This window comes from Crocodylus siamensis, chromosome 2 (genome assembly GCF_052110815.1).
Source record: "Crocodylus siamensis isolate JL-2025a chromosome 2, ASM5211081v1, whole genome shotgun sequence".
Lineage (NCBI taxonomy): Eukaryota > Metazoa > Chordata > Crocodylia > Crocodylidae > Crocodylus > Crocodylus siamensis.
Genome location: NC_143396.1, coordinates 162,706,705 through 162,838,327, shown reverse-complemented (window position 1 = coordinate 162,838,327; position 131,623 = coordinate 162,706,705). Strand labels below are relative to the sequence as shown.

The following is a 131,623-nucleotide window of genomic DNA, read 5'->3' as shown; positions in this document are numbered from 1 at the left end:
CCTCTTGCTTCTCTGCAGACATGCCACAACTGAGGAATACCATTCCCCTTCATTATGGAGGAGGTCCTCTTCATTCTCATTCCAGGGCACATCATCTCGCATCAAAGCTTCTTTCTTTTGCACAGCTGATAGCTAGTCCTAGAGCTGTTCAAGAGGCTTGTGCCAGTTACTTACAGGAACTTTCCCAGAAGAAAAGCAGCTTCTGCAAGGCCTGCTGCTGGAGCAATTCCTTGTCCTGCCAGAGAACTCCTGGAGATGGGTAGTAGCTTCCATCAACTGTTGCCTGGCATGGGATGCACCTCTGCTCCCAACAGAGCCAGAGCCCCACAAGGCAAAACTATGCTGAGGGTCATGACCCAAAAGTGGATCACAGGAATATATGAAAGGGTCATGAACAAACTTTAAAATGGATCAACAAGCTTTAAAAATGGATTATCCTTTAAAGGAGAAAAATGTGGGAAACTGTGGGTTTTGCCTTGCAGGCTGGCAGAGCTCCAGCCTGAAAGGGGCTACTTGGGGCTCCCCATGTCCCACACATAACCCCCCTGCCCCACACACTGAGGGGCAGGGGGCAGTGGGTCAGGAATGACAGGCACTGGCAGGGCAAGGGGGCTGTTTTCTGCTTAAATTATTTACTGGGTTTGGACCAACCATTGATGTTTACAAGTGAGTCCTGGTACAAAAAAATGTTGAGAACCACCACCCTAACACACACCTCCCCATATCCCTACATTCAACCCACCACTTAGCCACTTCCCACTCCCTGGGGCACCCCCCACCAATCCTTCAGGGAGCACTCCTGGGGCCCCAGCTGCACTGATTCCAAGGTCTCTGCTCTACTTGTGCCACACAGCACAGATGCAGCAGACATGACTGACCCAGTGCAAGCTGCAGAGAGCTACACAGAGCCTTAGTCTGATGGTCACTCTATGGGTGGGTTCTGGAGACAAATGGGTCATGGCATCTTTTGAGGACACATCAGGGCAGGACAGAAAAGAGCATGGAAAATTGGGCATACCCTACCAGAGAGATGCTGCTCCAGTTCAGATCTTTTCATTGGTTCAAGCCCATGCAGCCAGCATACAGGGACATAGCTCTAGGTTATGCTAAGGTAGCTAGCAAAAAGCTGCTCAACAGTCCCAGGCTATAGGTCAGCAGCCACATTGCTGCCCATGCAGCTGACTAAATTGAAGGAGAGCAAAATGGAGCTAGCTACATGCCCAGAGCCTCAGCAGATTTTTCTGTTTCTTGGATGCTCATTCTGGGAGGGGCTGAGGAAGAAAGAGAAGTTAACTACACCCATCTAGCCATATTATAGCTGCTTTCTCAGGCACAGCACACCTTTCTCTCCTCCTGGTCTCGGTGGCTCCAAGCTCCCCTGACCAGGGCTTGCATGCAGGCTGCCTACTGCAGGCAACACAGACAGCACAGCATAGCTGTGACAGAGGGGACAGTCTATGAGGAGCAGGGGGAAAGGAGGCACCATGCCACCCCAACCTCCTCCCCCTCCCCAGAAGCTGCAGGCAATTAATGATTTTCTGGCTCAACACCTGAGGAGGGTGAGTCAGACAGTGCCCATCAAACCTATGGGGAGAACAGTAGCAAGTCAATGTGATGTGGGTCAGAGACAGATCACAAAGTCCATCCAGAGGAAGTTGAAAGACCTGAAGTAGTGGGCCAAGATGCTTCCAGCCAGGTATCTAGGAGGCACCTGGGATCTTTGAGTGGCAGGATGTCCCACCTGCACCTGGCAGTTTCCATGGTTACTGTGGCAAAGGCAGTGGTGTTTCTGGGGTTGATGCTGTGCAGATGACCCTAAGGAAACAGTATATACAGTAGGGTCTTGGTAGTGGCTTCCTGTCTTGATTAATTGCATTGGCATGGAGCACAGGGCCCAGAGGATAATATGACTGGGGGAAGGTTGTGGTGTGTCACACCAGAAGACAAGGTAGTGTGACAGGATGTGCCCAAGGCAACGTTTCTCAACCCACTGCTTGTGACCCAAAAGTGGGTTGCAAGAATATTTCAGAGGATCGCAAGCACATGCCAGAAAAACATGCGAAAGCACAGGTTTCCCCTTGCAGGCAGGCAGCGTTCCACCCTGCAAGGGGCTGCTTGGGTCATGGCTCCACATAGCCAGGCAGGGTCATAGTTTCATTTTTTTGTCATGGGAGCAGCCCCAGCAGCTGGATGAAGGTAAGTGTATGGGGAGTGGCGGTTGGAGGGCCAGGGCTTTAGGATGGTCGGGGAGGGTGGGCGGTGTGTGCATGTGTGTGTGTGTGTGTGTGTGTGCGTGTGTGTGGAGGGAACTGGGAGGGGAGAGGGGAGAAGCAGGTGCCTGCCAGAACCGAGGGAAGGTGGCTGGGTGCCAAGGCTGTGGCAGGGCAGGGGGAGGCAGAGCGCTGGCAGGGCAAGGCGGGGTGTGGCTTGGGACAAGCCATCGATCTTTGCAAATGGGTCCCAGTATAAAAAAGGCTGAGAACTAGTCCCCTAGGGACGGCTGTGATACCTGCTAGTGGCTGCCTTAATCCTGCCCAGCTCACCCATTCCAACCTCTCAGGATTTCACCCTGCATCTTCAACTGCCATGCTTTAATGTTAAATGTTAATGAGGGGGACTCCCCTCAGGCTGGTGAGGACCAAGTGCTCTCTTTATACTTGGTTCTTCTCTTGGGCTCAACTTGGTGCACCCAATTTGGTGTTTGACCCCTGCCACCCACATTCTCTTGGTCTTGGGGCTTCCAAGCCCACAGGCCCCAGTAACTTTAAAGGTTAAATATGTAGCCTCTTTCCTCCCCCATAGCCACACCTATGCCTCATGAACATTATTTTTTTTACCATTCTTTGCCTCTGTAGGGGCCTCAGCCCTCTTGGTTTTAGTCCACCATTGTTCTGGTTGTAGACCTCCAGCCCTGGCCCCTTGGCCCTGTCTCAGTTTTAACTCAACCCCCTGGCCCAGGCAGGGCTTCTTTCACTTTGTGCTCATCCCTGGCCCTTTAACTGGGCTCAGCCCCCTGATTCCCTGACTCTGCAGGGCTGTTATACCCAGCCTCTAAACAGTTTGGGGTTCAGCCCCACACAGCTCACTTGGTCCTAGACCCTGGAAGGGCTCTATACCAGGTGCCTCTCAGGCACCCTATAGCCTCTTATCCACCCCTTTAGTCACATTCAGCCCTCCAGTGCTCTTCCAGCTACAAACAAACCCCTTCTGGGTCTCCCTGAGTCCCAGCCACCTCCTACCCTTTGGTTACTGGCTCTTTGGCAGCTCCTTAGGTACCTGGTTGGTTGGGTTCCCCTCTGTTATAGCTCAGCCCCATGGGAGTTCTGCTTGCAAGAGGAGCCAGGGCCAGACTAAGCCATCTGGTTCAGGAGCTAGGCTTTTAATGGGCTAGGGATCTACCCTTTCTCTGTTTACATGGCTCAGCCCTCAGCCTACTCTCAGGTGTTGCACCTTAAGTTCAGAGCCACAGCCACTGCCTTCTTCCCTGCTGCTCTTTAACTCCTAATGGGTTTCCCTGGCCACATGTTGTTCTGTAGCTGCTGTTTTCCCAGCTGACTACAGCCCTTTGGTATTGGCTTCTTACCTAGGGATTAGGGATCCCTGCTACAAATGGCCTGGGATAACATACACTCACAGGCACAGGCCTTGGCCTGACTACATGTGGGCCTGCTTGCTGCTGTTTTAACTGCCTTCATAACAGAGGCAGGTGAGGCCTCAGGAAATAATGCATCCCAGCCTACAGGGAGGACGAGCCCCTGGACCAATCACCCTGCTGCAGAATCCTGGGGCAGTTCCAGGAAGGAAGTCAGCCTGGCCACATGCTCTCAGTAGACCCCTCACCCTCTGAATGCTTCTGTCCGCAGCCAAGGCCCTCCAGACTTGGGATAGCACTTCTTTCCTTAGGATAGCTATCCCAAGCCATTTAGTTTCAGCCCTTGCCTATGTTCTCTGGAAAGCCGCCTCACTTCACAACCAAAGAGGCACATGAACAACCATGTGATCTACCACACACTTGATCATACCATGTACAATACACAAGTAACTCATGAGACTTACAAACAACTCTAGACTCACACACATCCAGACTCACAAGCCCACTCTCACACCTCTCACAGATCCAGTCTCACACCTCCCCTCAGGTGCCGGCTCTTTTTAAGTGGCCCAATCATACCACTACTGTCAATCATCTGTCCATCCAATTAGTCTTTCAGGAGAGCCATCAATCACCTATCAGTTATCAAGCACACCAAACATACTTCTTATCACCTCAGGATAGATGTGCCAATTTCTGATGGCTTCACATCAATGTTGGTGTGAATACAATTATATAATCAACAGCCAATCTGCACATGCTCGCCGTCCCAGAACTAGGTCATTACCCCACAAAGGTCTAAAAGTCATCTTTTCTGGAATCTTCTGGGTACTGGACATACTAAGCATGTGAAACCTTACTCTGTTTACTTAGCCACTTCTCTAGTTACATAAGTTATGTACTCTCACTAGGCAGGCCTAGCAATACGTCACCCAGGGACTACAGGGCAGGGAAGATAGGCTGCCCATGGCCAGCATCCAACAGCCCGCTGGCCCTTGAGGAACGAGTGGGGATGGCAGGCTTGGCCAGTCGCTACCTGGGCCCAGGCCTTCCTGGCCAAGTTACCATAGTCCCTGCATACCCAAGCACACAACTCCTGATCTGGGTGGCGCATGGGCCCCTAGTACAGGGCATCTTATCTGAGAAATGTTGCAAACTCTCACAAATAATGTATTTTTCATGTCTTTGCAGGCCCTGCAGTGTACACAGGAGAAAGGCCACAGTTGGCAGCTGGGATGCGGCAGCTCTGCAGGAAGACCCAAGACCAGAGCTGGTGATGGCTGCAGAGGACTAGCTGGCAAAGCACAGGCCTGGTGGGCAGAGGACATCATCCACCAGAACAGGTGGTGGGCAGAGGACATTGCTTGCGAGAACGCATGGCACTAGGCAGACGAGGAATTCAAGGCACATCTAGCACTGAAGCAGGAGCTTATGAAGGCCCTGCAGCAGCAGGCTGCACTTGTGGCCAGGGCAGTGGAGGCCACAAAGGAGTAATGCTGGGAGCTGGACAGTGTCCTGGCTCTGGCGGTTACCTTCATGCTACCTGCTGCCCAGCTCCTGACTATAGCCCCACCTGGCCCCAGGCAGCCACCTGCTGCCCAGCATCACACTCCCATTTGGCCCTGGTCACCAGCTGTCAGAGGGAGAGCTGCCCTTGCTGGGAGACCAGCAGCTGCATTGCCCCTGAGTAAGCCCCCCACTTCCTGGGCTCACCGTGGCATGCATACCTACTGGGGAATGGCCAGAGGCTGGGATGCTGGCCACCTGTCCCTGGGCTCTGCCCCCTAGGCAGCCCCACCCCATGGCTGCCCACCCTAGGAGGGCACACACATAAACCACATTGTAGTGTGCACAGGGAAGGGAGTGATTTATTGTTAGTGAGTGGGGTAGGTGATGGAGAGGCTCTGTTGTTGGGAAGGGAGGCAAGGGGCCTGTTTTTTATGAGGTCAATAAAGTGTTTTTCTTCTGAGAACTGTCTGCAGTGAATGTGGTGCTGGGGGTGGGCAGTGCAGTGGGGTTCCATGGGGATCTGTTCAGGCGGGCAGGAGAAGGTGGTCGGCCAGCACCTCTCACACCCAGTGCCCTGGTACCCACTAGCAGGTGTGTAGCTAGTTCACCTGGGGCCTCAACAAGGGGGCCCATTGCTGTTGCCACAGTTGGTGCTCCCACTGCCAGGTAGCCTCTGCCCACTGCACTTCCTCTGCCCAGGCCTCGCAAAACAGCACCTGCCCCCCCCCACCACCCCTGGGCCTTGCAGATGTTATGCAGCATGTAGGCTGTGACAATGACCCAGGGGATGTTGGCCTCATGAATTCAAGGCAGTGGTGAGGCTGTCCCAATGTCCCTTGATGTGGCTGGTGGTGCACTCCACCAGGGTGTGGGTCAGGCCCAGGCACTTGTTGAAGTGGGCCTGGTGGGGGTCCAGCTGGCCAGTGTAAGGCCACATGAGACAAGGGAGGAGTGGGTAATTGGGGTCCCCAATAAAGAGGGGCAGGACCACCATGGCACTCAGCTAGAGATCTGGCACCCCTGATGCCAAGTGCCCATGCTGCACCAGGGCTGGCAGGGCAGAGTTCCCGAAGACATGGGCATCATGGGCACTGCCTGTCCAGCCAGAAATCACATTGGTAAAGGTCCCATGGTGGTTGATGAGGGTCTGGAGCACAATGGAGTGAAAGGTCCTCTGGCTGTAGTAGGGGCAGTCACCGTGGGGTGGGCAGGTGATGGGGATAGGGGTCCCATCCAGGGCCCCAATGCACTGAGGAAATCACAGAGCGTGGAACACCCCCCACCACCTCCAGAGGGTTGTGCACCCAGAGCACTGTGTACAGACGTTATTTAAAGCACTATAGGTTTCATAGTTTCTAGGGTCGGAAGGGACCTGAGAAGATCATCGAGTCTGACCCCCTGCCATAGCAGGAAAGAGTACTGGGGTCAAACGACCCCAGCAAGGTGTACATCTAGCCTTCTCTTAAAGACCCCCAGGGTAGGAGCCAGCACCACTTCGCTTGGAAGTTGGTTCCAGATCCTCGCCGCCCTGACAGTGAAGTAGTGCCTCCTGATGTCTAATCTGAATTTACCCTCTGCCAGCTTGTGACTGTTATTTCTAGTTACTCCTGGTAGTGCTCAGGGGAACAGGGACTCCTCCAATGCCTGCTGGTTCCCTCTGACTAGCTTGTAACAGGCCACTATATATCCCCTCAGCCTTCTCTTCTGGAGGCTGAACAGGTTCAGGTCCCATAACCTCTCCTCATAGGGTCTGCCCTGCTGCCCCCTGATCATGCAAGTGGCCCTCCTCTGGACCCTCTCCATGTTGTCCACATCCTGCCTGAAGTGCGGCGCCCAGAACTGGATGCAGTACTCCAGCTGCGGCCTGACCAGAGCTGCATAGAGGGGGAGGATCACCTCCCTGGACCTGCTCGAGATGCATCTGTGGATGCATGACAAGGTGCGGTTGGCCTTCCTGACTGCATCCCCACACTGCTGGCCCATGTTCATCTTGGAATCAGTGATGACTCCAAGATCCTTTTCTGCCTCTGTACTGACAAGAAGGGAGTTCCCCAGCGTGTAGGTATGGTGCCCATCCACTACCACTCTCTGGGTGCGGCCCTCCAGCCAACTAGTGACCTATTTGAATGTGTAGGTGTCGATGCCACAGTCCCCCAGTTTCTTAATGAGAACAGGGTGAGAGACAGTGTCGAAGGCCTTCTGAAAATCCAGAAAGACTATATCCACTGCTATCCCTGCGTCTAAGGATTTGGTGACCTGGTCATAGAAGGCCACCAGGTTGGTCTGACAGGACCTGCCTCTAATGAACCCGTGTTGGTTGCCCCTAAGCATAATCTCCCCTGCTGGCCCCTCGTGGACATGTGCCAGAATAATTCTCTCAAAAAGCTTACCCAAGATCGAGGTAAGACTAACTGACCTATAGTTTCCTGGGTCCTCCTTCCTCCCTTTTTTGAAGATGGGAACCACGTTGACCCTCTTCCAGCCCTCTGGCACCACAGCAGAGCAACACGAGTGCTCGTACAGCCGTGCCAAGGGTCCCGCAATGACCTCAGCTAATTCCCTCAGCACTCTGGGGTGAAGATCATCCGGACCTGCTGATTTAAATACATCCAGTCCCTCCAGAAGTTCCAGATCCGTTACTAGGTGTACCAATGGCATCCTCAGAAGTCTAGTGGCACACTGAAGCACAGCCCTGAGAAGATGAACTGGCTTCTATAGCGTGTCAAATTCTCCATAACTTTGCCATACAAAGTTTAAGTCCTCTACCTGAAGGGCTGGACATAGCTGAGGGGATAGAGGATGAAGTCACTGAAGAGAAGAGGAGGGTAGTCCAGAGACTAAGCCAGATCAAGAGTTGAACCTGGAAGAGACTGAGGAGGAAAAGGATGCTGCACCACTGAGCCAACTCCACCAAGCATGGTCTAGGAGTGATAGGAGACAGCATGTGGGGGAGGAACAGGAGAGGCAAATTCACATCCAGCTGATCCCTGAAGTTTTTGGCTAGGTATGTTGTCAGCTCTGGGGCAGCCTCTGTACACAGTGGTGGCAGTGCATATGAGCTGAGCAGAGCCACAGGATGGTGCCTCTTTCTCAGCCTATATCTGTCACAGAGAGTGTAAGCAGTCATAATACTTGAACCAGTCCAAGGCTGTAACTATTTGGAAACACATTCACAACTGTCCTGGTTTAGAGGTGTCCAGCACTGTAACAAGCTCTGCCTCCAGACCCCTTCAACTCCAGTGGCCACCCAGGCTCATTTTGCACTCCAGCTGATCAGGGTACTGCCTTGCCTTTGACTGCTATGTCTTGGTGTTGATACTAGATTTGGGAGGTCTCCCTCAGATTACCTTATGTCAGGGCTGTCCAGTTGGCAGCTCCCATGGTGTTAATTAACATCCCTCGGGCTCCCACCCAGTTGCCCATCCTCCCACTGCATCAGCTTGAGCAGTAGCCAGGGATTTCAGCCTCTCCTCCCCCTGCCTTCTCCATTCTGCCCCACCCTAGGGGGCAGAGCAGTACAAGACACACAGGGAGCCGTACCAAGGGAGCCTGCAGTCCAGCAGAGGATATAAGGGTGAGTTGGGGTGCCTAGCATAGGTGGCAGAAGACCAGGGCTAACAGCTTTGCCAAGGTAGCTTGTCATATTTTATGCTTTAAAGTTGCACCTGTTTATAGAGTGGGGAATTACAGTATTGTTTAAAGTTTTCTTTTATATTTAGCCTTATTTAGTCATTGCTTAAGTTTTGTATAGCCTCATTGTTATCTGAACTTTTGTGCAATATTAGCTGGGCTTGCCTCTTGTAAGGAGTTTGCTCACATGATGTTTCTTTTCTTTTCTATCACCGTGAGAAATTTTTGTAACACAACATAGTAATAGTTTTGGTGCCAGCTCAAGTGAACTGAACTTGGCACTAACTGGTTGAATCAGAGGTATGAAATGATTGGATATGTTAATGAAAGGTGATAAGGGAGACCAATGGACAATGTCCCAAGAATACTGGAAAAAGGTCAAATTAACAGGTGTGCTCATGATGGGTCCGTTGAACAAAAGGATATGCTGACAGGATAAAATATGGACAATAGTTGACTGCAGAGAGACCAACCCAAAAGCAAGGAGTTATCAAAGGAGTGAAGTTAAAGAAAAGCATAAAAGGGGGCAGCAAGAAAATTAAGTGTGTGTCATTGTCATCATTGTCATCATAAATCCAGGCTCCAATACCTGTCTGGACCATCCCAGCCAATGATGCACCCTTTGCTTCAGGAACTGAGTAGCTGTCTTTTCTGTTGAGCAAAGGAACATCTGGGATTGCGTGACATTATTCTACTGAAGATTTTCTCTCTCTGAATATAGAAACTGCTAAGCTAGTACTTGTACTAATAAAGTTAGACTTTTACTTTAGGACTAGCCAATTGCCCATCAAGAATGACGGGGGGTGAAGGGGGCTGGGATGGAGTGCCGCCACCTAATGTCCCATGCTGCTGCTGTTCTGCCTCTTGCAGGTAGTGGGGTGGGGGAGCTGAGGCCAAAACTGCTGGCCTCGCCTCCTCCACCCTCTTTCTGGTCCTCGGCGTAGCTTTGGAATCATGGCAATGCTCCCCCACACTTGGAGCACTCTGATTGGCTGTTTCCATCAGACAGACAGACAGACTTAGACTTTTATAATATTAGAATACTGAGTTGTCTGTGTTCATATTTCATGTTTCATTTAAGGGTTAATTGTGCTTTAACAGTTCCTTAGCACTATCTGGGAGACAGTGGTGCTAATAGCTTAGTTCTCCAAACTTTTTGCAGCAACCGGCGACAGAAGCAGCACCACGGCACTGCCATCCTGCAGCGCCTAGCTCTGCTTGGCGTGCAACTGCTCCTCCACCGCCGCATACAGCACCAGCACACACCGGCCCCACAATGGCCCTGTGGGAGGGAGGGGTGGGAATCAGGCAGGGCTCAGCCCCCACAAATAATATGTTCCCCTCTGCAGCCTCTTGTAACAAGTGGGCCATCCTGGGGCTGGTCCAGACATTGGCCTGCCCTCTTTTCTAGGGAAGTCTGCCCACCTGCCTTTCCTGCCATGCCTTTGATGTAACTTAATTTGTTCATTTAAGTTTCACTGCCCATTTAATTGCCCTGATGCCAAGGGCAAATACACAGCCCAGAACCTCCTCTTACACTGTGTCCCATGCCTCACAGATAGCATCCATATCCACAACTCTCCCAGTTCCTTAGCTGGGCCACACTCAGTCTGACCTGGCCCAAACTTGGCCTCAGGCATCCTCAGAGCTATCTGGGCCCCCGTGCCCCCACACTGCAACACCCAGCTCCCTCACTGGGCCAAATGCCCCTTGGGCCTCAGGCCTCACTCAGTGGGCATGGGCCCTGTCTCAGGCCCCCCTTCTCCCAGCCTGGACCCTGCATAAGGCCCCACTCAGTAGGCCTTGGCCCTGTGCTTTTCTGTTGGGGTGTGCTCCCCTAGCCCTTCCCCTCCATGGGATCACCCACAAGACAGGGGATGAGGCTTCCTGACACCCCATCCTCACTTTTCATTGTTTAGGCACAGGTGTGGCATTTCCTGGAGACTGCCCTGCCACAAGCAGCCCCACCGCACCATCCTCCCCAGAAGGATGTAGTTTCAAATCATGACCCAGGACTATTCTACTTGGAACCCTTGGCAGTGTAAATTGTAACAGGGGCTCTTAATCTCTGTTATTTAGTGGAGAGGTGTGGCAGAGCTCAGGTTGTACCTGCCACTTTAAGGGGTCTGAGCAGGCAGGAAGCAGCCTGCAGGTGGGAGCAGGCCCAATCAGGTAGTCAAATATTAGGCTGAAGGCCACGTGATTGGTGAAGAGGCTGAGAACCTGGGCATAAGGCTAGACCCCAAGAGCAGAACTGGCAGTTGCTGCATGGGGCTAAAGACATCAGGAGGCACTACTTCACGGTCAGGGCGGCTAGGATCTGGAACCAACTTCCAAGCGAAGTGGTGCTGGCTCCTACCCTGGGGGTCTTTAAGAGGAGGCTAGATGTACACCTTGCTGGGGTCGTTTGACCCTGGTACTCATTCCTGCCATGGCAGGGGGTCGGATTTGATGATCAGCTCAGGTCCCTTCCGACCCTACAACTATGAAACTATGAAACTATGATCTGGTGTTCTTGTAAGCACAGTTATAGCATTTCTATTACAGACATGTTAAATGCTTTTTTTCTCCTCACTCATCAAAATGTTAAATCCAGAGAGGTTTTGGGTGTCTGCCAGAGGACTGAGATGTTTTTGATTTAAGTTGCACTGGTGATTTAGCCTCCAGCCCTGCTGAGGGCAGGCTCAAGGCCTACTCAGAGAGCCAGTAGCCCAAAGAGGGGCTAAGAGCAGGACCAGAGGGTCAGTAAGCCCAGTGGAGGGGCTATAGCCAGAGACTGCCAGGGCCAGGGTACCTGGAGATCCCAAATGGCCCAGAGCAAGGCCAGGGCCCAAGAGGAACCAAAGGTCCAGGAGGGAGTACTGCTGGAGACCGAGTCCAGGGGGCAACTTGGGCCAGGGAGCCAAGAGGTCTGAACTGGCCTGAAGGTGGGGCCAGGGCCCAGGAGGGGCCAAAAATCCAAGAAGGACCACAGCCAGTGACTGCCAGAGCAGGGGAGCCTGGAGATCTCAAGTGGCCCAGGCGTGGCCAGAGGTCCAAGAGGGACCACTGCTAGGGTCAGGGACCTGCAGTCAGGGATGCTGGAGCCTAGAATTCAGGTCTAATATCATGGGCTTGAGCTAAAAGGCACATTGAGAGCATAAGTGGAGGAGGCCAATAAGACCAAGAACCCCTACAAAGCAAATACCTGCAAGGGATGGGACATGGTATAGGTAAGGATGGAGCCACACAATGAGCCCTTAAGGCTACAGGTGCTGTTCAGGGGCATGGACAGGCCAAGAGGGCCTATTGAGTTTGAGTGTTGAATTGAGATTATTTGAGTCCAGGAGGGACTTGGTGGTGACTTGCACGGGCTAAGGCTTGCTCTAAAGCCCATCAGAGCCTCCCTTCCTTAATCTGCAATAAGAACAAGGCATGGCAGGAAAGCAATCAAGGGAGGGCTACCATAGAGGCTGAGCTGGGCAGGAGCCACATGGCCACAAGGAGCATCACAGCCACCCCTGGGGTCTAACCATGCTGCACTTACATGCATTAATGTAAATGTAGCCCTTTTGCCGGCCCTGTGTAGACCTTGACATAACTGACACCATTAGCCAGACAGGAGGCAAGCATGTAGCCGCTTGTGTGTGTATGTGTGTGTGTGTGTGGGGGGGTGACCTATTTAGTTGACCTACTTGGTGATAAGAATGACATAACCAGCAATAGAAAGTTGATTGTGGGTGACAAAGTAATGGGGATAGTTGCTATGCAAGGTGCTCTACCTCGTGGAAAAGAAACCTGCATCACACTTACAGGCTCAGCAACGCTATGCTTGCTAGCACCATGACCAAAAGAGACTTGAGGGTCATGATCAACCACAAGAAGAACATGAGCCACCAATGTGATACTACAGCTGGCAAAGCAAACAGAACTCTGGCTTGCATCTACCGATGCATCTCGAGCAAGACCCAGGATGTCATCCTCCCACTGTACTTGGCCTTGGTGAGGCCGCAGCTGGAGTACTGCATCCAATTCTGGGCTCCACAATTTAGGCTCCACAATTTAGGAAGGACGTGGAGAAGCTTGAGAGAGTCTAGAGGAGAGCCATGTGCATGATCAGAGGGCAAGAGAACAGGCCTTATAAAGACAGGCTGCAAGCTATGGGACTCTTCAGCCTGTAAAAGCGCGGGTTCAGGGGTGACTTGGTGGCAGCCTATAAGTACATCGGGGTGTGCATCAGGATCTGGGGGAACGCCCATTCACCAGAGCACCCCAGGGGATGACAAGGTCCAATGGTCATGAACTCCTGCAACACTGTTTTAGGCTGGACATAAGGAAAAACTTCTTAACTATCCGAGCCCCAAAGGCCTAGAACAGACTCCCTCCAGAGGTGGTGCAAGCACCTACTCTAGACACTTTCAAGAAACATTTGGACACTTATCTTGCTGGAATCCTTTGACCCCAGTTGACTTCCTGCCCCTTTGGGCGAGGGGCTGGACCCAATAATCTTATGAGGTCCCTTCCATCCCTAACGTCTATGAAATCTATTAAATCTATGCTTTGGCCTTCCTGATTTTCTCCCTGAATGCCTCTTATATTCTTCCCTGGTACTACAACCAAGTTGCCACTTCTATAAAAGTACTTTTAGCATTTCAACTCACTGAACAGTTCATTGTTTAGGCAGGCCAGTCTCTTGTTGCAGTTCTTGTTCTTTTGCTGGCTAGAGATAGCTTGCCTTTGTGCCTTACATATGGCTTCCTTAAAGTACAGCCAGCTCTCCTGGATTACTTTTCCCTTCAGACTTGCTTCTCAGGTGATTCTCCCCCCTGAGTTTATTACAGTCTGCTTTTCTGAAATCCAGTGTCTTTACCTTCCACCTTCACATTCTCAACAAATTTCTCCCAGCAAGTGAAGAACTTCCCTCCTACTTGGCTTCTCCACCACCTATGCCAAAATGTTACATGCAACTTATGTTATTTCCAAAGTGGATTCAGTATAGTAGGATAAGAAAATAAAATAGCTTATGCTAAAAAAAAGATACCAAAAATACTTTCTTTGTACATTTAGGCTTTGTACCAGAATAATAGCACTTAGAGTGAAAGATCAGTATAACACTACTGGAAAAGTTGCTAAAACTTTCCCATGTAGACCTGGCTTAGCAGAGGTAATACCTTAAATTCCTGAGATGTGGCCTGTGATTCTGTGAGTCTTCTTAGAAGTTGGATAGAGTAGCCAGAGGAAGATATTTGTAGTGCACAGGCTTTACTGGTGCTACAAAGCCCAGGAATTATGCTATATACCCTTGAGTGCCAGCTACTGGTACCTTGTGTGTTAACTAGTATTTACATATACACAAAACTGGGGCAGGCCTAGATCAACATTCCTATAATGGAAACTGTTTAATTATATAGTATTTCACATCACTATGTTAGAAATATTATTAAAAATGCATTATCAATAAGTCTTGTTAAAACAGCGCAGCTGTCAGCCCTCCCTGGTGAGAGAACTGGGAGAGCTACTGAGAGCTCTTTGTATTAAGGTATCACTCTCTCTTTGTTTTGCAAAGTTACTATCTCTTTGTTACAGTAAAGCATATACTCCTCAGCTTTTCTCATGCAGATAAGAGTAAATTGCAATTCTAGCCTTCAAGCAAGGAAAAATTCAAACTCTTGTAACCTCAAATATTCTCTACCCATGCGCAATGAATTAATACATATAAGCCTATCCGCCCCGCATACTTAAGTAGTTAATTATAATACACATGCGACGCATGATTTGACGTATTCACATACATGTTTGTATGAATCGGAAATGAGTTGTAAAAGTTCCTCCTTCTGCACACGTGGTCAGGAGAGAGGGGATAAAGCCAGCTGGGCAGTTTCCCTCGGGGGCAGCAGAGTGTTTGATCTTTTGTCTCTCTCTCTGACCCTATTTGCAAATATATACCTTTTGTGTTGCTAATAGAGTGTCTGTGGCTGAAGGTTTTTTTTCGCCTCCCGAGAAACGAACCGCGATTTTTACATCAGTAATTGGCGCCCAACGTGGGGCTTCTCGAGGACTACCCCGGAATTCAGTGACGGAGCGCCTCCGGTACCAGGGGAAGTGCGCACCGAGCCGACTTTGGACTCGCCCCTGGAATTTGAGGTTTAAGTCCGAATATCCGGGAAGTTAAAGGAAGTATCCCATGTAAATTCTGAGTTTCTGGAGAGGTAGACACACTTTGAAATTTGGATCGAGATCTCTGGGGTATCTGAGTGAGTATACGAATTCCCTTTGCCCAATCTGGTGTACGGATCTAAAACAAAGGATGTGTAAGTTTGCTGAGAAATTCTAGGCTCAGCTCTCATTGTAAATCATCTGTTGTTGAGATCTTTTTGGTATTTGGTGTGCCTTGGGCACATTTTAGTGGGCAAATGGGTACGAGTCGCTCTCGTGTAGAAAACAATATTGATACCCCTCTAAAAGTCTTATTACGTCATTTTAATAAATTTGCAAAGCCGGCCGATTATGGAATAAAAATGAAAAAAGGTGATTTAACTAAGTTTTGTCAACTTGAGTGGCCAACATTTGGGGTCCACTGGACCCCGAAAGGATCCTTTGTGCTAAAAGAAGTGATAGCTATCCATGAAATTGTTATGCAGAATGGGTACTGGAATCAGTTTCCTTATATTGATTGTTGGTTGTGGGTGGTTCAAAATCAGCCACCTTGGATTAAGAATTACTTAGTAAAGTCTCATGTGATGCTTGTTAAGAAAAAGACTCGGGGGGGGGCGCCTGTACTTCCTGAGTCTAATGAGGGGGGGGATTCTGAATTGGCTGAGTACCGGACCCGCGCTCCGGTTGCCCTGTCGGGTAGCGAAGATGAGTCAGATGCCTCCTCGGGGTCCAGTCCTTCTGCACCACCGCCCCCTCCCTTAGAGAGACCACCACCGACGTACCAATGCATACCTAATGAGTTAGAGCGTGAGCCTCAGCCAAGTGCCTCATCTGAATCAGGAAATAAGGGTTATTATTTGCGCAAGCCTGTAGGGTCACAGCCGGTGTTGAACTGTCCGATGCGAGAGGTTATTGGGGAAGGAGGCACTGCAACTTTTGTCTACACCCCATTTAGCACTTCAGATTTATTTAACTGGAAGAATCAGAGCCCGCTTTTCATGAAGACCCTGAAAAGATGAGGGACCTGTTCCGATCTATTGGGCAGACTCATCGACCCACTTGGGCTGATGTCCAGATGATGCTCCAGACCCTCCTAACCCCGGAGGAGAGGAGATTAGTGTTGGGGACAGCGGAACGTATTGCGGTGGCTAGAGTTGAGTCAGAAGGTGCTGCTAGTCGTACTCTGCGTGATACCTGCCCTGTAGAGGAGCCAAGATGGGATAATCATACTGCAGAGGGCAGAGAGCTAAGTGCACGGTATCTGGGAATTATAGTGGAAGCAATGGGAAAGGCAGTGCCTCGGGTTACCAATCTGTCTAAATTGTATGAGGTGAGACAAGGAAGAGAGGAGGATCCCTCAGCTTTCCTTGGGAGGCTGTATGAGGCGTTTCGCAGGTTTTCGGATCTGGATCCAGAAGCCCCGGATAACCAGCGCATAGTAAATCTTATGTTTATTGGTCAATCTGCTGCTGATATCCGTAAGAAGTTACAGAAAACTAAGGAAGGTGCTGGGAAACCGATCTCAGAGCTGGTGGAAATTGCATATAAGGTGTATGGGAATCGTGAGCAAGTGCAGGAGCGCAAGGAGGATAAAAAGGCTCAGCGACAGATGGCAGCACTAGCAGCTGCTATAACTGGAGGGAACCCTGGAAAGGCTGGGATACAGAAGAGGAAGGGAGAAAGAGTGCGAGCAGATGTTTGTGCTTATTGCAAGGAGAAAGGACACTGGAAGAGGGAATGCCCGAAGTTGAAGGAGAAGAGAGAGGGGGAACCGAGAGGTCACCTCATGCGGGCAGAAGACAAGGGTGAGGATTCAGAATGAAGGGGACAGGGATCTAAGACCACTACCCTTCGGGTTGGAGCCCGAGAAGATCCCATGGTAACCATTAGGGTTGGTGGCAAAAACTTTGAAGTCTTGGTGGATACTGGGGCTACATTTTCAATGATTCCAGAAAAAACCCCCTGTGCAGGAACTAGTGAACAGCATGTACTTGTAGAAGGGATTGAGGGAATGCAAACCCGACTCCCTGTTTGTAAACCACTCCTCACCAAGGTGGGGGACCATTTGCTCGAGCACTCCTTTGTGTATTCTCCAAGTTGCCCGGTTGCACTCCTTGGGCGGGACTTACTCACAAAATTGCAAGCTGAGATCTTTTTCAGAGATGATCAGATGGTGGTCCAGCTACCTGTCAAGCAAAGCTCGAACTATCAGATGGCTCTCCTGGAGGACCGATGCCCTGCAGTAAGTCCAGAAGATCACATGATTGGAGTAGACCCCTCGGTATGGGCTGATGGAACCCCTGCGCGAGCTAAGTTCGTCTCCCCGGTAAGGATTGTACTCAAGGATGGGGAGGGGCCCGTTCGGGTAAAGCAGTACCCACTCAGCCGAGCGGCCAGAGCTGGACTCAAGCCGTTAATAGAGAAATACAAGAGGTACGGATGGCTAGTGGAAGGGTCCTCACCCTATAACACCCCCATCCTTGGAGTGCCGAAGGCAGATGGGGTCTCATACAGACTGGTCCAAGACCTACGAGCTGTAAATAAGAAGGTCCTTTCAGATCATCCTGTAGTCCCGAACCCTCACACGATTTTGACACAAGCTAAGATATTTTCAGTGCTAGATTTGAAAGATGCTTTCTTCTCTATTCCCCTTCACCAAAAGAGTCAAAAATTGTTTGCTTTTGAATGGGAGGATCCAGATACTTTCCATAAAGCCCAACTCATGTGGACAGTTCTTCCACAAGGATTTATAGCAGCCCCCCATATTTTCGGACTTGCCCTTCAGAAGGAGTTGGGGGAATGGAAGGGATCACACCCTGCAGTGACTCCTCCAGTATGTGGATGACCTGCTAGTTGCAAGCCCAAACTTGCAGCTCTGCGAGGAAGCCACCAGGTCACTCCTAAACACTCTGGGGAAAAAAGGATATAAAGTCTCTAGAGAGAAAGCCCAAATATGTCAGCCTGAAGTCACATTTTTGGGATATAAGCTCTCAAAAGGAGTCAGAGCCCTGAGTGCAGATCGCATACAGGCGATTCAAGGTCTAACCCCACCTAAGTCACCCAAGGAGCTGCGGGCATTCCTAGGGCTAACTGGGTTCTGTCGACTATGAATACCAGATTACGGTGGGAAGGCTAGACCACTGTACGAATCCCTGACTAAGGAGAGTCTCACTAAATGGAAATGGAATAAAGAAATGCAGCATGCTTTTGATCTGCTGAAGGCAGCATTAACCCAGCCCCCTGCCCTGGCCATCCCAAACAGTAAAAAGCCATATCGACTGTATGTTCATGAGAATCGAGGGGTTGCATCAGGGGTGCTGACACAGCCATCGGGCCCGACCTGGAGACCCGTGGGATATTATTCAAAGGTTCTAGATCCAGTTGCACTCGGGTGGCCAGCCTGTCTTCGGGCTGTGGCAGCCACAGCAGTGGTTGTTGAAGAAGCCCAGAAGATAGTCATGGGTGCAGATATGGAAATACTCACTCCTCATGGAGTTCCCCAGATCCTAGGGACTGAGGGAGGGAAATTTCTTAACCCCTCCAGACAATCACGGTATGAAATATTTTTGCTCTCTAATCCAGGACTTACTTTCAAACATACTACAGCCTTAAACCCTGCAACCTTGCTGCCAGAGCCAGGGCAACCGACGCATGACTGCCTTGAGGTCCTGAATCAGACCACGCAGGTGCGACCTGATCTTGCTGAGGACCCAATTGAAAACCCAGATGTTAAATACTTTGTGGACGGCTCCAGCTCTGTCATTGATGGGAAAAGACGAACAGGATGTGCAGTGGTAACCTTGGATAAGGTAGTATGGAGGGAGTCATTGCCAAGCTCATGGTCGGCACAGGCCGCGGAACTCACTGCGCTCACCCGAGCATTACAGCTGGGGACAGACCAGCAGGTTAATATATACACTGACTCTCGCTATGCTTTTTCTACAGTCCATGCGCATGGACTATTGTGGAAAGAAAGGGGTTTCATTACTGCCTCTGGGAATAAGATTGCTAATGGCCCCCAGATTATCAAACTACTAGAGGCACTCCACCAGCCTAAAGAGGTAGCAGTCATTCATGTGTGGGCCCATGGGAAGGCTGCTGAGAAAAAGCATAAGCTTGGAAATGCAAAGGCTGATGCAGCAGCAAAGAAAGCTGCATTTATTGGGGGAGAAGCGGAAGAGGTATCCAAGCAGGCCATGTCCCATGCCATATGGCCATACGTTCAGGATTTAGTCCCACAGTATTCCCCTGAAAAAGATAAATTTGCACAGAAAGCTTGTGCAGAAAAGAACTCCCAGGGGTGGTGGATAGTACCAGGAGAAAAAGTCATGATACCCAGGCCATTGCTTCGGGAGGTGCTGCAACAGCTCCATGCAAGAACCCATATGGGAGGTTTGGCCATGAGTGATCTAGTGATCCGCCAAGCAGTAGCCCCAGGGCTATATGTAGAAGCTCAGCGCATTGCTACCAAGTGCATCACATGCCAGAAAGTAAACCCTCGAAGGAAACCCCCTGTGCCAATGGGAGGTAGACCCTGGGCAGCATACCCTGGACAGGCATGGCAGATTGATTTTGCCGAGCTCCCACGGTCCGGACATCACGGGTTTTTACTTGTCATGGTAGACCAGCTCTCTGGTTGGGTCGAGGCTTGGCCCACCAGGACTGCCACTGCAGCTACAGTAGTAAAGTATTTGTTACAGAAGATCATTCCCCGGTATTCCCTGCCTGAGTCCATCGAGTCGGATCAAGGACAACACTTTGTGGGAAAAGTGGTTCAAGAAGTCGCACAAGCTCTCAAGGTTACTTGGAAACTACACACACCATGGAGACCACAAAGTTCAGGACAAGTGAAACGCATGAATAGGACTTTAAAGACTTTGCTCACCAAAATCTGTATTGAAACACGCCTTAAGTGGCCTCAAGCATTGCCGCTAGCTCTTACTTGCATTCGAAACACTCCCCGACGGGGCCTCAAATTGACCCCATATGAAATTATGTTTGGCAAGCCGCCTCGAGTCTTACCTCCTAGGATGCGAGAGAATGTAACTTTTGAATTAGGTAATAGTGAGCTTCATATGTATGTTATTGCCTTGCAGTCTATCTTGTTTTCTCTTCACAGGTATGCAGCCTCCTTTCAGCGTCTGCCTTTAAATGTACCGGTACATGACTTCTCCCCGGGAGACTGGGTCTTAGTGCAGCGGTGGAAAAAGAAGCCTTTGACTGAGAGGTGGAGTGGCCCTTTCCAGGTACTTCTAACAACCCACACCGCTGTAAAGATTACTGGCCATGATCATTGGATACACCATACCCGTGTAAAGCAACATCCACGAGCATTAGAGGACATCAACTCCCGAGACGAACTCACTCCGGAAGCTGAATCGTCTTCGGAACAAGAAGCCAGCAAGTGGAGTTGTGAACCTACTAGTGATCTCCAAGTGCGCCTGAGACGGCTTAATCAAAGCTCAGAAAATTAGACAAGAAAGTAAAAGGGAAAATATGGTGGGAATCTTAATGTGCCTTGTTGTTATCTGCATAATGAAAGAAGCAGAATTGAGCAGCCTTAACCGCTGGCTCACACCCTCGCTTTCCCAAATTGCTCCCCCAGGGACAAATTTGTATGTTGATATAATGGAAAGAATTGCAGGTACTTTTAATCTTACCAACTGCTGGGCCTGTGGGGGGCTCCAAGAGGCCAGAAAACAGTGGCCTTGGAGGGCTTTTCCTTTGGCCCCAAAATGGTTGGTCAGTGACAAGGCAGATGTTAAGAGTACTGGTCAAGAATGGGATAAAAACCGCAGCTAGAATCTTTCCCAAGTGGCATTAGGAGAGTACTGTATTAGCAGTAATGGTACGGGGAGAAGTTTGGGACATAGTCAGTGTACATGGACATTGAAATGAGCCCAAATATGCACCAAGTATGCTGATCAATGGAATTCTGCTGTTAGCATCCCAATCTCCCCGCAGATGCAACAGACCAAAAAGACAAAAATAGTACCTTTCGATTCTAACCCTACCAGATGTCAGGCATATGAAAAGGCCCGAGGTGAACGATTTACCTATGTCTATAGTTAGAAATGGGTACACCCGAATGGCACGGTGGCAAAGTTTAATACATATTGGAGTGCCTTAAATGACACAAATAAAATAACCAAGTGCAAGTATAGGGATAAAGATGGCGTATGAAAATGTCAGTTTAAACGGAGTAACTATTACACTGACCCTTTAGGGCAGACGGGCAACAAATACTATCCCCTTCTTTTCCACAGCCGTGACCCCCTAGCCTTGGGAGGGGAAAACAGGGCCCTGAAAGGACATTATTGGATTTGTGGAAGGAAAGCCTATACAGTACTACCACGAGGGTGGACAGGAACCTGCTACGTTGGAGTAATTGTACCATCTTTCTTTTTGTTACCATCTAAGGTCGGAAATAAGCTAGGAGTCTCTTTGTATGATGATTGGAAAAGGGCCAAGAGAAGTATTGATGTAAGTTTGACACAAGGTGGCTCCCAAAAGTGGAAGGAGGATGAGTGGCCTCCTCAGAGGATTATTAAGTATTATGGACCAGCTACATGGGCTAATGATGGAAGTTGAGGTTACCAGACACCAATTTATATGCTAAATAGAATCATCCGGTTGCAGGCCGTCTTGAAAGTAATTACTAACCAGACTGCCACTGCTCTCGAGTTGCTGGCTCGACAAAGTTCCCAGATAAGGGAAGCCATATACCAAAATCGAATGGCTCTAGACTATTTACTCGCAGAGGATGGCGGAGTCTGTGGAAAATTCAACCTTTCTAATTGTTGCCTCCAAATAGACAACAACGGAAAAGCAGTCTTAGAGATTGCCAAAGAGATTAGGAAAATAGCCCATGTACCAATACAAACGTGGGAACCCACATGAAGTAAAGACTGGTGGTTTCAATTATTTGAAGGACCCTGGTGGAAAAAAGTAGGATTTGTGCTTTTGTGTGCTCTGACTGGTTTGATTTTTATCCCTTGCCTTATTCCTTGTCTCACTAGATTGATAACCACTACAGTAGAAGGAATGCAGGTCGCAGCAGTTCCTTTGAAAGCACAGACTGTAGCAAAAGTCATGGTCCTCAGAAAAATTCCTCGTAATTATCTTGATATGCCCAAATAAAGTAAAGATCAGAAAGCATCTTGAGGGGGGATATTGTTAGAAATATTATTAAAAATGCATTATCAATAAGTCTTGTTAAAACAGCGCAGCTGTCAGCCCTCCCTGGTGAGAGAACTGGGAGAGCTACTGAGAGCTCTTTGTATTAAGGTATCACTCTCTCTTTGTTTTGCAAAGTTACTATCTCTTTGTTACAGTAAAGCATATACTCCTCAGCTTTTCTCATGCAGATAAGAGTAAATTGCAATTCTAGCCTTCAAGCAAGGAAAAATTCAAACTCTTGTAACCTCAAATATTCTCTACCCATGCGCAATAAATTAATACATATAAGCCTATCCGCCCCGCATACTTAAGTAGTTAATTATAATACACATGCGACGCATGATTTGACGTATTCACATACATGTTTGTATGAATCGGAAATGAGTTGTAAAAGTTCCTCCTTCTGCACACGTGGTCAGGAGAGAGGGGATAAAGCCAGCTGGGCAGTTTCCCTCGGGGGCAGCGGAGTGTTTGATCTTTTGTCTCTCTCTCTGACCCTATTTGCAAATATATACCTTTTGTGTTGCTAATAGAGTGTGTCTGTGGCTGAAGGGTTTTTTTCGCCTCCCGAGAAATGAACCGCGATTTTTACATCAACTAGACACCTCAGTTTTTCTGAGTAGATTTCTGGACTTACCTTTGCTGAGTCTTTTGCTGTATTGCACATGACATGTTGTGTGGCATGGGGAACACAGTAATGTGGGAGAGACAGGGCATAGTACTGTTACATGGGGACTGACATGGTGTGTGTGCTTGTGACAGAAATAAACAGTGTTTGTTCTATGTGGCAGGGATTCTTGCCACAAACTTTTTTATTGAACAGAATAGAAAAGGAGTAAAGACAAAATTTTTCATAATTGTGCAAAGTTAGGATCAAAACAGGCCCTGCTCAGAATTATTTCACTATGAGGAAAAAGAATTTCTAGGCAGAACAGGACAATGAGCTGAGTACTTCGATGGAATATGAAGTCCTTTCTAAATTCTGAAAAAACAGAGTGAATCTTAAGGATTAACTAAACAATGAAAGCTATTCTAACAAATTTAGAAAACTTCAATGCCAAAAAGAAAATAATTAATACAAACCTCACTTTAATTGTTTCCTTTTACATCCACTTGCCACTGCAAAAGAGAAAAGCTCCTAATGCATGTGTGAGCACATTCAAACTGTAGGCAAAAATAATACATCTAGAATAAGTACTCTACATATGTATATTCTACAGCCAGAGGTTCATTAATTCTATTCCAGTTGATTTAGCCATTTCTGTAAGCCCAAGCAAAGCATTAACTTGGTTTTTACTTTTAATTAGTTTATATCCTTAAGATACCTAACTCTTTGCTGTAGCTTGTAAATCTACTTATTTAAAGCAGACTTCTAATTGTTTTAACTTACTCACTTTAGCACTTGTGTGTTTACTTTAAAACACTGTTTTTCTGCTTTTTTGGGTACTGGATTTTAATGCCTCATGAGTTACCAAAGTCTGAGTTCTTAACTCATTAATTTTCTCTGTAAGGGAGGTAGTGACTGAGATTTAATTGTTAAGTTAAATGGCATTGCCATCTGTGCATTAATTCCTACTGCTTATCTGTTGTCTTACATACCACCAAAATGTTATGCACATACTGCACTACCTTTTTTGTCTACAAAAATGTTTAATTTCCTAACATTTCCTAATTGTGGTGTGATCATGGGGGAATCACCATAACATACAGTTCGACCATATTGGGCACCTATACACGTGCAGTGAGGTGGCTCTGATGAACTGTAATTACAGCAGGTTGCAGCATACTCAATATCATGCTCCAGCATCATGTGATCAGCATCCCTGCACTGAAATTCGAGGAGCTTTAAAGCACTCCCACCACCATTTATCAGTGTGTGGACACTGATACACGTGATGCTCCAGGCACTTTATAATTAAAGTGGCTCTTGGAGCTGCTCTAATTAACCTCCCCTCTTCCCCATCACCTCCAACTCCCAGAGCATGAGTATAAATGCCCACTGAGTCCCTTGAAACACAAAAGCTGTGCATTACTGAGACTCAGAACTCAAAGTCAAATGCCAATAAACATACTGGTGTCAGAAACTGGTAAGTGTTTTATTTCAGAAGAAATGACCTCCAACAGTTCTGGATGAGCTGCTACCACAGGTGTTCCTCTCTTAGTAGTCTTATTTAACGCTGTACAGAAGGGGTCAGCAGCCTTTTGCCAGTGCAGGATAGAGTTTACTACCAGCTGTTGCTGCCCCTCCCCTGCTTCCAAGCAATGGGCTGCCAATTTCCCAGCCCCTTTTCAGCAAAGATAAGCTCAGATACTGTGGAGCAGTAGGCTCTGAAGTGGAGGCTGCATAGGGGAGAGGCAGCACAGTGTACTTAAGTGGCTAGGGGCGTAAGCTATACATAAACCAGGTTAAGTCATCAAAAACTGGTTCAAACCTGTAACAGAACAGAAGTTCAATGCACATAAACCAGTTTCAAAGTGGCTGAAACCAGTTTAAGATAAACCTGGTTGAATGTAGTATCAGACTTAACTGATTTGAGTCAAACCAGTTTATGCAGCTTCTGTCCTAGACCCCTTCCTAGTTTAAGTTAAACCAGAGTCCCCCAGCATGTTTTTCAGCCCTGGGCTGGGCTCTCTGCTCCAGCGAGCAGGGCTTACTCCACCCCTCTGCTCCCTAACTGGACCAAGGACAGGGGCATAATCAGACAGGGTCTGGCACGGCCCCCTGAGGCAAAGGGAGCAGGGAGGGGGTTTATTCTCCCCCGCCTTGCCCCAGGGGACTGCAGCCAGGGTCCAGCAGCCCCCAAAGGTCAGAGGTGCAGGTGGGCCCTGAGCCTGGCAGCCACCACTGCACCCCTTGCCTGTGCAGCACCTAGCAACTGCAGCCACATCACAAGCTGCAGGCTGGCTGGGGCCAGGGGTGCTATTCTGCCCCTTCCTCTCAAGCTACTATGGCTGCTGCTGCTGCCGCCTGTGCCCCTGCTGCACAGTGCCATGCCACTGTTCATCATGCCAAGTGGGCAGAGCAAGTAGAAGGCAACCAGAGCTCTGTGCAGTGGACTGAAGTCACGGGGGTGAAGCTCCCCTTGCCCCTAGCCAGTGAGATCAGTCCCAATGCCAGATTAGGCCTGGCTGGATTGGGTGTTTTCGCAGGCTGGATCCTGCCAGTGGGCTGTAGGTTGCCAACCCCTGTTCTACAGCCAGTTTTCGATGTTCATGTTCTATTTGGCTTTTTTCCTGGATGGGCTAGTGCTGCATTAGGTGCTGAGTACTGCCAACTCAATCGTTACATTTTTAAGTCCTCTGTAATCCATCTCAAAGATTCCTTCACCTCCTGCAGTTTTGGGTACTGCTTAATGAAACAAGGGAGTTCTCCCTGTCAACATAATGAGTGCCTGCATTTCCCAGTATCACTAGCCCAGACATTTGCTATCTCACTCTACCAAACATTCCTTCAGGTTGGGGGAGGTCATCGTTTCTGTTTAAGTTGCCTCCAAAGTCTGTTGCCAATGCCATCGGAACTACACTTATGCTCTTACTCCAGTATCCAGAAAAAATATTATGACTCTATCAATATATAGGTGTACACTTCTAGAAGCCTATCCTCAACTCAAATGCAAGCACGGGGGGAGCGGGGGAAGGTGTCCCCAAATATTTAAATTCACAGGCTGATGAAAAGTGTATTCCAAGTCTCAGGGAGGACTGGCCTTACCATGTCACCATTTCCACTGAGTTCATCAAGCTCAGAGGTACAAGGAACTTTTATGCTCACAGGCTCCTCTTCCACATTCCTAACCCCTGTGTCTCCACTTATCTGACAAGCCCTCAGCTCAAGTTGCAGTTTCTCTGTCTTCCCTAGGATTTATATTGTTACATATAAACAGTCCAGCACCTTGACTTCTACTTACTCCTTGATTTCTCCAACCATGACCTTCATCATGAGGGTCATATCTACAACCCCATACCTTGCACTGCCTGATTTTTTTTTCAGAGTTCACACACACTTTTCTATTGTGTTTTTCCACTTTGGGTAACCTGTTACATGTCTCTCTTGCCACAAGGCCCTCCTGTGGGGCTCGTAACTCCTACTGTTCCAAATTTAGTGTGAGCTTTTCTGTCTCACTCTTATTTTGTTGTTTGTTCAGCTAACTTTGCAGTTTGTTGCTGCAACCATTTCATAGCTATTTCTATAGCCTGTAAAGTTACAATTTTTACATTTATACTCTTAGTCTTTTCCCTACTGTTTTTTTTCTGAACTTCAACATATTCTACACATATTTCTTGCAAGGTACCCAGAAAACTGAGATACCCTGATCTACGGGCAGTCTGTCCAGCTCTCACCTGCCACATTTCGATGTCCAGCTCTCACCTGCCATGCCTTATAGAGAGTGCAGGAGGCTGCCCTGGTCTTATTATAATGACCACCCTGATGGTGGTCCTGACCCCCTGGGCCAATTGCAGGTGCTCTACCAATTGCTGATGCAGCCCCTTATTGGGCCATCCAATCCCTTTGCCTCTCAGCCCCACTCCCGGCCCTTAGACCTCTTGGTCTCTCCACACAGCCTCTTACTGCGCTGCCAGACCCCTCAGTCTCCTTCTTGGCCCCACTTGGGTTGCCAGACCCCTTGGTCTCTCCTCCAGCCCCTCTCTGGACCCTCAGACCCCTTGGTCTTGCAGAACCACTCCCTGGGCACCCGGGCCCCTTGGTCTCCTTCCTGGCTCCTCTCCAGGCTGCCAGATCTTTTTTGGTCCCTTGTCCTGGGCCCTTTTAATTCTCCACTTCCCTAGCTGCTCTCCAGGCCCTTGGACCTCTCTGGTCTTGCACTCTGTTCCCAGCCCATTGCTGGCTTGCTGGGCCTCACTGTAGGCCTCGGGCCCCTTAGATCCATCCAGTCCTGCACTCTACTCCCCAGCCTCTCAGTAGGCCGCTGGGCCCATGTAATCCCGGACTTCCCTGGCTCCTCTCTTGGCCTCTGGACCTACATGGTCCCGGTCTTCCCTGGCAAGTGTTTTTTTTGTCAGGGTGTGCTCCCCTGACTTTCCCCCTCCACCGGGTAACCTACAAGGCAGTGGGAGCTGAGGCTTTCTAGAACTCTATCATTGCCTTTCCCTGGAGTGGTCCATGTGTAGCATTTCATGGAGACTGCCCTGCCACAGGCAGCCCCACCATGCTAGCCAGCCCCAGTAGGGTGTAGTTTTAGATCTTACCCAGGACCAGTCTTCTGTCCTTCCTCATCTTACTTGTCCCTCTCTGGGCTCCACCTAGATGTCTATGCTCCTCCTGGGCTGCTAACCATTGGGCACCTTGGTCCTAGCTCCATCTCCCATCTGAGTCCTCCATCTCTGGCCCCCAGCTCATTCTCAGACCCCTTTCCTTGATTCTTCCTCCTCAGATGACCTAGCACCAGCCATCATCATCCCTACACACCCCTTGACCCCTTCCTCTCCGCTGTGGCCACACAAGGACCTTTGGCCTCTCTTAGATCCTGGTCCCGCCTTAGGCCAGTCGAGAACTCCAGGCCCTCCCGGCTCTGGCAGTCTTTGCCTTGGTCTGTTTCACCCTTCGGCCCCTCCTGGGCCCTGGACCTGCCCAGCCCAGTTGAGATTCCCAGGGTCAGTCCTCTGGCTGTCAGCCCTCTTGTCTCTGTGTGTCCACTCTCTCAGGCCTCTCCATAAATTGCTTCTTCTTTCTGGGCTCACCCTGAGCCCTCCATAGTTTTTCCCTAATGCAGCTCCTTCCTTCTCTGGGCTCATCCAGACCCCTCAATAGGCTCCCATGCTTTGCCCCACTCACTGTGTTCACCCAGACCCTGCACTAGGTCTCCCAAACACTCAGCCCCTCTCTCAGGGCTCACCTGGCCTCTCAATAGGCTCCTGTGTACTCAGCCCCCCTCTCTGGGTTAATCCAGCCTCTCAACAGGCCCCAGGCACTCAGCCCCCTTCTCAGGGCTCTGGACCCCATGCTGGGTCCTCAGGAACCTCCTCCATCCCTTAGATCCTACCCAAACCTCCAGATGTCATTCTCCTTGCTGTCACTCAGGAGCTGCAGCCTCCCTGCTGAGTGATAGATATTATTCCACCAGCCCCCGAGGTGTTACTGCCAGCCCTGCTGTCAGGCTCTGGGCTTGTATCTTGTCTAAACCCACCCTGCCTCCAATCAGGAGACTCCCTTGCTCAGACTTAGCCTCACCTGCCGGACCCCTCAATCAGCTGACTCCCCAGTCAGCCCTGACTCCCACCTGCAGGTGGCTCAGCTTGCTGCCTGATCTCTTAAAGTGGCAGGCACATCACACAGTATTCTACACTGTCTGTGTACATATTCTAGATTTCAGTACATTCTGGGGGGATTTGAGGGCAGGGGAAAAGGAAAACTCAGCTCTCGGTTATCTGCCGTCTGCTTAGGTTGTGATCTTCTGAGAGGGCAGTTTGCCACTTACCAGAATCAGCAGTTGGGGTCACCAGTGCAGGACTCTGGAGACTTACCAGTTTCAGTGTCATTATCTGACCCCATTCGTGCTGGTAGGTGGCTAGGCTTCAGGGGTTTGTGACAAAGGCCACATCCAGATGAGCACAGATGTTTGATTCCCCAGGGCAACTAATAGAAGCCTACCTTGTGCTACTTCTAGTTGTCCCTAGGAAATGCCTGCACCATGCTCCCTCTGGTGTGTGGCAGGTTACCCCGGGTGGAGTAGGGGAGGCTGGGACCAGCAACTGTGCTGGTCCCAGCAGCCTTACCTGAGGTCCTGGGGGCTAGGGAAGCTGCAGTCGCATTGTTTCTGAAGTTGGGAGCCTGGCTGTCAGTTGAAGCATGGCTCTGCCAGCCAGACTCTGGTTTTGGGTGCTGTGTGCTGCTTCCATGTGCACTGTCCTGCTTTTTTTTCTGGGTGGGTTTTTTGATCCTGGAATCTCCTGGGATCAAAAAACCCCCCTGCACTGTAAGGTAGCATGGGAAGCACCTGAATGTGTGGTATGTGACTTGTCTGCAGTGCCACATGCCACACAGCCACGCTCGTCTGGACACAGCCAAAGAATTCAATCGAGTTAATTGTCTACAAGCAAGCTTAAACACAAGCATCCATGTGTTTAAATGCTGAACTCTTAATTAATGCAAATGAGGGCATTACTCCTCTCAAAATTCAGCTCAGGGAAAGGATTTTTAAGGTGGTGGGCGACTCTCAGTAGGGTGTTTGCTTGAAGGCCAACACTACTCCACTGCAATAATTAATCCAAATATACAGACTCCTTAATTAACTGGAAACCACAAGACTGTATTAATATTAACACACACGCACGCACACACGCACGCACTCTCTCTGCCCCTACTTGCGTGTGCACCCCCCCCCATATCAGCAGGGCCCCATGCTCCCCGGTCTAGCCATGCAGCCAGGAGCCAGGTGGCACTGGAGTAGGGTGGGGGCAGGAAGCAGTGAAATGGCTGGGGGTGGGCAGGGCTTGGCTCCTGCCTCCTGCTGCCAGCTCCTCCTGGGTCCTACTGCCCCTGGCTTCTGTCCTCTTTGACAGGCAGCCAGCAGATAAATATTTTCTAAACTTTTTATGGGTCCTGTGGGCCTGATAGAATGGCCTGGTGGGCTGGATGCAGCCTGCAGGCCATATTTTGCCTGCTCCTGCACTATACACTCACTGAACACTCTTAATCTCACAGTCTCAAACTCACTAGACTCACACCTCAAACATAAGATCCTCTCTCTCTCTCTCTCTCTCTCACACACACACACACCTCAGAGTGGAGCTTGGGACCACATTCACACCCCATTCACAGTCCTATCGTATCTCTAGGGCACATATCACTCAACTGCTCATCCAACTGGTGCATGTCAATCAGCACATTGAAACAAACTTAACAATCTTCATACTTCAGACCAATCATTGTCCACTTTGCCTCAGAAGATAGTGGTCACCTTTCTGGCACCAAAATTCCTGTTAGCAGGTCTTCACTGCACATGCTTAATATATGCAGATAGTTCAGTACCTCCTTAGAGGTAGAAAGTTTACTGGTTCCTGAATCTTCATAACTTAGATCTACTGTGCATGCGCTGACTCAGACTTCTTAACATTACATCACTTTCAGATAGGCCAGGGAATACAGTAGCACTATGTACTCTACACTTGACCAGATGGCATGTGGTGCTAACCTGGTGATATGTAGGCATAGGACAGGAATAATATGCAATGAATGTGCTCCTAAGCTCAGTACATGGACAGACAGTTGTTCATGGGCAGCTCATGAAATCCACTCAGCTAACGATTATGAAGCATAAATATATATATAAGTGTGTGTGTGTGTGTGTCCGTCCTGCATTCATGGGGATATCAGACCCTGTTAATTGGGGGCAAGACTGGAGACTGATTGTGGCATTGGCTGTTGCCCCCAGGATTCCTTTTACCAGAGACCCCAAAGGACTGACATGGCCTCTCGTCTGATTTGGTATCAAGTGAACTTTAATAGTAATCCATAATTTTTATTACAAATTTCCTCCTCATAATACAACCTGGCAAGTAGTTCCTTTAGATGTTACAGCAGCAACTTTTCATGGTACCGGCCTCAGATCCTCTGCTGGGTGTGTGAGTTGTTAGTTTCTGGATTCTTTGTTATTCAAAACAAGAATTCCAAGATTGCTCCTGTTTCCCCAGAGTAGCAACACAAGCACACACTGTCTCTTTGTTTGTCCACTAGTTTTGTAACTTTCTCATCTCAAGCTGTCCAATCCTTAAGTTTCTCACCTCATCTTTTTAGATAAGAGACTCCAATCCTATTGTTTTTTGGTTTCCTTTCCTTTTAGGGGAACTACTGTACTTGGTTAGCCCACCATACCAATCACAGCACTCACCTTTCCCAGTGCCTTATAAGGCACTCTATACAATTTAATTGCTTAGTTCTGGGTAGGCCTAAAGTTATGCTAAGAGCCTGAGCATAACTCAGTTTGCCCGCTACAGTGGCCATCCAACTCTCCTACCCAGTAGTAGCAGTTTTATGAGCGCTCGTGGTGCTTGGGCCAGGTGCCAGATGATTGGAAGATAGCTAACGTGGTCCCCATCTTCAAAAAAGGGAAGAGAGAGGACCCAGGTAACTATAGGCCCATCAGTCTTACCTCAATCTTAGGGAAACTCTTTGAGAAGATCCTCAAGGAGCACATCTGTGATGGGCCAGCTTCAGGGAGGATGCTCAAGGGCAAACAGCACGGTTTCATTAGGGGCAGGTCATGTCAGACCAACCTGATTGCCTTTTCTGATCAGGTCACAAAAGCAATGGATGCAGGTGTCGCCATGGACGTAGTCTTTCTAGATTTCAGCAAGGCCTTTGACACCGTCTCCCATCCCATCCTCATTAAAAAACTAGGCAACTGTGGCATTGATGCCTACACAGTCAGATGGATTGCAGATTGGCTCAAGGGTTGTACTCAGAGGGTGGTGGTGGACGGGTCATATTCAACCTGGGGGGAAGTGGGCAGCAGAGTCCCCCAGGGCTCAGTCCTTGGGCGTGCGCTGTTCAATTTCTTCATCAGCGATTTGGATGACAGGGTGAAAAGCAACCTGTTTAAATTCGCTGATGATACCAAAATTTGGGGTGAGGTGAGCACGCTAGTAGGGAGGGAAAGACTGCAACAAGATCTGGATAGGAGTGGGCTGACATAAACAGGATGTGTTTCAATACTGACAAGTGCAGGGTGCTGCGCTTAGGCAGTAGAAACCAGCAGCACACTTACAGACTGGGAAACTCCCTTCTTGAGAGCACGGAGGCAGAAAGGGATGTTGGAGTCATTATTGACTCCAAGATGAACATGGGTCGACAATGCGAGGTCACGGTTGGCAGGGCTAACCGGATCTTGTCGTGCATCCACAGGTACATCTCAAGCAGAGCCAAGGGGGTGATTCTCCCCCTCTGTGCGACACTGGTCAGGCCAGAGCTGGAGTACTGTGTCCAGTTCTGTGTGCCCCACTTCAGGAGGGATGTGGACAACATTGAAAGGGTCCAGTGGAAGACCCCCCGCATGATCCGGGGACAACAGGGCAGACCCTACAATGAAAGACTGCAGGACCTAAACCTGTTCAGCCTTCACAAGAGAAGGCTGAGGGGGGACCTGGTGACTGTCTATAAACTCACTAGGGGGGACCAGATGGGTTTGTGGGAGACACTGTTTTCCCTAGCGCCCCCTGGCATGACAAGGAATAATGGACACAAATTATTGGAGAGTAGGTTTAGATTAGACATCCGCAAGAACTACTTCACAGTTAGGGCGGCTAGGAGCTGGAACCAACTTCCAAAGGAAGTGGTGCTGGCTCCTACACTGGGGGTCTTTAAGAAGAGGCTTGATGCCTACCTGGCTGGACTCATTTGAATCCATTTTTTTTTCTCCCGCCCAGGCTGGGGGTTGGACTTGAAGATCTACAAGGTCCCTTTCGATCCTACTCCTATGGTTCTATGATTCTATGATTCTATGGTGGGTCGGAACTGGGGCCTGCTAGCCAAATCATTGACCCTATGAGCAAAAATTATACAGGGTCTAGGTACCAAGGATCACCCTGAGGACTGGCTGTGGGAGATATTTTCCTTTAAGCTAGAGGTGTTTGGACCCCCAGCTACACCACGCTGTAAATGCCAAAGAGGCAGAAGGGAAGCCCTTTCAGGTGGGGGGAAGGACTGGTAAGTGGCAAGACAAAAAAGGGTATAATGTGAGCAACATAGCCCCAGAGAGGCTCCAAAGAACCAGGCCCATGAGACACTATGCCTAAGGGGAAATAGGAAGGGACCTGACTTCATATAAAGGGAGGGAGGACCTAGTCTGTGCCCTGCTCTATGACTGCTGGCCTGGGAGAATGACGCCATAATAGGGCATGATCCTAGCTGCCCAGGATCCCTGCTTTCAGCTGTAAGTCCCTGTATGTCCTGGATAGAGGGGTGTAGGTTGTAGCCATGTTGGTCTAAGGACATAGGCAGACAAGGTTCTTTGGGTGAATCTGATATCTTTTATTAGACCAACTTAAATAGTTGGCAAACAATTTTTAAGCAAGCTTTCGGGTTCAAAAACTCTTCATCAGGCTAAGGACATTTCAGCAGTTGGTGTGTGCTCTTCCTGGATGGAATGAAAGGTAAAGAAGCCAGAGGCTGGGCTGGTATGCATACAAGATAAGTAGTCAATGAAAATGTAGATTGAGGAGTCAATGGGTGAGAGACAGGCTGGGTGGCAGGGAGAGAAGGGGGGTGAATAGTGGAGAGATACCTGGGGAGTCAGATGTCAGGCAGGTTATAATGCGTCATAAATCCAATGTCTATATTTAGTCTATGATTTTTAGTCTCCAGGACGTTGATGAAGTAGAATTCATAGGCTCGTCTCTGGGAAGTGTTTTGTAAGTTTCCTTTGAGGATCAGGACTGAGAGATTGGCGAGAGGTGGTTTTTTTCTGAGAAAAGTACCCCCACAGGTAATTGGGTATTCTTGTCTTTGATAGATTTCCAGTGTGCATTCACTCTGGTGCGCAGTTGTTGTTTGGTTTCTTCTACGTATTTTCCATCAGGGCATTTGGCGCATTGGATGAGATATATTACATTTCTGGAGGTGCAGCTGTAAGATCCTGGAATGCTGATGGTTCTGTTGTGGAGTATAGTAATTGTGGGGGTGGTGGAGATTTGTTGGCAGGTTTTGCATTTCTTGTTATGGCATGGTCTGGATCCATTTGGTGTCTTCTGGGCCTGAGGAAGTTTGCTTCCAGTGATGAGGTTAGTGAGGTTTGGTGCTTGTTTGAAGGCTAGGATGGGTGGCTCTGGGACCCGGGCACTACCAGCAGTCTCACCAGGCCTTCCTGACCCTGGAAGAGTCCAGTTTTAGTGGTCATGCCCAGGACCTGGGGCCTCCTTCTTCCCCATAGCCCCAGCTTATACCTCCAAGTTTGTCCAGGCACAGGAGCTCAGCAGGGACATGTCCTTCCCTTGCTGGCTGGTGATGCAATGAGCGCCCCCTCCAGCTCTGAGAGCAAGGCAGTAACACTCAGTGGTTTAAAAACAATAAAATGGAAATTTTAGGTGCAGATGAGTGAGGAAGGCGGCACTCAGTCCATCTGCAGGTGGAGCTTTGGGAACCCCAGCAGCAGGAGGTTCACTTTGAGGAACACCAGCTGCTTCACCAAACCAGGATCTAAGCAGGTATGGTGGGGTGTCACAACATCCCCAGTAATGATGAACACACTCTCGCTCAGAACACTGGTTGGTGGGCAGGACAGGTGTTCCTGGGCAACTGTGGTCAGATCCTGCCACATCTGGCTGCGGCTTGCCCAGTAGGCTAAGGGGTCATAGTCCAGCAGCTCCACATCCTCAGCAAGATATGTAGCTACCAAAGCCTCAGCACTACCTGTCCGAGGCTAGGGTCTGGTGTGTCTGGACCCCAGCATTGAAGCCATGCCGTTGGCCCACATTGGCAGCGGCTGGCATGGAAGAGACTGGCTGGTGCTGGGAGTGCTATCACAGTGGATCCCCCTCTTCCACATCCCCTTGCCTCTGCCCTTCTGCCTCCCTGACTTTGTTGACCACCACCTGTGTCCAGTGATCAAGGGTTTTGGTGCTGCCAGTGCACATGCTCCCCTTCACCCTCGGGTCGCACATGCCTGCCAGCATGTGGACCGTACTAAACCACAAGGGATCCAGCTGTCTCCTGATGCCCTCCTACAACCACCTCACCAGTGCCTGCACTTCTGGTGACAGTGGCTTGCCCCAGCTGGGAACATAGATCCCCTGGAACTTCTCCATTTGGTTTTCAAGTTCCCTTACTATGGGGATCACCTGGTTAAGGAGGGCATTGGCAGCTCTGAGGGTCTCGGTGGCCTTGAGGAAGGGCTTGAGGGCCACCAAGATCTGAGAGATGGCATCCCACTTAGCTCTGTTAAGGGGACTGCTAATCCTGATCTCTCTGAACAAGGCCACCTCATGAATGGCCTTCTGTTTCATAGTTTCATAGTTTCTAGGGTCGGAAGGGACCTGAGTAGATCTAGTCCGACCCCCTGCCATGGCAGGAAAGAATACTGGGGTCAAATGACCCCAGCAAGGTGTACATCTAACCTCCTCTTAAAGACCCCCAGGGTAGGGGCCAGCACCACTTCTCTTGGAAGTTGGTTCCAGATCCTAGCCGCCCTGACCGTGAAGTAGCGCCTCCTGATATCTAGCCTAAATATTCCCTCTACCAGCTTGTGACCATTATTCCTGGTCACTCCTGTCACTGCTCGGGGGAACAGGGACTCCCCCAGTGCCTGCTGATCCCCTCTGACTAGTTTGTAACAGGCCACTAGATCCCCCCTCAGCCTTCTCTTCTGGAGGTTGAACAGGTTTAGGTCCTGTAGCCTCTCCTCGTAGGGCCTGCCCTGCTGCCCCTGATCATGCAAGTGGCCCTCCTCTGGACCCTCTCCATATTGTCCACATCCCTCTTGAAGTGTGGCGCCCAGAACTGGATGCAGTACTCCAGCTGCGGCCTGACCAGTGCTGCAAAGAGGTGGAGGATCACCTCCCTGGACCTGCTTGAGATGCATCTGTGGATGCATGACAAGGTACAGTTGGCCTTCTGACTGCATCCCCACACTGCCGGCCCATGTTCATCTTGGAGTCAATGATGACTCCAAGATCCTTTTCTGCCTCTGTACTGACAAGAAGGGAGTTCCCCAGCCCCCATGTAGGTATGGTGCCGGTTGTTCCTCCCTAGGTACATCACTTTGCACTTGTCGGTGTTGAATCCTATTCTCGTCCGCCCACCCTTGTAATCTGTCTAGGTCTGATTGTAGCCTATTGCTCTCTTCTAGTGTGCCCACATCCCCCCACATCTTAGTGTCATCAGCAAATTTGAACAGGGTGCTTTTTACCCCCTCGTCCAAGTCACTGATGAAGGTGTTGAACAGTGCAGGCCTGAGGACTGAGCCCTGCAGAACCCCACTGCCCACATCCCTCCAGGCAGACAATGACCCATCCACCACCACTGTCTGGGTGCGGCCCTCCAGCCAGTTGGCGACCCAATTGACTTTGTGGGTGTCAACACCACAGTCCCCCAGTTTCTTAATGAGAACGGGGTGAGAGACAGTGTCAAAGGCCTTCCAAAAGTCCAGGAAGACTATGTCCACTGCTACCCCTGCATCTAATGATTTGCTGATCTGATCATAAAAGGCCACCAGGTTGGTCTGACAGGACCTGCCACTGATGAACCCGTGTTGGTTGCCCCTAAGCATGAAATCTCCTGCTGGCCCCTTGTGGATTTGTGCCAGCATAATTTTCTCGAACAGCTTGCCTAGGATCAAAGTAAGACTAACCAGCCTATAGTTTCCCGGGTCCTCCTTCTTACCCTTTCTGAAGATGGGAACCACGGTGGCCCTCTTCCAGTCCTGTGGCACCACACCAGAGCACCACGAGTGCTTGTAAAGCCGTGCCAGGGGTCCTGCAATGACCTCAGCCAATTTCTTTAGTACACTAGGGTGGAGATCATCTGGACCGGCTGACTTGAATACATTCAGTCCCTCCAGAAGCTCCCTAACTAGTTCCTCACTAACCCTTGGCTTAGGTGTGCCTCCCCTGGGGCCTGAGGGGGGCCCAGTGGGGGTGGTGGTGGCTGTTTCAATCTCTGCTTAGGAAGATGGAGGCAAAGAAATCGTTAAATATGTTGGCTTTGTCGTCTGGTGTGATGACCAAATTGCCTAACGTGTCCTGCAGGGGCCCTGTGGCAGGCCAGCAGGGGGCGCTCCTGCGTTGAACCGCCCACCTCCCTGCGCCCGACCACCTGCCAGGCTCCGAATGCCTCCCTAGGGGCGCCTTATGCTCGGCCGACCCCTCTCCCGGAGCACACTCGCTAGTCTGGGGGTAACGTCGCCGTCACCACCGCGAGAAGTGACTGTCTCGGCCCTGTGTCCTCGGGGAAACACAGGCCTAATAGTCCGACGGGTACTCGACCCAGTACAGGCACTTGGGGCACTTCCCCAAGTCAAGGGGGCAAAAAGTAAAGTCTCCCTTAGTCCGCAGACCTAAGGGGTCTCTTAGGCATAATTTAGACCTACCCCTCAATAAGTCTCCCACACGAGTCAAAAAGGAGAACTTTATTGATTACAAGGGGTAGGGGAAACTAGGGGACAGGATTGAGCAATATCTTAGAAATCCTAAAGAGCAAACAGTGTGGCTGAGGTAGCCTTTTGATTACACATCTGTGTTACTGCCAGCTAAATATCTAATCCGATTGAGTAGCTTACTCACAAGCATCTTCCAGAGGCTGGTTGAGTTTCCCCTCTGGAGTCTTGGGGTGAGAGAGAGAGCTAGGTTCAGATGGTAAGGCTTCTCTGTCTCCCCTGCTTTGTTGCTGCTTCACCTCATGGCCGAAGAGAGAGAGCCTCCTTCCCCCCACCAAACCTATATAGCCCCTGTGACCTCATTCACCTGGTCCAGTGGAGGTCAGCCCCAGTTGGCTGTCAGCCAACCAATTTGAAATACATCACCTGTTACCGGGCAGATTCTAGCTTCCCAGGTAGATGCCCCTCACTCAGGTGGCAGATGCCAGTCACGTAGGCAGAGGGAGCAGGTTTCCCCCCCCCCAGGAATGCCGCCAGCTCAGGTTACCTAAAGAGACAGCCTGAGGTGTGAATCCTCTGTGCTGGCCCATCTAATCACATTGTCACAGGGCAGAGATTTTGGGGAGAAACCAAGGTGGCTTTTTGCCACACTTCCCCCCCCACTTTTATAGAGCTTGGATCTGTAGCTTCACAGAGGTATGGAGACAAGCGTGCTAGTTTGGAGGGGTCACTGTTACCTGTCAGCTCCATGTTCTTGGGGGAACCCTGATACAGGACACAGACTGTCTGACTCACAAAGACTTGCCCCCCGCCAACCTAAATAGAAAACCTGAAGCAGAGACTGCAGTAAATTCTGGGATCAACGAAGCAGGGGAGTACTGCATGATAAGGAAGCTAATCGACCCTTAGACCCAATTGGCAGAGATTTTGGGGAGAAACCAAGGTGGCTTTTTGCTACAGGCCCCACATTACCTGGAACCTTCTTTTTACCCCCTATGTATTTAAAGAAGATTTTCTTATTGTCCTTAATCTGGAAAGCTAGCCCCAGTTCCATCTCTGGAGGTGCTTTCTGGAGGAGACCTGGGTCTAAAGGAACTTTGAGGGGTGTGGAGCACAAACTCAGATTCCCTCTCCATCTCCCGAATTTCTTTTGCCAGGGCACTCAGGTCCCCTGGTTCCAGCTCCAGCTTCTCCTCTGGCAGTGGGAGGCTCATGCTGGGAGATAAAATTGGGGTGGAAGAGACAGTCATTCTCCTGTTGGTGCCTATTTCTGGACTTAGGTGAGCTGATGCAGGTGCAGGGACAGGTACTGGTCCCACCTCCTTGCTTCCACTGGCAGCAGAAGCCTCATGGCTGCTAGGAAGAGGATGCATCTATATTTGGGGGGAGGGGGACTTGCAACTCTAGGTATTCCCCTTCCTCCTCTAGCCCCTCTGCCTCCCCTGCCAGAAGACCTGGCACCTGCCTTTCCAGCACACTTCATATTAATCTTTCCTGTGCTGGAAAATGTGTCTGTGTCTGACTTCTTCTGTGTTGTGTTTTGTTGACTCTGTGTTGTGTGTAGTGGACTGGTATGATTATTGATTGCTAATAACTATATATATATTGGTGTCTTCTTCTGTGATGTGAATCTGAATTTGTGATTTGACTTCTTCTTCTGTGTTGTGTTTGTTTACTGTTCTGTGTTGTGCACCTAAAATAATGTATCTCCTTCTTCTTCTAGGACTCTGACTTCCGTGTTGCATGTGTTAATCTCAACCTGAATCTCTATCTGACTTCTTCTTCTGTGTTGTCTTTAGTCTGTATGTAACTAACTATAACTAATAATATTAATAACTATACATAATCTCTTGTTCTTCTATGAATGTCTGACTTCTTCTATGATGTATGTGTGGGCATGTGTGTAATGTGTACTTCCCTACACAGTGATGGATCACACTACAAGGGAAAATACTAAGCATTCTTTTTTTAAAGTTTTGGGGAAAAACAAGAACAAATATAAATTGAAAGAAATGAACTGGATAAGGACAAGTAAACTAGAGGGATTCTAGATAGTAATCTAAGCTATATCCTATCCAATCCTTTCTAAGAACAAAAAGGAGCAGGTGACTGACTAGGAAGCAAAGCCAGTCCAGTATCTTTTACATGCTGTTGCTCACTCAGGCAGAAACAGCTCACAAAAGGCACAGAAAACCTGCAGACCTGTTGTAGCATGGCACTGAGACGCCTGCTACTTATGGAGGAGTAAGGAGCCCAGCTGTGGGTTGCTAGGGCAACCACTGTGGGTCAGCTGCCAGGAAGGGGCAGGGCCTGGCTCTTAGATAATTCCCAGGCTGAGGCCAGGCAGGCAGTTCCCTGCTAGCAGCGGTAGGGGAAGGAGCTCTGCTGGACTGACCAAAGAGGAGAGGCTAGACCGCAGGTATAGCTGTGAGACTGGGGGAAGGATAGAGCACCCCTGATGTGGTGGGACTAATGTTATAAACAAGCGGCTCGAATTTATGTTGTAGCCAAGAGGCTTGAGTTCCTGTCTGCTGTTTACAACCCGTGGTTTGTGTGAGGCTATTAGGGGTTGGAGGAGGCCTCATTGGGGACCCACGGTAGCGCAGGGACCCTGGTGCCAGAGAGGGCACAGCATTTTGGGTGCACTGACCCCAGCCCCAGAGAAGAGGAGTGGAAAGTTGGAGGCCAGGAAGGGCTGAGGTTGCCTGAGCCCCGCACGGGGGTTCAAGACCCCGAGGAGGAGAGATGGGGCCAGGCACAGCTACAACCACCTGAGCCCACCTGAGAGTAAGAAGCCCCAGAGCCAAGGGGGCAGCGAGACAAGCCCCAGAGCAAGGGGGCAGCCAGACGGCGGAAAGCCAGAGCACCTGTGGGGCGCAGAGTGAGAGATATGGGGCTGCAGAGAGCCCGAGCACGAGAGGGCACCAAGAAAGACAAGGGCTGCGGCGAGCCCAAGCGCCAGAGAGGGCACAGAGAGCAAAATAAACCAAACAATGTCCAGTACATCAGTGAGGCTTGGGGCGTGGTACAGGGGTGGTTGGAGCCACACATTGTCCATAAGGCCAGGGTGCACGGAAACCCCATTGTAAAAACAAGATGAGTGCCAGCAGGAGAAAACTGTGTCCAAGAGGACGAAAGGCAGCCTCCCTTTAATATTTAAGATCAAGACGTGGCGGGCAAAATTTTGAGGGTGCTTGAAGTAAACTTGGCATGGCAGGGGGTGCTAGGGGAGATCACGGCCACTCCTAGGACCCCACTCCGTGACAGCTGTTTCTATGTCCATCCCTCAGACACTGATTGGAAGGGGACTCAGGGAGAGATCACACTCACTGGCTAGCTAGAAATGTCAGTCCTTCCCTCGCTGCTCTCCCTCCCTCTTCTCAGTTTCTGTTTCCCCTAAAAGACCACCTCCAAATCTCTGAATCTTTTTAAAATCTTTTCTAAATCTATTTGGAAGCTCCAGATTGATTCAGAAAGTTTTACACTTCTAGCGATTCAGTTTGGATTCGGAGATTTGGCCTCTGAATAGGGCCAAATCTTCTCTGAATTGAATCACAAACTGAAGCTTCACACAGCCCTAATACTTATCATATAGCAAAAAGCAATTTTGTTATCAACTTAAACGCTCAAGCAATTTATAACAGGTATACACTTAATCAGCTAGATCCCCCCATTGGAAAGCAAATTGGTTGCTAAATGGCAGGAACCCTATGAGATCAAAAAATGAGTTGGGGAAGTGGATTATGAAATGTGTTTGTTGGGGAGGTAGCATGGGTCCCAAATATATCATGTAACTCTTTTAAAACACTGGCAAGCCTGAGAAGTGCTGAATGCCTCAACCACTTTATCTATGAATATAGGAGATGTGGAAAACCCGGTCTCCAAGAAAACCCAGATGTGAAACCATCTCCAAAAGGTTACAGCAGTGCTACAGTCACTTTGGGCTGCAAGCCCAACTGCAAATCCAGCAAACTGCCAGTCTGGCTGTCAGAAAACCACCTATTTGGGGTACACACTAGGTAATGGGGGATCAGGCCTCACCAGGGACAAAGAAAAGACGTTAGTGGAGTCCCCTGTACCCAGGGGTAGATCGAAAGGTGGTGTTGAGGCATGAACAACCCTCCCTTCCATTTCTGTTCTGCTCAACAGCTGCACTTAGGCAGCCTGACAGCCCAGCACAATTGTCCAACTAGTCTGGAGACAGAGGAATAGGAGAGGAAGTGGGGAGGAGGGGTAGGTGGAGAGATTTAAATGGGTTAGAGCAGCCATTCTCAACCCTGGGGGTGGGGGGAAACTCTCCAAGTCCCCAGTCTGTACCTGAGGGAGAAAGCACAGCCTTTCTGCAGAGCCACCTGACCCTGTGTCTCTTCCCACCAGTCCCAGGAGGAAGCATGTGCAAGTGTGCGCAAGTCCCTGGAGAAGCAGCTGTGGCAGAAGAGACTGCACTGGCTCTCTCAGGTACAGACTAGGGGCTGGGATGGGGTCCCCTTTCTTCCTCACCCTCCATGAGCCTCATGTGCTTTGCTGCTCCCCACCCACCACACACCTCCCACACACTCAGCAGGCCCCACTGGTGGTCAACGTGTACAGCCTAGTATCTCATGCCTGCTGGCTGAATGTCCCTGGGCTCTGTCCACTTTGGCCCCAGGGATGGCATTCGGGGGGGAGATTGACCTAGGGGTAAATCAGGCTGGAAACTGGCTCACCGGTTCCCAGTTGTCAGCAATGACCTGGACTTTTGTCCAGGTGTTGTGCTGGTATCAAATGTGCAAGGGGTCAGGCAGAACTGTGGGGAGCAAACCGAAGGGGTGACAGTTAGTTACAGGCATACCTTGTTTTATTGCGCTTCGCTTTATTGTGCTTCACAGATATTGCATTTTTTTACAAATTGAAGGTTTGTGGCAACCCTGCCTCGAGCAAGTCTATCGATGCCATTTTTCCAACAGCATTTGCTCACTTCGCATTTTTTAGCAATAAAGTATTTTTTAATTAAGGTATGTACATTGTTTTTTTAGACATAGTGCTATTGCACACTTAATAGACTACAGTATAGTGTAAACATAACTTTTATATGCACTGGGAAACCAAAAAATTCGTGTGACTCGCTTTATTGCGATATTCGCTTTATTGCGGTGGTCTGGAACCGAACCCGCAATATCTCCGAGGTATGCCTGTATATTACATTTTATATTATATTATAGTAATAGAATTAATATCACAGTAATTAATAAGTTAATGTTTATATTATAATACTTGTGCTATATATTTTTTTAAAGAATTTTTTCATGTTCGAAGCCAAATCAACTAAATCCAGTCCAAATCCATGAGTCAGTCCAGAACCGTAAGTGGCCTGACAACCGGCAAACATCCTCCACCCTCACCAGGGGCTTCAGATATTACCAAAGTCTTTTGGCAGGCATCCTATGTGCAGGCCCAAGCCCAGAGGCTTAGGGTTTGTATGTCCCCAAGTTTCGCCTGCCCTCAGCCATATGGCTACAGAAGCAAGCTCGGGAGGAGCCTCCCATTTCCAACAAGTGGGCTTTAAGCCCCAACACCTCGGTGGGTACTAAACCACGCCAGAAGAGCAGTTATCCCCAGGAACGCTTAAGGAAAACTGCCATCATGGACCCAGATACATGGTGCCTCCCCTGCCGGTAAGTATTTGTACTATATTTACATTATGGTAGTTTTTTAAATAGGTTGCCACTAAATTCTGAAATCTTGCAAAGGGATGCCTTGAGCCTAAAAAGATTGAAAACCATTAGGATGGGGTGAGCAGTGGGGAAGCTTGTAGGGCTCCCAGGATGCATACGTGTTGCTTCTGGGAAAAAGTCCCACCCCCTCTTCTCTCCTTCCCTTCATGAGGCCAGCAAGGCTACTGCAAAGATGGAGTAAACTGCCTTCTGTGTAGCCATCTGGAAATGGGTTAAGCAGCACGGAGTGCAGAACCATGCTCTTCAGAGTGCAGCTCTGCCATGTGCATGGCCAGCCACATTGCACATCCCAGCCCCTGCAGCTGTGTGGAACAGCAGCAGTGAAAGCCCTGGCTTGCCTTTAAAGGTTGCACTTTAAGGTGTCCCAGACCACATCTCTCTCCAACCCTCATCAGTTCACTCCTACAGTACTTGCTGCAATCCTACACCTTATAAATCTTAGTCATGCTTCATATGATACATTGGACTAGTTGTATTGTTGGGAAAGATGTTGACCAGACTTTTAGGCATCAAGTGCCCCTCCTCGGGTCACCTTGTCTAACAGTTCTCCAACAGCTCTCCCAAGGCTGGTCCAATAAACAGTGTAACAAGAAATCTTTGCCAGTGACTTAAATCTTGGCTTCCTTTAACAATGGGTGCAGAGCACCTAGTGGACTGGTCTTGTTAAACACTAACAGTTATGTCCACGTTTGAGTTAGTGAAATGCTGGATGTGCTGTCAAGACACTCAAGAATGTTAGTTTTTGTTTTAGGGGTGAGGTTGTAACCGTGTTGGTCTAAAGACACAGGCAGACAAGGTTCTTTGGGCAAATATGGTATCTTTTATTACACCAACTGAAATAGTTGGAAAAAATCTTCTTAGCAAGCTTTCAGGTTTAAATAGCCTTCGTCAGGCTGAGGAATCATTTATCGTTGGTATGTGCTCTTCCCGGATTTTCCTGGTGTGTGCTCTTCATGGAAAACTGTTCCTGGAGTTTTTACTATGAACCTGAATAACAGATGTACATTTAATTATAATGACTTAAATATTATTATATACCTAGTTTATTTTGTTTTTATACTTAATATATAATATAATAAGTCAATGCACATTCCAATACAGTTGTATTTGTTTTTGCTTCAATCTTAAATTGAGTAATATTGCCCTAGGCCCCAAGCATATTAGTTAAGCTTCTAGCTCCTTTTTAATGGAGAAAAAAATGTTATGTTATTTTCAGCTATGCACCACACCATTTGCACCCCCTTTTCAAAATCCTAGATCTGCCTATGTGTGCAATCTCCCTCGGGGCTGGGGCCCTAGCCCCTCCAGCCTCAGGTCCCTTGGGCCCTGCAGGCTGCATTGCCTTGCCTCACCCCCAGGGATGGGGACAAAAAATTGGAGAAGGGAGGAGGAGCCCAGAAACCCCAGTGGTAGCAGCAGCCGAAGTGGACAGGGGGTTGTACCTGGGTAGGTGTTGGACAGCCCTGATTTAGATGAACACTTGTCTAGGATGATTTGGACAGGGGTGGTCTTAAGTAGGTGGTTTTACTGGATGACTTCCTTCCTGATGTCTCCTCCAGCCTTCCTGGTCTATAATTCTATGTGGTAAGAAACACGTTTTATATTTTCTTATATTCTTGTTGGTAATGACTTGGATTATTGCTGTTATACTAATAAAGGCCATGTAGGTTTCTATGGATTGCCTTCTAATCCTTAATAAACCACCTAATAAAGGAGGGAGTCCCCCAGGCTGTCAATTTTGTTAATCGGCCAGCAGGAAGGGGGAGGTCAACTCATTCTTATCAAACAGCACTAGCATGTAGTGTTGGGGTACAGCACATTGGTGTAGCTCTGTGCTTGACAGGGTTTCGACATCTGTGTGTAGCAGAGATATCTGACACGTAGTGTGCAGTGCCACGGTTAAACGCCATGTCTGACACAGGGCTGTTCCATGTGATGTGAGTGTGCAGCACAGAAGATGTATTGCCATGTGTCCTGTGAGGGTGTGACGGTGGCTATGGGAGGTGTGATATTGGGCCCGCATCTCTGTGGGACAGGAATGTGGTATGGGGATTTTTTGTTGCTTGTGACAGGGCACAGGCCTGTGATACAGAGATGTAATGCATATGCAGTGCTGGGGCATCACATGAAGCTCGGTGATACGTGTGACACAGGGAGAATGAAGGGGTGCAGCCCAGTGAGTGCTCTGTGGGGGTAACACCAGGGTGCCTTTGGGCCAAGACTGGATTCAGGGGGGTACAGTGTGGCACGTGCATGCCCCTTTGACTGCTGCTCCATCCAGACTTTAAAACCAGCTGCCTGAGAGGGGCAGTGGCATTTCCGTTCAGGCAGCCCTGAGTGAGTCAATTTACTTCATGGCTCATCACCATCTCCCTGATCCCTGCTAATCTCTTTCCTTTCCCCTTTGTAATGGTCTTGCTGTCCCACTGTTCAAACTATCCTTTTTTCAGCAATTTTGCTATCTCTTAGCCATTCCTGGTAAATGTCTCTTCTGTTTTTCAGAGCCCTGAAGATGAAGATTGTTTTTCTCTACCTACAAACCATGAATGCGGTGTGCCCCCGGAGGCTGGGGGGACATGGTGCCCACCCACAGGTGGCAGCAGGTGGTGAATGGGAAGCTCCTGCAGGCAGTTGCGGTGGTGTTGGTGGCAGGGGTGGTGAGCGCTGACCAGCAGTCAGCAACCACCTGCAGCATTTGTGGCAGCCAGCAGCAATTGGGGACCGCCGGCAGACGCTGCCAGCGGTGTTGGTGGCACTTTTTGCAGAGGGTCACCAGGGCCCCCTATGCGTCGCCAGTGTTGCAAACCTTAACTCAGGTGTTGAGGTGATGGACAGCGGAGCGAGCACAGGAGGCACTGTCCCAACACTTGAGGCTAGGTTTTGCTTTACGAAGCTGGATGGGACGCACATTTAACTCCTGACACCCACAGGACTCATGCCGTGACAACTCTGAGGAGTTTGTCTAGTTTTATTTCTGTTTTTTCTAATACGAATACATAGCGTGACATGTTAGGTGTGTGGCAGTGAGCACCCATCCCCATCCGCTCGGTCGTAAAGCTCCTAGTTTTTCTTTCCACTGGAGGAAAAGGTGCGTGGTGGTGCCGGCCACGACGTGCGCCCCTACCTCCACCTCTCCCCCTTTCTTAAAAGCCTGGCTGTGGCTCTGGTGAGCGCCTCAGGCGTGGGCGGTGGTTGCGCGCGGCTGCTGAGGGAGGGGCGTGGCGGGAGTGCTCTCGGGCCGCTGCCGGAGCCGCGGGGGCGGGGGCAGGCGCAGGCTCCCGGGCTGCAGGTCGGGTGGTGCTGGGGAAGAGGAGTGAGTGGGTCCCGCTGCAGCCCGTGTGGCTTCCCCGCGCCCTGGGCCGGGCTGGGCTGGGCCGAGTGTGCAAGGCGCGGCGGGAGGAAGCCGCGTGTCTGCCGGCTGCTGCCCTCGGGGCAGAAGCCCAGCATGCTGGCCGCCGGTGTGTGGCTTGTCCCGCGGTCCGCATAGCGGCCGAGCGCTTGTGGGCTCAGGACCCGAGACGAACTGGAAACCCGGTTTGAGAGGACGTGGCCCTTGGCCCAAAGGTAGGATGGGGGAATCCAAGAGAATATCAGGGTTTGGGGTTTTTTTCCCACCGCTAGAAGTTCCTTAAGTGCCTGCTCCGTTCAGGTCCCCTTTGAAGGTACAGGGAAATTCGGGCTCAGCTTGGCTCCGGTTTCAGGGAATGGCAAAGCTCCCGGCTGGATACATCCAAGCTGGATCTGGAACCAGCTTCCAAGGGAAGTGGTGCTGGTTTCTATCTTAGGGGACTTTAAAAGGAGGCTTGATAGCTACCTAGCTGGGGTCATTTGAGCTTGAACTTAGTAGGGGTCATAAGAGTCCTGTATTCATTCCTGCCCAGGGCAGGGGGTCAGACTAGATGATCTGCTCAGGTCCCCTCCGACCCTATGTCTATGAAATGTGGTTTTCTGTAGCTGAGTAGAAAACAGAAGACACGTTTGCCTCTTGGTTGTGGGGGCAAATCTTAGACTGGGTTCTGCAGTTTTTACACCAGTCTGTGTGTGCCAAACTTTAGTTCTGTTAAGGGTGTCGGCTGGTTTCCAGTCACTTATACCAGTAAGTGTCATGTCTATACCTGGCCCTGATGACTTCTGTGGGAGCAGGAGTCCACCCTGTGATTGCTCCAACATCTTGGCTCAAAACAGGAGAGGGGCTGAGTTGCTTTAAGGCTTGCTGGAGAAACTCCCTTAATGCCTTTCAGCATCTGTCCTACTGGAACAAAGGGTTTTATGTGATCTGTGGGATGTGTGGGTGGTGTCACATACTATCCTGTCCCGACTGTCTAATACTTGACAGGTATTTTCTATTTTTTCTAATAATTGCATAAGGAGCCACTCTTTACATTTGTACTGGGCATCTCACCTGAAAATAATTCAGACTTCCTTCTGTACTGCAGTTCTGGAGGTTGATACAACCAAAACATAGGGTTTGAACCGCAAGAGTTGTTTAGGCAATATCTGAAGGTTCAGCCTATTTTTTTTATTACCTGAAATGAATAGAATGGATATGGGTAGAAATTAATCAGAAAATAAGCCTACTTTTCCAAGCATCTGATCTTTCTAATATGTACCACCTAGCTATATTTTGAAGGCACTGTGATGTCTTTTCTAATGTTCCCTGCAGTACAGTAAGAATCTTATGTCTGAAACATGCAGTCAATCTAGTACACAGGCTCTCTAACTATCATACTTTAAAACTAATCCTAGGTGTTTTTTAATGACTATAGCTGAAAAAGTGAGAGAAGACAGCTATAGCTGTCAGCAGAGTAGCAGTGAACATCGTTTAGACTTGCAACATAGACTTCTGAGATTCACATTCTTAGGTTAAATGATTACCACTCAGTGTATTAACTTGAAAAGAGCAAAAGAACTTGCGTGATTTATAATGAATGCATGAGAGTATATTAAACAAACCTTTCTTAACTATAAAGAGCCTGACCCTGCAGCTCTCACTCAAGTAAATTGTACCACTAGAAAACAGTCCACTCTAGAAGATTTTTATTATAAGAAGTCTGGTTCTCATACACCTACTGTATTTAAAAGAAAGATCTATGTATGTTTAGCTATGAGTTACTTTCCAATAGGCTGCTATGAGTGGGGTTTGTTCACCTTTTGGGGGTGAGCACAGTTTTATGATTGTCTTCTCTTAAAAAAAAAGACCCCTCCCCCCCAAAAAAACAAAATCTAACAAAAAACAACCCTGTATCAAGTTACAATATAACAGTGAGGATTTGATGTTGACTACACAATTGCTGTCAGTGCAGAGAGATGCAAGTAGTGGTCAGAAGTATCAGGTATGATGTGCAATGGCCCTGGAGGCCCTTGTGGAAAGTTGGGCCCTGTTTCTAGAGCAGTCATAGAATTTGACTTACAATATTTGTGTGTGAGCCCACAGGGGCCCCCAGAGTGGTGGGGCACTTAGAGCTATGGAACATTCATTGGAAAGGGACCACATTTCTAGGATATGCATCTGAAAGAAAACATTTTGTAACAATGAGGAACATAGAGCTTTTATTTTCGTTACCTCTCTTGAAGACCAGTAGATGCAAATATTTCGGGGATTCTTGTCATGAGTGTTGACTTCCATTCCTCCTTCCTTTTTTTTTTTTTCCTTCTTACCTTGTCAGACCATTTTTATAAACCTTTTTTTCATATCATCCTCTGCCATCAGCAGAGAGAAAAACCTGCAGGGAGTAAAAAAAGCAGGTCTGCTGTTGTGCCCTTTCCTGTACTTTAAGTTATGACCATAAACTGACAAACACAAGGATTTGTCTGCGCTACAAGCTTTGCTGGCATAGCTGTGCTAGCAGAGCCCTCCTGTGGAGACGCATGGTATAGAAAGGTAGTTGGCCCTGTTAATCTGAAATCCGTCAGAAGCCAAGGTAGATGTATGCCCCTTTATGCTAGGGTCAGAAGTTACGCATAAACCACTTTAACCAGAAACCAGTTTAAACCTGTAGCAGAACAGGAGTTCAGTGCTCATAAGCTGCTTTCAAAGTGGCTGAAACCAGTTTAAGCTAAACCTGGTTGGATGTAGTATCAGACTTAACTGATTTAGGTCTAACCAGTTTACGGGACTTCGGTCCCAGATCCCCTCTCAGTTCAAAGTAACTCAGTCTCACAGCATCCCAGGATGTTTTGCAGCCTGGTGCTGTGCTGTCTGGTCCAGCAGAGCAGTGTCTGCCCTGCCTCTGCTCCCATGCTGGAGCAATATCACTGCTCCGGCTGGCAGAGGGGGGGTGGGGAGGAAAGCCCTAGCATCAGACACCATGGGGGGTCTGCCTGGCAGGGGGAAGGAGAGGAGAGAAGCCCTCGGAGGCTTTTCCCCCCCTTCTTCCTCTGCTCAAGCAGGAGAGGGGAACAGAGGCGGGGGGAACCAGGCCCTAGGGTGTCCCGGCCAGCTGAGTATGGGGGGAGGGAGGTTTAAACTCCCACCCTGGCCTGCATTGGTGGGGAGGTGGGGGGAAGCCCTCAGAGGCTCTCCCTACCTGGCTCCAGTGGGTGTTGCTAGCTTCTGATCTGGCCCAGCTCTGCTGGCTGAGTATGACAGGGGTGGTTTAAACCCCAACCCTGGCCTGTGCTGGCCTAGCCACACACCCATCTCTGCTGTAGTTAGGAAGGGAGAAAAAAGCCTCTGAGGGCTTCAGCTTCCCTCCCTTTCCTTTGACAGTGGCTAGCAAGCTGAAAGGTGTGCTCTAGTAGGCCCCCAGCTTCTGGCCTGAGCCACTGCAGACATGTGACTGCATTTCTGGAATCAAAAGTGAATGTTCACTTGTTTATTTGTTCAGTCTATGCAGTTTAGACTAACTTGCAAAGATTGAATCAATTCAGCATCTGGATTTTTGGCTAAATAAGATATAGAGAGAGTTCATAAGCTTTCATCGGCTGCTATGAAAGGATCTGCAGAAAGCAGAGTATAAGAAGGAGAGAGAAATTAAAATATAAAAGACAAGTAGGGAGAGAGAATGTGGGGGGGAGAGGGGTAGTGTTAGGAGAGAAACATTAAACCCATGGACCAAAGGGTCACAGAAGCTAATCTAGGTAATCAGATAACAGTTCATAGTCTGTGTTTAAACTCTGTTTATCACTGTCTGGTTTGTGGATGATTTCTTGTTTCACACTTTCCTGTTCAAACTTTTAAAAAAAATTCTGCCTGAGAACAGCAATCCTGAAGTCAGCAATAAAGTGTCTGGGGAGATTGAAGTGTTCTGCCACAAGCTTTTGTGTCTTTCTCCAGCTGATGTCAGATCATTGTTCATCCATTCTTATACATAGAAATCACTCTGTCCAATGTAGACAGCAGATGTGCATTGTAAGCAGGTCACGGCGTATACAACATTGGCAGAGTTGCAGGTGAATGGACCTTGTATGTTGTATTCTTTGTTATTAAATCTAGTGATTATGTGGTCTGCATTAATGTGATTTTTTTTTTTTACCTATTGATTACTCTATTTTTAAGAATGAATAAATACTGGGCAGGGAGCAGCAGCAGATAGGGGAAAAGGAATTGGACTGGCACTTAAAAGAGGGCACAGTGCTTAACTTGTACATCTGTCAAAAAGATAGGCTCTCCATTGCCACACATATAGTGTGGCTTTGAGACTCTGCCATTCCTGTCGCTCTGTGCACCTAAATTCACAAAGATTTGAGATGTTTATCATCCTGTCTGGGTGAATGTAATTAGTCTTTTCTTTCCCAGTGACTTCTTTATTATATTTCTGTGAATTGTCCACTTATAGACTTAATTTGATCATCTGCTGCAGGGGTGTCAAACTCCCTCAGCTCTGCAGGCCTGCCAAGAAGACAAGGTTGGTTTCTGGGCTGGATCGGACCCGCAGACTGGCCCCATATTCAAGAGACAGCTCACAGGGCTGGTCCAGTGCTGGCAGCTTGTGCAGTGTGTCAGCAGCAGTCCAGGGCTCAAGCACAAAGTTGACAGAAGGCACACACTGCATGAGGTACCCATGCCAGACTGGCCCTGTGTGCTGGCTCCAGAGTGTGGGGCCAGTGTATGGGCCTGATCTGGGCCAGCTCTTTGTGCCACATGGCCCTGATCTGAAGCTCATACTGCACACTGTGCAGTCTTGCATGTGGCACCTGCACTTGACTGGCCCTGTGCTCAAAGCAGAACCATCCCTAATGATATCATCCCAGCCAAGGCTTTGTCTACCTGGGTCTTAAAAACCTCTAAAAATGGAGAATCCACAAACTCTCTGGGCCCTGATTCTGATTGTGGCTTCTAGGCACTAGTGAAAGATGAATAGTGTTTTTAATTCAGACACAAAGTTTTGGTTTGGATTGTCTCTTAGCACTTTGGATGTACGATAGAAGGTACTTATAGGGATGTCTATATGTGCAATTAATTCAAAGTGATAAACTCCAGAGCATTTTGAGCCAGAGTAAACTATTCCTAGGCATAGTGTCTACATGTGCGCTCAGGACAGCAGCAATTTGAGCCGGGGTAGAGGAGTTTACACCAGGGCTGCTCCTGCCCTGCTCTGCCCTGGGCTCCAGGTGTGGGCAGTGGAGAGGCTGGCTGGGGCATGAGGCTGCTGACAGTGTGGAGCTGTGTGGTTAAGTGGCAGGTAGGAGTGTGTCTGGCTCCCTGCTGGCTGGGCTGACCAGGCACAATTTATGCCCATGGTCAGCATTTGTGCGTGCATTTAATTACAGTTAATTGCTCTGTCATAAGATAGTACTGTCCTGGAAGTACCATCTTACAGTGGTGTTAATTAGTTTATCATGGCCTAATACAGTTGCATATGTAGACAGTAATGCTTTACTCCACAGCTAATTAGTCTACTCCACAGTAAAACACAAATATAGATGTAAAGTTAGTTTCTTTACAGTGTTCAAGAAGTCAGTTGAAAAATACTCCTGCGTCCATAAGTTTACAAGTGTGCTTGCTGGACAGTGAATCTTTAAAAGGTCATTATGAAATTCCATGTTGTATCTTATTGCTAGGTGGTTTATTAGGAAAAAGATGTTGTTTCTGATGCCATCTTTTGTACCTTGTTCAGTTTCACCATGGGATTTACATATCATTCCTTGCTTTTCCTAGATAGGTATATCACCACCTCTAGAATATTCTGCATCATGTCACAGTCCAGAAGACCAGAACCAGATATTCAGGAACAAGACAATGTACGTTTTAGGCATATATGTATTGAGCAGCCTGCAGTCAGTTGCTATGGGTGGCCTTAAATTAAATAGGGGCTATGCTGCTCTTTTAAACCATTCTTCAACAGTCCCTCAATTTGAGGATGATTTTTACCACAGCTCATTGATGGATCTTGAGGTGACTTAAGAGTCTAATCCTTGAGCCACACTGTTCATCTGCAGATGTCTACTCTCCCCTGCAGAAAAACCAGCAACATCTGCAGATGTTGCTGGTTTTTCTACAGGAGAGAGTAGACTACAAACTGGGATTCCTCTCCTTTTCTTTCCTCTGCTCGCTCTCTCTCTTCTGTGCCTTGAGGGCAGGATACTTTACTTCAAAATGGGATGCTGCTTGGTTGAGAGAGCAGTGGCATTGGAGTCAGTTGGCAGCCAACTAACAACTCTTGATGTCAGCATCCATTTTTCTGAGGTGTGCCTTCAATGTATCCTTGAAGCATTTCCTCTCGCTGCTGCAAGATTCCAGTCTCTTACTAAACCGAGAGTTGAGCACTTGTTTTGAGAGTCAGGCATCCACATAGTATGTCCATACCATCAAAGCTGGTGCTTGAGGATTTTATGTACAGGGTTTTTTTAAGTCTTGGTGGTGATACCTCTTCAGGCTCTTGAGATAATGACAGTAGGTCACCCACATTTCATATCCATAGGGGAGGGTGGGGGATGATGACTGCGTGGTAAACCTGGATCTTGGTGCCTTTCTAGAGATTACAATGAATAAATCCATGCCAAAGCAATTTCCCAAATGAGGCACTTGGGGAACCAGATCCTGTGCTGAATCTCCTCGTTAATGTTCACTCTCTGAGAGAAGTGGCTACCAAGGTGGCGTAAGTGCTTGCTAACCCCAGGGTCTTTCCCTGTATGGTAATATTGGGGGAGGGAGGTGTCATATTCATGGCCTGGGACAGGACGATAGAGCACTTTAGTCTTCTCAGTGTTGAGAGAGAGGCCCAAAATTTCATATACTTCTCCAGAAAGATCCAGCACAGTCTGGAGGTTTTCCTCACCAGATGCAGAAATGGTGCAGTTGGCGTACTGAATTCAAGTCAGGGATGGTTGTTTTAAGTATTTTGATCTTTGACCAAAACTGTTCCAGACTGAAGAGCTCTCCATCATTTTGGTATTCAGTGTCAATTCCAGAAGGAAATGAAAACCAAAATGACTACCAAAAAACGGAGAACAAAGTTTGGGGTGATGACTCATCCTTGCTTGACCCCACTTCAGATGACAAATAGATCTGTCTCTGATCCACTATAAAGAATGAGTGCAGTCATCTGGTTATGGAGAAGCCTCAGGACCTTGATGTACTTTTAGGACATCCAGATCTGGTCAGTACTTTACACAAGGCTTCATGATTGATGGAATCAGAGGCCTAGTAATGTCAGTGAAGACTGTATGCAGATTCTGATATTTTTCTTGGACCCCGTGGGCAACAAAGACCATGTCAATTGCCCTATGGGATGGTCTGAAACCAAGCAGATTCTGACAGGACTTCCTCAGCAAGAGGTAGAAGATGGTTCAGGGGAATGCAGATAAGGATTTACCCTGCTGTGGAAAGGAGGGCAATACCTTAATAGTTCACACACACAGACTTATCTTCTTTCTTGAAGATGGTCACTATGTTGGCATTCCTCAGGTCCACAGGGATCCTGTTGTTGTTCCAAGTTCAAAGGAGTCTCAGTAGCAGTTAGTTGCTGCCAGCCTTGTAGATTTCAGCATGTATGCCATCTGGTCTAGTAGCCTTATTGTTTTTGGTTTCCCTGATGGCACGCAAGACTTCTAGGATAGGAGAGTTGGCAAGGAATCTTCGTTCAGGGTGTTGGGGGGTGAACTCAATGGTATCTGCCACTCAGTGGTCTCTGCCGCAGTCAAATCAGAGTTCAGGAGTGCCTCATGCTGCTTTTTCCATCTAGCTGCGATAGATTTATTGTCTTTAAGGAACAATGAGTCATACTGCAATTGCAGGAAATAGGACTGTGGAAAGTTGGGCTGTACATGGCTTTTGTTCCCCAGAAAAAGCTATACATGTCGCGTTCGTCAGCATAGAGCTGAATCTTCTTGTTTTTATCTTGCCACCACTGGTTTTTGATCTCCCAGATCCTCCTTTGAGCTTTGGCTTTTAGGAGCTCCTCCTGCTGAGATGAGGTGTTGTCTTGCAAAGCAGAATGTGCCCGTCTCTTCCAGTCAAGGAGGGCTTGGATCTTGGTGTCACTCTCATTGAACCGGTCTTGGTGTCAGTGGGTGGTATAGCCAATGGATTCAGCACAGGCCATATGAATGGTGGTTTTAAACTCTTTCCAGAATTCCTCAGTGTTGCCGTCTTTTGTGAACAGGGCAGAGAGCTTTTAGAGATTGGTACAGGACAGCATGTTTCTGGTGGTAGAAGCCTGTACATGACTTTGTTTAATGTGAGGACGCTGGTGTGTGGAAACAGCAACCACATGATCTAGACAAGGTAGAGATCTGAGCCCAGTGCCAGCACAAGGGGTGAAGAAAGGTTTGTCCTCTTAAAGGGGCAGAGTGATGCTTCCATTGTTGTTGTTTATGTTATAGCCCAGGGACTTATGTTTATGTTACAGTTGCACCAGTGGTTTGGGTTAGGACTTTAGGGGCGGTATACAGAGGTTCCATTGGTGTCCGTGGGGCGCACAATTACCCTGAGCCCTGCCGGGGATAGGCTGAAGGCATGAGCAGCTGTTGAGCCCAGAGAGGAGCAGATTGCAAGGCCACAGAGCCAGATGCTCCAAGAGCCCGGTGCCCCAGAGGAGTGTGAGCCAATACAGGCAAGGGGCCTGGTGGCTGAAAAGGCCAAACCAGAGTTTGTGCCTCAAAGTCAGGTCTAATACAGTGGGCCCAGGCTAGAAGGCCTAGATAAAGGGTGGGAGGTCAAAGCCCTGACAGGGGAACATCATTATTGTAATACCTGTGAGGCTTGGGTATGGTTTAGGGGAGGATTGGAGCCACACGATTAGCCCCTAAGGCTTTGGGTGCCCTGCAGGGCACGGTTGGCCTGAGTGGCCGGGCAAGGGGCCTAGGACAGGAGTGGCCCAGTGAGGAGCCAGTTGGACTGGGACCATGCACAGTCAGAGCCACCAGGGGGCATCGTGGGGATGCACCCCTGGGATCCTGATGTGCTACACATCTGTTGAGATCCAGGCATCTTCTTCCATTTGATCCACTGTTGAGGACTTGGGGTTGCATCATAGTTTATCTAGAACAGTGGTCTCCAAAGTGGGTTGTGTGCACCCTAGGGGGTGCGCAAGACAATCCGTTGGGGTGTGGGAAGAAAATATTAGAACTTCTATCATGCTCAAAATTTTTTTACTGATAGGGGTGCGCGATCAAAAAAGTTTGGAGACCACTGATCTAGAACCTCTGCTCAAGCCTGTTTGCCATGGGTGACCCTTGCAGGAGTGCAAGACCCCAGGCAACAGCTCTGAGGATCATTGGGACACACAAGCCTCTCCACCCCACAAGGTCTCAGTCCACAGAGATGCTTTTCAAACCAATCAGGTCGTATGAAGGCACAGCCAGTCTGACACACCAGCTGGCCCATCATACTGGGTGGGGCTGATGGTTAGGGGTCCTGATATGCTACTTGGACCATCCTTAAAGTCCTTTAACCTCTGTCCACCAAGCCCTCTCCCTAGCTCTTGCAGATATAATTTGAGGTAGGTATGCTTAGTGATTGTCTACCTCTTCCTTTCTAAAAGCTACACATTCCCATCATTTTGTAGCTGCTTCAGCCAAAGCTGTCCAACTGGTGGCTGTGGAGTGCATGCAGCCTCCAGACTCCTACTTGGCTCCTGCTCCCCCTATCACTAAGATTGCTGCTGCACCCGGGGCCTTAAGGGGGGCAAGGCAGTGCAGCCCACAGCACCAGGAGAGCCTATGTCACGGTACAGCAAGGAAGCTGAGGTGGTGGATGCCACCCACATGATGCAGTGGCTGTCCATGCATGTAGTGTAGTAAGAGGCTGATGACCGCGCATGCAATGCAGTGGTGTATGTCGGGGTGGGGGGTCATTGTGTGGCCCACATGGTGCATGGCCCTGGCTGCTTTGAAGTTGGACAGCTACAACAGCTTGGGCAACAGGGTATGAGCAAGGATTCCTAGAATTAGAGGAAGAACACTGACTCTGATGTCCATGTTATTTTGCTGCAATGGCTGGCAACTTATTCTTTTTCATTAGGAAAACTGGAAAAAGGTTCCTGAAACTTCTAGCATTGTGTGATTTATTTATTTTTTTCCCTCTTCTTTTTTTCCCTGCCCCCGCCCCCCACCAGCCCAGCCCATGCTCACATAGGTAAACAACACACAGGTCAATCGGAGCTTGAAGAACAATGGGGAAATATCTCTGTTCATGAGTGCTTGGGTTTTGTCAGTTGCTTTGGTGTGTTCATGCAAGCAAAGACATCAGAAACATCCTGAGGCTGGTAATCTCCATAGTGTGTGGTGGCAGCACCTTTTTAATAGTGACAGAAACATCTACCACAGCATCCCTGCTGCTTAATCAGCCCCTCTTTCTTGGTCAGGAACTGACCAGAAGCAATTGGAGGTGTTGGCCATTCTTCAAATTCTTTCCCCTGTTCTACAGCTCCAGTTCTAAAGCAGGGGTGAGAAAACCGTAGCTGTAGTAGCTGTTACTGGTGCAAGATGCAGCCAAAACTGCTTACTAGCATGGCAAGTGGCTTGCGAAGCTGCAGCCGTTGTGTAGTGCTATGTCATATACAGCATATACAAAGCTGCTGCTTATACCTGAATGCAACATTGCAACATGGGGCACTAACTTGTAATAATCTTTTAGGACTTACAAGTGACAGCAGCTACTCAAAAAGAGGCAGATTATTGGCTGGTAGGACAGGAATTATCAGCCTTTTCGAACTTGGCTCTTGGTTATAGAAAGAAGTAGCTAAACATCTAACCATGTGCAGTGGGACCATTCGTGTAATGTGCTGACCAAAGTAGAAGTTGTATGGAATGGCTGTCTATAATGCTGAGTGCTTACTTCAAATGAAATCTTCCTGGTCCTCATGTAAAAGAGCTGTTCATGATGTAAAGCTAGCTGTTCATTTAGATGTGACTGCTTTGTGCTAGTTAGTTTGAAGTATACTATCAGAAAATCTCACTTCAATTTACATTCGGTCCTGTAGACAAATTTAAGTTGAAGGACTTCTATTGTTTATTCACTGCAATTTAGTTGGGTGCTGTTTTTTTATCATTTCTTATTTGTCTTACGATGGTGCTTAGGAAACCCATTTGAAACCCAGTTCATTGTGCTAGGTACCTGGCTCTGAAAAGCTTAGAATTCTGTGTTACAGGCAGGGTGCAACAGGATGATGGACAATGCATGAGATGGAGAAGAGCAATGTCATGATTAACTAAACTCCTACTGGTCTAGGCCCACTGCGTGCCATAGAATAGAGTGCTAAGATATATTTTTGAAGGAAGTGAGTGAAGTAAGGGGCTTAGGATGAGGTCATTCTTTAGTTCCCTTCTAAAGCATGAGAAATTTTGTGGGTCTTGACCACTCAGAAATGGCAGGATGATGGAATGAATACAGTTGAATGGAGGAACAGAAATAGTAGTTGACTTTTCCTTCATTATTAACAGCTTTCATTCTTTTTTTAGGCCCTTGACAAAATGGAAATGGAGGAAGCTAATAATGTAAAAGTGCAGAAGAATCTCAGATTAAATGAAAAGGCACTGAATATGCCAGCTGCCGGCTTAGAAACAGATCCTTTAAAAAAATTTACCATCCCTAAAATAAGGAGAACGTCTGATAAAGGTACAGTAAAAATGTAGAAAAAGCAACACCGAGCACTTCTGAAAATGAAGATTACATTTATAATTGGGGGGCAGATGGCTTTATTCCACAACTTCATCAGTCATCACTAGATTGTAATAATGCAGAACCTTGAAAGCAAATGGGTTTCTTTATATTTATCTTCAATTAACAGTTGTAAACACAGATGAGTAAAGCTCAGAAAAAAATACTAATTTTTTTTTGTTGACAATAATGTAAAAAATAACATTTTTTGTAGTGGTTCATTTTACTGATATGTCCAGAAGACTGTTCAGCTACTGTATATTCTTTAATGTGTGACCATCAGTATCTAGAGTTAAAGACAGTTATTTGTCAGTTTCTGAAGGGGAGCATATTCTTTTTCTTGGCAGGGTGGGACCTCAGGCTAACATGGCTAACCACCTCTCTCGCTTCTTCTGAATTGTGCAGAAAGGCTTTGTGTTATCTAGTTATGGCAAATGACACTTTCATGATTGATGACTAATACATGTAGCCTCTTAAAAACATAAGAACATAGGGCTGGCATAGACCCTCAAAACCACTTTATCGAATCCCTAGCTGTCTCAAAAGACACCTTAATTATATAATACTTTTCATAAGGTCTCTCATAAAAGTGGTTAGGGTTTTTGCCGCCTCTCTATTTGGGAGGTCCAGAACATCACTCATTTAATGGCTGAGAGGCATCTTCTAATTACTATTCTAAGTGTATTCATAGCCAGTTTATACACATTTATTTTTGTGCCAACATTATCCTTTATATAGCTCTTCTTCCTTCCTGATAAATTTTTGCCAGGCTAAAAATTCCATGCCTTTCTACTCTTCTCTTATTTGATAGACTCTTCAATTGTCTCATTATCCTAATATGTCTTTTTGCATCTGTTCAAGAAAGATGAAATAGGGGGGAGGGGGAAGCTAGAATTGTATGCAGTATTTCAGATGAGGTCGTAGCAGTGCCTTCCATAATGGCTCGAACACTTCCCTCTCTCTGTTGAAATATCTCTCTTGATATACCATAGGATTGCATTTGCCTGTCTTTCATCTGTGAAACATTGGCAACATAGGTGACATGTAGGGGGGGCCCCCCATATTGGCTGCTGCCAGCTTTTGCGGGCGGTTGCTGCCCCACCTCGCCACTGACACGGCTGCCAGCAACTGTGGACGGCCCCTGCTTGCTGCCACCGAAAGCATGGATGGTGGCTGCGGACGCTTCCCCACTCACCACCCGCCACTTGCCACCCCCACCCTTGCTGCTGACACCACCATGGCTGCCTGCGGGCAGTCACCACTCGGCCCACCCTTGCTGCCAACGTCACCACGGCTGCCTGCGGGCGGTCCTCACTCACCCCCACCCCCGCCACCACCTGCAGGTGGTGGCTGTGCCCCCCAGCTTGCGGAGGCACGTGTCATTCATGATTGGCAAATCAGTCATCCTGTAGTATAACCGGGTTCTCCACCTCCTTTCCATTTATTTCCAGCTGAGACCCTAAGTTACAGCAGACATGCTTGTTATTTTCCAAGTACATGACCCTACCTCTTGCAGTGTTGAATTTCATTCCATTTCTAGTACTCTATTGCTCACAGTTAGCAGTTTTTTCTGTAGATCTCAAACTTTCTGTGTATTGACGATCTCTCCTGGTTTTGTGCCATCAGCAGCGATCCTGGTGTTCTCTGTTTAAAAAATCACAAATTCTCTGATTAAAAATAGCAAATTATCTGATCAAAACCCCCCAGATCTGGGGGGGGGGGGGGTTCTGCAATTAAAATGAAACACCATTTTTTATATATGTATCAGTTGAATGCAATGTTTTATTGATATTTTTACAATTTTAAAGCAATCTGGAAGCCTACTGGTGCCTTATTCACTATAAAAATAAATTATAAATGCCTATAACATTTGGTGTTTGATTTGGGGTTTTTTCATGGAAAATTGGAGCTCCCCATGCCCCCTTCACTCATCAGGATGTGGGTTCAGCTGCTACTGTCCTTCCCACACTGCTTTGTGGGTTTGAACAGCCATGATATGCCAGTGCCCTACCCATGCCATTACCCTTCACTCCCAAACCACAGGTCCCTGGCCCTGCCAGTGCCCCTCATTCCCCACCCCCAGCCTTGCTGGAGGAGGCCCCCAGTTGCCAGGGCTATGGGGCCAGGGACTTGAGTCCACAGCCCCGTTTCCCACCCCAGCACAGCCTGAGCCCTGACTGCTGCCTGCAGGAGGTGGCGGCTGCTGTGGCCCAAGCAGAGCACGGAGCCTGACTTGCCTTCCCCCATGGGCCCCATGGCTGGAGGGAAGTAGGTGCAAGTTCTGGGTTTAAGGCTCTCTGCCCTGCTGCTCTACCCCTGGGGCCTCCACGACCCAGTGGGTGGGACCCAGCATGGCAGGGCAGAGTGCGGTGGGGAGGCTTGATGCCATTGCTGGGAGCCCCATGCTGGCATATTGAGGCTCCCCCTTCCCACCTGGAAGCAGCAGGGCACCAAGACCCCCTGCCCTGTCCCATTCTGCCCTCTTGTGCCGGATCTTGCCCACTAGGCCACAGAGGGCCTGGGGAAGGGCAACAGGGTGGGGAGCCCCAAGCCTACAGTGGGCAGCCTGCATCCACCCCTTTCCCATGCTCTCCCCAGCAGTTCATGCAGTGACGAGGAGCCAGCCCCCACTCTCCTGGATGAACCACCCATGGCTCTGTCTCACTCCCTACCTGGGCCCCAAGCCCCACACACCACTCCCTCCCTTCCTCCCTCACTATGGGGGCCTCAGTCTCCACCCCCATGACTTACTTGCAGAGAGCTGCAGGAGCTGCTTTCATGCTTCCTGGCTGCTACATGTATCTGTGTGTGCACAGATCCACGTGGCAACTCCCTGTCTGATCACCCTCCTCCCACTCCCCTCAGACTCTTGCAGACTGGAACTCTACCAGCTTGCAAAGGGAAATGCCATCGTTTTCTGTGTTTTTTTCTCCTTAAAAAGAGAACATCTGCAGTTTACCATGTTTTTCTGTGGCAGACAGAAAAGCCAGATCTCTTGCCATCAGCAAAGTTCATCACCATGCTCCTAGTTTTTGTGCTGGGGTAGTTAATGAAATATGAGCAAGAGTGGTCTCAATACTGATCTATTCAACCTGATGCTTCACTTTTCAACACTAACCGTGTCCATTTCCTTTTTAGTCTGTTCCTTTTGCACCATAAGTTTCCTCTACTTAGTTCTACCTTTCTTCCAGCTTTGTGAATTACTTCCCATGTGGTACTGTATAAAATGTCTTGCTGATGTCCAGATGGATGAGCTGTACTTGTTGTTGGTTCTGTTACTTTTACAATTCTTTTATTTTTAATTATTTACACTTTTATCTTACCAGGTTTAGCCAGAATCATTTTTTTAAACCCTGAAAAACTTAAGAGCAGCAGTTTGGCTAGGCAAAGAAATCTTAGTAAACCTTTATTCAATAACTTTTAAGGCTAAGTTAGAATTTTCATATAATTATGGCAGAATCAAAGAATAATAAATTATAAAAAGCAATATATCATCTTAACAGAGCATAGTTAGTCAGTCAGTTCCAAAAGAATGGAAGGTAATAAGAGTACAGGGATGCATTTCAAATGAGATACTCCGATTGCTGTATAGCACCCCTTCTTGTACTACACTCTCTTCATAGTTTGTTTGTAGGGTCAGAAGGGACCTGAGCAGATCGGGTCTGATCCCCCGCCATGGCAGGAAAGAGTACTGGGGTCAAGCGACCCCAGGAAGGTGTTTCATAGTTTCATAGTTTCTAGGGTCGGAAGGGACTTGTAGATCATCTAGTCCGACCCCCTGCCATGGCAGGAAAGATTACTGGGGTCAAATGACCCCAGCAAGGTGTTCGTCTAACCTCCTCTTAAAGACCCCCAGGATAGGGGCCAGCACCGCTTCTCTTGGAAGTTGGTTCCAGATCCTAGCCGCCCTGACAGTGAAGTAGTGCCTCCTGATATCTAGCCTAAATTTACCCTCTACCAGCTTGTAACCGTTATTCCTGGTCACTCCTGGCAGTGCTCGGGGGAACAGGGACTTCCCCAGTGCCTGCTGATCCCCCGTGTCTAGTTTGTAACAGGTCACTAGATCCCCCCTCAGCCTTCTCTTGTGGAGGCTGAGCAGGTTCGGGTCCCGTAGCCTCTCCTTGTAAGGCCTGCCCTGCTGCCCCGATCATGCGAGTGGCCTTCCTCTGGACCCTCTCCATGTTGTCCTCATCCCTCTTGAACTGCGGCGCCCAGAACTGGACGCAGTACTCCAGCTGCGGCCTGACCAGTGCCGCATAGAGGGGGAGGATCACCTCCCTGGACCTGCTTGAGATGCATCTGTGGATGCATGACAAGGTACGGTTGGCCCTCCTGACTGCTTCCCCACACTGCCGACCCACGTTCATCTTGGAGTCAATGATGACTCCAAGATCCTTTTCTGCCTCTGTACTGACAAGAAGGGAGTTCCCCAACCTGTAGGTATGGTGCCGGTTGTTCCTCCCCAGGTGCATCACTTTGCGTGTTCATTTACTTAAGTTGCTTTTCCTAATAGATTATGTCTATCAGTGTGCAGCAATATAAGGGGTGCAGACAGACATAAACATTGAAACATTTCCAAGTGAAACACTTTGAAAATGCTTGAAAAAGAAAAAGTTTCAGCCAGGACACATACACATGCCCTTGTGCCATTCCCAGCTGGAATGTTTCAAGATGCTGCAGCCTCCTCTGGTGTCAGCCAGGGAGTGCTATGGCACAGTAACCTCCTTTTGCATTCCCCACTCCTTTACTCCTTCACAGAGATGGAAGATAAGGGAGAGAGGAAAGCAGAAGGCTGAAAGGGAAAGGTAGCAGGGGCTCCCAAATGCCACAGACCTCTCCTCTACCCCTCAGAGAGGAGGGAAAGAAGAGATAATAGCTGGAAGGCTTGCCTTTGGCATTGGTGGCGGCTTCAGAGATCTGACAGAGAGGGCAGGGGGGAGGTGGTAAGTCCAGTACCACCCCAACTCCAGCCTGGCTCCCATATGCTGTCCCTGTGCAAAACAGCAGCAGCATGGGGCGTTAGGTGGCGGCACTCCATCCCAGCCTTCCCCACATCATTCTTGATAGGCAATTGACTAGTACATCTGTAACAGTAGTTTTCAACCTTTTTTCATTTGTGGATCCCTAAAAAATTTCAAATGGAGGTGCAGACCCCTTTGAATTGTAAGTGTGGGTATATCACATACTTTTCATTGATCAGAGTAATCTTTCACAGAGCCCTTAGACACAGTCTGCAGACTTGCGGGGTTCCGTGGACCACAGTTTGAAACCACTAGTCTATTTAAAAAAAAAAAAGAGGGTAGGACTTACATCCGGACTTTAACTATCATACGTTCCCATGGGGTAGTTTTCTATCCCAGACACATATTTTGTCCAGTATCTTAAAGTTAATTCTAATTTTTTTTTCTTTTTAGGACATTGTTGCTGGCACCACAGTTCACAATATCGCCAAAGAACAGCCAGCTTGCATAAATGATTTGCTCTCTGTGGATGAAAAACTGCTTAGGGTAACATTTTACCCCAGGCATGAATGTGTTTTTCCATATGGAGTAACAAGCCTATGTTAACGTATTGGGGTAATGGGCTACAAGGCCTCACAATAGATATTGGCTCCCTTTAAACAGGCCCCCAAAACTTCAAATTGCATACAAACTGCCAAGCAGCAGATGCATATTCACTGATGCCCAAGTGAATGAGGAAAGTATCTTGTACTGTAGGGATGAGTCCAGAGCAAACTCCTGTTTGCTGCCTTGTGTTTCATAGATTTCATAGACATTTGGGCTGGAAGGGACCCCGGAGGATCATTGAGTCCAGCCCCCTGCCCCAGGGGCAGGAAGTCAGCAGGGATCATAGGATCCCAGCAAGATAAGCATCCAAATGTGTCTTGAAGGCGTTCAAAGTGGGTGCTTGAACCACCTCCGATGGCAGGCTGTTCCAGACCTTGGGGGCTTGGAGACTGAAGAAATTCTTCTGTATGTCCAGCCTGAAACGGTCTTGTAGTAATTTATGACCATTCGACCTCATCATCCCTTGGGGCGCTCTGGTGATACTGGTCACCCCTGATAAACTTATAGGTGGCCATCAGATCACCCCTGAGCCTGTGCTTTTCCAGGCTAAAGAGCCCCATAGCTCTCAGCCTGTCATTGTAAGGTCTGTTTTCCTGACCTCTGATCATGTGTGTGGCTCTCCTTTGCACCCTCTCAAGCTTCTCCACATCTCTTCTGAATTGTGGAGCCCAAAACTGGAGGCAGTACTCCAGGTGCAGCCTCACCAATGCCGAGAATAGCAGGAGAATGACGCCCTGGGATCTGCTTGAGAAGCATCTATGGATGCAAGCCAGCATTTTGCTCGCTTTACTAGCTGCAGCATCACACTGAAAACTCATTTTCATCTTGTGGTCAACCATGACCCCCAAGTCTCTTTCATCTGTAGTGCTAACCAGTGTAGCATTACTGAGCCCATAAGCATGGTGCAAGTTTTTCCTCCCAAGGTGGAGAACCTTGCATTTTTCGATGTTGAAAACCATCAGGTTCTCATCCGCCCATTTCGTGAGTCTGTCCAGATCCCCCTGGATCACCCTCCTGTCCTCAGGTGTGGATGCTTTACCCCAGAGTTTTGTGTCATCAGCAAACTTGGCCAGTCTGCTTCTGACACCAATGTCCACATCATTGATGAAGATGTTAAACAGTATAGGCCCTAGGACAGAGCCTTGTGGGACCCCACTGGTCACAGCACACCAAGACGATTGGCTCCTGTTGACCACCACCCTCTGGGTCCTACCATGGAGCCAGTTCCCCAGCCAGCAGATCGTGGTGACATCAAGGCCGCAGTTAGCCAGTTTAGCAAAGAGGTGATCATGGGATACCAGATTGAAGGCCATTTTAAAGTTGAGGTATACGAAGTTGATCTCTTCCCCCTTGTCCAGGTGATAGGTCACCTGGTCATAAAAGGAAATAAGATTGGTCAAGCAAGACCTACCTGCAACAAACCCATGCTGGGTATCCCTCAGTATATTGCCTTCAGCTAGTCTGTTAAGGATGGCCTCCTTGATAATCTTTTCCAAGACCTTCTCCAGGATAGAGGTCAGGCTGATGTTCATTGGCTTCAGTGACTTTTGGTCTTACCTGAGTCTTGTGCTGCCTGCCAGTTGTAAGGGAAGCATTCAGGTTGAACACCAAAAATTTCCAGCATCACAAAAATGTGGCAAGAAGAAAGCCATACAGATGTTCCAGCTGCCTGGCTGGAGAGCTACACAGGAGTGAGCTCTTCAGTCAGGGAGCAATAGAGGCTTGCTCCCTGGTTTCCCCCCAACCCCAGGAGAGCTCAGTCAGTGCCAGTCTGTCCTCTCCTATGTGTGGGAAGGGGGCAGGCTGTTGATGACCAGCTGGCAGCAGCTTCCAAAGACAGACCCTGCCCTGCAGAATTTGCAGGGACAAGGAGAACTGCTGTCTCTTGCTAGCCCCACCCTTTCCAGTCACCAGGGCATTCCAGTCACCTTTGCAGAGAGTCCTCAGGAGACCTGGGGCTATTCAAGGAGTGGGGGAGGGCAGTGTATCTAGGTCTCTAGAGTCCTAGGGAGACCCAGGACTGTGCAAGGGGTATGGAGGGACTGGGACTGCCACTTGGGGATGTCCCAGGGAGCCTGATACTGTTCAGAGGGCAGGGGCAGACTGGGTTATTGCTGGGGTTCCTGTGGGATGGGGTCAGCTCTGGTTGTCGGACTGTTCCAGGACTGTGACCAAAACACTACCTTTTGCCTGTATTCTAGCTACAAGCGCAGGGCTCTCACCGTGACAAGAAAAGTATGGATAATAGCAGGGGTCATGCCCTGGGTTTGGGGCCTACCACATGGTCCCCCCTACTCTGGGACTGGGCAAGGGACAGCAGTGTCAAGTGCCCTGATAGATTGTTGCTAAGCAAGCTCCAGGGAGCCAGGCACTCTCCCTCCCTCCATCTTGAACTGGATTATACATGGTTCTAGAAAACTTTGTGGAGCAGTTTGTGGAAGAATCACCATCTTTTCCTCTACAAACTGTTTGAGTGCCTGTACACGTACTTTTGTGTCAGGGAAAGAGTGCATTTCCCTACACAAATGTGATTCAGTGTGTTGTGCTGCGCATTATTAGCTTCCCATTCTCTCTGTTTGCCTGAATTTAAGTTGTGCAAGTCAAGCTCCTGCCCAAACAATGTGGCAAATTCAGAACAGGCAGACTTGGCACTGTATATACCACAAAGTCTCCCCTGCATGGTGAGAGTGCTGACATTGGCAAGGAAGCAGGAGTGGAGCTCTGTTCCCTTCCAATAGCTAAGAAAGGCAAGAGAATAGAATAATAGAAGTACCATACTTCATGGTATATACATTGGGTTTTGGAGCCCAATTTTGGGGGCTTAAAAATCCAACTTGACTTATACACCATGCTGCATCAAAAAGTTGGGCATGGGGCTGGGCTTGGTGCTCAGCTAGAGTGGCCCCATCCCCTGTGAGCAGCACTGCCTGGGCTGTACCAGTGCTGCTCACAGGGGAAGGCGCCACACCAGCCGAGTGCCAAGCCTGGCCCTGTCCCCTATGAGTGGTGCTGGGCTCGGTGCCCAGTAGCACCGCTTACAGCAGATGGGGCCAGGCTTGGTGCTTGACTTGCGTGGCCTCATCTCCTGTGAGCCTGGCGCTGCTCACAAGGGATGGGACCACGCCAGCCAAACACCAAGCCCAGCCCTGTCCCCTGTGAGTGGTGCAAGGCTCGGTGTTCAGCAGCACTACTTACAGGACATAGGGCCAGGACATCTGCACTCAGCTGGTATGACCCCATCCCCTGTGAGCCTGGTGCTGCTTGCAAGGGATGGGGACAGGGCCAGGCTCAGTGCTCAGCTGGCATGGCCTCATCCCCTGCAAATGGCGCCAGCAGCATTGCTCTCAGGGGATGGGGCCATGCCAAGCCTAGCCCCATACCCATTCCCTGTGAGCAGCGCTGGGCTCAGCTGGGAATGCGCCGCTTGCCAGGGACAGAGGCAGGTTTGGCACTTGGGTGGCATGGCCTCATCCCCTGCAAGGGGTGCCGGCAATGCTGCTCACAAGAGATGGGACCACACCACCCGAGCGCTGAGCCCAGCCCTGACTTGTACATCATGCCTATAAAAATACTTACCTTTCAAATCGGAAAGCCAAGGGTCAACCTATATACCATGTTGACTTATACACTGTGAAATATGGTAAAAGGTGGAAATAGTTCTTCTGCTGCTTGGTATAAAGGAAAACTTTCAGTATGTTAACTGGGGACATATTTCCTTCAAATGTTTCCTTGTTTGCTTCCTTTAATTAGTTGTACTATTTTTGTAATACCTCTAGTTGTTATTCAGTATTTTAGTGGATGAGTGCCAAACTTTGATATTGCTGGCCTTTGGGTTACTTTTACACTTCTAAATGGTTAGTTATCACAGGTGTGTCATCAAATTCAGTATCTGGGCCTATGTTGAGATTAGCTATAACTGCCCAAGAGATTTTTTTTTTTACTCTTTCAGTGTCCTTATCTGTGGTTTGTTTGCTATTAAACATGACTTTAGTCTCCCAAACAGATGTGTTCCTCTAAGAATAAGTGTACTATACTACAGTTATGAGACTCATGAAATGGAACTTTCCAAGCAACTGGATCGAGCCACTGGAACAAATCTATTAGAATAACAAGTAATCTGACTCCCATCAATGCAGAAAGCAAAAAAACAAAACAAGGAAAAAAACAGAAAAATACCCTCTCAAACACTTTTAAAAATGTTTATCTATTTTGCCAAGTTGTCTTAGGTCTTGTCAGTGTTAACTATAGTTGATCAATAGGCTAGTGGAATTTACTATAAGTAAAATCTATTTATGCTAACAGTATTTAAGAGTGTTTATTCACCTTTATTGTGTTTTAGTTTCTCTGACACCGTGTTGTACTAATCAGAGGGAATATAGTAGTATCACCAGGACTCTGAACCAGTCTTGTCTTGACATAGGATGTGACCTTCAGTCTTTATGGCAATTTGGTGAGATACAGTTGGTACACAATGAGGATCTGGAAAAAAAGTTTGCTGCAAAGAGGTAGGGTACTGTAAAATGAGTAGCAGTAAATTAATCTCTGTGACCTTTCTCGATTTGTCCTTCCTTTCTAATTGTTTGTCCTTAGTCCCTATGTGCTATGAGGTCAGCTTCCTCACTTTGTGATCAGGGAAGCCTGTTGTGATATGGGCCTTACTTTCCAGTGTCCTTACCTGTGGTTTTTTTGCTATCAAACGTCACTTTTATTTAGTTTTGTTTTAAATCCTATTTCTTCATTTTTTGCCTCTTTTCTTATCTGTCATAGATTTCATAGACATTAGGGCTGGAAGGGACCTCGGGAGATCATCCAGTCCAGCCCCCTGCCCCAAAGGGCAGGAAGTCAGCTGGGGTCATAGGATCCCAGCAAGATAAGCATCCAATCTACTCTTGAAGGTGTTCAATGTAGGTGCTTGAACCACCTCCACTGGCCCGGAAGTCCGTATGAGGTCGTTTTTGAACGCGGGGTCCAACGCTTCGATCGAGGAGGCCCGGTCTACATGATTTGTTTATATAAAGTTTTCACAAACCTATGGGAAAGATTCTTCTTCCTCCTATGTTCCTTTTGGAGAGCCTGGCCTTGTCTTTTCTCCTCAAAAAGGGTGATTTTTCTAGTAAACTGATATTGCTGGCAGATGTAGCATTTTGTCTGGCAGCCCCCATGGCAGAGGAGAATGTGTTAAGGGTATGTAAGAATTGAAGGGAGTGTTGGGGGTATGAAGGGAGAAGAGAAATAGTGTGGCTGGAGTGTGCTGCTCTCTGGACATGTACAACTCATTGGTCACTGGCAGATTTATTGCACGATTAATGTGTTAATTGTGCAATAAATTATGACACGATACATGTTCAACCAATGTATTTCATGATAAAATGGCAAGCCAGCCACAAAAATGTTCCGCATTTCATTCCGCATTGACAGGTCGGTAGTGTAGGCAGCTAGAGATAAGGAAGCTGCCCTGTCCCCAGCCGTTTGTGCTGAACGCGGCACCGCCTCCACGCTGACTGTAGATCAGGAAGATCCCTGAGCCCTAGCCTACAAGCGGCTGGCTGTTTCAAGGTATGTGGCACAGGCAGCTGTGAATCAGGGCACTCTGTGATCCACAGCTGCTTGTGCCGTGGACCTTTAAAGGGTAAACACAGTTGGGGTTTGGGGAGCTCCCCAGTCCATAGCTGCCTGTACTCCAAAATGTATACAGCCAGCTAAATGCGTGCCATTGACAGGTTGGCTGCACACAGGCTAAGGAGCATCTCACTAACACCCTGGCACATATGTGCAACTCATTGTATGCATACCTTGATATAGTATATGGACAGACAGCTGCATGCACATCATTTCAAGGTGTGGGCAGCTGTGGACCAGGGAGTTTCCCATTCTACAGTTGCATGTGCCACAGCCTTTTACCAGCACACCTGCAACTGGCTGTCCCATCCCCAGCTGTCTCTTGATGCTGGCAGCTTGGGTTTTGGGAACTCCCCAATCCACAGCTCCCGCACCTGAGTGGACATGTGCAGCCAGATGCTTGACTCATGTTTCATGTTCCAAGTCAAATCAGCCAAATCAATTCCAAATTTGTGAGTCATTCAAGAACCACAGGTGGCTCTATTACTGGCAAACATCCTCCACCCCTCCCTGGGGCTTCAGATGTTTCCAAATCATTTGCCGGTAGTCCTACATGCAGGCCCAAGCCCGAAGGCTCGGGGTTCAGATGACCCTGAGTTTTGCTTGTCTTCAGTCATATGGCCACAGGAGCAAGCTAGGGAAGAGTCTAGATGTTGTTTAGTGGATTGGAGACTTATTTTATTTCATTATTTTGTTTTATTTATACTAGCTGTTCTTTTAAGTTGTTCTGTTTCTCTTATTGAAAGCCAACCGGAACCTTTTTGAGAAGGATGGCATGTCAGCTGCCTAAATAAATAGCCTATTAGAGGAGTATTATCTCATGTTTATCTCATATCATCTTTAATTCAAAGGAAGGGTTATTCTTTTCACGTGCCTCATTCTTAAGATATTGCATTATAGTTGCCGATTTTATACTTAAAAAACTCTCCAGTAGGACATCTAATCTCACAGAAGGGTCAATCTTGGATGTAAGCAGAACTGCAGGGAGGTAGGCCTCCCAAATGGGAGTACAGACAGTACCACTGGTATTATTGTTTAGACATAATATTTGTGTATTGTATTTACGTAAATGATTAAAATCTCATGGCTGTTTCCATTGTCAAAATGTGAAATGTTTGTTTGTTTCATCACTAGAGCTAAAATGCGTGAAGAAGGAAGGCAAGGCAGAGAACTGGAGGAGCATTTTTGCTTTTTAGTTCTGCCTCATGATGAAGTCTCAAAAATTTACCAGGGTGGAATATGTGTCAGTGAATCTGCTATGAAAGAACTAGGAAATCCCCTCTGTGGAGTTTATTTATTCAGACATGTGGATATTGCTCTTAGTTATGCAAAAAGTAGATTGATCAAAGTAGAAAACATCATGATTTTCAAGGTAAGTTCCATGTAAAAAACTTGGGTAAAATTTTTTAAAGTGCATAAATGCACTAAGGCTCCTCCAGACGTTTTATCCAAGTGAATATTATTCCTAGCCCTAGAATACATTGCTTTCTGGAGCATGAGTCATTAATCTCTCTAAGCTACTTTACTTAGAATCTGATGCAACGTTCTTCCATTTTGTACATTCTAGAAATCATGTACACTTAGATCATGCAAAGTAAGAACAGGTGTACAAAAAGAACTATAACATGTAGTTATACCAATAGCAGGTACTCTACATAACACTTTAATATTTTCAATGCATATGCTTACATATATGCTTGTTTACTATTTCTTGGAAGCAGTTCCTTTTGTTGGGGGAAGCCTAATAATCTTCCTATTCTAAGCTAGTACTGTACACTTGCTTTAACTTACACTGTAAATAATTGATTTAGCACATCTTTTTTTTGAGAGCTTTTCCTTTAATTGAGCAGGTTCTCTTTGGGAGAGTGAAAAAAATCCAACCTCCTGCCAGCAAAAAGAATGTTGCTCTGGATCCTACACCAAATTTTGATTGCCATGTGTCTAGAATTGCTCCTTCACATAAAGATCCTGTTGATTTGCAGGCTGCTAGCTCATTGGTATGTAGAAATTTTCTTTCTCTTGATTTGCTTATCTATGGTGTAAATAAAACTGTGTATGTTTGAAAAGAGTACGAACATGAAATGGTTATAGGTTGAGAGCCAGAACTGCACATCCTTCTCTCTGCTTTGTCACTCCAGGGATTCAAGGCAGCAGTAAAGGCAAGTCCATTACATGTTCATCTGGGCTTACTTAGTGGAAGTAGTTGGCATATATCAGTGAATGTGGCTTCCAGTTTCCTAGGAGTGGTTTGAAATATTATGTTACATAAATAAATTCCTAGGTACCTACATACAAAATAGATGGAGATCCACAAATGAGAAGAATTTGTTCTCTTGTTGCAAAGGGGGCAAACAGTTGTTTGAAGCTCTAGCTCTTCATATTTGTGTATTGCTAAGATGCCTTCCCTTGGAATTTGTCTGGCTTCTACTTTGGATCATAGTGCACTTGAGAGATGTGAAATATTAATGGCTTTTCACATTTTTAAATATTCATATTCAAATTTTCAGTATTAAACTGTTTTCACACATACACAGAGCAAAGAAAAACAGCTATTTAAAAAAAATCAAACTATAAAGTTAGAAGGCAGCTTGTCTCCAAGTGATGCACCCTGAGGCCCACAGGAGGATATAGTAATCGTTGGGTCTGCAGGTTTGGGGGTATTACCTGGAAGGAAAGCTAAGAGAGGTCCTTTGCCAATTTCTAGATTCAGGTGCCCAGATATGCCTTGTACATTGCCGAGTATGGGTACAAGCTACAACCAGGACAGAAAGGGACCTATGACCATGTAGCCTAGTAGTCAAGGCAGCCAATGAGGAATTCACTTTATATTGAGTATCCTAGGGGTTAGGGTCACAGGCCAACAGGAAAGGACAAATACAGGTAAATAGGCATTCACAACATACACTTAGAGGGCAAGTAAACAGGTAGTGGTCAGTACCACTGGGGTACATATAATCAGCACATAGGGTCCCCTGCCCACCTCCAGAGGTGTTCCTAAGAACCAGCCTTTAGTCCAGGGTCACTCCTTGTAGGTCTGTAGGTCAGGGATCATGTGCAGTAAGTCTGTGATTAATCTGTGCTGTGCAGAGGCTCCTCTCCTTCAGTCCAGCTCACAGCAGCACCATCACCCCCAGGGCTTCTGGCACATAGCCATCCAGGGCTCAGAGGTCACCACCTCTTCCTGCTGTCCCCAAGATTTTCTGGGATTTCCAGTCCAGTAGCAGGGCTCTGCAGGGTTTCTCATCACTTCCTCTTCCTGCTTCCAGTTGCCTCTGGGGTTTGTAGTCCATGGTCAGTCAGCAAACTCCACAAGGTTGCTCCCCTTCTGTCACACACTCGCATCACATTTTCAGTGCACACAGCACATTACATTACACAATGCATACATTACATATGTATCTGAATCAGTCTATCTTACTGAATAGTGCTTGAAACAAGGCAACTTGTCTGGGTATCCACAAAAGCCTCCTGCTTCTGGCCAAGTGCCCTCAATGAATGACCGCTGCTAGACCCAATGTAGATTAATGTTCTGTGGTCTTGTCTGTTGTCTAAAACAGAGGTTCCCAACCACCAGGCTGCAACTTGGTACCGGGCAACGAAGGGTTGGCAGCTAGGTCATCTGCCCACCCAGGCAAGCAGTTTCCGCTGCCAGCAGTCCCATGCAGAGTTAAAGCTGGGAGGCAGGGCAGCCCTAGGAGGAAGGGGGGGCAGCCAGCTCCGTGTGCCCTGCCCCGCCATCACCACCATGGCTGCACGCGGTGAGGCGCTGCCTGCACAAAAGGTACCAGGACCTGCATCAGGCTGGGCAGGACCCCCCACCCACCCCAGCCCTGCCTGTGGCTAGGAGTAGGGGGATGTGGGTGAGGAAATGCCCGGGGCAGAGGGTGGGGAGGTGGCTCCGCTGCTTGCTCCTAGGGAAGGCAGCAGAACCCCTTCTTCCCGGGCAGCCCCACCTGAGTCCCCCACGCCGCCACCTGTTCAGCCCTCTCCTTTGCAGGGCGCCCTGGTGCCCCAACCTGATCTGATCCTTGCATCACATAAATTAAATTTAAATACGTAAATTAGATTAATCCTATACCTGGTCCACCAAAATTCTTTGAGAGAATTAGCCAGTCCACAGTGTAAGAGAGGTTGGGAACTACTGGCCTAAAGAGTCACCTGAAGAGCAGGATCAGCAGTAGGGTTGGGATTTGTGCCTTTACTTGTAGAGATTGGAACACTAACAATTTGTGCATCATTGAACACAATGGGCATTTTTACATGTGCTCTGGGGGTCAGGTGGGGTGACACTTTACTTACAGCAACTCCGATAGTACAGGCATTCCATCAAGCCCACCCAGAAAGACCTGGATCTGGGTCACCTAAGAAGTCAGGGTTATTGTCGGGAGCCATCAGAGGCAGCTTTGCCCAGACTAGGATATATGAGATTAGCCATGCCTGAATGCTAAGAAGGGCAGGAGGACCCTCTACCTAAGCCCACAAGGGCTGAACATCTACAGGCTCTTCAGCAACTTCATAGCTAGCTGCTGAATTTATGAACAGTGTTCCTGACTTCTGATTTCCATATATTGGTTCTTGGCCCCTTTCTTCCTGGTCCCAATTCTAGCTTCTCCCATGCTTATGTGACTGCAGTTTCAAACCTAAGTATTTGACCATTGAGGACCATAGAATCAGAGACGTAGGGCTAGAAGAGACCTCAGGAAATCATTTAGTCTAAGCCCCTGCCTAAGGCAATATCATCCCTATCCACAGCATCCATATCCACTGCCAGGCAGAATGCCCAAAACATCAAAAAACACTCTAGCTTACCATAGGTGAAGCAGGAGAATGAGGACACTATCAATATTCTGCCACTGCAAAGACAGGAAATAGTTAAAATATGCTCAAGAACTCCAAGGACAAGGACCAGCTTCCTGCTGTAAAGAAGGCAAGACAAGTCCATACTGGTATGGTCATGGGGTAAAATTTCTTCCTGATCCCAAATGGTGGTCAGTCTTACCCTGAGCAGAGAAACAAGACCCTCTAGCCATTAACATGTTCTCTGGTTCAGGTTCAATTTTAAAGTTATTTACAGGCCAGAAGTCCACAACGGTAAGGTGGATGCCTCGCCCTGGAAGGAGGAATATTCTAATGTCACGCCATAGAACCTATCAACTATCCTAGGGTCCATAAACTTTGGAAGTAGGGCTAGGGTGAGGGACTTCATGAAAAACCCTCCTCCCTAGAGATGCCCCCATACTGTTGTATCAAGAGTCCTAAATAGGACAGAACTTCAGGTTAGAAGGGGCATGCTTTATTGCTGGGGCACATCTGTGTCCCAGAAGGGAAACTATGGTTAGAGGTACTCAACACTCGGCCATGACTCCCCAGTGGTGAGGCACTTTGCCCAGACTAAGCCAGGAGACTCCTAGCTCAGAAATTGTGGTGACCAAAGATGCAGGCAGACATCAAGACCTACATTGTCTCTTGTGAGACCTGCTCCCACACCAATACCTGTAGGGCCAAGCCTTTTGGCTTCCTTTAGCCCCTACCCACAATTCTCAGGCCTTAGGCCATGGTCTCTCTGGATTTTGTCATTAACCTTCAATGCTCCCAGAACCACATTACAGTCTTAGTGGTGGTAGACTCCTTCACCAAGATGGCCACTTCATCCTCTGTCATGGAGTGCCCACCATCTGTGAGATGGCATAGTTCAGAGGTGGGCAATTATTTCAGGCAGAGGGCCACTTACTGAGTTTTGGCAAGCTGTTGAGGGCTGCATGGGTAGCCCCGCCTCTTGACAGGTACCCTGTCCCCTGGTCACCATCTCATGACCAGAAGTCCCACCCCCTAACCCTGACCTCTGCCACCAGAAGTCCCTCCCCTTGCCCCTGGAAATATTCATTTCAGCAAGGGTTTTGCCATCTCAGAACCAGAAAAATACTAAATTATATTCTAAAAATCACCAATGCAATACTACAGCTGGCAAAATGAACAAAACTCTGGCTTGCATCTACTGACGCATCTCGAGCAAGACCCAGGATGTCATCCTCCCACTTTACTCGGCCTTGGTGAGGCCGCAGCTGGAGTACTGCATCCAGTTTTGGGCTCCACAATATAAAAAGGATGAGGAGAAGCTTGAGAGAATCCAGAGAAGAGCCACCGCATGATCAGAGGTCAGGAAAACAAAACTTACAATGACAGGCTGAGAGCCGTGGGGCTCTTTAGCCCGGAAAAGCGCAGGCTCAGGGGTGATCTGATGGCCACCTATAAGTTTATCAGGGTTGACCACCAGTATCTGGGGGAACATTTGTTCACCAGAGTGCCCCAAGGGATGACGAGGTAAAACAGTCATAAACTACTACAAGATCGTTTCAGGCTGGACATCAGGAAGAATTTCTTTACTGTCCGAGCCCCCAAGGTCTGGAACAGCCTGCCATCGGAGGTGGTTCAAGCACCTACATTGAACACCTTCAAGAGTAAATTGGATGCTTATCTTGCTGGGATCCTATGACGCCAGCTGACTTCCTGCCCTTTGGGCGGGGAGCTGGACTCGATGATCTTCCGAGGTCCCTTCCAGCCCTAATGTCTATGAAAAACACAGTCTGTCTCTCACACACAGTCATACGCACAAAGTCTGTCTCAAAGTCACACACACATAGTCTCTCTCACAGTCTCTCACACATGCAGTCTGTCTCACAGACAGTCACATACAGTGTCTCTCTCTCTCAGACAGTCTCACACAGGTGCACACAGTCTCTTTCTCACGCACGTGCACACACACACACACACACACACGAGTCACTCACACAGAGTCTCTCATAGTGTTACACTCATAGTCTCACACACACAGTCTCTTTTTCTCTCAGTCTCTCACACATGCCGTCTCTCTCACACACGCAGCCTCTCTCACACACACACACACACACACACACACAGTCTCTCTCACACAGACATGCACAGTCATACACACAAAATCTCACAGTCTCTTACACACACAGAATCTCTCTCTCACACCCAGATTCTGTACTGCACACAGAGTCATACACACAGAGTCTCTCTCTCTCTCTCTCACACACAGTCTTTCACACACATTGCTCTCTGTCTCTTTCTCCCCCACTGTGTGCACCGACACACATACGTGCACACACACAGGCGCAAACACATACCCTCCCTCTCTCCCTTCCACTCCTGACCCTGGGGTACCAGTTCGGGCCCCATGCTTCCATGGTCCGGTGATGCAGCTATGTGGTCCCTGAGCAGCCTGAAAGCTGTATCAGGCAGAGACTGCCAATTGGGGTGGGGGTCTGGCACCAGCCTTGTTACTGGCTTCCCCTGGGTCCTACTGCCCCTGGCTCCTGTCATCTTTGACAGGCAGCCAGAAGCAGATAAATATACATCTTCTAAATTTTTTTAGGGGCCCTGTGGGTCAGATAGAATGGCCTGGTGAGCCAGATCTGGCTTGGAGGCTGTATTTTGCCCACCCCAGTGTACTTGTTCTAGAGCACGTTTTCTGGCTCCATGGGATTCCTGTTAATATTGTATCAGATTGAGAACCCCACTTCTGGTGTGAGTTTCTCTGGCTTTTAGGGGTGGACCTGCATCTTTTATCCACCTTTCATAATCAAGTGGGTCAACCAGGTGCTAGAGCAACACCTGCATTTTCTTAAATTTCCACCAAAATGACTTGGTTGCCCTCCTACCCTTGACCAAGCTTACCTACAACAACTTGGGACACATCTCCACCCAGCACAGCCCCTTCTATGCCAATTATGCATTCCATCCCTATTTCCACTACTCCTAGAAGCACACACAAAATGTGCACACTCCAGTTTTAGTCTGAGCTTTCTACTAGGCCTATCTGAAGAAGCCTTGTCCAGCCAGAGATTGTCCTAGGGCGGGGTTGGAACCTGGCTGGCAGCTGGACTCCATTTCCCAGCAGCCCCTCCCACATGGGGGCAGAGATTACTCCATGGAGACCCCAGCTGCAGCTGTGCTATGAAAACTCAAGACTGGTGTTGTCATGGAGACTGATCCCGGCCATGCTGGCAGGGTGCATGGCAGAGCAGGGCAGGGGGCTGCTCTGGAGCTGCTGGGATTTTACAATGAGGGCAGCTCCGGAGCCAAGGGAGAGCTGTGATCTGTAGCCTGCGTGCTCTGGGCAGGGGCACTCAAGCAGCTGCTCCTTGCAGTGGTGACAGCCTGGTCTGGAGCAAAGGCAGAGCTGCGATCACCTGCCAGCCTGGCTGGGCCAGTCTCCATGACAACCCCAGCCTTGCTTTCAGCATAGCTGTAGTTGGGGTTTCCATGGAGACTGGCCACAGCCATGTGCCGGGGCAGCTGGGAAATGGAGTTCACTGCTGATCATATCCCCCATGAGCCAGACTTTGCCCATCCCTGCCCTAGTGAGTGGGGTACTGTAATAACTCTGATCAAGGCCTTGCACCCAGCTTTGGATGCAGCTTTGGGCCAAGACTCCAGTGCTCCCTTCTGACCTCACCACAATTCCTTGATTTTTGCTACCTGGTACTCGCGCCTAGATTCCTGGCTTGCGTACAGTTTGGCTTAGGTTACCGTAGGAGTGGGCAAAATGTTGAATCCAGCCAGCAGCTGGACTCCATTTCTCAGCAGACTCCGCCCATGTTGCTGCGGCTGGTTTCCATGGGGACCCCAGGAACAGTGGGGCCATGACAGCACAGGGCCGGGTTTCCATGGAGACTGACCCAAGTAGTGCTGGTGGGACACATGGCTGGGCGGGAAGCTGCTCCAGGGCTGGGGTTTTTTGGTGGTGACAGTATGGTCCAGAGCCGGGGCAGACTCGTGATCTGCTGCCTTCATGCCACTTCCCGATTGCAGCTCTGTCCTGGCTGTGGGCCATGCGGTCACCGCCACAAGATCCTGGCCCTGGAGCAGCTCCCCACCAAGTTGTCACTGTTTCCGGTGTCCCACACTTTGTCACTGCTCCTTAGGTCCCACCGCCTCTGGGGTCTCCATGGAAACCAGCTGGAATGACATGGGCAAGGGGTACTGGGAAATGGAGTCCACCACAGACCCAATTTGGTTTGCAGGTCAGACTTTCCCTGCCCCTGGGCTACCAGCTTACCTGGACTCCTGGCTCCCCATAAGCTGTCTCTGGACTTTGCCCGATTTGCCCAACTACCCATGCCCTGGTCCCTAACACCACCTTCTTTGCATCTTCTGTGCTTTGGTCTTTCATATCTGACCAATGTAGCTATAGAACCCCTTTTTGTTGTCCTTAACTTCCCTTGCCAAAGCTAACTCATTTTTCCCTTTGTCTCCCTGTTTTTGTCCCTGTTTCGTTATTTCTTGGTATGTTTCCTTTGTGGCCTGCCTGTCCTTCCACTGCATGTATGTTTTCCATTTGATTTTGAGCTATCCAAGAAGCTTCTTATGCAGCCACATTGGTTTTCTGCTGTTTTTCTTGTGCATCCATTGTGCTGAAATAGCTTCTTGCTGAGCTTTGAATACTTTGCCTTTTAGATGTTTCTTAGCCCTCTTGCACCCCTTTATCCTTCAGTCTGTCTTCCCTTGGCACCTTGCCTACTTATTCCCATGAGTCAGTTGAAATATGCCCTTCTGAAATCCAGAATCTTAGTTCTGCTGATCTCATGCTTTTAAATCATGAATTTCATCATATTGTGATTATTTCCTCCAGGCTTCCAATGACCTCCACATCCTTAATCAATTCTTACTTATTGGTTAGGATAACAACCTCAAATCCCAGTAGAGTAGTACAATCACGTTATTATATATTGGGGTGCTCAACCTCCAGTCTACAGGCCAGATCTGACCCACAGTTGTCATCAGGCCCATGGGGCTCTCCATGGGTCAAGAAATTTGGTGGGACGGGAGTGATGACACCATTCCCCTGATGCCAAATCTCCAGATTCATGAGGAGCCCCAGGCCCCTACACCTTGTATCCAGTGCCTAATTCTAGCATGCAGGGCTGGGCTGGGGTTGGTGTTGGACCCCACAGTCCAATCCTAGTGTGGGGGAGGTTGGATGGGGTGGTGCAGGCCTCTGGGACCCCATCTGGGTGCAAGGGGGGATGGGAAGGGGTGGTACAAGCCCCCTGGGATCCAATCCTGGCATGGGTAGCTAGGGGAGGAGGCAGTGCTGGGCCCCCCCAGGTCCCAGTCCTGGCATGCAGAGGGTAGGAGGAGATGATGCCAAGTTCCAGGCCTTGGCCCAGCTCACTCATCCGGCCTGCAGGGTCAAAAGTTTGAGCACTGAAGTTATGTGATGTTATGTCTGTGTATTAAAGATTCACACCAAGAGATGGTGCTATTCTGCATTATGTTTGTCTCTTTTTGCTGCCTGATGTTTGCATCGTTTAGTCTCTGTTCTCAACCTTCATGTAATTGAAGCCTGTTATTAAATCCACTCTCAGTCTTCTCTCCTCCAGACTAAATAATCCTTTATTGTGTTTATCTCCTGTTGCTGCCTGCTGTTTAGCTTGAAAATATTTCAGTTAAACCCTTTTGTTTTTCCAGCGAAGGTGGTTGCTTTATTGCTTCTTGTAATCTCATTGGGAGGAACCCCTGTCTCTCCCTTCACCCCCCACTCCCCCATAGTGCACAAAACTTCTCATCATAATTGAAATACTTTTTATGAAAGTGTTCCATCAGCTTGGGGAACATGGGGAAGACTGAGGAGACAAATCTGATGAATAGGCTGGATGGGGAAGCAGTTCAGAGCTGCATCTGGTTGCTGTGGTTACTGCAGCCTGAGATGTGTGGAGCAATGGTCTGTCCTGAAGAGGCAATATTTTTCGCTTCTGTTTTCAGTGGCACCTGTCTTCTATGGCAGAAGTTCAGCAGAATAATATTTCCCATTGACGATCCTGTTTGCTGAGAAGTATTTATCCCTTTGCTGTCCCTTACTGGCTTCTACTGCATACTCTTCTGTTTGGTTTCAGGATTGACGTGGTAAACCTATGCCTCATCCTGAATCACAGTCCTGCCTCCACATAACTTTTTCTGGGTTTGCTTGAAACCACCCCAGAGTTCCCTGGAAATAAGTCTGTGTGGCAGATCCATGCCCCACTCAGTGCGCTGCCAGGCTCCAGGTGGCCAGTCTGCATGTGGCCATTCCAGTGCCCCACAGCCAGAAGCGGAGCAGTGGATTGGTTCAGCTCCTTAAAGCTTCTAGGACAAAAGGAGCCACCCCAACACACACTGTGGGGAAGCAGGAAGGAGGGAGCACCTGCAGTGCCTCTGGACACCTTCTTGTGGCTGGCACGGGTCGGCAGAGCCATGAGCCAACCAACCGCCAGGCAGCATGGCAGCTCCAACTGCAGCAGGGGTTTCCCCACCACATCTGAGCCCATATCTCTTAAAGGCACGGAATCACCCAAACCACAGTTGTCCCACACAGACTAGACTGAGGCAGGAAAGGACCTGAACTCCAGTGGAGGGGCAGTCACGCATGGGATCAGGGACTCAGAACCTGCCGAGTCCACAACCACACTGGACGTGACTCACAAGTACACACATGGTGGCCAGGGTGGACGAAGGTGGCCCAAGTGCCACTAGTGAAGTGAACCCACCAGAGAGCCGGGTTATAGAACCTGCCACGCCAACACACCTTCAGGCCCTGAGACCCCCAGTTGGGCAACACCAGGCCCCTAGGGGAAGTCGGGGCATGGGAAGTCACCCCATAGGGTGTTATCAGATGTGACCAGGGGCTGGCCAATCCAGAGCCCAGTGCTCTTAGGGTCATAGCCCTGAGACGGGAGCGTTGCAATGGATGCAGAGTGTAGCCCTATACGTAAGGGAGGAGGCGCCACAGAAGAAGCACCAGCCAAGGTGCCCAAGGTTTGGAAGACACTGAACAACCTCCACCAGTGGAACCTCAAGTAACATCAAGTCATGGCAGGCAAGTAGACCCTGGTGCAACACGCTTAGGCGGGCAGAGCAGGCTTGCAGCATCATGGTGTGTGCGGGCCTGCCACAGTCTCATCAACACTCAGTGTTCTGAGCACCCATCTTGCTGATGCCCATTTCATGGTACAGTCCTCACTCTAAGGCTTCTGCCCCGCAGCCCGAGTAACTAGGTTAGCTGTATAAGGCTCAGTTGGTCTCCTACCTTGTAGGCCTTAAAAGTGGGTGTGTCCCTTCCCTCTGATTGAATCTGGGGCTGCTTTTAAGGAATGACTCTAGCACATGAGCCTTGCTGCATAACTTACTGATTTGCAGTCCCTCAGCAGCTCCTGTTCTGGCAACTTCTCTGGTTTTCTTAGTTCTTAACCCTGCTTTTTGGCTTGTTCCTGGGTTTCGGTCTTGGATTTCCCTGCAAATGTGTTTCCTGGCTCCTGATCCCAGTTTTTATCTGTTCTTGGACCTCACAGTGTAGTTTCTCTCTCAGATTTGGTAAGTAGGCCTCTGACTTTCAGATCCTGACTAGCTTGGTATTTGGTTCCTGACTCTTGGCTTCTGACTCCCATCCCTGCAATCCCTGGTCCATTCCCAGATCTATCCACTAGGCTGGCTCTCTTGGTAGCTGCGACATTTACATTTTCATGCCTAGAGGTGACTGGTACCTCCTGAGTCTGGGGGGGTACAATTTGTGGGCGGGCCTGGGGGCAGGCCAAAAACCCCATACCCACTTCTATACTTCTGTACTGTGGCTTAGTGCCCCCTCCTCCCCCAACATGCCGCTGGCCCACACAGCAAAAAAATTGCCCCGTCCTGAGTGGTGCTGAGTTGGGAGCCAATCTCATGGTGGGTACATGCCCCCCCTACCAGTCACCTGTGCTCGTGCCCTAGTCCAGATTGATCTGCCACTCATCACCATCTTGGGGACTGCGTTAATTTGTGCTTGTGTGAGGACCTCTCTGGGGTGCCTAAACTTTAGTTCATTTTTCAGTGCTTATTCTCTCTCACTAAAATGTAAGTACTCCGTTGTTTTAATGTGTATATGAAGGAGCATCCTCCTTCAGTGTTGCCATTTTGGCTTTGTGGATTTTTTTTGGGACCTAGTCTTTCCCGTGGAGGTACTTGATTACCTCTTTGATTTCATTCTTCACGTATCCAGCTTTTGGTGACTGACCCACTCCACATGTCTTTATACAAATACTGAACTGATGAAAAATGATGTCTAACAAATAAACCCATCAAAACCTCAGTACTTTGATCTGTGAAATCTGTTGGGCACTGGGATATCATTAAATAGGTCAGGCTGGATATTTTTTGAATGCTTCTTGTAATTAAGAGGTCTAGGGAAAGGTCCTGTGATACCTGAAACATTGCCTATGTCATACCAAACCACACAGTTGTTCCAGTAAAGTACACCACCCACAAGAATTTTTCCCCTTTGTAATTTGGTAATTAGAATGTAGTAGCATGATTTTCAACCTGAACTAACTGTTAGGGTGCCCATCCAGAATCCCAGGTGCTTATTGCCCAGCCTTTATAGGAACAATAAGATCATAGCTACATTGGTGTTTAATACCCAAGCTAGCTTGGGTAAGCCTGTATATGTGGCAGTTGCACCTGGGACTGCAGGCTGGACATGCCCTGATTGATACTGGGTGCAAGCGTGACATGAAGTACTTCATACCAAAGTGCTTCAAAATTGTTTCTGTTTTTGTCTGAGGTCATTTTTAAAGTAGAATGGCCCTTTTTTGAAGTACTTCATCAGCTGCATATATGTGTAGCCTCATCTGTACCCTCACTTTCTGGAGCACTACACATTTCAAATAGGCAGTTGGAACATTTCAAATATTATGACTGCCTATGCCTTTAGAAGTGAAGCAGATGAAAGTGTATTGCCAAGGGAATTGGCAAGCTGTGAAGCATATGTTTTGCTTCATGTAAGACTGCACTCCCACATAAAAACCTTTTAACTAGGTTTTATCCACTGTGTGCTCAAAGCTTCTTATAATGGAACACAGAGGAAGCTGTTAATTAATACTTCTTTAGTTAGCTGCCCAGAGCTATTTAAATGGAGATGTGAATATTTTAAGTATATTTGCAGTTCCTTTCTTAGCATGTTAGCCTTGAGTTCTGGACTTACTCTAAATTTACAAGTTGTGTTAATAGCTAGGAGTTCTCTCCACAGATGCTTAGCTAACTTAAGAGTTAAGTTTCCTCAGGTGTATTACTTTAGAGCAGGAATATTAAACATGTGCCCTGTGCAGTCCAATTATACTACAGCAGAGCCCAGATTCTTTGTAAGTTTAGGTTGCTAACTCCTGCAAAAATTAGGGTTTTTCTATAGACAGTTAGGGATATTCTGTAAACAATTATAGATAGCTCTGCTAGACCTTGATGGTGCTCTGGCTGCTTACTGTGGTTTTTATGTCATAGGGTACTGCTTCTCTGATCAGCTGTGTGGGCTAGAGGTGGTGCTTCATCTGGTCAGACAAATTACATCCTTTGAAGTAAAAGCCACAACAAGTAGCTGAATGAATTTGGAAACCTGCTGAGAATTAAGTGGATAGTGAACCATGCCTCCTCTATATGAAAAATCCTGGTTTTGCTTTGACTGTGAAACACAAATGTCAACCTGTTATTGCATTGGTAAATAATTAGATTATAAAACTATGTGTAAGTATGAATCCCAATGAACTTTAGTGAATAGTTGTTATTTAAATAACCTTACTTACTTAGCATTGTTATGAAGGTAGTATCACTACCTGAAAGGCAGGGGTAAGGTTCAGAATGACCTGGGTAGACTGTAGAAGTGGTTTGCAATCAAATGAAATTCCACAAGGATGAGTGCAAAGTCCTGCACTTGGAGCAGAATAATTGCATGAACAAATATGGACTGGGAAATGACTGGCAAGGCTACAGTACTGCAGAGAAGGATCTGGGGGTTAAAGGAGACCATAACCTGAATATGAGCCAATAGCATGCTCTTGTTGCAAAAAAAGTCTATGGCATCCTGAGTTTTATTAACAGGAGGATCACTTGCATATCAAGGGAAATGATTATGCCACTCTGTTTGGCATCGGTGAGGCCTCACCTATCCAGTTTTGGGCCTCACTCTTCAAGAAAGATGTAGACAGATGGGAAAGAGTCCAGCAGACGGTGACAAAAATTATTAGAGGCCTGAGGAGTGAGGAATAGAGGCCTGAGGAGTGAGGATTACTTAGTCCAGAGAAGAGAATATTAAGGGTGGATTTGATAAGTCTTCAAGTATTTGTAGGGTGATTATAGAGAAGATGGAGATGAGCATTTTAAGTATAAATTTTCTTACCTAAAGAAAACTCCATAAAATCTGAAACTCTAAAAATTAAGACACTAACTAAAGGAACAAATATATGATCTACTTCAGTAATATAAGGTTACAAAATAGGAAGAAAATAAAGCAGATGCAATATGAAAGTAAAAAATCTAAATCTAAATGAAGTTCTTTTAAATTTTGAAAAAAAATCTTGACGTGTTATACCACTCACATTATTGTATCTACTAGCTTGTATAGAGATAGTACTGTAAAGAAATGTCACCATTCATGCAAGTTTAGCTGTTGATAAAACAAACCGTTTACATTCTGTGGGCTTTTTTCTTCTTTTTATTTACAGATATACTTTTATGAATACAATGCACTTTCAAAACCAGTGGATAAGCCTAGGCAATGCCTTCCGTATGCAGTAGTAGCAGTGAAATGTATTGGTCAGAAGATGCACAGTGACACTCTTACAACACCTTTGAGAGCTCTCTCTAAAGAGTTTCCTAAATATTCTGGTAAGGTGAATTTAATTATTTTAAATTATATTAATAGGAGCAAGTTCATTAGGGAGCCTATTCTCTATAAAGCCTTATGCAATTATTGTTCCCCCTTCACGATGTGTGTCTTGCACTGAACATCAAAATTATGTTTTGCGGCCCTCCTTCCTGCCAGTACCAGATGTCATAGGGTGTTTCTTCCAGCATTTGCTGCTGACAGCAGCAAGCATGCAGGGAAAATGGGAAAGGATTCTTGGACTGGGGCTGTTACATGAAACTAATTGGAATACTAGACTTTTGTATTTCCTTGTTCCTTCACAAGACAGTCTAGGATTTTGCTGGTGTATATGAAATGTTGATTGGTAGAGAAATGTATTTTATGTTTTAGCTACATGAAGATGAAAGGAATATAAATCAAGTTTATCAGAGCAAATTCAAATATTAATTTATTATCCCTATAAAAGATGGTTATCAGTGGCCTAAATGAAATTCTATTTAGATCTCTAAAAAAAAAAAAGTAGAACTCTAAGTTGCTATTTAAATAAACGGAACGGATAATATACTTAATGCTAAATACTCAGAGTATATACAAATCTTTACAGCTTGTTCCATTTTATTTAACTTTAAGAACCAGAGGGAATGGAGACAAGAACTGTTTCTGACATGTGGAGGTTAACATAAAAAAAAATTTAAAAGGACATTTCCCCAGGGGGAAACTGTGTGCCTGTAATTTATTTGTCAGATGGCTTTGTCTTCACTTACCTGATGAGTATTTTTTTGTTCGTTTGTTTCACTGCTCCTATCTAAAATTATGGTTCTGTTTCCTTTAGCTCTTATCTTAGACCATGGACTCTGGAAACAGTGAAAAATAATCAAAAATTAAAAAAAGAGGTCAATGAGTAATCTTTTCCTTCTGCATACCAATGTTACCATATACGGAATGTGTCTTGAGTGTTGCATCCAATATGATAAAAGAATGGGACGTGCACCAGGAGACCAGCCTGATTAGACAGTGATCTCCTCAACAAACTGAAACAACAGGTTCTACAAGAAGTAGAAATTTGGTCATATTATTATGAAACCATATAAAAGTATCACTTGGCCATTCGAGGAGAAAAATCAGTAGGGCCACAGCACAATTTGAAATGCAACCAGCAAGGAATGTAAAGGCAATAATAAGGGGTTCTACAAATATGTCAGAAATAAGAAGAGGATCAAGGAAGTGTAGATCCTTTACTAGCAACTTAATTATAGGTGTTGCAGAAAGGGCGGAAGTATTTAATACCTTTTTTTTAAATTCAATCTTCACAAGTAAAGTCGGATTTTAGATCATGTTTAGTTTAGTTGCCAGCAAAAATTGAGAAGAATACAAACAGCATAGAGTACTGGAAGAACAGGTTAGGGATTACTTAGAGAAGCTAAATGTCTTCAAGTCAGCAGGTCCAGATGGGGTACAATCTAGGGTACTGAAGGAATTAATGGAGGTAATTTCAGAGCCATTGGCTGTCATTTTTGTGAAAATTTTGGAGGTCAAATTAGGGCCTGGAGGATCATTGGAAAAGGGGAACTATATTGCCCATCATTGAGAAAGGGAAGAAGGAGGATCTTCACTTGCATTTGCTTGACATGACCCTGACACCTAAGTCTTTTCTTACTAATCAACATTCCCATTACCAGCACAATTAAATGCTTCCACATTTGTCACTCTGTCTTGCCATCTTATTTGAAAAATTTTATGGGGGCATCTGATACGAAAGCTATTTAGTCTCTTGATATGTTTGGTGTAGGTCATCCAGGTTTCTGAACCATATAGGAGAGTGGATAAAACATATATCTCATAAATACAGATTTTCACTTCAGTTGACAGTTTGTTATTGTTCCAGGCTCTGTCTTGCAAAAGATCAAAGTTCATGGCTACTTTGTCAATTCTATTAGCGAGCTCAGCATTAAGATCTACATTGCTGGTAACAGTAGAGCCAAGATAGAAAAACTGGTCAGCTGGAACTGGTTCTGAAGAGCCTTGGTGCGTAGTAACAGTCTTCTTCAAGCTTACTGCTAGTCCAAAGACTTTGCATGAGTCGGAGAACTTGGTAATGAGATGTGTTATTGTGAGCCACAAGGTCTGCGTCATCTGCAAACAACAGGTCCCTTATGATGATTTCATTCACCTTCGTCTTAGCTCTGAAACCTGCAACGTTAAACAGTTCTTCATCATGTCTAGTGCTGAGATGGATATCATGAAACGTGTGTTGAAGCAAGATTGAGAAATAAATGTTAAACAATATGGGAGCCAGTATGCAGCCCTGGTTCAGTCTGCTAGTGATGTTGAATGAGTCAAGACTCTTGGTTTTCATACATTACAGTTGCCTTCATGCCATCACGTAAGGATTTCACAAGATTTAGCAGTATAGGTGGACAACCAAGCTTCTTTAAAACAGTGTAAAGCCCACCCTGATCGACTGTGTTAAATCTATAATAGCCATGTACAGTGGGATAAGCTTCTCTTCATTTACCCTGCAGTTGTTTTACAGAGAAGACCATATCTGTGGTGGGCCTTTCCTAGCAGAAACCACAGCGTCTCTCAGGATAGGTTCTCTCACCTAATGTTTTTGAAGTTTATGTAAAAGAATACAGCTTAAGATTTTTCTTGCAATGTTGAGAAGAGATATATCTCTGGTTATTACAGTCACTTCTGTCTCCTTTGTTTTCATAGAGTTTGATGAAATGAGCATCCTTGAAATCTTGTGGAACAATTTCTTCCTTCCAACAGAGTAGCAGTACCTTGTGCAATCTTTGCAGCAGGCCTTTGTTTTCACATTTGTAAATTTCATCAGGTAAATGGTCAGATCCTGAAGCTTTGTAATTAGAAATATTTTTGATGCATTGTTCAAGTTCCCTTAGTGTAGGTTTGGCATCCAACGAAGTTATAACTTGAAACCCAGACAATTCATCTAGCACACGTTGGTCTACTACAGTCTCCTTTGAGTATATCATTCCACAGTGCTCAACCCATATATCCAGTTGCTTCCCCTTATCAGGTCTGATATTGTACTTTGTCAGCCCAATGGCCTTTCTGATGTTCTCAATAGAACTGTCTATTGTCATCTGGGTCAGCTGCCTGTTGGATGCTGTTGCAGAGGCCCAGCCAAAATCCTTCAACACACCTCTTGGAAGCTGTTTAAACAGCTTTACGAGTTTCTCTTAGGTTGTTGAGTGAATCAGTAGTAGGAGTAGACTTGTAGGTTGATTAGGGCAGTTCTTTTTTTCTCTCAGTGAGTGGCAGCAATACCTCTGAATGGACTTCAAGCCAGATGATGTTTTTCATAGTACTCTTTTCAGAAATCTTGATGTCTCATTGTACATGTTTGTCTTCAGGATTTCCCATGCATCTGATGCAGTTTCATTTGTTCTGGCTGACTTTGCTGCTTCTTAATTGAAAAGCCATTTCTTGAAAGGATCGTTGATTTGGCACAAGTATGTGAGGTTATTCAACAGGTTTATTTCAGTAGATCTTCTTAGCTTGAAATCTTTGGAGCAGACAAGGGAGTGGTCTGTCACAGTCTGTGCTTTGAAAGGATTGTGTATGAAGGATAGCTTTCAAGTATGTACATCTTGTCAGCACCAAGTCCAGTTGATGCCAGTGTTTGGACCTCAAGTGTCTTCATAATGTTCTTCTTCTGATGGTACCAGCAAAGAAGGCTTTGTCACCAATAAACCTTGACTGGTACAGAGCTCAAGAACTCTCTGACCATTTTTGTTCATATATCCAATGCCAAGCCTACCCAGAATCCCAGGGCAGATTTTGGCATTGGACCCAACTCTTGCATTGAAGTCTCCAAGTACTAGGATGGGTTCCTTCTGTGGAATCCTGCTGATCAGTTCTTCCATCTGTTAATAGAAACTGTCCTTCTCCTCATTCCTAGCCTGCAGAGTTGAAACATAGACACTGATGAGGTTGAGGAATTCTTTCTGTAGTCTAACTTGAAGTGTCATGGTACATATGGACACTGCAGTCAGAGCTTCACACAATGACATAAGTTCATTTGTGATAGCAAAACCTTCACCAAGCACTCCTTCAGATTTGCCATGCAAGTAAATGGTGTAGTCATTCTTCTTTATGAAGCCTGTGTCTGAGAGCCAGGTTTCCAAAGGAGATTTAATATCACTTCTGAAACATGTAAGCTCATTACTCAACACAGCCATTTTCCTCAGAGCCGAATCCAGTTCAAAGTCATTTCCAGAGGTCAAAGTCTGTATATTCCAGGAAGCAATTCTGTTTATAAAATCAGTTAAGCCAGGATGTAAGGCTTATGATGCAAGGCTTGTTTGACCAACCTTTTCTAGAACCACTGTCACAGTGCATGCTGGTGCCCTGCACCTAAAAGCAGAAATGGCAGGAGAGACCCCTAGTGGTGAGAAGGGGGAGGCTCAACTGCCAGTCACCAGGACAGCACAGGTGCTGGTTGCCAGGGAAACCAAGGGGGTCAGCTGACAGGAAGGGGCAGGGCTTGGCCCCTTCTTAAGCCCAAGCATAAGGCCAGGGGAGCAGTTCCCCTCCGGCAGCCAAGGAGCGGGGAGCTCAGCCAGTACGGAGGGAAAGGGGAAGATAGACTGCAGGAGCATCCCCTGGTTGCAGCTGAGTCGAAGTAATTTTTCCGGTAGGGACAGAACATGGATTTTTGACCGGATGGTTTAGTTTGCGTTATAGCCCAGGGGCTTTGTGTTTTGTGTTTACTGTTTAACTGGAGGACCAGGTGACGCTATTAGGGGTGGAGGAGGCCTCATAGGAGCTCCACGGTAGCGTGGGGTTTCCTGGCGTCGGAGAGGGTGCAGCATTGTTTGGGGGTGCATTGACCCCAGCCCCAGAGCCAGTGGGCAGCGAGGAGCCCCGGAGCGGGAAGCATTGTTTGGGGCGCATTGACCCCAGCCCCGGAGCTAGAGGGCAGCGAGAAGCCCCGGAGCTAGAGGCCAGAGAGGAGCCCCAAAGCGGGAAGGACCAGAGAGGAGCCCCAGAGCGGGAAGGGGCAGTGCGGGGCCCCAGAAGTAAAGAAGAGGGCCAAGGCATAGGGCAAGCCGTGTCAAGTACCATCTGCAAGGCTTGGGCTGCGGCGTAGGGGAGGAAAAGGAGCCGCAGATAGCGCCCCCTGACATCGGGCATATAAAGTGGGCAGTCTCCCGCTAATTACATCACTCAGTCAATTAAGATCAAGGCATGGCAGGCAGTTAGCCCAAGACAGGAAGGCGGAGCCACCAACAGAAAGGCTCCAGCGCGCTATCCCTGTTACAACCACCCTCATATGACGCAAGCAGGCCATCCCTAACCAAGGCTGCTTGGAAATCCTGGTAGCTGCTTCAGGGCCCTACCTGATGTGGGACAGGGTGTGGCGAGCGGCTGGGTGCGGAATGGAGGGAGGGCTGGCAAGCGCAGCAGTGTGGCATCTGTGCAGCCCTGCTCTTGCCCTATCCAGGCCCTGCTCCTGTGAGGCAGCAGTGCAGGGTGGTGGTGCTCTGTCCCTGCCTGCCCCCGCGTACCTCCTGGGACCTTTCAGAGTACCTGCAGGGTACTTTATAAAATCAGTTAAGCCAGGATGCAAGGCTTACGATGCAAGGCTTGTTCGACCAACCTTTTCTAGGACCACTGTCACAGTGCACATGGGTGCCCTGCACCTAAAAGCAGAAATGGCAGGAGAGACCCCTAGTGGTGAGAGGGGAGGCTCAACTGCCAGTCACCAGGGCAGCGCAGGTGCTGGTTGCCAGGGAAACCAAGGGGGTCAGCTGACATACCCCCCAGTTGACAACCTCTGTTCTAGACATTCAGTGATACAGAGCTTGTAGCTTCTGCCAGAGAGCAACCCGAATAGAGCTGCTAACTGCCTGTTGCTTCAGCATCAGTGCCTTTTCTGTCAGGGTAAGGTCCCTTAGCCTTTCTTCAACCAAGAAGTGTCCACAAGGCAGCAGAGGATGCAGACATGGGCCCAGACAGTCGTGCTTGCAAAAGAAAACAGTTACCAAATTCTAGTCTTAACCTAGGAACAAGACATACTTGGTAAAATGAAGCAATGTGATTGGGAGCCCATCAGGGAACAGTCTCTGAGCACTGGTAGCACTGGTACCAGGCCTCCTGGAGTGAAAAAGGGCATATAGGTGTCCTGAACACTGAGTGTTTTCCCAACAGTTATTGCAGACTGTAACTTAGCTCACTCAAACCTTTTCATCAGAAACAGTTTAGATGGACACTAACTGAGACGGTTTAGTAGAGATGACCCTGCCTTGAACAGGAGCTGGACTAAATGAGTTTCCTTCCAGCTCTGTGTACTTTCCTATGATCCCTGACACTTGATGCTAATTCCTTTATGATGTCTTGCAAAAAGATTAACAGAAATTCTGTCAAAGTTCAACAACAGTTAAAGCTGTGGATACAACTATCTGTACCTGCCATTTTCAAGAACAACTTGCAACTTAGAGAGAAAAACAATTAGATACAGTTCCTGTGGAAGCTGAGGAGAGTTGCAAATACATATCTGAGGTCAGAATTTTTCCCAAAATATAATCACGTAAATTTTAAGTATAATTTTTTTGCCTAAAATATTAAGTTGCTGATTTATCCAGAAATGATGTCAGAGGAGTCGTAAATCAGGTTTTTGGTCATTGGTGACAATGAAATAAAGGACTGTTCTTAAGAAGGACTGCCAACAATATGATCTCTTTTTAAGGACTTGAAGAATACAGAAGGAGGAAAAAGTAGACAAGGTTTGAGATCTTTTAAAAAATAAGAGTATGCATTTCATGCTCCATGAGACCGTAAGAAGGGACCTTTTAACAAACCAGTTTAACCATTTTTTCCTTCTGTTCAACTGCTAAATATAGATTTAGTGACACACAAAGGTGATGGTATCATCTGGATGCCGTTGTGCTGATGGCATGGCTGTGTGGCCATGATGGCAGCTGTTATTCCTCCCCGCCCCCACCCCCAGTCAATGCCTGGGGATGCTGCCCTGATTGCCCTGGCTTAGTTATGCTACTGGTCCATAGAACTACATCCCTTTCTCATAAACAGTGCTGGGGTGTAATAACTTCAATAACTTCCTTCTTTTCTTTTCCCCACTTAATCTTTGTTCAAACCTCAGCAAGGTATTCTGGGTTAATTTCTGGAAAAATGTTTATCAAAGAGAGGAGGCTTACATCTTGATTTAAATGTGTTAAAATCTACACTCAGCAGGGATCCTGGTTTTCCCTGATTAAAAAGAAATCCCCAATTTCTGGTTTTTAAAAAACCCTGAAAATCCACATTCTTCCATGATTAAAATAAAACACTCCTAATATGGAGAGAGAGAGTTATACACTAATACATAGATGTATCTGTGTGTGTGTGGAGAGGGAGGGAGGGAGGGAGAGGGAGAGAGAGAGGTTTCTTTTTGATCATGGAAAAATGTATTTTGGGTTCATTTTGATCATGGAAAAATGTGGATTTTGGGTTTGTGTTTTTTTTAACCCAACAATTGGGGATTATTTTTATCAGAGAAAACCAGGATCCCCGATAATCAATATCACAGCTAGGGAAATGAGTTTCAGCCCAATGTGTCTATAGCCTGGTTGTCTCTGCCCAAACTTTCTGACAAACTCTCACTATGATTTCTGCAATTGCCTAAAGAAGTGAATAGGAAACATCAAGTTCTGACTCCAGATTTGAAATGCTTTATTCCAGGGGTGGGCACAATGCAACCTGTGGGCCAGATGCGGCCCACCAGGCCATTCTATCTGGCCTGCAGGGCCCCTAAAAATTTAGAAAATTAATATTTATCTGCCCCTGGCTGCCTGTCATGCAGCCCTTGATGGCTTGCCCAAACTCAGTAAGTGGCCTTCCACCCAAAAATAATTGCCCAGCCCTGCTCTATTCTTACCCAAGTCCTTGCTCCCTGGTAATTTGGTACTTTTATATGCTCTTGAGCTGCAGCATCTTTTAATGCAACCCCTAAGGAGAGAAAAATCAGATAGTTTATTGGGGTAGAAGAAACTGTTCATCAGCCACCCTTCAGATAAGGGCTTCTACACCATGCCTGTCAATAGATAATTACTTATCAGCAGAAAATTCCAGGGTTTCTTTTACTTTTTTGTGTAAATTAACTCAGGACTAAAAATGGCTCCAAGATTTAATTAATGATAAACTGCCAGTACCACTGATATCTTCTCAAGCAGCTTCAGATGCAGCAGACATTACTGCATGGTTCTAATTAGAGCAACAAAACTTGAGAGATTTCATGACTACAGTTATCAGGCAACCCAAAGAATCTGAAACTACAGTACAGAACTTACCCTTTGAAAGTACTGAACTATTTAGTTCTCTGACAAACTTACAGCTAAAACCTATTTAATTTTTATGTGCCTAAATGGCACACATGCAGCTCATAACAGCAGTTTTTGGATTCTGTTTTGTTCTGGTGAAATAGAATCAATCTTTGCACATACCTGCTGGAAGCAACATAGCGTGGAGGGGGCCGGCTATGTTTTGGTCTAGTAATGTAGTGGTTAGGACTCTTCCCCAGGGAGCAAGAGGCCCAGGTTCTAGGACTTCCCCCTATACCCAGAGGTGTTTTGAACCTGAATATCTTGTCTCCTTGGAAGTACATTCTCACCATCAGGTCATGGGCATGTCTTTTCCACAGCTGCTTTTCTCTTAAAGCTAATCTGCTGTACCTTTGAACAGTTTGCCCCCCCATTTGGGAAAGAGGGTACAGCATGAGTCCAGCCACTTGCTGGTGTCCTTGGACCCATCTAACTTGGATGCCAGAACTTGGGATTACCTGCAGGCCAGGCAAAACTAGCTGAAGCAGCTTGCCTCTGTCTGCCAAATACTGGAACCCTGAGTGCAACATTTACTGGCTGAGAACCAATCTCTCCAGTCCCAGATGGTGAACCATCAGGATAATAGGTAGCACTGATGTGAGAAGGCATGCCAGCCTTGCAGCAAGATTACTGTGCTCCAGGCTTGTTTAATGGAGCCCTGCACAGCCCTCTTGTTATCTAAAAGGTACAGTGGGCACTGGGAGTCTTTCAAGAGGTTCTTTATCCCATGTCGTCTTTTATTCCTATCGCAACGTGGAATCTACTGCAGGGATCAGGTGAAGGAGGGTTATGATGAGGCTCGTCTAACGTGGCTGCACCACTGGTAGAGCAAGATAGCTCTGTCCTCCAGGACTGGGAGGCATTCAGTCAGTTTCATAGTTGGTTTCCATGACTGAACACATGCTGCCTCTAGCAGCAGTTTAATGATAGACAGCACATTTAATGGGGTGGGGGGGTGTTGCTGATATATAAACATAAGAAGAGGGACGCTTTTTCCCATGCAGAAAGATTTGCTTACCACAAATTTGCTGGTGTTTTTCTTTCTGGCCACACACTAACAAGGGATTGAGAATGGGTGGAGATAGAAAGGAGTGGAGAAAGATGGAGGATGGATGAGCTAACACAAAGAAGCCGTACTTATTGAGAAGTACTAAGACAAAGCAAAATAAAAAGAAAGGAAGAAGCTGAGATAAGAGGAGGAGTGCAAGATGAAGAGTCAAAATGGCTCTGCCCTGTGTCCCCCAGAGAACACTGTTGTCTGATTTACAGTCATAAAGGAGAGTGAAGCCATGTTCAACTTGATGTTAAGCTCATGAAAAATGATGAGAATCCCAAAAGGAAATTTCCTGGAAAAGTTGGTGCGCTAGATAACTTGCCTCCGTGAACTGCATGTTGCCTGTGGGCCTTATGTTTGATATGCCTGTTCTAGAGCATAGTGGTTGTTTGGCTTCATCCACATAGTTTCTGTGACAGCATTTGGTGCATTGGATGTGGTCTGTCAAAAGTTGTAATAGGCATGTATAGAATCTACAGATTCTGATGAAGTATTTTTTGTGGAGGGTGTTGATCTTGGTGGCAGAGCGCACAGGGATGTTGTATTCTAGCTTTGCATTTGTTGTTTTGATACAATTCAGTTTTGTTTGGTGGATGTGGGTTAATGCAGAGTTTTCTTCTTTTGACAAGTTTGGCAAGGCTGAGGGGGAGGGGGCGGTCTTTAAAGCCCAGAATGGAGATTCAGGGCAAACTTCTTTCATAATATGATCGTCTTTGAGTATAGTACCTAATAATGTAATAATCTTTCCTTAGAAGTTCTATTATGTAAAGATAGGGCACAACTAGGGATGTGTCATTAGTGAGGATTGTCTTTTTTTTTTTCAACAGATTTGTGCAGGGCATTTGGATGACTCAGTCAACAAGCATACTGTTTCCATGGTGGAATGTCCTTGTTGGTTCAAGCCAGACTTAGATTGGTGGGGTGGATGCTGTAGGTAGGCTCATCAAGCAGATGTAGTGGTATTGGTGTGCCTGGTTAAGTGTCCTTATCACTGGGCTACAGAGACATGTTTTCACATACCTACCTTAAGATAACAAAGATGCTTATGGTGCAGTGTACAGCTTTGAGTCGGGCACCTTAAGGTTCAGACTTATCACTGTGCTTATCATTTCCTATTGACTAGCTTTAGGCAGCTCCCTGCTCAAGATTTTGCTGCTCTGAATCTCATATTGAGGCTGGCTAATTCTTTCCATTGACTGTATTTGGAAACTGAGTACCTAACTCTCTTTGGTTCATCCTCCTCAGCAGAGCCCCTAAGGGAAGGAGGATAGTAAGGTGGCTTTTCAGATCCTTACATGGAGTTCTTTCCAGTGGTGAAGTACAGCATGAAGACATAATGGTACTTTTGCACAGATGTAGCAACTGGCTGATGAAGGCTGGTAGTATTGGCAGGGTGGAGATACTAGTGATTATATGAGACATGAGAGAGACGGTGGAGTGCCTTGACAATAAAGGGAAGTAGTTTGTTTAGGTCTGGAACAGTCTGCCATCAGAGGTGGTTCAAGCACCTACACTGAACACCTTCAAGAGCAAATTGGATGCTTATCTTGCTGGGATCCTATGACTCCAGCTGACTTCCTGCCCTTTGGACGGGGGGCTAGACTCGATGATCTTCCGAGGTCCCTTCCAGCCCTAATGTCTATGCAGTCTATGATGTAGCAGAAAAGTGAAAGTTGATGATGAGATGCAAAAAAGAGTTGGCATGGTCAAAGTGACCAGGTAGGGAAATTATCTTTATATATCAGGATTATGATTAGGTGTAGGTAGCACTCTTTTGAAGGCAAAACAAGATGGGGGTGTGCTAAGGAGACATAAGATTATGAGACCCAGAAGAGAAAAGTCCATGCCTAGATTTAGGTGTTTAAAAGTTATCCCCTTTGCTGGTAACCATTTTTAATTTCCCTCTGCATAAGATACAATATAAAAAAATAATTGAGCTAAATATGCTTGGGGGATTTTTTTCATTAGAAATGGGCCTAAATAGGTATTGGAACAGAAAGGGTCTTACAACCTTAACTCCTGGAGTTTTATCACTTTTCCTCTTCTTGATTTCACAGGACAAAGAAGTTATTGGAAAAATTGCACTGTTGCAAAACGGATTGGTAAAGGCACACATTCTAAAATAATCTATGAGCATTTTAGAAAATCTGCAGATTTACCTGGTTTCAGAACTGAGGAAAGCACTTTTTGCAGTGCAGGAAATTCAGAAAAAATGACTGCTAACTTCAAAGCTTCTTCCTCCCATGGAAATGCGCAGAACACGGATGGCTTTATAGGTGAAACTGATACACTAGTAGAACTTAAGTCAACTGGAAGGTGGGATTTATTACAGGTGCAAGAAAATGAGCTGAGTCTGCTGCCTGTAGCTGGGGTAGACACCAGTGGAAGAGCGAGGAGTGAGAACATGATGAATCTAAAAGGCACTGTTCCAGATAACAGTTGTATTACAGTTTGTTCTGCCCACACTAATAGTAGCTCAAGTACTGTAATCACTTCAAGACTCATTAAGGATCCAAGATTAATGAAAAGAGGAGGAAACCTAGGAAAACAAAACAATGATGCAGTTTTTCATGGGACCATAACCTCTGAGAATGGGATGGACTATCCTAATTCTGAAATGAAGATACCAGTCACTTTAAATAATCATTGCCCTTTCTCTGAAGAAGCTTTTCCCTCTAATAAACCCAAACAAGAACAAGTTAAACAGAGATATGTAGAGCAAGCATCATGGAAAGAGGCAGCTTCAGTAAAAGAAAGTAAATCAATACTGAATGGAGACAATGAATGTTCTGAGGAAGACAAACAGGCCAATAATATAACAAAGCACCATGAAGGAATGGGGGAGCTGTTTATCTTGCCAGACATTCCCATGCACCATGCTTTGAAAGTCTTTACTGAAGAAAAGCACAATGCAGCCAAAGAGAAATGTATCTGTGATAGTATAGACTTGAAAGCACACAAAAGTCAAGCAAAGGAACAGCTGAGAAAATATCCATCTTTTCCACCTGAGGATAAACAAGCTGAAACAACAAACATGCTTGATAGTTTGTTGGTGGAAGGCAAAGCAAATTCTTATTACATAGAACCAAGCTCTGATCTTTGTAAGCATAATATTAAATGTTTACCAGCTTACGATAGCAAGAAGAGCTTACTTTTTACTGAAGAGTCAAGCTCTAACAATCCTCTTTGTGATCCACAGTTCACCTCTGTGCTAGAGAAAAAGCCAGTTTCATCACTATTATCTTCTAAATTTACCTGCAACTCGCACACTGATTCCATTTCTCACAGTGCTGTGGATTTGAGTTGCTGCCTACATTTTGGATCTCAGAAAGGTGCTGATAAGGTACATGTGTTGTCATCAACAGGGTGTACTTCTTCTTTAATTTCTGAAGATTACAAAAATAACAATTCAGCTAACGTATGTGCAGGTTACCTCAAAAGAAAAGAAAAAGAAAGGGCAAACTTGGAACCACCTTATGCTTGGAGCCAGAGCAAAGTATCAGAAATGCAGAATAAAACTTGTACAGATGAAAAATATGATATTTCTAATCATATGGATAATGTTATTTTTCCCTCTAGGAAGCAGAATAAGAGGCAGTCTTTGACACAAGCAAACCATTCTAAACAGGATAAATGTGCCCCAGTAGACAAAAGTCAGAAATCTCAGGAATTGAAGCCTGTTACTTTAATAGCACATGAGGATAGCCAAAGACATACTCCTGAAAAATCCTTGTATGATGATAAAAGCATAAACAGAGGCATCCAATATCCTGAAAGTGTTAAATCTCATGATGGCGAGATAGACTATATTGGCAAAATGTGTATCCAGTTACAAGAAAATAACTGCTGTGCTTCTGAAATAGGAAACAGTGTAACAGATTCTTACTTAATAGCTGATGAAAATAATACTCTGAGGTTGGCAGGCAGAGAATGTAAAGTTAAAAGTGATGTTTTGGATGCGCAGGATCATTCTTTTGAAAATTGTGCTCATAGGCAAGTGTATCCTTCTAAGCATACTTTAAAAAAAGAATATACCCAAGGAGAAAAGGACAAATGTGACTGTGAAAAACTTGTTTCTGAGACAGTTCTGAGGGATCAAGTATTTGGTGAAGAAAACAGTCATCAAGCTAAGTTTCAAAAAAGTTTTATTTCTGAAAAAGGCAGTGATAATGTAAAGGCCCAAAAAGCAGTGCATTCAGCCACTGAAAGGACAGGCAAAAAATACACAAGTGAAAGCAAAGATGATTCTGCAAAAGAAGTGAAAGACAATTTTGCTATCAGAGAGAGAATAAATGGTACGCCATATTTGCCTTGTGTTAATGATGGAACACACAAAGCCTTGAAAAGCTTCAATAAAGAATGTTTATGTTTCCTAATATGTCCAAATGAGCCAGTATCAGGTGAATACTTTTGCAAGGATAGCAAAGAGAGTTCTACTTCTTCTGTAGTTGCAGTCTTAGAGCAAAATCAAACCTGGCTCTGCAGTCAGAAAATAGGGTCCAAGAGAAATGTTCATAATTTCAACCAAATGAGCACATGCCAGCTTAAAAAGGAATTGCATTGTGAAAAGAAAGGCAGACAGTGCACTGCAAAGCCACACCTTTCTTCTCTGCTCCTGACCATTGTGAAAGAAGCTGTTTCTGAAAAAGGGCAGGTATGTGCTAAAGATGAGTACTTTAACCATAATCCAGTCAGCACAGGAATCTGGATGGAAGTTTCTGATATTCTTCATAGTCTAAGTTTAGAAACATCAGCTGCTGATTTATATTTAATATTTGAGGAAGGATGTGTATTAACTGAAATGTATTTGGTACAAATGGACAATTTTTCTATGAAGGTGAAGGGAATGACATTAGGTAACAAAATAAATTCAGAAGACTACTCTACTACAGCAATGTTTTTTAGGCTTGCAGATCTGCCACAGGATTGTAGTTGGAACAATCAGAATGTCTCTGTATTAGACCCCGCCATATCAGTGTTTTCTGGGAATGTGGAAGACAAGGAAAATGGAAGTTGCCAACCTGAGAAAATATGCACCTTTGACAATGTGTATTTTAGAACATCTGATAGAAACACATCTTATTGTGAAGACAATATGCAGAAAATATTTAAACTTGTGATGGGGAAGAAGAGTGAGGACTTCTTTTTCCAGGACTTGGAATTTGAAGGTGAGATTGAAATTATATCAGAGGGACATGAGGCATCTCACTCAATACAACAAGATAAACACAATGAGGAATGTGTGTCTGTTGAGGTTGACACATTATATCAATATTTGAAAAACCGTATGGACTGGGAAAATTTGTTTGAAAACGCTAGTCAGAAAACATCAGAGGTTTTACAAAGTGTTTCCATGAAGGAAAGTGAAGGTTGTTCATCTGAGAGAAAATCTTGCAAAAAGAAAGATAAAACAGGATATTTCAGTAAGACAATGTGGCCTGACTTAAAAATTACAGTAACCAACACATTTACATCAAAGCTCAGGCCTCCACAGAGCTCTGTTGGAATGGAGAGAGACATGTGGAGACATCTAGTTGAACCTATAGGAGAAGGAAACAACATGGAATGGGCAGAAGAGCAAAGAATTGAAAAATATATGCAAGAACTGGATCTTATACAAATGGAAATCTGCTTGTCTCAATGTGTTCAACAGGCTGATAGTCACATGTCTGAAAAACAAAATAGTACAATACCCACGGAATCTCTTACTGTTTCTGATAAAATGAACAAAGATAATAGCTATCCTTGTGCAGAGCCAAAAGATAATCGCAATGAATCTAAGAGTAAAAAAACTTTGCAATCCCAAACTACTAAAAAACATCTACGTGGTACATCTCACACAAATCAAACAAAGCCTGAGAAAGTTTTAACACATTCACCTGTAAGCAGAAATTCAAAATGTTGTGGTAAAAAGAGACGGCATAACAGTCACTGCTCATCTGATAGGTATTTGTCATTATTTGAAGGACGAATTAAAACATTCGCACAGTCTGAAAAACATATAAAAAATGTTCTAAATACTCTTTGTAGTGAAGCATCCTTATGTAAAAGTAAACGTCTGTCCAAAAAAATTGATAGAGCTATGTTTCACTTGAGAAAAGCTCAAAGAAGAGTTCATAAATCATTAAAAATTGTAGCCAAAGTTGGAAAGAAGAGACAAAGGGGTCCATTACCAAAATCATATGAAATCATCTGTAACAACTTATGGGAGAGTTGTGATCTCGAAGGTAATAGCTTCATGACATCTGGCAAGTATTATTCTTCTGCTCGCTTTTCTCAGAAAAGAAAGTGTAACAAAAAAGCAAGTAAACATACTGTAGAGTTTATGGAACCAAAGGATAAAATGAGTAGAATGGTTTTAGAGGAAGACGGGGCTGATAGGTTTATCACAAGCTCTGAACCTGTTGTGTTGAATGATCGTATGAATCAGATACATCACTGCAAGTCTGACTTAACTGTGACACCTTCATTAATCACAAATCAGTTTTCAGCTACTATGAGCAAAGAATGCATTGCTTGTGAGGGTGACAGTGTGGTAGATATGAAAAGAGTAATAGAACTTCAAGCACTCTCTGAAAACACTATAGGTTTAGAAAAGACCAAGCTAAAAAATACAACACTAACAAATAAGAAACAGAAGTTTTATGTGAATGTTCTTTCTAAAATTCATGTTCAAGAAACTGCTGGAAAATGTGGCTGTGTAGTTAATGCTAAAGGCACAAGAGGGGGGCTTAGCCCTAAAACAAGTAGACTTACCAACAAGAATAATATAAAAACTATGAGCTCACCTTTCAAAAGGGGTGCTGCAGACAAAAGAGAAAAGGGAGCAGCTTGTAAAGCTGATGTAAAGGTGAATACAGTTGCGCATACTTCTCTGTTAAAAACATCTTTAGATACTGACAAATGTGATCTTTCCATGTCTGGCACTTGCAAGAATATGGAAGGTATTCTTTCTTCTGAAAAGGAGTTTAGGGAGCTACCCCCTGTCCCAGAAGAAAACATAAAACCGAGTATTGGGAATTTTTCTTCGGAGCCAGTGAGGCAAAAACTTGCAAGAGGAGGAAAACATAAGATGTGTGAGTCTCCAGTTGAGAAGAAAAAAGATGAAGAAAAGTCAAATAATTGTGACAATGAAAGCAAACATGGTCATGAAAACTATGAGCTTCTCAATGTTTTGATTTCACATCCTGATATTTGCTGTATTGGAGAAATATTGGATGAAGCTCAGTGTGCAGACCTCAAGAAGTTACGGCAGCTAATGCTTAGATGTACAAAACATTTAGAAACCTTAAAAAGATATTTTCAGATTTTACAAGAGGAAGATGTAAATAGTATTTTGATTACAGAGGAAAATGTGCTAGACACAATGAAAAATGAAAATATTAATGTTGTTATGCTAAAGCCTGAAGCTGTCGAGACCTACATTGAAGTGGTAATGATGCATGAAACAGTGCACTTCCTTAAAAATTCAATAGCAAGAAAGGTAGATGAACCAAGATTTCGAGGCTTATTGTGGTTTGATTTATCGCTGCTTCCTGAACTGGTCCGTTGCCAAGATAAAATGGCTTCTTTTTCATTTCTGAAAAATAATTCAACAGATAGTATTTGTAAAGCTATAGAATCGGCCATCTCTGAGCTGAAGAAAGAGCTAAATGTTATTTGTGATTATTCAGAAAGCAGAAATTGCTCTTATGCACTTCATCTTCTGACCAGAGAAGTTGCCGAACTTTCAGAAATAAGGAACTTGCTACAAAATTCTAAGCCTCCTATCTCCACATATGTTGACTGCATACCTTATACTATATCTGCAAACTATGGGATTACTGTGACTGAACTGGATTACAACTACAACCAGTTTTCTTTGTTGCTTGAACATTTAATGTTAACTGCCAGGAAAGATTTAGGAAAAATGGCTCATATTATGAAAATTATGAAGACCATTGAGCATATGAAGTTTGTATGTGCCAAAAAAGGTAAATCAGTCCTCTCTCTCTTGATGCATCAAATGCTGAATAATTGGAGAAAATCTTGCCAATTAAAAAGAAAGGGTGACATGAAGATACATCCAGCTGAAACTGAAAAATGGATCAGTGAATCTCAGGCTTCAAAGTGCCTCATCAAAGATGGCTCTCAGACCCAGAAAAAAAGACCTGCTTGTGAAGCCTCTTATAGAGGCACTCTTGAGTCCCTGGAAAGTTCTTCCCCTTCTAGCTGCAAAAAGAAAAAGGTAAGAACAACACTTCTTACTTCAAAATGCTTTTGTCTTCAGATGACAGCGATAGTTAACTCAATATATGTAACTAGACAAAAAAGGCGAGAGCTTCTTCAGACATTGCTTTGTAGGAAATGAAGGATTTCGAGGGTGAACTTAGACTAAAACTTTAGAGTTAGGAAAAAGACCCTCTTCCATGTTCTCCCCAGAGCTTGAATTGATCTGAAAGAGAAGCGACTGTTCTTTGTTTAACTGAAGAGATGACAGTTTGAAGAGATGACACTGTTTTCAGGCGGGAATAATACTGTTTTCTCCTCTTTGCTTCAGAAGCATCAGGAAAAAATTGATGTTTGATACTAGATAAATGAGAGTCGATTAAAAATTATTTGAGTTTTCTGCTGATGGAGTTCTGTATCAGCATCAAGCTACCAGTGGGAGAGTGAGGGACTTACCCAAAGCAGCAGTACAGAGTATGACACGAGGGGCAGAATTCTCTTTTCCTGCTAAGACATACAGGTGACATGCAATTGTTTAGGGCTCTAAGTCACTCAACATCATTCTCTTTCACCACTCTGAATGTCCAGATTTGCACATGTGCGGCTAAAGTTTTGCTCTATACAGGGAGGCTTGTCCCTACTGTGCATGCTCAGAAGCAAATCAGTGCTGTGCCAGAGGCACCCAAGTTCATTTATACTGTTGTGATTCAGCACTTATGGATGTTCAGAAGCATAGTGTAAAATCCTAGAATTACACCAGTCAACCAAAACTGCGACTAGCAACTATAAAATACTAGTGCAGGAGTACCTTTTTTGCCTAGCAGCCTAGTGGTCGGGGTAGGGGTAGGGGAACTATGAGGGACCCAGATTCTGGTTTCACTTCCCTCTAAGGGAATTTGAGCCTTGACTTTCCACATCACAGGGCAACAACCTACTCAACCAAGCATGGGCCAGGTGGGACTCAGAGTACCTTGCTGTTGAAGTTAGGTCTCTGGGTAGCCAATAGGGAAAGCAAGAATCAAAGTTGAAATAGGAATCAAAGCAAGGTGCTTCTATTCCCAGCAAAAAAATCAGCTTCCAAACTTAAGACATGCCCCCAGTTTTAGGGGGCTGTTTTTTGTGGGGGAAAAGATGTGTGTGGCATGTGAGTAAATACAGTATAATGATTCAAAATCTCACTGCCTCAAGGAATTCTGAGCAGCAGTTTTTCACAGTGTAGTGTCTCCACCAGCTGGGAGCTCTTGCCATGAATCAGTATTTCCTCTGGGTAGGATTCTATACAATGTGTCTCCAAAAATTACTTTCAAGAGCATGGAACTGTTTGTTACATGCCATGCATAATTGGGTGTCTGTTTCCAGATCGCATGTAAATATCTTATTTGTGGGCAAGTCAGTGTTGAAGGGCAACTTACTTTAGATACTTTACAAAGGCAGGTGTCTTACTTTGGGCCGTGTACCTGAAGATGAGACAAATCTCTCAGTAAAATGAAATATTATCATTTTTGAACTCATAGCTTGTGTCATGAACCTTTTGGCTAATTTTCATAGCACTACTCAGTGGCAAGTCTGAAAAGTCATACTAATTGGCATCTTAGGTGAAGCCATTGAGCCACTGAGATAGTGAATTCAGCCTTTCTCTGACAGTGAGTCACATGTGAGAAAGTTGAAGAAAACCTTGCAGTGAAGAGTTCTGGGATAAAACTGCCCACAGGACAAGTTTCCTCTCACTAGTTCATTCAGACAAAGATATGCTAGAAAATAGCTAATGACAATGCTGTGCACAACATAACTTGTATTACAAGTCTAAGAATTTCAAATATAATCTGTCCATTTTCTCCTAGGTTGGTGTTTCAGTGGCAGCAACCTCAAAAAACAGTGATGAAAATAAAATATGCAGCCATATGAGGTATACTAAGGGTTTAAAATTGTGAAATATTTGCTTAGGAAAGCTGAACTGATGATGGAATAGAGTGACATGTTTTCCCCTTAGTCATCCTGAAGCTTTAGATTTGCTTTTCATTGTTGTGGAGCTAATGTAGAGTTCATGAGCATCTTGCTTAGCTGTTCTCAAATGCATTGAATAGAGCACCTGTCCCAGAAATGCCCTTTTGTACTGCCTGATACCATGAGAGGCTGGAGAGGGAAAGCAATGAGTAATGTATCAGAGCTGATGGAACTCTTTTCAGCTACCACGGCCAAATCCTATTCCTTCTGTTAAAAACATAGGTGGATTTAGGTGTGTAACAGTGATTTCATACCACCCTGCTCAAGACCCTGAAAAACTGTTCATACAATAAAGGTGTGTAGGTCCTTCACCTTACTGCTTTTTTGAGACTCAGTCTTAAGGGCAAGATGACAATGTATTGCAAAAGTGGATGCATTAATGGATTTTCAGGGAGTTGAATAAAATCACTAAGTGCTTAAGTCCACTTAGCTACCTAATAAGTAGAATAGAAGAATAGGTATGGAGAATAACTATATCCCCTGGAGAACAGCTATGGAGGAAAGGGGCTATTGTGTCAAATGAGTTTATCAAGAGTTTTCGTAATATGACATCTTGTCATTGTTTAAAGATGTTTCTCTTGTGAATACTACTTGACTGTAGATGACACATAAATGTTAGTATGGCTTGGTGTGATACTGTGCACCTATGCAGTTTCTTTTATTCCCAACTCTTTAGTTGCTGACAGACATGAAAAACAAAACAAAATAGCACTTTACCACAAGAGGCATTGCATTAGTTGGACCTGGCTCCCCAGTATCTCTATAGATTGCTTACTTCAGTAGTGCTTTTTGGTGGTGCTTTGATTCAATCATCTGTTACATAAAACTGCCAAAAAGCACCACTGAAGCACACGGTCTATACAGGTGTTGGATGAGCCAGGTCAAACTAATACAGTGTCTCTGTAGCAAAGGTTCATGGTTCTGTTCCTTGAATCTCTATAATGTTTTTTAACAACTACTTCCTATCCTTGTGGTGGTAGGACATTGACAAGTGCCCTCATCCCTTTGCTTTATCTGTGACAGGTTAAAGTGTTTTTGATGTTTCACACATTGTGCCTAGTAGTTATTTGTGAAGTTTGGATGAATAGGTTAGACAAACACTTGTCTATGACGGTTTAGACAAGGATGAAGTTGCCCTGAGCAGGCAGTTGGACTAGATGGCCTCCAGAGGTCACCCCTACTTTTCTATGATTCCGTGTTTATGTTGAAGTACAGCTGGCACTTGCAGCAAATACTGGAGGTTATTTGTGATGGTCTTAGTTCATGCAGGTGTTCATTCCATGGTCTTGGCCCAACACTTAAGAAAACGCTCTCTCCTCTTAATCTGTGGTCATGAAAACTGTAACTTCTCACCAAACTTTTCATTCAAAGTTTAAATTTGTTAAAGTATAATTGTTACTAAACAGACCAGGACTGGTCTGAGGCAGTCCTCCTTTCCCCTTCCCCCAGATCTTCTGGCTCCAGCAATCGAATGCGTAGGAGCAACAGCTGACACTCGTTGCAAATAAGGGGAGTTGTCACATCATTTTTTTGCCACAGACACTTCTGTCAAATAGGTAAAAAAATCTTTTGTTCTTGGTGGCAAAAAATGCTGCCTGCAGCAGCAAACTCCACTGTGGCCCTACAGAACTACATTTCCCATTGTGTCCTGCACTGACTGACACATATTCCTGTGCTGCTGCTGGTTGCTGCCAGGCTGGAGTCTCCAAGGGCAGAGAGAACAGTTGGGATGGTGAGGTGCCCTTCTTTCCATTCTGGCACCCCCTTGCTACCCCCTTTCCCCCCTTAAGCAGCACCCGGGGCTCATGCCTCTTTCATCCACCCAACTTTATGTACTGCTATTAAAAATTCAGGAAACAGAAACCAGACATCTAACTGTATGAATAGTTATCATAGAGTTGTTTCATACATGGAAATGGGAAATTAATGCAGGATCTTAGACATTGTAATATGGTAGTGGTTGACCAGCGTTATTAACTATTGTGATTTAATTGTGACTCTTGGGATAATTCATGCTTTTCCTTCTTAAAATCATTTATTTACTTCCGAATCTCAACTTTCTTCTTCATTTTTTAAGTAAACTGAAAGAATTCAGGATTGCAGAGAAAAGCTTCAGCACATGACTCCTTAAAGGCTTAAAAACCAGAAGGCAAATAAAAGAACTCAATGTATTTGCAAACATTCTTGTAATTTTTTGAAGTCAACACGTGACTTCAGCATTTGGGGCAGGTGAAGCTAATACCAACTTCGTAATGATAACCACTGTTTGTTTTTTATTCTGAAAGACTCATGTATTCCATATTTTGTTAAACTCTTTCTCTAAACAAAAAAAAAAAGCGATATTGAGATGGAATGAAGGTTCTGAATACACACTGGTGATTCATGGTAAACTATGGCATGGCAGTGTTGCAGTTATCCTCAAACAATGCTATACATCCAAGAAATTCAGAGTTAAGATTAGTTTTAAAAGAAATAAAATATATAATTTTTATTATATATAATAATATATTATATTGGAGGGATGTGGGCAGTAGGGTTCCGCAGGGCTCGGTCCTTGGGCCCACACTGTTCAACATCTTCATCAGTGACTTGGACGAGGGGGTAAAAAGCACCCTGTTCAAATTTGCTGATGACACTAAAATGTGGGAGGATGTGGGCACACTAGAAGGGAGGAATAGGCTGCAATCTGACCTAGACAGGTTACAGGGGTGGGTGGATAAGAATCAGACGGGATTCAACACAGACAAGTGCAAGGTGATGCACCTGGGGAGGAACAACTGGCACCATACCTATAGGCTGGGGAACTCCCTTCTCGTCAGTACAGAGGCAGAAAAGGATCTTGGAGTCATCATTGACTCCAAGATGAACATGGGCTGGCAGTGTGGGGATGCAGTCAGGAAGGCCAACCGCACCTTGTCATACATCCACAGATGCATCTCAAGCAGGTCCAGGGAGGTGATCCTCCCCCTCTATGCGGCACTGGTCAGGCCGCAGCTGGAGTATTGCATCCAGTTCTGGGCGCCATACTTCAAGAGGGATGTGGACAACATGGAGAGGGTCCAGAGGAGGGCCACTCACATGATCAGGGGCAGCAGGGAGGGCCTTATGAGGAGAGGCTATGAGACCTGAACTTGTTCAGCCTCCACAAGAGAAGGCTGAGGGGGGATCTAGTGGCCTGTTACAAACTAGTTGGGGGGGATCAGCAGGCACTGGGGAAGTCCCTGTTCCCCCTAGCACTGCCAGGAGTGACCAGGAATAATGGTCACAAGCTGGCAGAGGGTAGGTTTAGGTTAGATATCAGGAGGCACTACTTCACAGTCAGGGCGGCTAGGATCTGGAACCAACTTCCAAGAGAAGTGGTGCTGGCTCCTACCCTGGGGGTCTTTAAGAGGAGGCTAGATGTACACCTTGCTGGGGTCATTTGACCCCAGTACTCTTTCCTGCTATGGCAGGGGGTCGGACTAGATGATATACTCAGGTCCCTTCTGACCCTAGAAACTATAAACTATGAAACTATAAGATACAGAAATGCACTTTTAGGACACTGGCATACAGTTTGCCCTGCAATGGCTCCATGAAATAACCACATGATTATGTTTAAAGAATTTGAATTTTTGTGCTCTCCAGTTACCCTACAATATTTCTTTAAGACACGTTAGAGATTCTGTTTTTTTTCCTTTTTAGTCACTAAAGAGCAGGGGGAAGGCTGTTCACATACATTAAACAGGTTTTTTTTCCCCCATACCTTAACCAGTCTGGATATCTTTTAGGATTAATCTTAATTTAGACTAGACCAGTAGTTTTGAACCTGTGGTCCGTGGATCCCTTGGGGGGTCCACAGACTGTCTAAGGGGTCCATGAAAGATGACTGTGACCAATCAGAAACATGTGAGTACTCACACTTACCATTCAGAGAGATCCACACTTCCATTCAAAATTGCCAAAGGGATCTACACCTCCATTTGAAATGTTTTAGGGGCCTGTAAATGAAAAAAAGGTTGAAAACCATTGGACTAGACCATCTCTTGAGGTCTCTTCCAGCCTTATTTCTCTATGATCTATTTTATATGAAGATTTTCTGGGATTAGAATGCTGTGTTTTAGGATAATTGCCATAATTACAACTGCTGTAATTTAGGAGGATACATTGTATTCTTCATATATGTGAAACAGCAATCTAGTCTCTCTGCTTTAATTGCAAAGCTCAGTTCAGCTTTAATTTTGGAAACGTAAGTGGTGATTCCACAATAAGCATGTGAGAAGGAATTTTGCATGTTATACTGACAGCTGAGCCAAAGGAAGAGCTTGGTAATTTGATCCTAGTAATATTTCTTCTGAGTTTGAACGCTCTAGTTTCTACCAGTCGCCCATGATATATAAAGAGAACATGAGCCCTGATAGTCCACTCCCATTCTCCTTATCTATACACTAAACCCCAAATTGTTTCTGTTATGCTTATTTTCCACTGGTTTAATTCATAATTTATTTAATTTAACGTGAAAACATTAGAACAAAATTCCAGCAATAATAATAAAATAATAAGTAATAACAAAAAACCTTTAACAGATCATAAAAAAAAAAAATCAATCACTAGTCAGTATCTTTCAAAATGCTGATCTTCCCAGCAGGAAAAATATGGGCTGTGCTGTATAAAAAGGTATTTTCTCTGACTAGTACAGTGCAGTTGGCAAGTTGGCACAGCTTTGCTTAATTATATAATACATAAAGACATATACATGTGATATATGTGTGCACAAAACACCTACACACACCCCCACATTAGAAAGAGAGAACCCATCAGGGATTGAGAGGGATATTTGGATAGTAAAACAGGGAGATTTTAATTTGTCTATTTTGCTCTACTGAGATGACTAAGAAAGAATTTCCATGTATTAATTTAACATTGATTTGTGGGTCAACTTAAGAAGGAGTATGATTATTACATCAGTGGTATGGTATACTGAAAGCATGTACTGGGTATCTTATGGATAGCTGGCTGCAGTTTATGCCTTTCTTTACATTTTGGCTGTGCCAGACATAGAATATCATCCTTTACTTTCTGGAGACACTGTTGCTATAACCCATAGATGCAGTTTCATTTTGAATTCCATTTTGAAGTACTTAAATTTACTTCATATGTAAAAACAGTGTATCCTCCCCAAACATATAGCAACGGTTCTTTATAGCAATGACTCACTATAAACATTCTGAGTGATTCTTCTGGTTGGTGTGAGTTATAACTAGTTTAAAATGGACCCTTTAAAATTAGCTTCTGTCTCAGTTTTTTTTCTTTGTCCCCACAGATCTTCAAAACAGAATAACACAATCTATTCAAACTTTCAGTATAATTAAAACTATCCTGCTCATAGTCTATATTTGTAAGAATTAGGTTGTAATTAAGGCAAGTCATGACTAATGTTGTATTCATTGTTACAGTTCTATAGGCCCCTGACAGGGTCACATCAGCAACTCAGCTGGTTCTTAAAGTAGGCAGTTGTAACATTCTAATATTATAAAAGCCTAAGTCTGTCTGTCTATCCATAACACTTTATTTGCTCTCTGATTGGCTATTTCCATCAGCCAATCAGAGTGCTCCAAGCATGGGGGAGCGGCGCTATGATTCCCAAGCCACACTGAGGACCAGACAGGGGCTGGGGGAGCCAAGCCCAGCAACACTGGCTTCGGCTCCCCCACCCTGCTTCCTGCAAGAGGCAGAACAGCAGCAGCATGGGGCGTTAGGTGGTAGCACTCCATCCCAGCCCCTTCCCCCACCCCACCCTGTCATTCTTGATGTGTAGTTGGCTAGTAAGACATAACAACAGCCAAACTCCACTCTTCTGGGGTAATTTTATTTTTCATGCAACAATTTTATAGGTTGTAATGTAGTGGGAGGGAGACTGGACATTTGTCCTGCATTCTTGATGGAATGGAATGGGAGCCCAGAGAATGGTTCCACTTGTCAACAGTAAGAAGAGAGTTTGTCCCTGGCTCCCTTGGACACAATGGGGTGTGTGATATAGAGCAGCGGTGCTCAGCTTTTTTCCCTGGTAGGCCAGAAGGGCAGTGCCCCATTTGTCTGTGAGCCAAATCCTGCCAGTGGTCCTGATCTGACACTAGAGCCAGCACAGCGGGCACTATCCAACTATGTGGAGGCAGGAGAGCAGCCCAGCTGCAACCCAGCTTCTTGGGGGAAAGAGGTTGTGGCTTGGCCTCTGGTGGGGAGGAAGGGGCATGACTTGGCTCCAAACCAGCCCTGTGCGGGGAGGGAGTGGGTGTAGCAGGGAAAGGGGACATGGCTTGGCCCCATCGGGGAAGGGGCATGGCCTGGCCAAAGCCTGGCCTGCAGAGATGAGTGGGAAAGTGGACGTGGCCTGGCCCTGATCCTGATCCAGATGCAGGGGAGGGGGTATGGCCTGGCTGCATCCAATAGAATGGGGCTTGGGGTTTGGGAACTAGGCATGGGAGAGGGTGACCATATTAATGGCCACCATTCCCCTGTCACCTAATTTCTTGCCCTATGGGGAGCCTTGCCGTCCAGATGCAATGCCTCTGCAGCCATGTTTGGCCCATGGTCTGGAGGTTGAGCACATTTAGAGCATGGTTTTGTTTTATATTGCTCAGGTTGAATATTTCTGCCCCACATGGGACAGACGCATTTAATATGTAGGAAATTCTGGAAAAATATTCATGTTGAAAAAATCATGTAATAATGAGTAATGTGTGTCTGAACCATTTGAAATAACATACCTTGAGATTACATTCCAATATTATACAAGCACATGGAGTAATGGTTAGTAATCCACATATATTTAGATGATAAAATGCAAAGATATATTTCTATGCATTCCACTTGTAAACAGTTATTTTGCTACAGGTATGTGGTAGTTATGTATATTTTGTGTTACTAACTTAAGAAAAAGAAAACATGGTTGTAAAAAGTATGTAATTATGTTTTTCTTTTTTTAGAGAAAATGGAAAAGCTAATTGCCAAAATGGGAAAGGTATCTCATTGGATAATGTGAATAAAAACAAGATGCATCTTAAAAAGGTTGTGCAAAGCCAATTGCCCAACTCACCTTTATACTTAAAAGATTTGAAAGCTGCTTATTGTTCTTCACGTGTTCAATCTACCCCAGATGCTTCAAAAAGCTCTTTTGTTCATTCAGAAGGATTAGCCAGTCAGCAGAACTCAGGAGGCCAAAAGAGCATGATCAGAAGCAACAGTAATCTTAACAAAAGTGTAAGAATACATCAGCAGTGTGAAGATGGTTGTTTACCTTTAGAAAAAGATCTACTGCATCGGAAATCTCTTGAGAATTCTCCACGTTCAGTACAAAAATCTTTTACCCCAATACCAAAACTCCTTACTAATTCTTTTACTGTATCTGCTGAACAAAATGAACAGAATGCCCAACAGTCAGATACTAAAGGAAATACATTCAAGTCTAACATATTGCCTATATTTGATGCAACCAGTGACTTATCTACAAAACCGAAAAGAAAAGAAACGGAACATGACAACTCTGATGGTCTAAGTAAAGTGTCTGTTCATATTTCAAGTCCTGTAAAGGTTACAGCAAGTAAAACTACAACATTTCAATCAGCATGCTCTGCTTTGGAACAACCTTCCAATAAAAAAACAGAAAGTCCTGTGGAACATTCAGCTGTTTTTCAAAATGAACTTCCATTAACATCCCCAGGCCACAGTTCTTCTGTGCATACTTATGGGACATCTTATCCTTATTATTCTTGGTACTATTCTTCCTATCAGAACAATAGCAACGGTGGCAGTTCAATTACTCAGACATGCCAGGGAATAACTTCTTATGGTGTGCAACAGTTTACTCATTTTGGCACATCTGCAGTTGCAAGTACTGTGTGTAACGTACAGTCTAGTATGTTTTATTCTCAGGGGGAGCCACAGAGGCCTAACATGGCTCAAACATATCCAGTACATGGACATTTTAGCTCTCAAGTGCCTGCTCTTCACAGCTCTCAAATGCCATCTTTAGCACACTACACTGTAAATCAGCCCTGGTCACAAGTTCCTCTTCTCTATCCTTCCAGTACAGGACCATCCTCAGGAGCTGTTTGGACTAGCAGTAAGTGTAAATATTTAATTACTACAAATTATTTGAGTATGGTTTTGTAGTGGTAGCCTCAAGATGTTTAAATAGGGACACTCTTGTGATCCCTTAGTCTATTTGCTTTCTCCAAGGTTAAGCTCTTCACCTTGACCTAATGATTTTCAGATGGTTTTTGGGGCCAAATTAAACATAGTATGGAAGATGTGGTATACCCTTTTTTATTTAGATATATTTAGTCAACTCTGGAATATTTTTATCCATGCTTTCATTCTCAGTAGACATTTTCTTATGTTTAAATCCCTACGCCCTTTTATGTTTTCATCCATTGTGGCAGTACCTTTTCGGATTATAGAAGTCTGTCTTTTAATCAGTTTGGTGAGTAGTTATTGCATAATGCAAAAAGTACTTCTGTCCTTGGATGCTGAAAATATGAATCCCACATTGCATCAAGTCTTTATCAAAAGAGTTAATAAAGCATTTTTCAGGAACTAGATGCTCAGACCAGCTGAACATTTCTAATTTTGTAGCATTTCAAACTCTTGTGTTGTAATGCACAAATTAATGGCACCCTAGAAAAAGAAAGCAAATAAGCTAATATATCTTCAGTATTTTGGTGCTTCATCTTAAATGCACAGGGTGAAGTTCTCCTCTGTGTAGAGAGTTGGCACAATGCCTGCCTACCATTTCAGTTCCACTCACCCTTTCTTTGAGGCTTAAATTGGACTGAGGAGATAACCATTTCTCCCCTCTACCATTCCCTTGTAAATGGCTGCTTTTTTTTTCTTGAAAGTTTTAAGTTCAAAGCTGGGATTGGTTTAGAAGAGATTTTTTTTGCTACATTAGTGAACATGGGCATGTTTGCACTGCAATAGTGGCATGTCCCCTTTCAGATGCTGATGAAACTGCTCTGCCTACCTACTCTGGTTTAGATGCTCCAACCTCAGAAGTAGGTTGATAAAAGTACTCCAGGATATCCCCCTGTGGCTGATCTTGAAGACTTTGGTCTTCGGTGTGTTTGAGAGCAGTTGCTGTGATTGACCTTGGAGCAATCTCACTAAAGGACTTCCAGCTTTGGAAGGTGCTTACAGGCACAGGTGGTGGGGCATGTTTGGATAGCCAAGGCACACTGCTCTTGAGATGTAAACATGACCAGTTTGACAAAGAGTAAAAGGATCTTTATTCCCTGCTGTTCAGTAGTACTACTTTCATGCTTTTATTATGTTGGATATTCCAGTTTCATATTCGTGATAAGTGGTTGTTGCCATTAATGGATAAGGTAGAGTTGTTTTGTTTTGTTTTTTTAAGTGCTGTGGTGATTTAAAAGCACTTTACCTTGACTTTCAGAGAAACATGTGCTCCTAAGTCACTTAGGTACCCGAGTTTCAAAAAGTGGTCCAGAATATCCCAGCTCCCATGGCTACAATACTGCATAATTCTGGCCTTAAAATATCCCTAGGTACTCAGGGTGTCTAATGGCCGAGACAAGTAAATAGAATCTGTGCCATAAAATGGAAATAGAATGTCACCCATAGACTTCAGCTTGTAATCGCTCTCAGAAGTGATCCAGTTCAAACAGCTAGGTATCTAACTCAGTCCCACTGTGATCTATATCTGAGCTGAGAAGAAAATTAAAGTCTGCCTAAATTTACACTCCTTTAGTTCTCCAGTCAGCACTGAATCCAGCATAATACACAGCATGTGGAATTACTGTAACTGAAAAACACTGGTGGAGTAGTGCCTACCTTTACACAACATCCCAATGGTTAGACTGCACTCACCCAGCAAATGGGAGACTTGGCATGTAGGTGCTTCTCAGTCTGAGGAGACTCGAACCAAGGTCTCCTAGTTCCCGGGACCCTAGAATGCTGCCACAACTTTAGAAAGTTTTGTACCAGTGCAAAGTATTGATGAATGGGGATTTTGTAGGCTGGCAGAAGAAATCTATATTTACTATGTCATAAACTTTTCTCAAGTATGTTTTCCCATCTATTTCCAGCTCCCTGGCAGCAGACACCTTTTCATCCTGGATATTGAAACAAACTCCAAGACTATTTTTCAGTTCAGTATTGTTGCTGTTGTAAATCGTAGCTTTTATGAAAGGTATTTAAAATTAGATATTTAGTCCAAGAACCAAAACTTCTTTTCGTTAGACCAAGATATTTATTCTAAGAATCCAAAACTACATTTGCTTCTACATAAACACAATACAGACATTGCAAAACATTCTGAAGTGTATCTGTTTACCTCAATAGGCGACACAATTTGAATTTATGGATGTAGTAGAAAAAAAATCTGCTCTCCATTTTAGAGCATGCACCTGTACTGCAGAAGTCAGACGGAATTTTGATACTTACATCAGTGGGTTGAGACTTTAATGAACTGATGACAGACTTCCTAAAGCCACATTAGCCTCACTTCCTTGTGTCTCTGACAGCTTAACCAGTCTGATTCTTCTGTGCAGAAGACAGTGTAAGCAATTGGTTAATCATCTGTGGGGTATAGCTTGCTCCTCTGATTACCACTGTGGAAATACTCAGTATATAACAATTTAGTGAGACTGGGTGCTGCTGTGTTTCTGGATTTTACTCTGTTTAGGTTGTGGGTAAGCCCTTACTGCTGTGATGTGAAAGGCTTTATTTGACATTTTCTAATAAAATGAAAACTGTCTTTTAAGTGTGACTAGGATTTGTAGCCTAAATATTTTTTAGAACAAAGGTTTGCAAAGTATTCATTTCCAAGTACGTGGATGAATTCATCCTAGCGTGGTGAGTTAGTACAAAACTGACTTTTTGATTTGGAAGACTTAATTATGGAACCTAAGCTGGGTCACTGTCCAGGATTGTACCAAAATCTTTAATTTTTAATTATTTTTTTTTTTTTAGCGTTAAAGAATGTTTGGTTCTTTGACTTTTTGGTTAGCAGTTTTGTAAAATTTAGCTAATACCTCACTGCATTTGACATGCAGATAACTAACATTTCTTTAAATCCAAACATTGTTCTTTTGACATTGACATTTGCATAACTTAATAGCTTATTTACAATTAGGCTGGCATAGTTAGAATACTTTAACTTAAGCAACAATTACTTATTTTTGTAATTTTTAAATTTGTATCTGTCAGTTGCTAGTGGTAGACTATATGTATCTATCTGTTGGTTTACTACAAGTGTTTGTTTACTACAAGTGTATTATGAATAGGGTGTTTTAGAAATGATACAAGTAGTGGCTGAAATGTACTACTATTAGATAGAAAACAAGTATTCACTTGGAATTAAACAAAAATTGATGCCTAAATCCAACAAAAATTAGTAATTCTAACAAACTAAAATCCTAGTTTGATGTATATTTAGGACCCTAAAAAAAGAGTGAGACTGATAGGTAGAGGAACAGAGACCTTTCTAATAAGTACCAGTGCCTCTTTTCTAAGTCAGCAATTACTTCTACTCTACCCATTCCATCTGCACTTTTATCTGTATAGTAATTCCATTTCTTTAATACCTCTGCATCAGGTAGAATCCTGATTCATGCTAAACTGAATGCTTAAAATTTTCTTCTATGCCTAGGTGCTTTAAAATGTCTCCTTTGGTTTTGAAAGGACAGCAGATATGGGCTGTGCCTCTTTGCCTATTGGAGCAGATTGATCTCACCTATAACTTCATTGAAGCCAGTTATTTGGCTTATAATACATAGTTTTTTTACAATGGGTTTTTTTGCATATTTGAAGGTGCAAATAAGTAGATTTTGTCATTTAATTGTAATTCACTTAGTAACAATAAAAATTTGTGTTTAATGATTGCTATAACATATTTTTGTTGCATTCTATTCCTACACTTAATATGTAACAAAAGCCATATGGTTGGATATTTGATTCTTTTTGGAATACTGCAAGAGACTGCCAACTGTCTTTTAGCATTTTGTTTTGTTTTTCCATAGTGACACTGTTAAAATAAGCCCCTGATTTACAGTGAAACTTCTGGAAAACTCATCCAAATTAGCATATTTTCTTTTGGCATTAATTCAATCAAAAAAAGAAAGTTGCAGTGCCCACTGTGGATGTGTCTACATGAGATGCTAACTGTGCAGTAGGCTAAAAACACTGCACAGTAGCATGCCAGGCAGAACCTGTGCTAATACACTACTGCGCAGTACTATTAGGTTACTGTGCAGTTAGTGTCTATAATAGCTCTGAAATTGTCTCAATGGCATATTTCATTTTGCTGTGGGATAAACTCCTCAGCTACTCACAGGATGCACCACAAGAAGGTGTATGCCTTGCATGCTTGACTTAGCAATTAACGCCCAACAGGAAGATCACCCACTACATGACACAATAGAACAATATCCACTGCAGAAATGTTTAAGAAGCAGAAAAACCCCACCAGAAACATCATAGAGGAAGAAGGAGAAGCCATACTCTCATCATGGCCCCAAAGGTAGAAAGAGCAATGGAATAACCCCCCACTACATGCCTATATACAACTACCATCTTCATACCCTTCAGGGAATAAACTCCCCCATAAGGCATGGGTAAACCTAAATCGACTGTGATCAGGCTATGGAGCTTTCAATAAAATTAAACATAAAATGGGTCTTACAGTTTCACCATTGTGCCCTTGTGGCAAAGAAGATCAGGCAGCCCAGCATATACTAATTGACTGCCCTCTATAGGGTCCACTAGATGGAATGAACAGTCTGAAAGATTGTAGTAATACTGATGGATCTATTTTTAAATGGTTGGAGGAGTCAGCTTTCTGGTGTCATAGGCCATGTGTAGATGAGACAAGGGGCATGTATGCATAACACTTTAAAGTGGGCTAAATGCTTTTGCACCTCTTTAATGGTGTCGGTGTTTGCACGTATTGACAGCGTATTGTTCATTAATTACAGGCGCTGTGCTAAATTTGGAAGCCTAATGCACCTTAAATGACTTGGGGCTCAGCAAACTGAAACTCCTCCAAGGAGTTTTAGTTGGCTGTTTCTATAGCTACAGAGTGAAGCACCAGGCTCTGTGCAACTCAAGGGCTCTGCATGAAGCCCTGCAGGCAGCCTGGCAGCAGCCCGGGAAGGCAGACTCCGCCCAAGAAAAGCAGCGAGCCTGATTTATTTTTATTTTTTTCCCCCTGGAGGCTGCCTGCCTGCCTGAGCTGAGCAGGGGCCCGGTGCTTTCTTCTGTGGCTGCAGTGCCCCCTGGTACCACGCGAGCCAGGTACCTGCAGGTGGGTGCCACTTGGGGGGGGCCACAGAGGGAAGCACCAGCCCCCCTATCCCGCAGCCCAGGGACTGCTCCACCTGCTGGCAGCTCTCCCTCCCTTCCCCGCCACCGGAGAAGCAGGTAAGTCAGCAGGGTGTGTGTGTGACACACAGGTTTAAAGGGCTCTAAATTGAAGCGGTGTTTATAAAAACCCACCCCTTCAATTTAGGGCCCTGTCACAGAGCACTTAGGTGCCCTGTGCCTGAAAACAGAAATGGCTCAGGAGAGATCCCTAGTGTTGAGAAGAGGGAGGCGCAGCTGCCAGTCACCAGGGCAGCACAGGTGCTGGTTGCTAGGCCAACCAGTGAAACCAGCTGACAGGAAGGGGCAGGGCTTAGTCCTTCTTGAGCCCAGGCAGGAGGCCAGGAGGGCAGTTCCCCTCCGGCGGCCAAGGAGCGGGGAGCTTGGCCAGTGCAGAGAAAGAGGAGAAGATTGACTGAATAAGCATCCCCTGGTTGCTGCCATGGGTTGGAGTATTTTCCCGGTAGGGATCGAATATTGTTATGACCGGACGGTTTAGTTTTATGTTATAGCCCAGGGGCTTTGTGTTTTTTGTGTTTACTGTTTTAACCGGAGGACTGGGTGAAGCTATTAGGGATTGGAGGAGGCCTCATAGGGACTCCACAGTAGCATGGGGATCCTGGCGCCAGAGAGGGCACAGCATTTGGGGTGCATAGGTCCCAGCCCCAGAGCAAAGGGGGGCTGTGAGGAGCCCCAGGGAGGTAAAGGAGAGGGCCAAATCACAGTAGGGCCCAGGTCAGAATCCCGTCGGTACCATCTGCAAGGCTTGGGCTGCAGTGTAGGGGAGGAAAAGGAGCCGCAGATAGTGCCCCCTGGCACCGGGGCATATATATCACTCAATCAACTAAGATCAAGGCATGGCAGGAGAGTAAGCAGGCGGCTGGCCCATAACAGGAGGGCAGAGTCACCACTAGAAAGACTCCAGTAGCGATACTCCTGTCACAGGCCCCCATTTCATCTACACATGCCCATATGCAAGAAGAAGCATCTGTAAAAACTCATGCGCTGTTGCTACTGCACAGTAATGCCAGTTACTGCGCATTGATTTAGTACTTGGTTATCCAAGTACTAAACTTAATGTGCTGCAACTACAGTTTATTAATGAGCACGTAGATGCCCTGTGTCATCTCAAGATAAGGATAACTGCCGTTCCAGATTTGAAAATTAATTTGACAGTTCTGTTCCAAAACTACTTTGACAGTCTCATGCATGGAGAGTAAATCCCAACAGCAATATAGCTAGTTTGACATGGCTGTAGTCTATCTGATTCATTTTACCAATGGAGAGCAATCTGATTTGTGGCCTGCTTTATGAATATATCTGCTTTGCTTATACTGAAGTGGGAATGGCAAGCAGGCAGAAACTGAATTTATGCAAGGCTGCTAATGCCAAGCAACTGGATTGGGTCTTGTCTGTATTGGGAAAGTAAGCTACGTATACTACTATATGGGTCCAGGTGTGTCACAAATGGACAGCACGCAAGGAAAAAGTGAAGGTGCAAATTCGAAATCTTAGTCCCTTCGTATTTTCAATAGCATGGAAATATTTAGGAAAATTAGAAAGAAATATAGCAGGGCTGGCTTCTGTTACTTTAAGGCAGTGGTTTTCAACCTTTTTTTCATTTGTGGACCTAAAACATTTCAAATGGATGTACAGACACCTTTGAATTGTAAGGGTGGGTGTTCACGTAACTTTTAATCATAGTCATTTTTCGCAGACCCCTTAGACATAGTCTGCAGACCCTGGGGGTCCACGGACCACAGGTTGAAAAACCACTGCTTTTAAGAGGATGCTGCAGCAGGTTAAGCTTGCTGGGTGGAACTGACAGCTGCACAAGGGCTAGCTGCTGGAAAGCAAACAGCCCAGTAACAGCCAGGATAGGAGCTACCTCTCTAGGGAAAGGACTAACCTGGGAGCTAGCTGCACTACAGTAAGCAGCAAAGTGGGCAGACATCTAGGCAATCCTGAAGCAAAGAGATGCAAGCCGCAGAAAGGAATAGATTGGTCACCAGGCCAAAATGGAAACCCCTGTGGGTGGCTTGAGAGCCACCTGACAAAGGGATGGGGCTTTGGAACCCACGCAAGCAGTTTGGCTCTGCAGAATGTCGGCAGGGGAGCTTCTGAGCGAGGTGGCTGCAGGAGTTGGACTGCCTGCCACTAGGATGACCACCTGTCCCTAATTGGGCAAGACAGTCCCAGAATGGGAACCTCAATTCCTGGTCCTGGGCTATATGACTCCAGAACAGCATTTGTCCCAGATTCACAGTCTCATGCAGAGATCCATGGCAAACAGTGGGTTTTTCCTTGCAGTCTGACAGTGTTCCAGCCTGTTTAGGGCTACTGGGAGCAGGACATGGGGCACCATGTGCATGTGCACTAGGGCTGTGCAAAGCTTTGGTAGCTGATTCAACTCTATTCAGTGGCCAAAGCTTTGACTCTGAATTGAGTCGGGAGACCCATTAAATGATCCGAATCAAATCGGAAGCCTCTGAATCAATTCGGAGAGATTCGGAAGGCTTGCAGCAAGGCCTCATGCCCGCACAAGGGGCTACCATCCTTGCTGTTTTCATCCTGCTCTGCCTTAACACACACAAGTGATACAAGCTTTGCTTTCAACAGTTTGAGGTGCACTTTCATAGAAAACGCTGCACCTATGTCTTTGAATCTTGGCAGGCTTCATGTCTTCACAAGGGGCTACCATCCCTGCTGTTTTCATCCAAATTGCAAAATTGCAAATTCCGAATTGCAAAAAAATGACCCAGTTACAAGTGTGTAACCTGGGTGGCAGCCCAATAGTTGCCACCTCTGCCCAATATCAGGGATGGTGTGGTGAGAGTTGGGCAGGGCTTCTGGCCAGCCCCTGCTCCCCACAGAGCAGCCCATGGTCCCAAGGTCTAACACTTAACTGATTTAACTACTTAAGCTTTATTTACAAAACAAGAATAATAGGAACGGTTACTTACAAGTGAACTTAAATGGCATAACCAGAACCACAAAACAAACCAGAGCATTGGCTCTGCCATTCCCACTTCAGTATAAGCTAAGCAGATATATTTATAAAGCAGGCCATAAATCAGATTGCTTTCCATTAGTAAAATGAATCAGATAGACTGCAGGTTGCATTAGTCAACCCTTGACTCAAAAACCACAGGTAGGGTAACTGGCAGCTTTCAGCCTCTGCTGCGATGCTGCCACAAGGAAGCAAGGTGGTCACTCCCAGCAACTCTAACAGGCTTCCCAATAAGCGACAGACTACAACAGGTTAAACTCTTCTGGTCTGCAGCAATCAAATTGTATCAAACCCCAACCCCCAAAGAGGCTGAAGGGTGACCCTCCATGGCAACCAAAAAGGCAAGCAGCAAGCAACTTGAGTAGGCTCCTGCAGCAACCAGCATGACCCAAGCACAAAACTCAGACTCCATCCGATGACAATCAGCTGCAGAATAAGGGACAAGACTGAGTCCTCTCTGGGGTAGTCAGCAGCAGAGGGTCAGCAGCACAGGCAGCTCCCAGGGGTCGTTGCTCTAAACCCTTGCTCCAGATGACTGGCCAGGCACCCCACACGCCTTGTGGCTCACCAATCCTGCTGAGCACTGGCCTGCACCCTGAGCTCCCAAGGACCCTCGTCCAGGTGCTCCGCTGCTCCTCAGGATCCCAGTGCCTTGCCTGCTGCTGCCCCGCTTCCCCAGGGAAGGTGAGGGGTTTCCTCAACTCACCAGCCCAGCTCCCTGCTCCAGATAAGGATGCTGCCTGCACTGGGCTGCTGCCTCTTCTCCACAGTGGAGTGGGGGGCCGACTGCCACCCCTGGCCTCCAGGACGCCTGTCCCATCCAGCACACTGCGATGGGGCCTTGGGGCACCAGCTCTCTGCCCCAAGTCCTAGCCTCTGCTCCCTCTCTGCTGCAGGGCTGGAGGTACAGCTGACTGCTGCTGCCTTCTTCTCCCAGGGCCTTCAAGGCTCTTCAGAGGGGTCTCTCTGCTGGGTCAGTTCTTCCCAGCTCTTCTTAGGCCTCCTGCACCATTCCCCAGAGTTACTGTCAGCAGCTCCACCATGCCAGTTAGGCTGCTTCTTTTATCCCCTCCAGCAGTCCCTCCCTGGCTTGCAAACCGGCCAACCAGGGCTCAGGGTGGCTAGCCCCCAACTCCAGCCACCCCCTTCCATGCAAATGAGGGGATTGAAAACCTTATCTTTTGATTGGCTTCTCCTTCTCCACAGGGCAGGGCTCCTGGGGTCACTCAGAGTTCACTGGCACTGTTTCTAGCCCAGGGTAAGTATCTCAAGCCAATTTGGTGAGCCCACACTGGCACTCTGTTGCATGTGTTTTAGTGATTCCCCATTATAGTCTATGTCCAAATCTCTGAATCGGCCAAATCGAATTGAGACAATGATTTGAATCACCAAATTGAATTGCCGTCCCTTAAAATCGACTGAATCTGAAGTGAATACTTGCTGCTTCACGTGGGTCTAGCGTGCACCTACACACAAGCATGTGGTTGGGAACACAGCCGGGCAGCATGAAGTGCAGCTCCCTGCAGGTAAGTCCATGGGGGAGGGAGGGCAGATCGAATCCCCCATGGTGAGGGAGGGAGTGGGGCTAGGGGCACTGCCCAGCTAGGACAGTGTATGGGGCTGGGATGTGGCATGGGACAGAGCCAAGGGTGGCTTGTCCAGGGGGCATAGGGGGCGTCTGCCTCCCCAACTTGTGCGTGGGGTAGGGGCAGATGCAGGCTGTCTGCTGTGGGCCTGGGCTCCCCACCCTGCTTCCCTGCCCCCAGTGGCCTCGCACTGGGTGCGCCACCATAGCAAGGCACCTCCTGCCAGCCTGGCAGCAGCGTGGGTGGTGGAGCAGGTGTGGAGTTGTGCCCCCAGCTGCCAGTGGGCAGTCAGGGAGCACATGGCCAGTGCAGGGCTCCCCAGGGAAGAGTGAGCAGGATGGGGAGCCCTGAGCCCTCAGCAGGCAGCCATGCTGTGCTTGCCTCTGGCCTGGTTGTGCTGCCACCAGTAGTAGCGGAGGGGAAGGCAGACATGTGTCCCACCTTTACCTTCTGGAAAGGTGGTCACCCTATCCCAGACAGCTGTGAGGGAAAAGCTGAGGGGAACTTAAAGCTTGTAGGGACATACTGACCCAACATGGGAAGGATTTTTGTCGTACAGCCGTGGTGCTTGTATTTATGTTTTGATTAGGTTAACCAGAAAACTGGTTTGTGGTTTTTAGGGAAATGTGGAGACCACAGAAGGATGCCTGGTGGAGTGCTCAGTAGCAGGCAGCCTCGCTTGGGGTCAGGGACCAGGGGGTCTGAAGTTGGTGTGAGGCATTAGGACAAGGCTGGGTGATTTAAGGCCAGAGTTAGGCATCCTGGCCTGGGGTCAGGGACCCAGAGGGCTGTGGGCCAGTGCCGGCTAAAGTTGAGAGAGTCAAGGACAGCGGTACCTGGATTGGGGTCAGGAACACAGAGGGCTGCAATAGTCGCAGCAACTGTACTAGAGCAGGGGCCCAGAAAGCAGAAGGCTGAGCCTAGAGTAGGCTTAAGCCAAGGGAGGGCCAAAGTCTGGGGAAGGGCTAGAACCAGGGGCCCAGAGAAAAGAGAGAGCCTTGCCAGAGCCAGGCAGGCTGATGGGAGTGTTTGTCAGCTGGGTCAGGGGGCAACTTAAAGTAACATCTGCGAGGTATGAGCATGGCTACGGGTGGAAGGAGGGTACAAATAGTCTATAAAGCAACTGGTACCTCCACTAATAGGTCTAGCAGAGCCATAGCATAATGTCCTTTAGGAAAAAGGTGAAGCCAGACGAGGCTTACACTGGGGCCCTGGGGGCAACTTCCCAAAACCTAATAAACTGCATCAAGGCTTGGCAGGTACAGTCACCCCTGGACCCTGATCCTGTCACAGGAAAGAATAATTGAATGTGCAAAAAGTAGGATGGAATCATAGCATTATAGAACCAGAAGGGACCTGTACGATCATTAAGTCCTGTCCCCTGCCAGGAGCAGGAAGTATTGGGCTCAGATGAGCTTGGCAAGGTGCCTGTCCAGCCTTGTTTTGAACACCTCCAAGGAGGGCAACTGCACCACCTCTTCTGGGAGCATGTTCCAGATTCTGGTGACCTTTACACACAAGAAGTTTTTCCTTATGTCCAGCCTGAATTAACCCTTTATGGGCACGTCCAGATGAGCGTGCACGTGTTTCTTGCAGCATCTCAAAGCTCTTTGAGATGCTGCAAGAGGCATGTGCAGGAATGAAAAAATGCTCCCTGGGCTGCAGATTTGCAGTGTGGGGGCAAAATTAGACCCCTAGATATCCAGGAGTCAAAAACACCCACAGAGGAAAAAAGTGGAGCAGAGCTTGAGGCAACTGGAGGCTGGGTCCTCCACAGAGATGCTCTGGTAGCCAGCCAGAGCATCTCTATGGTTGGCCTTTGCCTCAGTGCTGAAGCATGCTACCTGGCCATGTGGGGAAGGCAGCGTGCCAGGGAACTGGACCAAGGCTCCTGCCAGTAAGTAGAGGGTAGAGGGGCTGGAGGAGGGGAGAGGGGACCATGGGGGGACCTCCACCAGCCCCGCTTGCTCCCCCTGCACCCTAATGGCTGCCCTGCCCAGGCCCAGCCCCCACTTGTCCCCCAAACCCCACAATCACTGCCCTGCCTGGTCCCAACCCCTGCCTGCTCCCGATCCCTGTGTGAAGGAACATGGATTTTGGGGTATTTTAGAGAGTGACTTGCGGATTTTTTTATCAGGGATTTTTCATTTTTCAAATAGGGAACTCCAGAATTCCTGCTAGGGAGGCCAGTGGCAGGACCCAGGTAGAGGAGCCTGCTCAGAGCTTGCACCTTGGACCCAGCTGGAGATGGCTGATCCCCTAGCCAACTGGGGCCAGGAGGACATGCTGTAACAGTTCAAGGCAGGCCACCACACTGGGAACATTTTAGGGCGATAGCTGCCCAGATGGCCAGGCAGGGGATACATATGGCAGTACTGCCTCACAAAGTAGTGCCAGTCCTGCAGCCACAGCCTGCTGGAAGCTGGCCCAGAGGGGCAGATGCCTCTACTGGCTATGCAGTTTCCATCTGGGTCTGGCAGGTATGCAGCAGGTCATAGCCAGGCAGCAGCCCCCACTTCCAGACTGCTGCAATGGGTAAAGGGTGCAGGGAGCTCTCAGGGCTGCTTCAGCAGTCCAGCTGGCACAAGGGGTCGTGTCTCCAGATACCAATTGGCTGGGCCTGAGAAGCTCCTGAGAGCAAGTAGCCCTCAAGTACTTGACAAGGCAGCTTTTTGTACTGATGGGGCTAGGACATGGCAGCTTTTTATATTGCTGGGGACAGCAGAGGTGCTGGCCGCAGGCTCTAGCTCGACCTGGCTGCAGATCCAGGAGGAGTCGGGCACAGTTATTTTGCCCCAAGTGGCATAATTTGCCACACACCAAAATGCGTGTCCAGGCATGTGCACTGAGGCAAAAAGCTCCGCTTCAAATTTGCACTGCTTCTATTTGAGCTGCTGCAAATGCACATGCTTGCATGTATGGATATGCCCTATTAGTTTATGCCCATTGGTCCTCATCGTCCCTTGAGGTGCCCTCCTAAATAGTTGCTCTCCTCGTTCTTGATACTCCCACCGAGATACTTGTAGGCAGCTATCAAGTCACCTCTCAGCCTTCTCAGGCTGAACAAGCCCAGTTCCTGGAGTCTCTTCTCATAGGGCCTACCCTCCATGCCCTTAATCAAATGGGTGGCTCTTCTTTGTACCTTCTTGAGTTTATCCATGTCCTTCTTGAAGTGCAGTGCCCAGAACTGGGCACAGTACTCCAGCTGAGGCCAACACTGAATAGAAAGGGAGGAGTACCTCCCTGGATCTATTGGCCACACAGTGGCTGATGCACGCCAGAGTTTTATTGGCCCTTTTGGCAGCTTCATCACACTGTTGGGTCATATTCATTTTCCAGTCAATTGTGACCCCCAGATCTCATTCAGGTGGTGGGTCAGCCAGTAGGCCACCACCCATGGTATAGTTGTGGTGCGGGTTCTTCCTACCTAGGTGAAGGACCTTGCACTTCTTCTTGTTAAACCTCATCTTTTTGTTGATTTTTGTTCTACCTGTAAGTTGAGTCTGACAAGGTCCTCCTGGATGTTTGCACTATCCTCTGGTGTGGTTGGGTTCCCCCAGAACTTGGTATCATCTGCGAACTTAATTATTGTGCTTTCTACCCCTTCATCCAAATCGTTAATGAATATATTGAATAGCGTGGGTCCAAGCACCGATCCCTGGGGACCCCAGTGGAGATGGCCTCATCCTGGAGGGCTATTCCATTGATCACCACTCTCTGGGAGCGGCCTCTGAGCTAGTTGTCCACCCACCTCACTATAGACTGGTTCAGCCCAGTACTCTCCAGTTTGTTAGAGAGAATCCCCTGGGAGACAGTGTCAAAGTCCTTCCTGAAGTCTAAGTAGATGACATCAACCTTTGGTCCCAGATGGTTAGTGACCTGGTCATAGAAGGACACAAGGTTCATCAGGCATGATCTACGCTTGATAAAGCCTGTAAATGCAACAAATGTTTACCAAAGATAGTGCCAGACTAACCCAGTAGCTTTCTTTGATAGAATAACTGATTTGTAGATACAAATCAAGTAAATACAATCTTGAGTAAAGCCCTTGTTAAAATACCAAATGGGTAAAGCTGTAAAATGGGTAAGGGAATAGCTAAAAGCACTGGCGATGCATAGGGGGGTGCACATGGGTGCATGTGCACCTTCTGAATTTGGCAAAAATGTACTGTCAACACTGGTGGCAGTGCCTGTGGGTGGTCGCTGCTCACCACCCCTGGCCCCCACTGCTGACACCGCCAGCAACATCTGCAGGTGGTCCCCAATCTCCCTTGGCCACCACTAATGACACTGGTAGCATCTGTGGGTGGTCATCAACTGTCTGTCAGTGCTCGCCACCCCGCCACCAGCAGTGCTGCAGCCGCCTGTGGGAGCTCACTGCTTGCCACTGCCACGCTCCCACTGCCAAATACATCGCTGCCTATGGGAGCTCACCATGCCCCCACAGCCTCCGGGGACACGCAGCATTCATGACTGAAAGGGAAGGTATCAAGCTGCAGACAGGTTACTAAGAGAGCTCTTCAAAGGTCAGTTCTAAGACTTACCTTGTTTAATAGTGTCATTATTGATCCCAAGGTAAAAGTAGGAGTTCAATGATGAGAATTGCTGATGACCCAGAGTTGGGTGATCTTATCAGTACAGAGGAGTATCAGGAAGTCGTACAGAAAATAAGATGATTTGGGGGATTATAGTATAGGAATGGGATGAAATTCCATAATAGGAAATGCAGAGTTATGCACTTGGGGACTCATCATAAGAAATATTTTGGCTATCAAATATGAGTTATTCAGTGGCAATTGGCTGAGAAGGATAGGACCTGAGTATACTAGTTGATTACAGGATGATTATGACATGCCAGTGTGATGCAGCTGTGAAAAAGACAAATGTAACTTTGTAGATGTATCAGGAGGAATATTCTAGGAGGGAGAGAAAAGCATTAATACTGTTATACAAGGCACTAGCAGGGCCTCATCTGGTGTAGTGTGTGTATTTCCAGAAAGATGCGGGCAAACTACCAAGTGCAAAGAATGGTTCTTACAATGATCAAGGGAATGAAGGAATTAATATGACAGGAGACCAGAAGAGCTTGACTTCGCTTCAGTGAAGCAAAGGCTGAGAGAGTATGATTGTTGTCTATAAATGCATCTGGTTGGACATCAGTGAGAAAGAAGAGCTATTTAAGCTAACCAACTATGCTAGAACAAAAATAAGTAGTTAAAAATAGCTATAAATAAATTTAGGCTGGAATAAAAACAAGTTTCCTTACAATTAGAGCAGTAAGATTCTGAAACAAATTTCCAATGGGCATAGTGGGGGGCAAAGGAAAATATCTACTTTAAAGATGGAGCTTAGTATGTTTATGAAGGGGATAATCATAGTCACAGGGAGAAAAGAATATTGGGGGGGTGGGGGCTGAGCATGTGCGCCAACCATGGGAGAGCAGATTGAAGCCCCAGTGGTGAGGGAGGGAGTGGGGCAGGGGCAGAGGCTGAGGTGAATGGGACAGTCGGAGCTTGGGTGGCTCGTCCAGGGGCACGAGCGGGCTCCTGCCATTGTGCGCACCTTGGTGCAGGCCCAGGGGGCATGTGCCCCCCATCTGTGTGCAGGGCAGAGGTGGCTGCCACTGAGTGCTGGGCTTTGCTCCTTGCTGCAGCTGCATTGGGAATAATGCAATACCATATGCATCCACCCACGTCTCTGGATGTGCCACCGGGCTCCGATTGTCCCATGACCCAGCCTGGCCAGGGCCCCATTCACCCCTGTCCCTGCTCTACTCCCTCCCACACTGATCTGCTCCCCACTCCTAACCCCTTCCCCCCTTCACAAAGGAAGTAGGCTGAAACTTGCCTGCTGTGCTAGGCAGCCACATGCTGGGGCTGCAATCCTACCTGCATATCTGAGTGTGCACATTCCTCTCCTCTCTGCTGCAGCAGCAGCCCAGAGCCTGTATCTGGGCTACCTTGAAGCCCTACCTGCTGCCCTGCGTTTGAGGGAGTTAAGCCCTATTAGCTCTGGCCTTCTGCCACCTATGGAGATAATCTGAGAGGGGCTTGCAATGGCTGTGGGTCAGACTCAGTGACACATGTCATTTCAAGCACTATGTTTCTTAAAACGGGAGGAGGAGGGAGTTGTGTGTACAAATGGTAGAGCACCTGTGGATGGAGGCCTTCTGACACACAGACATGGATTCTGTCAACTGTGCCTTTGAGATGCTCTGAGGTGCTCTTATACCTTCAGGTGTCTCCTTCAGCTCCAAACCCCTCTCTGGCATCTGCTGCTTGACTACTGGGAGCACCCAGGGTGCCTTAACTTTACCCATCTCACCCAGGTCCTATCAGCTCTTGGCTGAGGAATTTTGCCAGCTAAGAATCATACTTATTATCTAGCACGTGCTTAGAAATTACTGACCCCCTCCTTTGGAGAAGAGGCCTACCTGTTTGCTCAAATGCTCTTAAATCATAGTTACCACACAGACAATAAGTTATAAAAGATAACAAAAAGACTTATTAGAAAAACAAAAGAAAACAGAAGAATCAATAACTGTATGTTGCATACAGAGATATGAAAATAAGCCAATAACTAAGATCTCCGATTTGTTCTTTTCTCTGCAGCTTAGCCCCTCTGGCTTCTACTCGTGACCAAGCCAAAGTCTCTGCTAATCTGTGAGCTCATGTTGCCTAGCCCTAGCTCATGTTGCCCACAGCAGGGACTAGAGCACCCAGTGCCTGAGAAACTTTAGTTGCCATGGCAACTCTTAAATACTTGTCCTTATCAGATGGTTTACACTTCTCTACTGAATTTTCAGGAAACATATATTATGCATACAACTTCCTGCCTCTGGGTATCTGACTGGCAGTTTGGGTGTGATTCCTGATCTAAGTATAACAAGGAAATACCAGATACGAAGACTGCTAATTCCATATCCTTGGTTTTCAATTACCTTAGTACATTATAAACTGTATCTTGTCCTCCCTACTGTGAGAAATACAAATCTTCCTATTAGATTGTTTTTAGGTGTTACCTTGACTACTTTTCCCTTTAAAATGTCAGTTCATCTTTGTCTGGAATGGCCTGGCTCAAGTGTCTGGGCCTAGTCCACCAAGGCCTATCTGGCCAATGATTAAGCTTAGCCAACTCTGATGCAAATTGTTAGTCAACCCTTCCTGAGTAATACTATAAAAATACAAGAATACATTCATATCAAATACCATAATTCATACAAACATATGAATGACAAAAGCCAGGTACAGCTTCTCTTAAAGCACATCTAATTCACACAGCATAAAGCAAATCTAGTTTAAGAAAACATGTGTGACGTTCCATGAACATTGTGAGTTTGTGACAGAGCTTAAATAGTTGCATTAGTATTGGGGTCTGTAGTGAGGATGCATGTTGTAGGAGTAATTGAATTGGGCTTCTGACCTATTTGATTAGAAAAAAAAAACCCAGACAGAGACCAGAAGTGCTGATACTGCTTATTTCAGTTAAATATTTTGAGATAACGAATTCTACAATGCTTTGTTTTTTATCTATGATACATCACCCTGTGTACGGATGTTGTTTATTTTTCTTTCTGAGAAACCAAAAACTAATAACTATTTCTATAAGCACAGTCTTCTTTCACTCTTCTTTAAGTAAACAGCCTGTATGTCTGTGTGTGTGTTAACGATCAGTGATTTACTGTCCGTCGTATTTTTTTTTCCTCTTTCTCTGTCTTAAGTATAAATATACTTGTAAACTTAGAGAGTGTGAGAAATCCTTTGAAACAGACAAGGGTGATTCCCCTGGCTGTGTGGAATTCTCCCTGTGATCACAGTATGGCCCTAAATAAAGAAAAGCTGGCTCTGTCAGTTCTGATTCAACCACAACACGAAGTTTGATTTCTTCCACAATGTGTAAGAAATGGGGAGAGGAAAAATGTGTTTTATGGTTGGTGGTGTACCTTGGGAGGAGAAATGGGCTGTGGAGCACACTTAGTTTGAAAAGAAAACTGACTTAGTGTAAAGGGATGTGTGTGGTGAGGCTATAGTTTAGGACAGAGTTGTCCAATTGGCTCTAACCAAGGCACAACTCCCCCCTCACTCCTGCTGCTGCTGCTGCTTCCGCTGCTCTCACAGCTGTGGCTATCGGGGCTCCTGTCCAGCTTCTACTTCCTGCCACTTCCTCTAAACCTGGGAACTGGGCAGGGCAGCCTGCTGGGCCCACACAGTTGGGGGGCCTGGGGAGTCTGTACAGCATGCAGTCCTAAGCCACTCAGAAGTTGTACAGCCCTAGTTTGGGCAAGGGGCTGTGCGTGGCAGAGAGGTGCGTCGGTGTGTTTAGAGCAAGGGTGGCCAAAATACAGACCATGGGCCAAATCCAGCCCACCAAGGGATTTTGTCTGGCTCATGGCATGTCCTTCAACCCCTCCTGCTCCAGGTGTCGGGGGAAGACTGGGCTGTGGCTTATGTGGCCAGTTCTGCTGCCCCTGGGTGCATGGGAGGGCTGGGGCAACACAGCAACTGGACTCACTTCCAAGCAACCCCTGCAGCAGCTGGATGGAGTGGGCAGGTGGGGTGTCCATGGAAACCAGCCCAGACCCGTGTGGGCGGGGCACGCAGCTGAGTGCATGGCATGGGGCTGCTGCCAGGCAGGGAGCGGCATCCAGAACCAGGACCATAGGATGCTCACAGTGCAGGGCCAGGGCCAAGGGCAGAGCCACAATCCACTGCCTGCATGTTCCTGCGATGGGCGTGGTTCCCCAGGCAAGGGCATGCAGGGAGCAGATTACAGCTCTGCCCCAGGCCCTGGCCCCATGCTGTCATGGCCCTGCAGTCCTGATTTGAGTCCCAGCCCTGCCCCCCGCACCTGTCCTCCTCCCAGATGCTATTCCCCACATGGCAGCCATGTGCCCTGCCTGCATGGGTCCTGGCCAGTCTCCATGGAGACCCTGGGATCACTGGGCAGTGACAATGTGGGGTCAGGCCTGGGGCAGAGTAGTGATCTGCAATCCGCTCCCCACGTGCCCCTGCCCAGGGAACGTGTGCCCATCTTATGCAAGGACAGGTTCTCCTTAGTTGTCCCCCATAATTTATTGGTATTTTTAAGGCACTGGTCACCCTACTCACTGGTGGCCCCCTTGCAGTTTTAGGCTTTTAACCTTTTAACCACGTTTTAGTTGATGTTGTTACAGCGCTGGTCGCCCACCACAACAGCCGCAGCAGTGGCAACCACCAGGCTGGATCCGCCCCCCACAGGTGGCAGTAACGTCTGAACTGTTTCGGAGCTCCCAGTGGATGTTTTTCCCCGACAAAGGCCCTGAGTTCCTGCGGTGCGAAGCATGATCATGACGACGTCAAAATAGTCCCAGCTCTGCCCTGGG

At 46.6% G+C, this 131,623-nt stretch overlaps 1 protein-coding gene across 1 annotated transcript; it reads left to right on the top strand.

Moving 5' to 3' along the window:
- Positions 1 to 42,701: 42,701 nt before the first annotated feature.
- TEX15 (testis expressed 15, meiosis and synapsis associated) lies at positions 42,702 to 111,475 on the top strand. Its single transcript, XM_090031988.1, has 7 exons — positions 42,702 to 42,740; positions 57,645 to 57,801; positions 67,750 to 67,915; positions 70,164 to 70,401; positions 70,880 to 71,026; positions 84,557 to 84,719; positions 111,276 to 111,475. The coding sequence occupies exons 1-7, from the start codon at positions 42,723 to 42,725 to the stop codon at positions 111,329 to 111,331; spliced, it is 945 nt and encodes a 314-aa protein (XP_089888114.1). The 5' UTR covers positions 42,702 to 42,722; the 3' UTR covers positions 111,332 to 111,475.
- Positions 111,476 to 131,623: the final 20,148 nt, after the last annotated feature.

Coding starts and splice junctions, on each gene's coding strand:
- TEX15 (XM_090031988.1), top strand. Junction 57,802..67,749: donor AAGGAGAACGTCTGATAAAG/GTACAGTAAAAA, acceptor ATTGTGTTTTAG/TTTCTCTGACACCGTGTTGT. Junction 84,720..111,275: donor AGAGTTTCCTAAATATTCTG/GTAAGGTGAATT, acceptor TTCTTTTTTTAG/AGAAAATGGAAAAGCTAATT.